The 138,430-nt window shown below is 58.1% G+C and overlaps 3 protein-coding genes, 1 long non-coding RNA gene and 1 pseudogene across 9 annotated transcripts; 3 read left to right on the top strand and 2 right to left on the bottom strand.

The window, feature by feature from the left end:
* Positions 1-12,895: 12,895 nt before the first annotated feature.
* LOC106040830 (uncharacterized) lies at positions 12,896-19,565 on the bottom strand. Of its 2 annotated transcripts, none has more exons than XR_001210081.3 (4): positions 19,250-19,565; positions 14,275-14,452; positions 14,098-14,149; positions 12,896-13,605 (listed from the first exon to the last, which is right to left on the bottom strand). It is a non-coding gene; the product is annotated as an uncharacterized lncRNA (long non-coding RNA). The 2 variants fall into 2 exon arrangements; XR_007167392.2 differs by having other exon boundaries at positions 19,343-19,564.
* A 38,897-nt stretch (positions 19,566-58,462) lies between these two features.
* Positions 58,463-75,042, top strand: RGS19 (regulator of G protein signaling 19). 4 transcript variants are annotated; one of them, XM_066978212.1, is made up of 6 exons: positions 58,463-58,595; positions 69,835-69,980; positions 70,363-70,499; positions 72,663-72,737; positions 73,435-73,669; positions 74,375-75,042. In XM_066978212.1, the coding sequence occupies exons 3-6, from the start codon at positions 70,399-70,401 to the stop codon at positions 74,561-74,563; spliced, it is 600 nt and encodes a 199-aa protein (XP_066834313.1). In that variant the 5' UTR covers positions 58,463-58,595; positions 69,835-69,980; positions 70,363-70,398; the 3' UTR covers positions 74,564-75,042. The 4 variants fall into 4 exon arrangements, with proteins under 4 accessions (XP_066834313.1, XP_066834311.1, XP_066834312.1 ...); XM_066978210.1 differs by lacking the exon at positions 58,463-58,595 and adding an exon at positions 67,031-67,289; XM_066978211.1 differs by lacking the exon at positions 58,463-58,595 and adding an exon at positions 67,346-67,497.
* A 3,390-nt stretch (positions 75,043-78,432) lies between these two features.
* On the bottom strand, positions 78,433-95,924 carry TCEA2 (transcription elongation factor A2). 2 transcript variants are annotated; one of them, XM_066978209.1, is made up of 10 exons: positions 95,718-95,922; positions 93,143-93,205; positions 92,367-92,472; positions 90,841-90,931; positions 84,643-84,776; positions 83,160-83,216; positions 82,254-82,408; positions 81,779-81,925; positions 79,375-79,446; positions 78,433-78,745 (listed from the first exon to the last, which is right to left on the bottom strand). In XM_066978209.1, exons 1-10 carry the CDS (start codon positions 95,784-95,786, stop codon positions 78,737-78,739), a joined length of 903 nt encoding a protein of 300 aa, XP_066834310.1. In that variant the 5' UTR covers positions 95,787-95,922; the 3' UTR covers positions 78,433-78,736. The 2 variants fall into 2 exon arrangements, with proteins under 2 accessions (XP_066834310.1, XP_066834309.1); XM_066978208.1 differs by lacking the exon at positions 78,433-78,745 and having other exon boundaries at positions 78,756-79,446; positions 95,718-95,924.
* Positions 95,925-111,627: 15,703 nt separating this feature from the next.
* On the top strand, positions 111,628-116,342 carry SOX18 (SRY-box transcription factor 18). The gene is made up of 2 exons (XM_048074787.2): positions 111,628-112,248; positions 114,305-116,342. Exons 1-2 carry the CDS (start codon positions 111,834-111,836, stop codon positions 115,153-115,155), a joined length of 1,266 nt encoding a protein of 421 aa, XP_047930744.1. The 5' UTR covers positions 111,628-111,833; the 3' UTR covers positions 115,156-116,342.
* Positions 116,343-134,037: 17,695 nt separating this feature from the next.
* On the top strand, positions 134,038-136,048 carry LOC125184063 (ammonium transporter Rh type B pseudogene; annotated as a pseudogene).
* The last annotated feature ends 2,382 nt before the right edge of the window (positions 136,049-138,430 follow it).

The raw sequence follows: 138,430 nt of genomic DNA, 5'->3' as shown, positions 1-138,430 counted from the left end.
GGCTGGCACCGCTTTGCCCTGGGAGCTCAGCCAAGCAACATCTGCACGTCTTCTTCCCCAAAATCCCACAACCTCCACCCTCTAACACCAGCACCATCCTCCAGCACCAGTGGGGAGAGGTGAGCCCCCCCCACCAGCCGAGGCGCCGGGGGAATATCGCCGCCCCGGGGCTGCGCTTCGCCTGCTGGAGCGGTGTTCACAAGCTGTTGCTCAGAGCGATTTGCAGCCAGAGGGAAAATAACAACCCCAGGCTTTGGTGCAGAGCATCCAGCAGCCCCTTGGAAGGGTGACGGAGCTTTTTAACCCGGCTCTCGTTACATTTTTGTGATGATCGGGTAACGCAGCTCAGCCCACACGGCCGCACGGACTGCTCCATCTGCAGAAACCCGACGCAGGGATCCAGCAGGATTTCTCTCTATTAAAACGTGCAAACAGCGATGCCCTTGAACTACAGCTGGCAGCAGCTTGCTTTAAATCTGCGGGCTGAGCAGCCAGCTCTGGGCCTCTGCATCTGATCCGAAAATGTGCTCCCAGTGCTCGTCTGTGCGTCTGTTGGCGCCCAAGCCGGCTGCGAGCCTGCCTCCTGTTTTCGGGGGCATTTCAGCAGTCCTCGTGCCAGGGCAGGACAGGATCCAGCAGTTGTTTACTTGGTCGTCCATCAGCAAGGACCAGCTGCGTCACAAAATTTGGGTTGAAGGCGATGAAGGAGGAAAGCCAAGCTACGTAAGTCCCAGCAAGGAGGTGGGAAGGGGACGTCTCTGCCACATGGACAGCTCCGCGGTCACCACATCACGCCCTCTTCCCTTTTAAGATGACAAAAAGAGATCCAGGCGAGACATCTTTTTGCCCCCCCTCCAGCCGTTATCCCTCCCCACGTGAGTTGCTCAGAAAGCTTCGAGGCCACACTCTTCTCATCCACGTCCACCGCCCGCAGACAGGAGCCGCCTGCAAGCCAGAGACCCCCGCGGGCACCCGGTGTCCCTGCAGGTCTCCAGCAGTCGTGCCAGAGACAACGGATGACGCTGCCGGACCGAAGGCCTTTCCTTTAGCAACTCCACTCACTCTTGCCGGGAATATATTTTCAGCTGCCCTTGTACTCGCTCTCCCTTTCTGCAAAGCGATCGGCAGCTGCTTTTATCAGAAAAATCTGCAGGGCATGTATGGTCAATGGCTTCTTAATAACATTTTTAGCATTATGTACCCAAAGGCTCATGTAAAAGAAAATAAATAAACAAAATAAAAAGAGTGGGAGAAAAAAAACAGAGCAAAACAAATGGCTTGTGCATGGGCTGCTTGGATTGCTTAATAATTCCCCCAGTGAAAGGCACCGCGGGGAAGAGGTATGAGCCGCGCTCCCAATTACACCCTGCCTGTCCTTCTAATAAACCAGAAAAATGAGGCTATTGCTGGTAGTCGCCGATCCTAACGCTGCTCAACTACCTGCATTTGCTCTCGGTGGTTGTTATCGTGGTTTCAAAGACCGGTCCCTGATGCATGAAGCTCAGGTGAAAGCACACGGGAGGGTGAATTCCTCCCGTGCCGCGATTTCCACTGGGGCTTTCGGTTCCTCCCAGAAACCAACTCCACCGACTCCACCTCCCGAGGCTTTGCCAAGGGGAAGGCTGGATCTGTCCCAGATCAGCAAAACTCGCAGCTGTCCCTGTGCTGGCTCCCTTCGGCCGCAGGGAAAGCTGGCAGGCTGGGGTGTTTCCAAGCAAAAAGTGAAATTGCTCCAAACTGGTGACACAGCACCAGGACACGGCTGCTTTTGGCCACCAAATCTCCGTCCCCGGCCCCAAAATGTCCCAGCTCGGGCAGAAACACCAAGGTGGGCACAGCTCTTGGCAGCCTGGCCCGGCGGGACCCCACGGCTTTGCTCCCGTTTCGCAGGACCTGAAGGGGACGCCGACATTTTCGTTGCTCTTTTGATTCATGGCATGGTCTCCGTGGGAAGGCCGTGCAGCAGTGCACAAATAAAGTTTATTGCAGCTGATTTCTCCCCCGATTACCGCAAAAATCCTGCAGATGTGACTCTCTGCACCTCACACCTTGGGGCTGCTTCGCGCAAATTTTAGTGCTCCAAATATTTTTAGCTTAAAATCCCTTAGCCTGGGTCCAGAGATATGAGAAGGAACAATGAAGAAAAAAGTCAGTTTGTTGGAAAATAACTTCAAGCTTTCCTTGGAAAGGAGTCATCTATCACTTGTACTGGACTAAGCAAGCAAGGCGTTGTGTTACATGGACCTTTTAGGAAAATTAAAGTGCTTTTGCTCCTCCAGCCCTCCGCAGTGAAAGCTGACACCGTTACTTACTAATAAGCTTAAGGGATTTCGCAATTTCATTGCAACTCCCTCAAAACCTGGATGTTTCCCCAGTCTCAGTCACAGGTACATGCCAGAGTCACTTCACGCAACCGAGAACAGTGAAATTAATTTGCAAATTGAATGAAAGCCCAGAAACCTGTCAGGAATAGCTCCCCTGGGCCCGGCTGCTGGCGGTGCTGAGCAGAGGAGCTCCCCAGCCTGCCCTAATCCTGCTTTCCGTGCTGCCCGCTTTGTCAGCCCTTCGCCTGCTTTTGCAAACAGGGAAATAAAATATATTGTGGGGGGAAAAAAAGGGTTATTTTTGTTCCGTGCTGCTCCAGCACTGCCCTCTCCCCACACAGGACCGTCTGGCTGGTGTTTGTCTCTCCCACCAGGCCAGGCGGGCTTGCAGAGCTGCTGTAGGTGGAAAAAAAAAGGCGCGGGGGAACCGATTTGCCACGGCACATCACTTGTTTTTGCAGCAGCTTGCCGGTGTGTTTCAGTCTTACCCCAGAGAGGGAGGGAACCGCTTCCTTCAGCGAAGAACACTTGGAAAAGAACCGTACAGCATCTGTACCAAACCAGGACTGCTTGCTGCACGCTGCCAGGAGGGGCATTTGTTGGGCTTTTTTTTGAAACAAGGACGCATCGTGCCCTGCACGGCCTCTGGCATCTGCTGAGCATCCCTCATCCTCACTCCCGAGGCTCCTGCGGGTTGGGAGCGGGACAAATCCTGCCGGCTGCTCCCACCCCCCCAGCCTCGGAGCTGGTAATTGCAGGACAGCGGGGAGCTGGCCCAATTAGCTAATTCTGTTAATTCAAAACATCTCGGCAAGGCGAGCCGTACCATGTAATTCGACCTGCCCTCGCTTTGGTGAGTCATTTCATGGATTCGCTGGTTTGTTTTCCAGGGGGGACAGGAAACAAGAACCGTCCAAGAAAACCAGCAAGTGCCTCCCCCTGGTCAGGGTGCGTGTGCTTCGCTGGGCTGCAGAGAGCCGTGGGTGATCCTTGTGCCTGTCCAGGGTGCCCACAGACCTGCTGCTTGCACCAAAATGCACTCGGATGCTGCCTTAAACACTTGTGAAGTCCAAGAAGTTAGAAAAATAGGTGAGACGGGCAAAAAAAAACCTCCTGAGCGGCAGCTTGTTTTTGGTGCCTCTGTGCTATGCATTTTGTGACATCCTCATTTATATCTCGCAGATCCGCGCAGCGCTATAAACAGTAATTCTTTCACATTGTGTCCCTGCACCACGCGGGTGTTTGGCAGAAGGACCCCATGTGTATGTCAGGTACTAATGGGAGGGATGGTTAATGCCGGCCAGGCTGCAGACCTCGGGACAGAACTCCTACATCCCAACTAAAAGAGGATTTTTCTATTGCTCTCTGCCTCTTCCCTCTCTAGCATCACTGACAGCCGTGTTGCTACGCCCCAGCTATATATTTAACGAAAGGAGACGTGCTGTGATGAGAAAACAGCAGCCACCGAGATGCTGGAGGCTCCAGAAGGACATATTTGTCCTGCCAAAGGACCAAACAGGAACAATTACAAATTATCTCCTCCAGGATGAGCACCTGGACATGGAGGTAATTGCCCACCGAACATCTCCAATTAAAGATTCTCCTTTCACCTCCAGAGCAGAGCTGCCCAGCCTTACATCCCTCTGGCTTTCTCCCGCCCTCAGGGAGCTCCCAAAGCGCCCTCCCCAGAGCTTCATTAGCCGGCCCAAGTGCAAACGAACATGTGCCCGACAAGCAAAAGAACACCGTTGCGCCCAGCTGTCCCTCGCTCAGAGGGTGCTTGATGCTTTTCAGTTGCAGTTAAGCAGCAGAAAGATTGAAAAGAAGGAAAAAAATAAATAAATAAATAAAAGCAGCCTTGAGCTGGGAGGCTGGGAGTGTGGCACTACTGCCCAGCCAAGGGGCAAATCTGAGATCCTGCGCTGATAGCAGAGACAAAACTCGGGAGCCGGCAGCTCTCCGAGCGACTGCTTTCATCTGTCTCGCAATAGGCCTGGAATTTAAATCAGGTGTGCCAGCCCGCTCCTGCTTGGGAGCTGTAATTGCATCAGAGAGCATCTCACGCCTGCTACATCAAACGCCAAGCATGAGGAATTGCCAAAAGAGAATTAAGGTGGAATTAGAGTCGTAAGCCAACATACGTACGAGTAGCTCAGGCAAAGATCTCTTTTCCAGACCCGTTTCTCACCCCGGATTCACACCGTACCTGTGCATGAGCCAGGGCTCCAGGGATGGAAAGCGTCCCCAGGCCACCTAAGCCATCTCCTCCCTAGCATCAGCTTTTCCCACTTATTCGCATAGTCCCCAGCTCAGAAAAGCAACAAGGAGCTCGTACAGGTGGGACAGACTCATCCTCTCTCCATGGGAATTTGCCAGGCAGGTCCACACAACTGGCTCTTTTTTTCCCTATTTCAGCTATTTCAGGTCAAAAAACTTTGCTCAAGAAATACCCAGCAACTTCCTTGCTGTCTAAACAGGAACATGAGATTCGTGCTCTTGGGTCGGTTTGTTTGTTTGGTTTTTTCCCCCAATTCTTGTCGCTTTGGAGAAATGTTATTTAATTTACAGATCCACGTTAAAATAACCTTTTGGAGGGCCGTGATTTACTTGGATGCGTGAAGCTATTCGCACTACAGGCTATTTATCAGCTCTTGGCAAGAAAACACTTTCCGTGTGATGAATTCATCCCTTCCATGCGAGCCAGGACGACTCAGTGTCATTTCGCTTACATTCCTACCGTTTCCAGAAGAAAACCCAGTTTAAAGTAAATTCATTTCATTAAGTCTGATGGAAAAAAAGCTGAGGAATGGCCACGGTGTCCCCTCCAGGCCCCAGGTAAGGAACGGGATCTGGCTCACCCCACCAGCACCTCCCTGCCTGGGGCTGGGAGCACGGAGAGCTAGGAACAACATTTACACGCAGCTCCAACGGAGGAGATAAAATATTAATGCCAGTCAACAGATTCCACCGCTTTTAAGTGCTTTCCCTTCCCAACTGCTGCTGCTGGCAGAGGGGAGCGTTTGGGGATGTTCCCAGCTCGCTCGTAGTAAATAAATCCCTCGCCTCTCCATCTGCCGTGCTGCCACCGGGCCCCCCCCGCCTCGCAAGAAGCCCCCGTGGGCAGGACACAGAGCCAGCTCACGGCGGGCATGGGGCTGGCAGGGGTTAGGGCATCCCCAGTGCCCTACATCCAATATCCAGACACGTCTGGAGGAGGCACAGCCACGTCCTCCTTCGGCAGGGACATAAATCTGCCCTGTGCCCCAGCCTGGTTCCAGGAACAACATCACGCCCTCAGAAACACGAATATGCAAAGAAATAAGCAGACAACCCAAACGTCAGTCCCTTACACGCCTCCTTGGTAGGTGCGCTGCTCTCCACCCCGTCCCTCCTAGCTCTCAGCCCACGCTGCAGCCTCGGAGCTCTCCGCCCAGACCTCCCCGAATTTCAGACCAGCCTTCCCCCGCAGCTGCCATCTGCTCCCCGGTCGCAGCACAGGCTGCGCTCCTCTAGCCGCAGGAATTAATTTGTAGGAGATAACAGGGTGGTCAGACAGGCCGGGGCCCCAGTTTGGGCAGCTGCACCCAGACGCCAGCTCCCTGTGTCTTTTCTCGGTCCCAGCAGCGCGTCCCCGTGTCCCCAGGGCAGCCAGAGGCGGGGTGGTGATTCCCACCTCCCTGGGCATAAATTTTAGGATTTCACAGCCGTTTTCCTGCGTTGGTCTATTCTGGAGAAACTAGGATATTTTTCTCCTCTGGAGGGATTTTTGTGCCCGTCTGCAGCAAGTTTCCAAGCCCTGCTGAGCCGCGAGCAGTGCGGGTGTACCCGCAGCACGGCTTGGCAGGGGGACGCACGAGCTGCTCGCCACGGCTCCGTTCCTAATGCTTACAGAAGACTTGCAGGCTCCTCCAGATGGAGAAAACAACCCCTGAGAGAGCCAAAGCCAGCCCAGCCCCGTGCCCAGCGGTGCTGGCAGCAGGGGTGGCTGTCTGACAGTCGGCGTCCCCTGCACGCAGCGCAGGGGAAGACTTCTGCTGCTCACTTCATCATCACACCAGGAAAACAGAGGAAAGGCAGCATGGAAAGTGCCCCCAGAATCACTAAAAGCAGCCCTGGGTGCCAGAAGCACCGTTTCTGCAGAGCTCTTCCCTCCAAGGGGAGCTCCGCTCTGCACCCCGCTTTTGGTGCAAAGGGCACCGCAGGGCTCCACGTGGGCGCTCAGCCTCTGATCCGGGCAGCAGGGGCGCTGGGGCAATTACCCATCCCCGTGTGAGAGCAACCCTCCTTGCTAATTGTTCCGGGAGAAGAATTTCAATAAAAAAAAAATTCAAGTCCGAGAAGGTTTAAGCGTGGTTTTCTCTGAAGTACAAGGCAGGAGACCTTTATCCAGCAGGAAACACGGTGTTTGCGTAGCATCCCTGGGAGCCGCAGGCTGCTTGGTGGAAATGAAAGGTCATTCTTTTTTATTATTTCTTATATAGGTGCAGCAGAAATATAAGATTTTGAGAACAGAGGAGTGATAAAACCACAAACTACATGAGATGCAGTGCTCAAAACACACCTCGTTCCCTGCTGTTCCTCCTCACCATAAATACAGGGAGGCAGCACAGCTCGTGCAGGGGCTGGAAAGGGCCCGAGCACCAGGAGCTTCATCTCGGTGGCCCTGGGGACCACAGGGTCTCTCTTTTAGGGTCAGGATTTCCAAGGCCATGGAAGGCAGCAGGGCCGTGCTGGGGGCTGGAGGCAGCCCTGCCCCGCGCCCCCCTGCTCCCCCCACGTGCCCGCTGCATCTCCTCGCCTCCTCCACCGGCTCCCACCTGCGATGTGTTTGCAGGAAAACTATTTTCTGCAATCCGTCTGCCACTCCAGAGCCATTAGCATCCTCCCACAATTTGGGCTGTCATTTTCCCTAATGATATATTTAAAGAAAATGATACCGCAGGCAAAGCATTTCTCGGTGCTCACAACACATGGCAAGTAACAGCACCAGGCGTGACTCAGCCGCCGCGGCTCTGTTTTCGCTGCCGGCTGCTCCTCCCGGGAGGCATCGCAGGGCACGGCCGTGCTCACCACACCGCAGCAAACAGCCTGGGGCAGCCCTTGAAGGGATTCTCCCCAAAACCCTCTGATCTGGGTGGGCCCAGCCCCGTGCAGGGCTTCCACAGGTGGAACCAGCCCGAATTTCTGCACCACCATGAGACACAGCTCGAGCCCAAGTGGGATGGGTGCTGCAGGCAAACTGCTGCCTGGTTAAACTAGGGCAGGGCTTATGTATAGTGACGTCTGGTGAGGGTTTTATATGTGGCACAGCCACGGCTGGTGCGTTTGCTAGATGGATTTTTTTTTTTCCCCTTTATGGCTGAGCTATAGCAATTGCACGGTGAAGCCCAGGGACCGGACTGCCCATCTAACCCATCCATCCTCGGAGCTGCAGGGCAAACAGAGGCTATTTTAAATCTGAACGCCAAGAGAAAAACAGAGAGAGAAGATAAACCCAGCTCCCCAAATAGCTCCCAAGCAGAAATACATCCCAGAGACGCCGTTAAAAACACCTGGGAGTTCATTTATTGCCATTAAGTTGACGAGCAGCAGCATAAAAAGCAGAGACAGACAGCTGTCATGTGCACCTCTCATTCAAAACTGGCTTTTCTCAATGGCAGCTCCCCTCCAGAGGGCTGCCAAACGCTCCACGCTTGTCGTGAGCATTTCATGTAAGATACAGGGAAGGACAAAACGCTGCCTCTCGTCCCAGTGGCAGCAGCTGAGCCCACCGGAGCAGACGGGTTCACGCGGAAAGCTCAGCACATCCCCTGCCTTCAACCACACAGCTTCCCAGGCTGGTTCACCACCTCCTGCTGTGCACGTTCCTGCAGCTCCACTCCAATGGCACGGTTTTTTGTCCCTGCAGGTCAATCCTGGTGCAATTTGCTGCTGAGCTCAATGCAGCGGGCGAGGCCGGCTGAGATCTTCTTGGCACACCTTGTCATTTCTCACAGCTCACACATTCGGGTGAAAAACCTCACCATTGATTAGAAGAGAGGAAAAACACCTCCAGATCCTCGTGGCATTTCTCACCGAAAGGTAGATTTTAACCGCTGGGGGAAGTGACAAAGCTCGTCAGGATCAAGCCCGCTGCACCCAGCGCAGATGGGAACCGGGGCAGCTGCACACGCTGAGGGCGAGAGCTGGCAGCATCCCCGCCTGCAGCCTTCCAGATGGGAGCAATATGGGAGGAAACAGCTTCCCTTCCACCTGAAACCCCGCGGGCAGCCTGGGCTGCTGTATCCCTGTGTCCTGGCACGATCACCGCTCCCCTTGTCATACAAATTATTGCGCCGCAGCTTGTACAAGCAGGAGCGGAGACACATTTATTGCTACCTATCAGCGGGCATTTCCCCCTCCATAGGTGATGCAGAGCAGCCAGGAGGAGCAGGGGGGACACACGAGGGGCCCCAGGCAGTGCCTGGAAGCCCGGGGACAGAAGCAGAGTGCACAGAGCCTTCGAGACCTGCTTGTGCCCAGCTCACCGCAGCTCCACAGGCACCCCTGGTTGTACCCACTGGCGCACTGGTGGCACCAGAAACCCAAGAGCTTGAAGGCGAACAGGTGGGAAGCAGGGATCTGCATCTGCTTAGACGTAGGATCCTGCAGGGGGACACAAGGAGGAGCTGCGTGCCCTGCCTTGGGGTAGATCTACCCCAGCTGGTGAATATCATGGGAGAGAAGAATACAGAGCAAGTGGTTATGATTCAGTTTGCAGGATGCATACTGAGCCTCCTGTCTGCTTTCCAGCACAGGTCCAACAAGCCTTCCTCCTGATTAATCTTGCCTTCTGTCGCCTTGGCGAGCTTGGGATGCCGCATTGCACGAGGAGGATGGGAAGAGACCCCCAGGCTCTCCCCAGCGCAGATGGATGGGGGCTCTCCGCCACGCATCCCCCACGTTACAAAAGCCCAGATGATCTGAAAAGCAGTTTTCCTTCCCCACTCTCCTTGGTCTTTGCAACCTCAAACTGCCACGGAGGGTAAAGCGTCGCTCAACTCTTTGCTGCCCTCCCCTTTACCGCTAATACACAAAGTTCTTAATTATCGAAGGGGGCGGCAGCGAACTCTCGATCCGTCAGCACACTGAGTGTTTGCCCTTCTCAGGTATTAACTTCTAATACGTGAGTAATTTAGAAATTTCAAATGTATCAGGTGTGTAATTTGGAGCAGTGTGTCACTAAATAGAAAGCTCATAGCCGGGTGGATTTCAATCAGATCGGAGCAATTTAACTTGCAAAATACAGGTTGCGGTTCTGGGAGGAATGGAAATGCCGCCTCTTGTCTGAAACGCCGCGCTCGTGTCTCTCACCAGGAGAGGCTGTTGTCAGTCACTCTGGTTCCAGCAGGCATTGTTATTGCTAAACTCTGTCTTCGCTATTTCTGGGAGAAAAAGCAGAATTTCCATCAGACCCTGCAATGGCACCGTAGCTCTGCATTGCTTCGTTTATGAATGCCGGCAAAACAGACCTCGCGGAGGGAGCGTGGTTTGCACCAGGCAGTCTGCAAGCCAGGAGACAAATTTCCCCTCCATGCACAGAGACACGGCCCTGACCTCATCCCGACTCCATCACTAATGCAAAGTAAAATCTTGGCCAGAATCTAAGATTTGCCCCCAGACCAGCCGTGGAGCCCCTGGGGACCCAGCTGCCGCCGAAGGCAGGGGCCGCAGCCAGGCGCACGTACCAGGGGAGAGGCTGCTCCCGCTGATAACGGCACAGGCAGGTTTTGAAGCATGATAATGAGGCAGGACAAGGCTGTTTTGCATTTCTATGGCCTTGTTTGGATCAACTTGAATTTTATACACTGTGTTTATGCTGATAAGTGTGTGCGTGCACCCATGCACGGCTCCGTAACGCCCCGTCTCCCTTTGGTTTCCCTCAATCAAGCTGTCTGAGAGACAAAGCCAAGCTCCAAGAGCTCCTAATGATCTCCAGAAATAGCACCGAGACGACTCCGCTAGAAGCTAAGAAAAGCATCCACCACCAAGACGAACGGCAGAAGCGAAGGCTGGCAGCCTCCCGCAGCGGGCTGGGGGTTCGTGGGGGCTCCCAGCAGCCACCATTTGCTTGGTGAAAAGTCCCCCCCTCATCACACAACACAGCTCCCCCCAGCTCTCCAGCTCCGGGGTCATCCTACAAATAACCTATTTTCCTATTGCCCTGCCTTGCTGTTTCCCATAGCATTCCTGTAGATGCAGCAACCAACCTCAGGAAAGCCTATATTCACACAGGAATAGGAAGACAAAGGTGGCAGGATTTGTTAGAGCCATGCAGAAGCAGGAGGACCGTCGCTGTGTCCCACCTTCAGCCCCAGGAGAGGCTGCAGACACCAGCAGAGCAGCACAAGGAGGTGCTCACCTGCAGCAGGCAGCGAAGGGCAGCACTCACTGGGGCCCGCAGGCACATCTCTTTGCCCATCTCCTTGCCCTCTGCCTTCACCCAGCTGTAAATATACCAGCGGAGCCAAGAAAACACTTCTCTGGGCTCTATTAGGGCAAGTTATGAAAAAAAAGAATACAAAAAAAAAATCTAAACTGGTTGCTCAGGAGCTCTGGAGTTCAGGCTTAAAGGCACGTGGCTGGAGAAGGATAAGAGGAAACTCTTTCCCCATCCAAGCACTCAGGCTGCACCTCTTCCTGATGGGTCCATCCGCCAAAGGCAGGCTGTTACGGGGAGCCCTCCCCCTTTCAATTGGCACAAAGGCATTTCAGTATACACGCTGTGGGCTCTTTGCTGCTGGTGATGGCAACGGGGCGATCCTGCCCACTGGCACCGCACCGAAGCGCTGGTTTTGGCAGCCCAGCACCATCACCCAGCGCCGCTCCGCCAGCTCAGCCCACCTGCAGCGCCTTCATACAGGCAAGCTCTCGGTTAGGAGGAATCTCCAGCACCTCGATCAGAGGTTGTGCAAAGCTGGCCACCAAAACACTCCCAGCACGGGAACGAGCTCCCAGCACCTGTAGGAGGAGCAAAGAGCAACCCAGCTGCACCGCAGCAGGCACAGACCACGGTCACATCTGCTGATCCCCGACAGCTATCGGGGGGCTCTTTTAGGGAGAATCCCCCCTTGCAGCACAGCCTCTGCACCTTCAGCATCCCCCAGAGCTCCCAGCAGCACCAAACCCCTGGCACCAGCAGCAGCCCCATCCCCTGGGGCACAGCCCCATGTCACTGCAAGTCTGCACGTGTGGCACCGCACGTCCCACCATGGGGAGAGAAGACAGCGTGCTTTCTACTTCCTGAAGCAGAAAGCTTCTTTTCTTCTTGTGGAAAGGGTAATATATACAGCGAGGCTCTCTTATCAGCTTTACAAGTCAGCCACGACGTCGCAATAAAGGCTGCTTGAAAAACCGAGGACAAGGTTCTGAAGCAAGAGCTGTTGTAAATCCTCCTCTTCGGTATCTTATTTCTGTCCCCAGCAGACAGATTTATGGCTGGTTCGGGCCAGGAGGTGCCCTTCCCTACCTGACAAGAAGAGCTCTAAAGCCAGATCCCCCTCTTTTGCAGGAGGTCTCGTTCAGAGCCAGCCGCTGCTTTCTGCCCTCAACACCCCACGAACATTTTACTGCCGCTTACATTCGCTCCTAGCCCTGATCCCGCTGCTGGCACGGAGTTTATCCCGCTTTGGATAATCACCAGGCGAGTGACACGTTCTGTTCTCATTTTTTTGTTTGTGAGGCTGACTACAGGAGTGAAATCGCATAGCTGCCGTGCCTAATGCCAACAGGTTTAGCACAAGGGCTTCTCCCCAGAGCTGCCGGCAGAGCTCGCTTCTAATCCGCTGCGTGCTCACGCCTCCCCAGGGATGCGGGGTGGCTTTTAAATCCCTGCTTCCAGGACTCCTTTCTCTGTGTCAAAATAGGGTGGAAAAATTTGACTTTGATATCCTTGAATTTGAATTTACCCATTACTAGATCCCTAGAAGCGGGTGCTTCGCTTCCACCTCCAGGTCCCACGTCCAGCCCCTGGGCTCCGCTGCTAGATGATTTTCTACCCAGATACACCGTGATGGATGGCAGGAAGATCAGATGGCAGGGAGGAAAAAAATTCAATTCCCTTGAATATTTAATATTAATTGAGGAAGTGGATGGGAAAATCGGGTACACTCTGCACAAACACTTAATAGGCCAGATGGGTTGGAGTAATTCTAAGCAATGGTTTAGTAAATGTCTTAAGAAGCAAATGAATGCAGCCACAGAGCTGCATAAGTGGCATTCAATAAATACTTCAATCAACATGCATTAAAGACCAGAATAAAGGCTATTTACAATTTTCAGTAGGTAAAGAAACCACTATGATTTTAATGAGACATGAAGGCTAATTAGTAACTGGTACTTAATAAGACAGCAATAGCTGAAGGAAAAAAAAGGGAAAGCACCCATTCCTGTTTGAAAGCATTTTTCCTTTAGCATCGCTCTCGAACAGTTTCCACCAGCAAAATTGGCAGACAGATGGGTTTTACTCATTTCAGCAGCATTTAAGTGGCAACGAGGAGCAGCCAGGTTGAAGCTGCACAGGGGCAGGGGTCGCCTGCTCAGCACCACGTGCGGATGGCCGGAGACACGAGGGGGTGTTCGCACACTGCCTTCCCCGCAGCCCACAGGCAAGCCCAGCCTTCCTGCAGCAAAAAGAGAGCAGGCATGCATCACTAGAGACGTTTCTCCTTTCCGCGGTAGACAACCTGCTTTTCCCAGCCCCGCTGCCTTTGAAGCTCAGCCTCATGTGTCAGAGGACATAAGCGGGTGCTGAGAAAGCAAAGTCTCTTTTCCAGACTAATGGGCTCCTTGCCATTTCCCGTCATTTTCTGCATTCGTCTGTGCAAACAACAACTGTACTGCTGTTACAATTTCGGACCGCATTGTTGCCATGCTGCAGCGCTCCTTCGTGGCGGCAGGGCTCCACATGGAGGAGAAGCCACCTGTGGCTCCAGCAGGCTGACATCTCCTCTGTCTTACTAGATATAAACAGCCCACACAGGGGAAAATAACTCCAGGGATACGAGGCAGCCGCAGCTCTTGCTCAGACGTTTCTTTAAGCAAAGCCAGCCCGTGTGTGCGGGTTTTTGGGGTCCTGTCCCCACCGTAAGGGGCTCCAGGAGGACTTCGTGCTCTGAGGGTCACCTTGCCAGGGCAGCCCTGGGCTCACTACGGGTCCCAGCCAGCTGCTCAAGAGCTTTAGGGGAAGGACACCACAGCAACGCTGACAAACCTCTGAGAATCAGCAGCCTCCCAAAAAACCCTGTGGGAAACAAATGAATCATTTAAATTAGAAGAATAAGAACTACAAAAGCTGTCACTTAGGCAAATCTGTGATCTAATCCCATGAGTCACAGCAGCTGTGCCTGGAAAGCAGCGCAGGCACCGCCTCGGTTCCTGGCGAGGCGCTGCTTCCTTTTACCACTCATCCCATTGACTTCCCAAAATCCTAACAAAGCCCTGGGAGGTGCAACCCATCCCTCCTGCCCTTTCACCCAGAAACCGGTACCAGCGGTGAGCGAGACAAGATTTCCCAGGGGTAAATCACTACCTGCATCCTTCCCACATATGAACCCATTACCCAACAAATCCCCCACCCTTCTCTGCTGCAGAGACACGGTGCTGCGGGAGAGATGCTCCGCCAGCAGTCAGCAGCTGCCCACGTGCACTATCCCGCTTTGGGATAACGGAACAGGAATTGTTAATTCCAGCGTGCAGAAGCAACTGAAACGAGCACCGGGATTTCCATTTGCACCTTTAGAAAGCAGCACTGCAGAACGGCAAAGACTTGCACGACACGGGAAAATCTGAAGGGAGAAAAACATGTCATAGAAAAGCATGGCCCGTGGGGTGCCAGCAGCCCTGGCAGTGAAGCAAGGGTGGAGGATAATCCTTCAAGAAAAGGTTAAAATTAACATCCCGATTAACTTACAGCTCATAGAAATCAGCACACGGAAACAGGGAGAAGAAAATTTGAGTATGAATGGAGCCCCAGGGAAGGCTTGGGTGTAAACGTTACACATCTTTCACCTCTTCCATGCAGGAACATGGAATATTCAGCTGACCCCGGTATGGGATCCCAGGCACTTGGTGGACAAGCATCTTCAGAGCTGAGACACAGAGGAAAAAAAAAATAAATCCTTCGACCAGATGGAAGCAGAGGAACGTGCCAATAAGACACTCCACCATTTTCCTAGGCTTCATCCTTCAGCCTTTTCCATTTGCTTACAAAATGACAGTTTTGCAGCAAACTGTCCTGGATTGTCAGGGACATTTTGAGGGCTGCAAATTCCCCACGCCCTACCCTGCCGCACACGGGGAGCTCTCGAGGCAAGGTGATGCATTGGTGCTGTTACAGCCCCAGCTCTGTGGGATAACCGGCCTCATTAACTGTTCTGGGAGACTTGCAGAAAACAAATATGACTTCAGCAGAATTAAATCACCTCCTTCTGTGGAGCATCGCTTGTGGAAAAATGCCCTCCCAAAAATCTGCAGCAGAGCACTCGGTCCCAGCGAGGGACCCCCACAAGTTTTAATCATCGATCATTATGGGACAGAGCGTACAGGATTGCTTTCCCAAACAATTTACTCAGGATATTCTAATGAGGAGCAAATCTTTGGTGGTGTTCATGATCGGAAAACAGATTAGGGATGCTGTGCAGAAGGGAGGAGGAACTGGGGGAGAGAGGAATAAAGAGAAGGAGAATTGCTTTAGAGCCTAGCACAGCTATCTCCGATGCAAGTAATTAGCACAGGGTTATGATTATCATAGTGAACAGATCATATGGTGGGATCATTCCACAAAAGCACTCGAGGGCTCACAGTAAAATTTAATATCAAATTGCAGCGTGGAAAGGAACAGCTGTACAGGCAGGCCAAAGAAGAACTGCCAGAGGATATGCAGATATTAAATAAGCCCTGTGGAAACAGTCAAAGGGACTATGGGTACAGTAAATCCTGGAGCAGAACCACTCACACAAGAATAAAAACAACAAGAAAAAAAAAATCTCCTTTAGCCTAATCCCCATGGAGCACAAGGGCAGGCACTAGCACTTTGCTCAAGGAGTCTTTTCTGCATCACCTCAGTGCCTCCGCTGCGTTTCCCCTTGTCTAGACATCTGCACTCTGCATGCAGAGCGAGCGCTGCTTACGACAGAGGGGAGATCTGACTTGCATTCCCCAGCCCCATTTGCAGGCATTTTGCAGAGACGCAGCCGATGACGCACGCTGCGAGCCCAGGAGGCGGCTCGGGGTTTGCTTCACATTTTGCTGCAGAGACGTGCCCCGAAATCGCTCCAGCCCTTGCGAAAACCCCTGCAAGCAACCGGGCAAGGCGAGGGCTCAGCAGTGAGAGGTCCCGAGCCCCGCAGCGACACAGATGGGGGTGTGAACGGGCTCCGTACCTGGGGAATTGCACAAAACAAATCCCTGGGGACACGCTTCCCCCTCGCAAGTTGCATTGCAAAGGTGGAGGGGGCTAACAAGAGAGGTGGGAGATCAGTGGGTCCCCAGGGACCCCCAAAGGGGCAGAGCAGCTTGCTCCTCACCCACCTGGGAGCTTCAGGCTCAGGACCAACAGCAGACAGACAGACAAGAGATATCTCCCCTTGGGGTGTTAGATTTGCTGGCCCGCTCCCTTCTCCCCATTTCTCCTGCTCTTAGCAGTCAATTAATGGGCGCAACGCAGCACCCTCCTTGGAGGAGGCTTCCTCCCCTGCTGGCTGCTTTGAGAGCAACGCAAGCTGCCCTTCAGTCGATGGGAAAATAACTCAGTTTAGCTTCTTCCCCTGTCATTAGCGGGCATCACATTAAGAGCGCGGCAAATCCCCGAGGAGAGGCAGGAACACTTGCGCTAATCAGATTCCAGCAGCCGACAGCGCGCGGCGCATCGGAGCAAGCTACGGGCAGCAGATAGGGGATGGCACCCCCCGCCTGGTGGGAAACCCCACCACAAGGACCAAGTCCCTCCGCACACACCATTTTCTCACCAGATGAGCACCGAAATCGTCTCCATAGCCCAACCACCTCACGTGCACATCAGGGAGAGTTCGGGTTAAATAAAAACGAATGCCAAATTAGGCACGAGGGTGACTGAAGGGAAGAGCAGAGGGGATGTGTCTGCAGGGCCACCTCTGTCCCTCAGCCCTGCCCAGCCTGCAGCATTGGCTCCAGGCTGGCAAACGTTGATTCAGCAGGGGGCTGGGGGGCGCACAGCCCCTGGGGGAGCCCTTAGCAGGGTCTGAAGCATCCAGGACACCTGCAGACAGCAGCTGCTGCGGATGAAATCATCAGCACCATCCCTGCATGACTCCAGGCTTACAGGAAGGACAGCACTCTGCTCCCATGGGGGGGGGATCGGATTTCCCCAAAATCTGGGCACTGTGCGCTCCCCAGGGTCAAGTCTCTGCTCCTCACATCTGCCACCGTGCTTGTTAGCCAGCAGCTGGGAGAACACAGAGCATCACCTCCCATCTCTGCAGCCCCCATCCCGGAGGGTCCGCAGCATCCTCACGGTGCTCACCAGCCCCGGGGGAAAACGGGGCAGAGGAAAGGGCCCCCCGTGAGGCTGAGGCACTGCAGCAGCCTCAGCACATCACAGGAATGCTGCAGGTGCTATTGATTCCCGGAGGCAGGACAAGACATCAGTTAAACAGCTGTGTAACAGCCCTAATGAGGTGGGGAGAATACAGAGGGAAAAGCAAAGCAGACTTAAGACTGCAAGGGATGGCTGGGTCTTGGCACAAATCCGGGATGTTTGCCATGCCCAGCATCACCAACTGATGCCCAGAGCACCCCATAGTCTCCCCAAAAAGCCCTGGGCGATTCTGGGACACTCCTGATAACAGATGCAGCAAAAGCCACCATGAGCTTCCAGCGCTGGAAGCTGCAGCAAAGTAAAAGCAGAGCTGGAAACAGTGTGGTTTTAATTGCAAGGGTAATTTCCATACCTGACAAGGACATTTAGGGGGGGGTTGCTACTGTGCATCACTCAGCCTTGAAATTAAAATGCAACGTATGCAAGAGCTCGAAGAGAAACACGGGCTTGGGGCCACGGCTCGTGGGAGGCCGGATTCGATCGGCACCGATCCCTCCTCGCTCGAAAGCCGAGGAGTTTCCTCACCTGTGTCACATCAACCGAGCTCAGCAGAGCACAGAAACCCATGAAATTAAACCAGATCGAGGGTTTCTGAACAGCAACGCTTTCATCTAGCCCGATTTAACACCAGCTGCCCTTCCGTGCATATCTGCAGCCTGCACCCGAAGCCCCGCGCATCCCTCCTCGCCTCGGCGCCTGCAAGCAGCAAGACGGGGCTGGGTGCATCGGGTCTCCTGGACAACAGGAGATACGAAATCTGGAGCTTGCTTTTCAACAGAAAAGTTAGCAGGCATTAAAAAAAAACACAAGAGAAGTCCAGGTGCCTGCGGTGACAGCGTACATGTGTTTTTGCTGACAGAGCCCCGACCCAGCACTATTCACAATTGCCATCAGCTACATCTGGACTTGCAGTAGGAAATCCAATTAGGCTCCAGCTCCTTGTCACCCCACGTAAGAAATATTGGCATCCTGCACCCCCAAATCATCCCATCACACTGGACAAGGCCCCCTCCTCCCATGCCCAGTGACCCTCCAGACTCAGGGCAAGCTGCCATGAGATGTCACGGGCTTTGCATCGCTCCTGCAATACAGAGCTGCAACTGCAGAGTTCCTGATTTTGGGGAATAATAGGAAATTAAACCAATATATCACCTGTTATCTAGTGGCATTGTATACTGTTAATCCTATAAGCACCAAGCAACGAGAAGATGCAGCTGCGCACACCCAGCCCATAGCCCAGCGATTCCTCGACCCTGGTGATTGCATTTACCAGGAGCATTAAATGGGTTGAGAAAAATGGTGTGAAAACAGAAGTTCTGCAAACTCACCTGCCCTGCTTTGTCCAGCTTTCAGCCTGCCAAGAGCAGCTACTTACGGCCACCACAATTATTTGTCCTCAGCAAGACCCACCTGCATTGGGGCTGGGGTGCCCCCAGTGCCATACAGATATACCCAAAGATGCCCGTGATGGATTATCCTCACCCACGCACCAGGAAAGACGGAAAAGTGTGCAAGGCTCTACCCTAAGATCTTCCACTTCTCAGCTTCTCTGTGCATGACCTGGGCCGTGATTCAGTGCAGAGATTTAACCCAGGGCTCTGCCCAGCCCCAGGAGCCACGGTGGCCGCGCTCCTCTCCAAGCCCACCCAAAGCCTCCAGGGAGCCCAGGGCACCCTCAGGACATGCACCAGCCTCCAGACAAGCTTCAGCAGGTGACACAAGCACTCAACGTGTGTGACAATCGCTCTCAGCCTCGGTATTCTCCATGCTTTTCAAGCAACTCCCAGTGGATTCTTTGCCTCTCCTCCTGGTCACTTGGGGACACTGGAGTCACCCAGTTCAGCTCAGTAATAGGATTTGCTTTGTTTCCTTTATTCAGGGGATCCAAGTACGTTTTATACGTTAACCTGAGCCTTTCATCAGCACAATTAATTCAGCAGGCTAGGCTATTCATAGGGCCATTGTTACTGAAAGATATGCAATATGAGCTAATAAAATATATAAACAACAACATATGGGATTGCAGAGCGGATCGGCAGAAAGTAATTAAGTGAGCTGGAAACTGGCCAGGACAGTAAAATGAGTTATTTTATTTTGATTTTTTTTTTTAACGGACAGAAGCAGTGCAGACATCGTGTTTCTTCCCAGCTCTGCGTACGAGGTGTGGGAACTGCGCCTGCTTGCTGCTGGTCCTGGCAGAGCCTACATGGGGTAACAGGCAATGGGCACTTTCCAAAGACAGCAGAACACCAGCCTTATACACCCAAGAGCCCAGAAATCACGACAAACAGAAGTAAAGGACCCCACTGACCATGACTCCATGGGCAAGGTGCAAGCCACCCCCTCAGGAGCCGACTGCCAGGTTACTAAATCATCCCAGGAGCTCCTGCAGTAACTCTCTGACCTTTGTTCAGCTCAGCATCCCAGGAAAGCCCTCTCATCTTCACAGCTCCAGCCTCCTCCTCACAAAAATAAATAAATAAATAAATACAAAAATAGAAAAAAAAATCAAAGATGAGCCAGTGCCAAAGCTCTGCCCCCAAGAGACCTGCACCCTCCAAAACCAGCTCCTCTTCCCCCTCTGGATTTTATTAGGGGGCGGTTGCTGCATGATTGGGCTCCTGCGGCTCCACCTTCCCCACAGCTGCCCTCGGGGTTGATCAGCCCTTAGAGGACCTTCCACGATCCCACAACAAGCCCTGGGGGCTGTCCCTGCCCCGTGGTGATGCTGGACCATGGTACAGCCCCATCCTGCCCACGTCCTGCCCTTGTCCCCTTCCCCACTGCCCCGCTTGGCCACCTGGTCCTGGGGCTGCATCCTGGCCTGGGCTGCTCCCAGCCCTCCTCCGAGCACCCGCAATAATTACATCAGGTTGTCCCGGGCTGGGGGAAGCAAACAACCCACGCTACAACACGGGAGGCCGAAACTCCCGGAGACTGCTGCTGATGTGGGAACTAAACAGCTGCAAAGAGCAGCGAGGTCACGGCGAAGCACGGAGCCGGGGAGAGCGAGCCACTTCTTGACTTCTTCTGCCTCTAGAGAGCATTGTTGCATTTTCTTCCCAGCGAGAGACAAGAGCAGAGGCATCTCCCCGCTCCGCGAGCAGAAGCACTTGAAATGCTGCAGTGGCACAGAACAGCCTCCCGTGCAAACCCCCCCACGTCTCTCTTGCAGGCTCCGAGGACTCACAAAGCCTCACCGAGAAGGTCACCCTCGTTTTGGATCCAGCTCGCTTCTCATCAAACGTGCTTGAGCAGCTCCGAGCAAAACACTTCTGGGGAAAGGGCGATCATTTCTTCCCGAGCAGGGCGAAACGGCCCCGCAGAGCGGCGCGGTGCAGGCAGGGCACGGAGAGGGAGCTGCGGGCAGAGGGAGGAGGAGGAGGAGGAGGCGGAGGAAGGAGAGCCCTCGTGTACATGAGCCCTGCTCTGCTCACAAGCCCTGCGTGGGTGCAGCCCTTGCTCAGGCAACGAAAGAGAGAAGAAATCCCTGAGGGGACCCACAGGGAACCCCATCACTGCCCCTGCCCTGCCCTGTCCGCAGGATCTGGCCCCCTGTGCCCTCTCCATGGGACCCCGGTGCCACCTCTCCTCCCGTTCCTGCCCTCACCCCTCCACTGCCCGCTCCCCGATAAGCCCAGCTCGTTCTCCACGACCAATTAAAATATATTTTTTAAAGAGCGTCATTACTGTCACACGGGGAAAAAGGTTAGGGCTGGTGCCATTTGCCACGGCTGGAATAATGACTTTCTCCCCCACAGCGTGAGTCAGGCTGCGGCTCGCCGAGCCTCGGCCGCCGCGACGAGGTGGTGCCCGCCGGCAGCTGCAGGGTGATCAGTTCGGGCTGATGGCCTGATAAGAGGGCAGCAGAAATTGGTGAGGACGCGTTGTAATGAGCCGGGCTCGCTGAACCACTCGCTGCTCGGGCGAAGCTTTTCGAGGCTGATGTTTCTCGCACGGTTTTCTTCCTCGAAGCGCGAGCGGGAGCGCAGCGGGGCAGGGAGGCTGCAGAGCACGGGGAGGAAACCAGAGGGAAAAGAGCAAGGGGAGGCACGCAGAGGGTGAATAAAAATACCATTTTGCGTTAGCTCAGCTACTGCAGAAGGCTTTAAAAAACTCCCAGCTGCACACCCAGCGTGTCACGGGGTGGCAGGAGCAGGATCTTGGCTCCTCCAGGTCATGGTCACCTGGGCAGACGAGAGGGAGCACGGTTTGCACCCAGCTGCTGCCTGGGCAGCCAAGAGCTGCTATAAACGGCACCGACCGGTCTGATTCTGCACTTGCAGAGGGAAGAGGAGCAGCGAATGTCCCAGTGCTACGGCCCAGGGCTGCTGCGCAACCCCTGCCCCTTGCACGGAGCAGCCCGGGCTCTGGCTGCAGGCTGCACAGCTCAGGACTGAGCTCCCCGGGGCTGCTGCTGCAGGCGAGCAGCAGAACCCGAGCGCACGCCGGTTCTGCACCGCTGGGAGCAGGATTTGTCCTGGAAAGGCTGTGCCCTTCACAAACCGGTGGTGTTCCGGGAGTGGGAAGTACCGGCAGCTCTCCTGGGTGACCTCTCTGCTCCCCTGGGTGTCGGCAAGCATCCTCCGAGCTTCTTGAGGGGACAAAACCACAGGGAGCAGGCTGTGATTTCGGGACTGCCTGGGGAGCCAGCACCTTCCTTGCAAAAAAAAAAAAAAAACAGCTCCCTGAAACCTGCAGCTTTGGAAATCTCAGCTCAGAGGGCCACAGTGCCGAGAGCAGGGGCAGCGGGGGTCTGGGTGCTTTAGCCCCAGCTGCTTTCAGGTGAAGGCAGAGCAAAACCCAGGCCAGGACGTGGGCAGGACTGGCAGAAGAGACAAAGTCCTTTGGTTTTTTTCTTATCCCCTTCCTTTTCCAAGGCATTCAAGAGACATGAAAGGTACCACCTCAGTAGCATTGGAATTAGTCTGGAGGAACTGATCAGCCCGTCTGGACGTGGGCTGTGAGCCACGAAGCCTTGCAGGAGGCAGCCTGGTGGCACCAATCCTGCATGCCACCGGGACCCACGAGGGTCCAAAGAGCCTCGCACACGGGGAAAATAACAGGAGCACGGTGTGTCCGGGTGGCTGGTGGCACTGGTGGCTCCTGGAGGTGACACTGGCACGGGGGGAGCCCCCGCTCCATCGCGTCCCCGTCCCTGCAGGCAGCGGCGCCGGCCTGGCCGTTCCTGGAAATCGCCTCCGATGTCAAAACAGGGCCAGGAAGGAGGCTGATTCGGAGGCTGTTTTTGTGACTTTTGTTCTGTTATTTTTTTACAGTGGCCGTTCTCCAAGTACGAAACAATCGGCCAGCCGAGGGATCCTGCTATGAAGTCAGGAGTTATATTTAAATTTCGGCTTCCCCAGCGAGGCTGGGGTTTACCAAAGAAGCAGGAAAGGGTCGGGCACCTCTCGCCTGGAGGAGCCTGTAATGGAGCACAGCGACCTCTGCTCCACGGCCAGACCAAAGCGTGTCCACACGGACACTGCTGCACCGCCCGGTGCTGCGGCAGGGCTTTATGGATGATTGCAATGAATGGAGAACGCCAGAAAATCAACCTGCACTGCACATTTAGGTGGCCACGCGCTAGAACAGGGTTATTTTTAGCCAGAGAAGAGAAAAGATTTCGTTCTGCTCAACTGTCCTCCGGCAGGCATTGAAAACCCCACAGCCCCCGCGAGCAGAACCCGGGTAGCAGGGCAAATCCTTTGTCCTTTGCCTTCCTTTGATGCTGGACTCGGTAGGAGAGACTTTCCTCAGAGCTGTGCAGGTTTTGGCAGGCTCTCAGTTTTCACACCCACTCAAGCAAAAGTGTATTTTCTAGCACAGCAAAGTATGTCAGGCCATTGATTTCTTGGGCAACTGCACTGCAGAACAGACAGAGCTAAACGCGGTGATGCATTAGGCTGTTGGCTGCAAACCAAACACCTAGTAAAAACTGCTTTAAAAACAAAAAGATACCTTTTTTTTTTTTTCCCCCATTTTGCTGGTGCACTTGGAGAACAACCTGCTGGCTTTTAGCTTTCCCCTTCTGTCCTTGGCTACCCTGTGCCGAACAGGAGGGAGAGCATCCCTCAGGCTCCCAAACGAGACAACGTCAGCCCTGGCACTGAAAAGCAGTGAAGTATCAATAGAAAAGCATCGTGTTTAATCACCTGCCTTAATAATTTTGCATCTGACAGAGGCACGCAAGGAAAAGAGCATCCCTGAGCGACCGGAGCTGCCACGAGCCACCAACCAAACCGCCAGCTCCCGCTCCCACGGCGCGGCTCGTTCCTGCCACCACGCTCCCAGCTGCTCCCTATTGACTGGCGAGGGCTGAACAAGCACCGTGCCTTTGCTCTAAGCAGCATTTAACCGGGAGGCGTTCGCTGTTTTGCCGTGCCTCCGACAGAGGACGAAGCTTGGCCGCATTCCCCGTGGGAGCACCGGGCGCAGCGAGCAGCTGAAGCCTCCCCCAGCTCTTCCCCCGCCGCGCTCCCCGTAGCTCACCGCGCCCTGGGATTTCGGCTGCTTTGATGACGAGCGCAGCGAGTTTTTCCTTCTGGCCTCCAATCCCTTCTGACAGGTTCGGCCAGATGGGGAGACGTGATTACAGGAGCGCTGCTTGGCACCGCTCCTCCATCCGCTCCACTTGGCTTTGCAAATGCCGGATAACGGGAAGCCCTCGGCTGGCAAGACTTGGCCACCGCGGGCTCCGCGTGCAAACAGCGGCACCTAAAAAGCCCCCATCCCTCAAAAGAAGCCCGATACTCCTTACCCTGCTGATGTGCAGCAATCTGGCTGAGTTAGCTCCAGATGTGCGGAGGCTGAACTCAACCGTGTCCCTCCCCACCTTGCCAGCCCCCTCCCGAAACACCCGCGGGAACCACGAGGATCTGCTCGGCTGGGGGCAGGAGGAATTGCTCGCTGCCATCACCAGGCAGCTCTGCCATGGAGATCTTAAGGCGGTCGTAATTCCTCCGGAGAACATTTCCAGGCGTGCCCGGATAAATTATTCACAAAGAATAAGAGACGAACCCATCTGGAAGGAAGAGAAAAGGCCACTGGAATCGAGCCAGCAGCTCTTTGCTGTGATGCTCTTGCCAGTTTGCAAAGTTTGTGTTTGCTCCGAGAAAGAATATAGCAATTATTTATATTGGTTTAATGGAACGGGGAGTCACAGCGTGAAATAGAGCATGAGAGGACTGGGAAGCAGAGCACAACCCCATAGTCCTGGGTAGGAGGAAGGGGGGAACCCACCTCAGCCTTGCAAGAATAAAGAAAAACCATCTCAGAACCACCCTGGCTAATTTTTACCCCATTCACATGTTAGCGCCAGGAACACTCAAGCTCTGTTGCAATTTTTAGAGGAGGAAACATATTTCAGTAGTGTTTGTTGGAAAGATCGTTAGGATAACAGTCACCCCCGCAATGTTTTATTGCAGGCATTTACTTCCATGCTTCCATTTGCAGTGATTACTCCCCAAATTACTTCTAAACATCCAAACTACAAAGGAAAGGACTTAGTCTAGGGCTGGGATTGATTGCCGTGTTTTCTCTTGCAAGACTAATAATAATATATCTGATCCTTTTGCAGCATTTTGCTTAAAGAGCTGCTGGAGCTCGTGGTTGCTGCCCCTCCAAGCTAGGAGGGCTGAGGCAGGGACCCCCAGCCCTCCCAAAACACCGACCCACAAGAGGCATTTCTCCAGCTCAAATCTACTTTAAAAGGGTGGAAAACCCGAGGAAAAGAGACAAAAAAAAACCTAAAATTTGCATAAGGCGGTTTGAGAGCACGTCTCACAGCAGTGTTGGGTAACAAACACCTGGGATTTCAGCTTCTTTAATCAACATTTAGCGCAGATTTAATAATGTGTATTAGGAGCAGGCAGGCAAAAGGAGTTTGGGAACCGACAGGAAAATAAAGTAGATAAATGCGCTAATTGCAGCTTATCTGACAGCTCCGCTTTCCCCTCTACAGCTGAGACTCCGGGGCTGATATTTATACATTAGGCAGGATTGATTCCCTGGGACGGAGGGCGGCGGCAGCTGATGGATGGGCATCATCTCGCCAAATACCGGCGGATCGCTCTGTCCAGGTACCGCAAATTGGAAAAGAAAGCTTCTAGCAGCAGGCAGCAGGGACGACTCCATCCGTCTGATGTCTCCACACGTTTGAGCAGGGCTGCTTTACGCTCAGAAACAGCAACAGCTTTTTTTTTTTTTTTTCCGTGTATTTGTGTGCTTTGGAGGGGGCGGATGGGCTCCTATCCCCCTGGGAAACTCCTGCCCAAGCCATCTGCATATAAATAAGAGGCTCCAGGCTGGAAATCTGTATCTCGACCACATCCCTTGAAGAACTAAAAAGGGCTAAATACGGAGAAGGAGAATGACGACGGATCCGGCCCCGCAGAGGGCAGGAGGCATCTCTGCGGCTCGGGTTTTTGGGTGGCTCCATCAGTTTGGCCAGAAGAGCCCCCCACGGGGCTCAGCCGAGCCCACCTCCCCGCGTGAGGCCAGACACCGTGTGTTTCACCACCCCCAGGGGCTTTCCTGCCCCATTTTTCACCGAGCACCATCCCAGCGGGGGCTCGCCCCAAATGTTTGCTTCCACTCAGCGCTTGTGCGAAGGAGCGGCCAAATCCGGGGTGGCCTCAACTGGTTGTGCAATGCAAAGGGGAGGCCTTGGGGGGGGGGGGGCTTCATCCGAGGCGAAGCCCAGGGCTGATGGCATCTCCGTGGGCCGCAGAAACCAGTTCCCCGCTGCTTCGGTGCAACCGCAGCATCTGCAGCCCCTTTCAGAGCACCATCAATCACCGCGGGGGCTCGGTGCGCGCCCGGGGCTGACACCGGGGTGTCAGAGCCTGAGCTCACGCACTGCTGCCGAGGGCAGGGCTGCGCGGGGGGAGCAGGGAGTGAAAAAGCCAACGGCAGCCGGAGTGCTGACCCAGCAGATTGCAAGCAAAGCTTCTGCTGTGTTGGTTTTTTTTTGTTTGGTTTTGGTGGGATTTTTTGGTTTTGTTTTGTTTTTCTAAGAGAGAAGGGGAGGAGAGCATCCTGAAACCATTGCTCCTGCAGCTCCTCAGACCAACAGCAGAAAGTTTAGCACGGGTGCTCCCAGTCCGTCGCTGGTGAAAAAAGAGGTGAAATCATGAGAGTGAGATCACTTCTCCTTCTGGGCTTCGAGCTGTGCCTGGCAGCAGATTTGTCAGCGGCTGAGGACCGACCCTGGTTAATTCTCTGGGGCAGCTCCCGAGCCAAATCCGGAGAGCGCAGCCCCCTGCCCGTCCTCGTGGCCCCTTCTCCACCTGGGCACAGCTGCGCCCACCCCCTGGGCAAGGCAGCCCTGTGCCCCTGCAGGGTGAGCACAGCAAGCAAGCAGGGCAGCACCAGAGCAGCTCTGCTCTTTTATAAAAGATCCATCTCTTTTATAAGAGATACATCTCTTACATTAACTCGGCCCTGCCAGACCCACCGTGCTGCTGCCCCCAAACCAAGGAAAACCTCAGCCCAGGCTGAGCCTCAGCTCCTCTCCAGCAGAACTAGCCCTCGTTTTCAGGAGCATTAATTTCACAGCAGGAGCCAAACGATCTGAAATGTAATTACAGCCCCGTGTCCACCCGTGCCTGCAGCGCCGCAGAGGCAGGGATGCTCTTGACGGCGCAGGCTTCCCCTGCCCTCCCGAGGGCCTGGCAACCCTGCAGACGGAGTTTTGCTGCCGGACTTTGAGCCAAAGCACTCCAATAAATCCTTTGCTTACTGTGTCTGCTCTCCTTGGGGCACGCAGGGGTTAGGGATGTGCGGATGCGGGGCTGGGAACCGGGCACGGTGGTCCCAGCGCGCTGCAGGACCGGCGAGCAGCCCGCGTGGCCCTCACTGATCAAGGATCCTCGGGAGTTTCCCAGCTCTCCCGAAAACCCCTGCGGATCCCTGAGATGTGCTGGGACTCCCCAGCCCCACACTGTGCCCTAGACCTCGGTTCATCCTAGTAGGAATTTGCCAGGTTGTGGCTGATGTTGGTGCAGCCTCCTCTGGGTGCTCTGGTGCCTGTGCTCCCCCCCTGCCCTCTGTGTGTGTCCAGAGCTGCTGGCACATCCTCCACCCACGCTTGTGGTTTCCAGCGATGAGAAACTGAGGTCTTGCAGGGCTCTGCAGGGGGTGCTCATCCCTGCTGCAGCTCTTCCCCTTACCCAGCCCTACCCCATTGCCCTCCCGGCCCCAAAACCAGTCTCCTCCGCCCAGCCACGCGGGCTCTCCAGTGCTCCCGGCGAGAGGAGCAGGAACGCGGTCCGGAGGCTGCCAGCTGCGCCCCAGCAGGATTTTCATGACATCTGTCCCAAAGGCACAGAGTGGGACCGGCCACACAGGCGCTGAGCAGCCCCGAGGCTGCTGGAGGCAGCAGAAACCGAGGCAGAGCCGCGAGCGCGGCGTTAATTGGAAACAAGCGGTGCCTGGCGGAGCAGCCGGGGTGCCACGGTGACAGCCGGCACTTTCCGAGGACGCCACGGAGCTGAGATGCTCGCAGGGTGGGGAGAGCAAAGGCTCGCTCAAAACTTTCGGGCACAACGATTTCCAGAGCTCCAGGCACACGAGGACGGGCTCTGGAAGTTCGCAAGGCTCTGGGCAGGGCAGGGGGAGCCTGGAGGGGCACCGGGGAGCCCCCAAAGCTCACGCGGAGAAAGCTCGACCTCTCCCGAGGGCAGCGCTAGCAGCAGCAAGACGTGGCGTCTTACACCGGGTATCGCTGTGATTAAACACGCGTCTCCGCTGCTCTCATTCTGCGCCTAATTAATGGAGCTTGATTATTTTGTGCAATACGATAGCTGCAGCCAAGAAGCAATTACTCTGGATGGAACTTGCGCTCAGGAAACAAATGTATCGGAGGACAAGGGGGACACGTCTCGCCCGGAGTCGCTGCCCAAGGAGCATCCGGAGGTGGCAGGGACCGGGCGCAGAGGCAGGGCTGGGGCAGGCGGGCACCCGGCTGCCGGTCAGGGCAGGCGTGGGAGTGATTTCTGGCTTAAACAGCCAGGAACGGAGGCACGAAGCAGCACACGAGGGGCTGGGAAACACCGCAGGCTCCTGGGCCAGCACGTCAAAGCGGAGTAAGGGAGGTGGAAGGTTTGGGTCTGCTGGGCTGGCAAAAGGCAGAGCCAAAAACCAGCAGGACCCGTGCAAGGTGAGCAGCATCCGCACGGTAAAACGCATCTTTCCAGCACCTCTCCTGCTTCCTTCGGCTCTGCTCACCCAGCTCCCCAGCTGGCCAGGGACACATCCTCATGCCAGGCGGTTAAATCACCCCTCGCGACGCTCGGTGCAGAGCGTGGAGGGTTTCAGCACGGGGCAGGGGGAAGCAAAGCCTCCCAGCAGCAGTGCCGTGTCCATCCCCGGAAGGACACAGCCCAGGGCACACAGTACATCCCTGCCCCTCGCTGCCACTCGCCCCCGGCAGCACACGAGGGGAATCCCCGGGGCTGCCGCAGTTGGCTCGGAACCACCGGCTCTGCCAGCTGCTTCAAATTTTCTCCGTGTTTGTAAAAGAAAAAAAAAAAATAAAATTAAATGGCTTTTTAATACTTATTCAGCATCTCTCTGAAAGCTTTTTTAGCTAAACCGCAACGTATCCCCGATTTGCCTCGTCGGTTCACATTCGTAGCCCCAAGGGGAGCTAGCGCTGGCTCCTGTGCCCTGCGCCCCGGGAGGGCTGGCACGGAGAGGGCAGGTTTGTGCCGTGAGGCCAGCCCTAGAGGGGTGCAAGGAACCTGTGCAAGGCGCAGGATGGTCACAGCTCGGTGCGGTGCCCCTCGCAGCCTGGCACAGCAGCAGGACCCAGCACCCAGAGATGCCCAAGTGCTCCTGAACCGCGGCGGGGCGATGGCGCTCACCGGGCTCCGCTTGCCCGGCATCTTCCTGCCAGCTGGGCTCAGCCTCTCAATTTTCCTCCCAGGCTTTGTCAGGTTTAATTAAAATTCCTATACATGGCCAGTTCTTTCACTCAGTCTCTTATCTCCCGTGTGCTCCACTGCCTGCCTCGCTGAGCTCGTCTCATTAGGAACCCATCTCCGGGTGAAAGGAGGCACATTCAGGAGGCAGCACCTGGCCCCTGCTGGTGTCTGGCTGGGTCTGTTTGTGCGTCCCAAGGCAAGGCAGGGGTCCCAGGGACCCACTCGCAGCGCTTCCCGGGATAAATCAGGTCTCGGATGAGAGGAATGCCAGCTATGTGTTTATTTCCATCGAAGCAACGGATTGCTTTGCTGCGGGAAATTACATTTGGGAACGAGGGTGGGATGGGGTGAGCCTGCCCTGCCCGTGCCCTCGGTGCTCCGGGGGCTGCAGGTCACCGTGCCCCCCAGGGGCAGGCACCCACCCAGCGAGTGTCTGCCGAGCATCTCCCCTCCTCGCTCCCCAGCAAACCAAATCTCACGTGGAGATGGCATTTGGTGCTGCCAGGGCTTCTCCACGGTGCCTCGCACCCGCAGGCTCAAAGCAGGGGCAGGGGGAGGGCTGCAGGGGGGCAGGAGCCTGTGTGATGGGGCAGAGGGCAGGTCCATGGGGCTGGTGGCAGGGATGAGGCAGCTCTGCAGCTCCTGGAGGCGTTTGTCTGGCTCCAACAGCTTCCTCGGCGCACCAAGGGCAGCTCTTCCCACGCTTCCATCCCTCCAAAGAGCCAAGGCTGGGCCCCGGCGGTCCACGGCAGGTTTCTGCGGCGGGAGCCCGGTGCCTCCTGCAGACTCCCAGAGGCACTGCAGAGAAGCTGGGCTGGTGCCCCCCGGCCAGCTCAGGCTCTTCCAGAGCCTCCGGTTTCCCTTCAGAGGCAAAATCCTCCTGGCACCCCGGAGGCACCGAGCAGAGGTGGCCCTGTCGCAGGCGGCGATGGAAGGTTTGGCCCAGGGGCACTAGAATTAACCTCCTACTTCATGGACAGCCAGACATGGCCTTGAAGCACATTTATTCTGAAATGTTCTTTCTCGTTAAAAAAAATATTTGACTATTTAATGGAAAAGAGGGAGGCAAAGGGCCCCTATCGCCCCACGAGTGGGACAAGAGGCATCCTTTGGAGAGCCGGGGGCTGCTGTGAGTTGTGAAATTTTTCTTTCTCCTTTTTCTTCTCCTGAACTTTTCTTCAGGTGCCTGCAAAGCCCAAAGCCCAGCAGACAGCTCTCAGCTCGACCCCAAATGGATTTTTCCCTGAATATTTTCAGTTCAGCCTCTGAAGGAGGAAGCCTGCTCTTTGCTCATCTCTGCTCTGCTATTCCCAAGATGACGAGCACAAAAAAAAACCTCTCCGACACCGACTCCAGCACCCACGGGACGTGCGCTGCGTTGGCGAAGTGGGGCAGAGCCGGACCCAGCACCGAAGCAGCGAAGGCGCAGCAGCTCCTCTTCATCCTCATCCTCTCCCCACCCTCCCCATCTTCCTTCGGGGACGCTGCTCCTTCAGCTGAGACCTCCCGGCCCCCGCAGCCCCCCCTGCGCTCCCCTCCGCTCGCAGCAGTAGCTGCGGCTCCTCTTGGCCACTCGCTGCCGGTTCCCGTCCCAAACATTCCCTTCCATTTAGAGAGACTGTCAGTTGAGAGTCGGAGCTCAGACGTTTGTTATTGCTAACGCAGCTCCTCGCCAAAACCCGAGGCAGCCCCCCCGAGCCCTTCCCCGAGCCAGCACCGTGCCCTGCCCAGCGCTCCCCAGGGACCGACGGCAGACCCTAAACTCCTCGAGCAGCTCCCCCGGTGTTTTTTGCTGCCTACGGCTTTTTCGCCTCTGTTTCTTTTCCGAGCTGAAAGGAGCAGAGCGATGGCAAAAAGCAACCTCCCACGGAGCGTTGCATCAGAAGGCAGATTCTTAATAATCCTTAAGGATTTATTTCAGGGCAAACGGCTTCAGTTTTTGGCAGGGCTGAGCCCCGGCCCCCCAGCACGGCAGAGCTGAGGTCCCGTGCTCAGCACCTCCGGCATCCCAGCCCTCCATCACGCCTGCTCTGGCTTTGGGAAACCTTCCTGCAGCTCTCCACGTCCAGCCCTGGCTGTCGTCCCACGGGAGCAGGCTCCGGCCACTGCAAATCGCCCGGCAAGGGGTCCCAGCAAGCTGCTCCCTGCCCTCACGTTGCTTCTCCTGCACATAAAGCATGAGAGAGCCCCTGCCTGCTGAGCGCCGTGCCCTTTCCCAGAAGATAACGTAACGCTCAACAAGGAATCCTGCTTTTTCATTATTATTAAATTTGTTATGTTTCTGAAGAGCCGGGTCATCTTTGTCTCCCTCTAATGCCCTGAGCATCAGAACCGGCTCTTGTGGCTGATGAATATTTCCTGCTCAGTGCTCACATCTGCGGATGAGGTGCTAATGCGAAGTAAAATCCTGCAGCAAATTGTGCATTAGGAAGTTGGGGAACATTAGCAGAAACTTCCCTACTGTTTTCTCCAGCAAGGGAAGAGCCTTGACAGGCTGGGACAGAAATGAGAGCCCATTAGCCCAATTCTGCTTCACCTGGGAGAGCAAAAGGGTGGCTGGGGGCTCTTCGGAGGAGAAGAGGTAAATGTTTCGAGGCACAACCAGGGGACCTTGTTGATTCAGAGCATCGCTCAGCCTGGTGAGAGCGCAGCACATCAGAAAGCCCTGGACATCCCATCCACATGTGGCTGAGCATCACCGGCACCCGGCCAAGACGAGCCTGCCCGCAGCACCCAGGGATGTGCGGGGATTCCCCGGCCAACACTTTTACTGATTTCTGGGGAGGTGTCACGTAGCCCAAAGCCAGGTTCTCCAAAATTGGGATTGCATCACCGATTTGTGTCTCCCAGTAGCTGCGCGGCAAAGCGAGCTGCCCAGGGCCTGGCGGGGATTTTTTAGCCCAGGGCAGACCACGTCCATCGGGTGGGCTCCCAGGAAAGACAAACACCCGGCGCTGCTTTTGCTGTGCCGTAGCTGAAACCCACCCAGGACAGAGCAAAAGCGGAGAAATCCCGGCTGGGGGGACCTGGAGAATGAAGGAAGAGCACGGCTAGGCAGCAGTGAGGGTGTGCTACTGCTGCCATCCCTAAATCCCAGAGAAATTAATGAGACCTTCCCGTGCAGAGCCTTCAGCAGGAGGGAACCGAAAGGCTCGCAGCAGGAGGTGCAGCCGTGCCTGCCACGCCGAGGCCATCCCGGATTGCTGCTGGGACGGGCAGCTCACAGGAGCTGCACGGAGGCACACGGCACCGCGCGCCCGGCGTGAGCTGCTTCGGCAATAAGCTCTTCACATCTCTACCTAACGCCACTGACACACACCCACCGGAGGAGAAAAAGGAGCAGCTTTTATCCTTCCGCGTGAGCGGAGCCGAGGCTGGAGCCCAGCATCAAGCAGTGAACGGGAAGAGAGCTTCGCTTTTGAACAGAGGCACCGCGGATCTCGGCACGCCCATCGCAGCTCTGCCGTTGCCTAAATGAAAGCATTCAGCCAGCAGGGCAAGGGCAAAGAGGGGCCCTGCCGACACCTTTCTGGGACGCCACGGCTCTGTCCTGCACGCACACACGGGGCTCCAGCCAGCTCTGGGCCCCCAGCACCCTGTTAACGCCCATCAGCACAGCAAGCCAGAGCCTTCCCCCGCTGACGGCACGGACCCCGGGGCAGAAGCCTCCTCCCCAGCCTCGTTGAGTTCCCAGGAAAGGCTTCACCCCCTGCTTGCCTTGCAGAAGCGGTCTCCCACTGCCAGGCCCCATTTAGAGGCTTATTTAAGCCTTCTGGGGTACCGCCGGGCAGCCTCGGAGCCAAGCCCCAGGCAGGACCGGGGAAAGGCTCTGCCCCCTCCAGCCTCCAGCATCCCCCCTGCTTGAAAGCGAGATGGTTTCCCACTGGGATAGTTCCTAGGAGCTTGGCTTTAATGCCAGCAGCCTGACCGCAGAATCCCAGCGTGGCTGAGGTTGGGAAGGGAGCTCTGGGTCCTTCTGGTCCGAGCCCACCCAGAGCAGGTTGCCCAGGTGGCTTCTGAAGATGTCCGAGGAAGCTCTGTTCTTCTAGGGCTGCTGAGACGAGGGATAAAGAAAGCCACCTCCGGCCCCATAAGTGTACAACTGAGAGATAAAATGGGCAAAAAAATGGCAAGAAACAGCTGGGTGGCACCAAGACCTGAGAGCTAGCAGGGCTGCAGCCACCGGGCACCCGTGGGGAGCAGGGGAGGCAGCGGTGGTGGTGGTTACACGAGCCCTGGAGGTGGCTGGGACGTGAAGGCACAGGAGGAGGCAGGAGACGAGGACAGCACTGGGATGCCGGCAGAGGAGCCGCGTCCTGGTGCTGCCGAGCTCAGGGAAACGCCGAGCTGAGACGGAGAGGTTAAAAGCCCCGATATTGCCACGCCGCGCTTGAGCGGGTGGTGAGACATTCGGGAGATGTCAGAGCTCCTCGGAGATACGAATTTGGACAGGGAGAGGAGAGCGCGGAGTAGGGATGCGTGCCTCTGAGTCATCACCATAGCGATGGTATTTGAGCGTAGCTGCAATGAGATTACCCAGGGACAGCGCAGGAGGGACACGGCTCCGAGCTCCCGCAGCAAGCGAGCCTCCGACAGCCCTGCTGCAACCAGGGGAGAGCGGGTGGCAAAAATGGGGGGCGTGAAGGCAAGGCTCCGAGCCACCAGCCTGCCGGTGGAGGTTTGGCCCATCCCCAGGAGATGCCCGTCTCTCCTCCATCAGGCACTCGGATCTGGGTCCCTGTGAGCCTCACGCATTCCCAAGAGGAGAGAGCAGAGCTTCAGTCCTCCCTCTGCAAAACGGGGGTCCCCACACTCGCACCCCCCCGCAAGGACCCCCGGGACAGTGAAGTGCTCGGCGTCTCCACCCTGGGGTCGGGGTGGGGGGCGAGAGAGACCTCAGGGAGGTCTCCCAGAGCCAAAGAGGAGCCTCCATCCCCGGGTGTCCAGGAACAGGAACCCCTCGTGGAGCAGAGCCGACGGAGGCCCCAAGACTCCCCCGGTGCCTCCTCCCCGATCTCCAGGACCTGCAGCCATCTCCTCCCCTCCCGCAGGCAGGAGGCTGGGGGAGGACAGAGGGTGCACACAGCACCCCGGGCATCGCACCCCGAGCCTTTTGCCCCCAGCATCGCGCCCCGAGCCTTGCTCAGTGCTGGAAAATCTGACCAGAAGGTGGCAGGCTCAACTCGTCCACGGACCACGGCTCTTCGGAGGGTCTGGCCTTGGGACAAAATCGCTGGTAACGCAGTTCTAACCCATCACCTCAAAAGGAAGCCAGAGCACCGAAGCACCGGAGGAAGAGGAGGAAAGGAGGCCGGCTGAGCTTCTCTGAAAGGCAACCACAGCTTGGGAGAGGCATTTCTGCAATCGAGGCCGATGCGTATCGGGGACAAAGCCACGCTCAACGCCGGGGCTGGGGCGAGGAGAAGAGCCAAGCTGGTATCGTAGGAGACGGTTTCTCTCCGCTCCCGTTTCAGATAAATAACATGAATCAATGGAGAGGGGAGAAACACGCCTGCATTTCCAGCCGCGGCTCCCCACCCCCTGCATTCAGGTCCCTGGGAGAGCATTTGAAAAACTGCAATCGCTATAATTAGAAGTAACACTCACTTTCCAAGAGGAAACTGTGCAAAAGGTTGACTTCCTCTTTAATGCCATTTCAACTCGTTAGCAGCTACAGATCTGCAGCTCCAACGGCAAGGGGATTTGCTGAGCAGCAGGCTGGGTTGCTAGCAAGGAAGAGGAGTTTCCTCCCGCTTCAGCGGGGATTTCTCCTCCGGGCAGAAGACACCAGGTCCTCGGAGGCCGAGCAGACCGTGACACTCTGCTCCCTCCCCTTGCAAGGAGGGATGGCAGGAACCCTCGCATCTTTCGGTTACTCTTTATCATCTCACTATTGCCTTGCTCCCAAGGCTAATTAGCACTGCTGCATATATCACTGCCTTGGGAATGCCAAAGACATTGGGAACCTCATCGCCGGAGCTTTCAACAGAGCTCCAAGTCACAAGCGAGCTCCTTGTTATTCCATACAAGGAAATATTCACAACATACAACAAAAATAGCCTCCATCACTACACGTTATAATCACATCGGGGAGTTTCCAATCTCTGCAGCAGTAAATGATGCCCTCCCTCCTCACCAAGGCACTCACCCGGCGCTCTGCAGCCCCGTTAACCCTCCCGACGCCCCAAGGACCGCTCAGCCCAAGCGGCAGGAGCCCGGCAGCGAGGCAGAGCAAAGCCCAGCCGGCGATCGCTCTTCTCTCCTCTGATGGTCTCACGAGGCGAATTTACAGAGCGGCTCGCCCTTCCCAACCTTTCTGAGACCCAGAGGCCGAAAGACACCACATTTTCTCAGCAGGTTTCCCCCTTCAGGGTTATTTTTGCGCTGAGCCCAGGCACGTGTGATGGATAAAAGCCCCTCCAGAAGGGTTCAGCCTCAGCTCCGAGCTACGGAGAGGGGAAAAAAGCCCCGCTCCCCTCGGCAGAGTGCTGCGGTGGGTAAATCTCTACCCAAAATGCTTGCCTTGTTTCTAATTTGAACTCTCCTGCGCTTCACGTCCAGATGTCGGTCCGTGCTAAGCCCTCCTGTGCCACCTTAGAGCAGTACCTACAGCAGGGCGTTGGGATTAGGTGACATTTTAGGTCCCTTCCAACCCCAACCATTCCATGTTCCTACACCTAACCTTCTGCAACTTTATTCCCGCGCCACAGTCACATAGTCACTGATAAGCTAAAATCAAAGGGCATTTCCATCTTTTGTTGCAGGCAGACACCAGACTCGGCGCTGGAAATGCTCCTCAGGCCCCAGCAGCTCACACAGACGGGGCCTCGGCAATTTCTGGAACAAATTTTCTCGTTCACATTCCCCAGTCCCTCATTAAACGCACCAAATAAACTCAGGTTCTCGCGCAAACCGCTGCTGACACGAAGGGCATTTCAGCAGTCAGCCCCAGCATGGTTTTCTCCGGACAGAGTTAGGTCCCATTAATTTATCTATAAAAAAAACCCTTAAATACAATTTTCCCAGACTTCTTCAGACGAGCAATCCGACCGCATTTTTTTCACTCGTTTAGATCCAGCCTTGGAAGTCAGATGTGCCATTCCCGCGTCGTTCGTCGCCTTTGACCTCCCCTGCAGTGCCCGAATTAGACGCGTGTGTGCCAGCCCCATCCCTCCTGCTCCCCACAAACATCTGCAAGGGCGGCAGCGGGTTTCTATGGAAGCCGTGGCTCCCATACAAGGCAACCGCTCCCCGGCCAGCGAAGGACAGCTGGAAATGTTTGACCAAGTAAGAGGTTTATTTGGCTGAGCATCATTTAATTCCCTACAACGGGAGGGGGGGGTGAAGGGAAAATACTAGTGGGTCACCTAAAAAAGCAAAATATCATCCTGTGCCGCCTGTTTCCAAAGGATGCTCGAGTTTCTGCAAACGTCAGGCTTATCCCCAGACAAAATAGGGGAGAAATTGGTGGCGAGTTAAAGGCCATCCCTTCTGCCACTCATTTCAGCGTGTTCCTCCGTGCGATTTGCTGGGATCTGCTCTGGGATGGGCTCGAGGTGGCCCCCTTACAACAGGGTGGTCCCGGGGGGGCTCAGGTCACGCCGCACGCGCCTCTGCAGACCTGGCCTTGCGGTGTTTTGAAAGAGAAAGCCGATTGCACGCGTCAGGCAGATTAGAAGGTGATAGATAGACGGACAGGCAGGCAGGCAGCCTTTTAAATGCTCTTCATATTTTTCCCATGACATCTGCCTGCAAGAGTTTAAATTATGAGTCTTACTTACAGCTTTGAAAGGATTTAAAATGCTTAAATCCCTGTTAAAAACTAAACTAACAAAGCTTGGCCGGATACTACATTTGTAATCCACAATGAAAGCTGCCCGCTGTATTTTAAGGGCTGCTGAGCTCTCGTGGAAATACCCTGCGAACGCTGAGCTCCTCCTAATGACCAACCTGTTACAGAAGGGGTTCGGTGCCAGACTCAGACCCCAGCTACATCACGTCTGTGCCGAATTGCCTCCAAGGAAACCGAGAGCTAAATATTTGCAGCAGGGCGAGCTGCTGCTGCCCACCAAGAAATGCATCCCATGTGCCCTGCTTCTCCTACCCAGACCCGCGGCAGCCTGCTGAGATGCCCAGCGCTGTCGGGGTGCAGTCGGGGCTGGGACAGAGGGGTCTTCAGCTCTCCAAGGCAAGATTTTGCCCCCCTGCACCCAGACATGAGCAGGACACTGCGGACAATACAGGTTCCCCAAGCGCATCGCCAGCCCAAGCCCTCGGAAAAGCCCACTCGTAGCAGAACCCACAGACTACAAAAGGTCCGGGGGAGTTCAGTTCTCGTTAACCTTTATTTATCATCCTCTTTGAGACAGACAGTTCAGCTTCCACCTTCCCATGCTGAGCACAGCCCGCTGACCACAGGAACTGCACTGCTTTGCAGACAAGCCCCAAATTCCCCTACTTCTGGCCCAAAACCAAAAACGGCCCGAGCATGAGCAAGCACGACACCACAGCGGCTCTGGGAGCAGCACCCTGCCCATCGCTCGCGCACCCTCCTCCTCGTGCTGCACCGTGGGAGAGGAAGCTCCAGCCTAAAACTCCCGCGCTCTGATGGGGAAATACAGAGATGGACCTACCAAGGAGGGTGAAAAAAGGGACAGGGTCCACCGCTGCCACCAGGACTGCCCTGGGTGGCCCATGGGGACACCATGGCCATGGGGGGACATCCCCGCCGGAGGAACGCGATCGCTGCCAGCTGCAGCGCTCGCTCCCCATCCAGCCTGCAGCTGGATCGCGTTGCCAGGGAAAGGCTTGTGACTTCTGACTATTCTGTTTATTCCGCTAAAGACCATAATCATCTTGCTAATTGTTTGGGTTTGTTTGGGCTGTTTCAGCGAGCTCCTGTTGTAGTGAGGCCGTGTGCTGCGCTCCCTCTGCTGGCAGGCTCACTTGGGCTGCGGGAAAGGCTGCTGGGGAAGGGGAGAAGCAGCTCCTGCTCCGAACTGCCACACCGCAACCCTTCCCAGGCCCTGCCTTGGCTTGGTCTGAGCCTAGGACCTGAGACTGGCCTTATCCTGCCAGCTTTCTTCCTCACGGCCTGGCTATTCTGAGTCTTGTCAACAAAAAAAAAGAAACGTGGGGCTCGGTAAAACTCAAGTAATCCGTGCTTCAGATGGAGACGCTCTTAGACTTGAAAGTCACGTCCACAGCAGCAAGGCAGGCGTGTCTTGCTGCTGATGGTTTTGAGCTGTGGTTTTCAACGGAGTACCGGCTCAACCCTCAGCATCAGCAATTACACCCGTGACAAATTGTGAGCAAAAACATGAAAGCAGATCTTGGCAGTCTTGACTGTGGAAAAGGACAGGAAGCATCACCTGAAGAGAGGCAAGGAGATGCTTCAGCAGCGCGCCTTCGGAGCCCAGCACCAGGAAACCTGCTCCCGAGCAGAATTTTAATGGGGTGTTCCCCGCCTTCTGTCTGCATTTGTGTTTCCTTGCTTCGTGCGCCTGACAGACAGCCATGAAACAGGCCCCGACGTGGCCCGGCCGGCTCACGGCCGCTGCAGGCAGCGGTGCTCGAAGCTGCGCGCATGGGGAGCGTTAGAAAACCTGCCGGAGGATTAACAGATATCTGGGAGACGGCACAGGACCCGAGGGTCAAAACCTGCCCCGGGGGCTCATTCAGCCTTAGGCTCACAGCATTATGCTACCCTAAAGATGACCCCGCAGCATCCTGTTTTCCTGGGGGGTCCTGTTTTCTTTGATAACTTGGGTGAAGCCCGGCACAAGAAAATCCCTTCCGCTTCAGAGACTGTTTCTCACACATGGAACAGCTATAAAGCCCTCGGTGCCGCCTCCCCTTTCTGGAAATGCCATCAATGGGATTAAGCCCAGGGTCTTGCAGCATTTACAGTGCTACTTTCATCATCAGAGCAGCAGAGAAATCTTTTGATGGACATGAGTATAAGCCAGCAGCCAAGTCATTAACCTAAAAGTAGGGGAGTTTTTCATCAACCCTATTCAGTAGGAAAGTTAGGAAATGGTAAGAACGCTCTTAAAATCAGCCAAATAAAAGGCAAGACATCCCCCCATATAGACACTTTCTTGCTAAAACTATTAATAAACATTGCACTTTACGTCAATCCCTGAAGGTCAAAGCAATCTTTTTCCCTAGTGGAGGCTCTTATAGAGATTTTTAGAGCTGCATTTTATGCCTAAATGTACTTGCTTAATGAGTGCAATTTTACATCTGCTCAAGTGAAACAGGTTGTTGTACATTTGCTTTCTTCCAAGGTTTTATTACACCTACTTGGCTGATGATGGCCAGCCAAAAGAAATGAAAGATGCTGGGAAATAAAAATGGAGTTACTGAATGTATTTGCCTTTAAAAAAAAAAAAAAAATGCATATGAAGCAGTGTTCAGTACCTGTTTACAGAGATTTCACTCTACACCAAAAAAAAATGTTAACTAGCATAAAAAGCTTAATTCTTCTAGACGAGCCCTTTGCTTGCAACCGTAACATTCAAAGAAAAAAATAAACACAAGATGGCTGTGAACTGCCCAAAAGGGCACAAAGGGTGCCTGCCACAGCCCCCCTGCTCTGGCAGGGACCCCAGGGCTGGGCACAGCACGGGGCAAGGACCACGAAATAAGCCCAGCCCTACGTGCAGAAGTCACTTATGGAAAACTCTCTAAAAAAACTCCAGCACGCAGTAAATTAAATCATGCGGAGCAGCTCCTATCTCTGCTGGCGCTGAGAGGAAAAGATGAGAAAAATTCAAACGCGTTCGCCTGCGAGAACGCTGACGCTTATGAATTATTACTGCTGCGAAGTGCCGAGAGGCCCGTGGGGAGCAGGGCCGCCACGCTGGGGCCTGTTTAGTGCTGAGGGGCAGGCAGGTGATTGTGTGATTCTGTTTGTTACTGTTATTGGGGTGTTCGTTGCTGTTATTGGGGTGACGGCAGGGCTCTGGGGGAGCACAGGGCCTGGGCTGGGGTCCTGGGGACAGAGCAGGACAGGGACAGGGACAGGGCCGGCCAAGGCCAAGGCCAGGGCCAGGGCCAGGGCCAGGGCCAGGGCCAGGGCCCACCCTCTACCACCACTGGCGGCCGCCATTTTCCCCCCGTGCCCCTAGCAACCGCCCCTTAGCAACGTAGAGCCACGCCCCTTTTCTCAAGCCACGCCCCCTCCCCGTTCCGCCCCGCCCCCTCCCCCTTTAGCCCCGCCCCCGCGCCGCTCGGCGCCGTGCCCTCTCCCCGGGCTCGGGCCGCTGTCACGTGGCCGCGTTGCCTGGCAGCGCCGTCGCCATGGCGACGGCCGTACGCGGGCGGCGGGAACGGGCCTGAGGGAAGGGGAAGGGGGACGGGGAATGGCGGCCGCGGGGAGCAGGGGGGGTCTGGGCATCCCCAGCTCGAAATGGGGGGCCGGCAGCGGGGCAGCAGCCTCAGCCAGGGGCTGGGAGCCCGCCTGGCACATCGTGCTGCCGTCCCTGAAGCCCTGGGGCTTGCTTGTGCAGCCCCACTGATGATGATGATGATGATGATGATGATGATGATGATGAAGAAGAAGCAATGGAACACGGGGGGAACGAGGAAGGGAGCAGAGAAAATGCTGGCTGAAAATCGGCCTAGCTGGGGCCCCGGGCTGCCAGGCTGCTCACCAGGGCTGCTGACACCTCCGTGGCTGGCGGCAGGCTGGTCAGGAAGGCGCTAGCGCCGCTGCCGCGCCTCGACCTCAAAGGAAACCCCAAATCTGAGTGTGGGAAGGACAGGGCGAGGGGAGCCGCAGCAGGCTGTGCCGCCTGGTGCAGGCCAAAACCAGAGCTGCGAGGGTGACGAAGTGGCCAGGAGGGAATCCCGGCAGGGAATGGGCTGTAGGTGCTGCGATGGGTGGCACAGGTCCTGTGCCCCAGCCCCGGTGCTCCACGAGCTTCATTTTTGTCTCTCATCGTCCCCACGAGGGCAGGGAAGGGCCTGCGAGGCCACGCTGCAGTGCCTCAGCCCAGCTCTGGCGGCAGGGAGAGGTCCCTGGGGTGGCATCTGCAGGACACTGAGCTTGGGGGTGTCAGGATGCAAAAGGCAATTCCCTGCAGACTTCTTGCCAGGCTGCATTCCTCCGACTGTGCTGTCTCCTCGGGCCTCCTGGGGAAATGGTAATAATAATAGTAATAATAATAAAACATCTTCTGTGTCCAACGAAAATCAGACTCCTGGTGTTTGAACCTGAATGCGTGGTATTGGGGCACCTCTGATCCAGAGCTGGCACCGCCCGAGCCCATGGGCAGGCCCAGCAGGCCGGCTCAGCAATGTGCTGGTGTGGTGGGTTTTTTGTTTGCCCTTTTTTTTTTTTTTTTTTTTTGAGAATTGTTGAGTTTTATCATGTTTTATTTAGACGCACTTACTCCAAAAGTTTCTTGAGCTAGAAGGGGCTTTTTGCTGTCAAGGGCAACATCACAAAAACTCTGTCTCTACAGCTCTCTTCTCACACCCTATTCCCTTTGTTTTCCTGGTAATTACGTAACGCTTAAAGAACCTGAAGCAGAAGATGTAGGAAGACACAATCTCTGCCCCCAAAACCTGCCGTTCCGAGTTACAGAAACAGCCGTGGCAAATGGCAGGCTGGGGAGAAGGATAAAGAGATCTCTAATTCTATCAATTTAATGAGGTCTTTCCTTATCAGCTTCAGCCCTCGTCCATATCTGCTAAGTGGCTTTTCTTAGAGATTGAATGACTACGATTTAGCGTGTGGGAGCTTCTTTTGTTACACAACTGACCAGATTTTCGACAGTTCAATCTCTGAAGAGCTGAGCTGTTTCCAAAGCTGAAGCCAGCATGCAGATGGCAGCTGAGCTCTCCTGAAAATCACGGTCCGTGCAGGGCTGCCACCCACCCGGGCAATATGCTGGGCCTCGCAGGGTGACACCGTGCTTTGGGAAATCAGCCTTTCCTTCAATTAACGAAGCAGTTGTCATCTGGGAGCACAGTGCACTGAAATGAGCCTTGCTCTGGACCCTTCTGCCCAGGCAGTAGCAGGGGATGGATCTTGCTCAGGAAAGGCATCAGTCGGAATAGCCTTAGCCCGGGGTCTTCCTGCTCCAGGGATGGTGATATTCTCATCCCTGTAATTCCCTAGAAATTCTCTCATTTCTACCATCATGGAAACCAATGCTGTTTTACCTTGGGCCACACTAACACCAGGGCTGAGCTCCTCCTGAGAAACGGGATAAGCTCTAAACCTCAATGCGCGACCGTTTATAGGGCTTTAACCCACACCGAGGCCACTTCCATCAGCAGAGAGGAACCTTGAAACTACAAGGCCAAACTGCAGGTGGTCCTTGTTTATTGGGCAAGGATACTTTTTTCTTCTCAGCAGAGTTGAAATTGAGTTGTTCTACAAATTGAAAATTTAAAAGGTGACTATATTTAATCCGATATGTCTTTTCCATCATATTTTCTTAATGATGCAAGAGCTTTTTGTCTCAAATTTCTTAGGCTATTTCTTCACAACAGAGGTCAGGAAATGAAGCCACGGTTCACATGGAAGACAAAGGCATGCAGCACATTTCCCATGCATGAGGACAGACAGGGCAGGTGACAATAAAGCAAGAGCCTTTTTGAGCCACGCACCAGAGTGGGGCTTCCCCCTCTTTGACTCAGACAACATCCCTCTGGCAATCTGGGGACACTTAGCAGGAAAATACAGTCTTAAAGCAGGAGCTGACAGCACTGGTGCTGCTTTTGGAGAGTTAAGACACACGAACAGACAGGCAGATCTGCACTGCCTCTGATTAGATTAAGGGCTGTGGAGGCAGTCTCCTGAATCGCTGTTTGCTGGGAACAAATAGCGCGGAGGTGAAAGCCTGTGTCTTGTTACAGGCTCACGTTGCTATAACCAATATTGTATTTTAACGAACCATTTCTGAGCGAGCCTTATGAACGGCTATTTTACTCTGAGTTTGGATTTGTTTAAGGGCACCGACAGAAAATTAAGATTTTTTAAGCTATTGACCTGAACATTACCCACTTAAAAGCCATATAGACTAGCTGAAAGTAATCAGAACTCCATTTCCTGCGTAGTAAAAGATCCATGTACACTGAATCCATGCAGAAATAGACAGGCACCTCCAGTGAAAATATGCTAAACGTATTTATATATATACAAACACACACACAAACCCTGTAGGCGCAACCGCATGCATTATTTGTGCGTGCAGTTATTTTCGAGCACATTCAAAACCGTAGCAAATGACTAGCTAGAACTGAAACTGTTTTCATCCGCAGCTACAGGGGATGCAGGCGCTATCGCAGCCATCACGCGAGGCTGTGCGCAGGCAGGCGGCCTTCTTCGAAACTGCCTCGCGCTGTTCCTGGCGAGGCAAGGAGGTGTCGCGCTGCCGCCTTTGAACCCGTACGCCACATCAACGGCGAGAGGAAAACGACACGCCAAGGACCTCAGTAAACATGGATTATCTTGTTGACTGTAACCGCTACAAGGCAGCCCCGGGTTCTGCAGCAGCCGAGTACTTTGCCCTGTTTCTATAACAAGGCCTGCTCACGCGTTGCCTGCTTCCCGCACGACGGGGCCGAAGGGAGGCAAACAGGGCCCCGTGGACGTGGGGCTCCACCAGGCAGCTCCGGGCGGCTTCACAAGTTTCGGTTCCTGGGCAGGTTTTGTAAGAACACCCTGAAGCCAGAGAGTACGGTTTGGGTGTGTTCAGACACAAGCCTGAGACGCTTCGAGCAGAGCTAGCCCAGCAGTTGATCGTGACATGCCCGGCTCCTCTGGCAGCAGGAGCGGAGAAAGCAGAAGCAGTCGCGGTGTACCAGCCGGTAGAAAGACGCGTGCTGTGATATGCCTGACATCCCGCTTGCAGAGTCCAATGTCATCCTTAAAACCACTTCCTCCTTTTCGTCAGCAGCATCCTGTGTGATTTCCTGCCTTGTTTTGTAAGAGCAGTACAAATGAAAGGATTCCTCGCTTACAGAAAGCCATTTTCTGTCTTTAGCAGCTCTTTTTTCAATTCTACTTACAAAATCCCTTTTTAAAACAATTTCCTAACACGTTGGTTTTCTTTTCTTTCTTTTTTTTAAATTCACATTATCTCTCTACAGCCAAAATCCTTTTCCAGACATTTTTTTTTTAATACAGTTAAGATTAACAGAGACCTCAAAACTTACTATTTCTGTTACAAAATGTATTTACTGAGATACAGCACAGCAAAGTTTTTACTGCATGCACAAGAGCTAATTTTTCACTTAAATCACTTAGTGATCTTAATAGCTACAAATGTCTTGGGCTTTGTTTCGTAAAGAAATTAATTTCCCTTCCATCCCCATCCAAAATCCACTGTGAAGAGCAAATGTATTCAGAGTAATTTGCATGCACCGTGCACCATTCCTACTATTGTTAGGATATCACTCCCTCCCACAGACACTAAAGCTGCTTACTCAGTGCTTAAGGCCAAACTCTAATACTACTCTGATGGATTCTAAATTGAGGTAAGTTGGCATCTTCTGGCAGCTCCCGAAACTGAGCTTTCGCAGAAATTTAACCTCCTTTATACTCAATTAGATTTTTCTAGTCTCACTTAAACTGCCACCCACCTTCCATCGTGTGTTATAAACCCTCCTAACACCCTAAACTTTCTTCTTTTGTATTAACATGTAAATTAAATCAATTTACCTTCCTGCTAGTCATCTTCATCTGGGTACAAATTAATCTAGGGAGAACCCAGCTGAGGCAAAGGCAGGCTGGTAATACTCCACCGTATCCCTCTGCTCTGAGCGTGTTTTTTTCCATGTCTTGTTGGCTTGTCTGCTTAAACTCGAGCCACTTTACTTGATCTCTTTTGTTTCTAAGAACACTCAATGAACTAAACCCAAGGATCTGTGTAGCACTCACGAAGCCTAAGACTTGTTAGCGTTGTGGGGACCAAACGCGTTTGTCGCTCCTGACCAACAGCGTTTCCTGTGATAAGAATAGTTGCTGGTTACCACAGGCTGTCACATACTTATGCGCAAATTCCAGTTTCTGAGAACTAAACCAGCATGCCTTGGGCTGCCCTTCGTGTGAAACTTGACAGGTTTGGTTCACACAGCTTGGTGAAAATGATCTCGACTCCCGTAGCTTGTCCATGGGCTTGAACTCATTCTCCCCAGGCCTTTCAGCTCCGGCAAGCAGCTTGCAGCATTTCACCCAAAATATCTGTGTGTAATCCACCTTTAGTGTAATTTTCACCTGCAGCCATTAACCACCTCGTGTTGATTCTGCAGCCAGCTATGTTTTACACTGAGGGCTGAAACCAGGAGCTAGACTTCGGGTTTCATTACAGAACACTGGTATGACTCCAAGGAACCTGTTTCGGTAGCAACAAGCTAAATTCAACAGTAGTTTCTGTTTTATGCAGGCTGTTTTCAGAAGTTGTTGACCTAACCCCGCCTGCCTGGGCTTCTCTGTCGTGACGACATCCCAACCGTGAGAGCCCCTTGTTTGTGTGGCCGTCCTCTATTTGAGAGCTGTGGCTTTTCAAAATCGGGATTCTGGCCAGCGCTCCCCAGCCGCCGTGCATGCTACAGGTACCTGTCAGCAGCAGCAAGTGTTGGGTGTTGGAGCTCTCAAGTCCCAATTTTAACAGGGGAGCTGATGTCTGCAGTCCTTAGTCAGCTAATTACCCTCTCGTGGCCTCAGGAAAATGAAGGCTGTGCTACTTGGGATCTTCCCAGGCCTCATAATGATCAGTTGGTTAGTGTACGTGGAAGGTTAGAATATGTCTGATGCTTTCTGCACAACAGAGGTGTTGAGATTTCCCAGTCACCCGACTATTTGGTGTCCAGAGGCTTGTACCTTCTTCATCGCTTTCAGACAAAAGTAACCAGCATAGCAGATGCAAGGCAGTACCGAGCATCTTTACGCTTTTTATACTTGGCAAGGCCACAGGAGCCTTTCACGGCCTTGCCTCATGCCCTCAGCTCCCGCTGCAGCTGGGGCGGCTGCTGCAGGCCCCGGCGCTCGGACTGAGCCCCAAGAGCGGTTCCAGGAAGGCCGCCGGGCCCCGCTCCCCTGCTGACGCGAGCTGGGGGTGCTCCAGCTCTTCGTTGGAGCCACCCTGGCTTTCTCTGGCCTGTGCCCGGCCATCTCGCTCCTGCCTTTCATTTCGGTTTGTTCGCAGGCTGCCTCGGAGCTGAGGAGGGCTGAGAGTCTCTCAAAACACACTTGACAGGCTGACACGGCCTGAGCTACTAAAAAAACCACCGGCCGTGACAGACTTCTCCCCGCGATCCCCAGATATTTACAATCTTCCTGTTTTACTGTGCAGGTAAAAACGATTCCCTGTTGTGTTTCTTCGACAGCTGTTCTGCTTCCATCCAGAGATATCTTTTTCTAAGGACTTGAAAATATCATTCTTTAATCAGCTGAATTGGACGTTGAACCTTGTGAAGTGGCAGGGACTAAGCACGGTGTCTGTAATGCCCCATCTGTCTTCTAAGAAGCTGTACAGAGCGCAGCCAGGAGACCTTTGGGCTCATCTAAAAACACTACACTCGAATGAAAACTGAACTAAAAATAGTAATTACTGGAAAACAAAGGGGACAACCTGACCCCACAGTTGGCAGACTTCGTGCAACAGCAGTGATATGCAATTGTCTGCATATTTCTAAACTATACTTGAGAACAGCTTCCAGGAGCTTCCAGGCAGAGATGCATACACACTCTGACAGATAGTTTCTCTTTACAGGAGAGAGGGCTCCTTGGACTAGCCAGGCCCCATCCCAAATATAGACCCGACCGTTTGGCACATTGCAGCTCATAGACCTGCAAAAGCTCTCCAACGGCCCAGACCTGAATCTTTTCCCTGACAGCTGAAGATTTGAAGAAAACAGTGAAGCTGTAAAAAAGCATGATAAATAACCATGATTAAATACCAAAACAGGGGTCATTTTACAGTTAGAGTGATGCGCTATGCTGTGGTAGTACTTAGAAATCCAAGTATAGTTCAGGATCCTGTATGATAAGGCAATGCACAGATGCCCTGGAATCAAGGTGGAGAAAATGGGTGCATTATGAGAACTAACAAGGATTTGAGCTTGCTAGGGTTAAAGGACAGGTCAGCATCAAAGCTGTAAGCAAGCTGTGTATCTTCTGAGCCACACTGAAGAAATCTGCAGTGCCATAAATGAGTACTAATGTCAGTGAGATCTGCTCTAACCACTCCCTTGTCCAGATGGCCTCTATGTTTTTTCATGTAAAGTATACCAGCTAACACAAGGAACCCCATGTATATAAGGAACAAACATAATTCTCCTGCATTCTTCCTCTTTTCCCCCTGTAGGTTGCTTTGCAATTCACAGCTGAAAGAAAGATGACTTCAAGACAGAGAGATTCATACACACCAAAGATTATTCCTCAGACCAGAAGCATCCCTCCATTTAATGCAGCCCAAGAGAGGACAAAGTGCCTGGTATTCCCCGAGCCAGTCCATTGATAAGAAAATGAAAACCTCACTGGCCTTGTATGCCTTCATGATGGATAACAGCTACTTCGAGGAAGCCAAGCCTAGCATAGACAAAGAGCAAAAGAAAGAGGCCAGGGTCTTCAGGCTGATCAGGGCTGCAGAAACCTGCAATCATTTCAAAACCTGAGACTGCTCTATCAGGAGCCGAAGGTACGTTAACCACCAGCAGATCTCTCAGCAGGGATCAGGCCAGAGCAGTGAGAGGCAGGGCTAATGAATGCAGTGTATCAGCCTTGTTCAGCCTGTCCTGAAATGTCACTTTTCAGCTGTTTTCTCTATGATTAGAACCAGGAAGAGAAGAAATAAAAAGTACTTTTTTTTTTTCCTCCATGCATTCAAGTTTCTCCTCTGTTTTTCACAGGGCACCCTCTGATCTGTGCTGTGAAATGGCATTAAGCTGAAGGAAAGCATTCCAAAAACTATCACAGACATCTGCATGTGGCAAACTTCTCTTGCCTTACGTTAGATGTGAAATTTGGACTGGAAGCTTGGACCACAGTTCTATGGTCATTTATACCAGGTTTGAGCACTACTGGATCATTTAGCATGACAAATTCGATCCAGATCCTGGGCACACAATTACATTTCTGTTGAATTAGCCAGAGTACATAACATGGTGTTATGCTGGCTTTATGTCGGCAGCAGGAAGAAAGACAATATCTAATCTGGCACAAAGCCTGCCAATACAGATTTAACGCCATAACTTTTTTGAATGATTTTGTATGGGATCAGTGTTTTCGGTTGTATGGACAAGTATTTTATAACCAGGAGCCCTAGGGCCAGATTTCCTCTGCCAGCAACCTATGGCCATTTTCACAGCGTTGAGAGTTTCTCCATATTTTTTTTCTCTTATTATGCCTCCACATAAGCCCCTTGTCCCATTTGAGGTTATTATTGCAGTCCATTATAGCACCATAAATATAAATAAGTATTTAGGATCCATCTCTCAACACAACAGCCTTCTACTGTTGCTCCCAGCATCCTGCAAAATTGTGGGTGCATACAATTGCATGCAAATTTTCTAATACAAATATCAGAGTTGTTTGTTCGACTGGATGGATGCACACTGTCATTTGCTTGCGCAGTTACTATACCGCTGCCCATGCAGCCATGGGAACTGTCACTGCTGATCTCTCAATCCATCTTTCTAATGGTCATTAGCAGCGGCTGATTTCTGAAAGGACCTGCGCTTCTGCATGGCTCCACGGTGCTGGACTTGGGCTGGAAAAGACTACGCTTGGTTTCATTCACAGAGGGTGCCGTTTTCTGAGGAAAACGAGAGCACCAGGCTGTCACTCACTGAGAAACTTTGCAGAATTCACCCTCTGTGCTGCTTTACCTGCTGACGCTTCTCATCCAGCCAGTTTTACCAAAGTAATCCTTCTCACAACTACAGCCTGGAGTTTCTCTCTGGAAGAAAACCCACTCTGGAAAAGTTGCTTATTTTAGAAGCCACAGCCTCAAGGAAGATATTTTTCCCTAATCCCAAACTAAATGATATCATACTTGGCCTAGTGCTGTAACCATGGTACTGAAGTTATTTATGACTGAAATTAATGCTATAGTTAGCAACACTGGAACAGGGTTTCTTCTATGCTACTGTCCAACTGCCTCCCTCCCCCAGCCCCAGGCTATACTGGAAAGCAAGACCGGGTGTCTCCAGAGGGTCTTTAATTTGCGGTAAACAATGTCAGCCTCCGCCGATCCCCAAAACTTGGCAACACACAGCTGGGTATGCACAAAGACGCATCTCCTAAACAAAAACAAAACACTTGGCTGTGCTTTTATTGATCTTATTTTGTTGGGGGATTTATCTGGGTTTTGTTTATCTTAGTTCTGAAAAGTAAACGTTAATTTCCACGGAGGGACCTGGGGCTGCCGCGGGCAGAGCCAGGCCTGGCGGCAGCAGCAGGGAGAGCTCGGCAGCTCTAAGCTCAGGGAATCACCGTGAAGGCGAAGAGGGGAGGTCAGCTTTTGTGCCTGGGGACACCGCAATAGCCGCCTCGGAGAAACTGATAGCCTCTGTACACAAGCTACTGGGAACCAGACCAACATTATTCCTGGCCTGATCCCCCCGCAAAGATCCCAGAGCAGGTGGGGAAGAGTCCAGCAAAGCAGAGGAGAACAGAAACGCAGAAAACCACAGAGCGATGAGTCTCTCCTGGTCAAAAATCAGGCAGCTCCCCGCTTGCACAAGGCAGATCACGGAAAGAACAGCTCCCAGCTTCGTACGACAGCCCAGAGACCAGGGCACCTGTGCTCCCCTGGGGTATCTTCACCAGCTTCTGCATGCCCTACACAGCAAATCACCTCACAAGTCAGAGGCCCGTAAAACAAGACCACGATAAAAACACTGCAAGCAGTAAAACAAAAGGTGAGATAAAATAAAAAAAAGGAGAAATGAGAGACAAACGGTATGAGGAAATGACGGGACGCTGTGCTGGGAAGCAAGCATGCAAGGGCATCAGTCCATCGCTGATCCACAACAAAGGGCAGCTGGAGGGAATTTAGGCATCACCTGTAACAAAGCCTGGCCCCCTCAGCCACGCCACTGCCGTGGTTCTGCCGGATGCAGCAATGACTTCGTGTCAGTTCTGCTACCTGGAGCAGCCTTTCAACGCCTTTCTCTGAGCACCAGTTGGCACAGCAGCCCTTCTGTTCGCCCCAGGAATAACGAGAAGCCAAATCCCTACCCCACGGGTTAGGGCTTCTCAGATACTCTGACCTGGGTCCAACCCAAATTTACAACTGAAGTCAACAGAAAAAACTCTGAAGGGCTTCACTGAGAGGTAGATAAGGCATTCCGGGAAAATTTACTTGGGGGGCAACACAGCATTTATTTGGTGTTTCATTTTTTTTTGTTTTACAGCCTAAAGCTCTGATTCCCAGAGCCACGATTCTCCCATTGCCCTCATGGAATTTACACTGGAGTCACTTGACTGGGTTTTGCTATGTCTAACGCGATTGCCGCCTTTATTTTTTGCTCTCTTTTTTTGTTTTTAATTTTTCTTCTTTTGACCACAGGCAAAGGAAATCATCTGATATCCTGCCAGCAAACTGCCATAGGCATTTTGAGACCGGAGGCATTTCTCCTGCCCCAAAAGAGCTTTAAAAAAAAAAAGCTGATAACTTGGACAGGATTCAGGTATGTTTGTGCACATACCAGCAGTTAAACTGATTTCTTCCACTATCTTATCTGTCCATTTCTGGTTTTGAAGGAGAGGAAGTTTGGCAGCCAAGTCACTCTTGGAATGCGCTCAGTAAACCACGGACAGGAGAAGTGAAGAGCATAAATAGAAATAACCATAGGTAGAGCAGCTGGGAGCCTGGCTTCTGGCTTCTATTCCCAGCTTTACCCATGACTCACTTGGTGACCTTGGAAAGCCACTTCACCTCTCCCTGCTCCAGCCTTCTCAAAGAGAGAAAAAAAAATCACCCACTGCACAGGGCACCCCAGGTAGAAGGGCTCAGCTGCTCCCAGCTGGGTGTCTTTGGAGGAAAAGCCTCGTCCTGCTCCCTCCATCAGCCCCAGACCATCCCTTCCACGCAGGGTCAGGACACAGTGCCTCTCCCCCCCCCTGGGGGAAGCCAACAGATTTAACCGAGTGCATTTTGTGAAGCTTTTTGGGATCCGTCAAAGAAAGGAAAAGCGCTATAACAAAACGTTGCTAATTATAGCATGACAGCATACAACACATTCCTGCTCTGGACGGAGCTCTGCTATCAGCCAACTTAATTATACATTATCTCTGCCCAATTCCCTCCTTATTAATTGTGGCCGAAGCACCGAGCAAAGCCAAATTGCGGCTTGCTCTCCATTTCTCCTGATTCAAGACCAGTTCCTTGACAGCGACAGCTAGATTGGGAGGGCTGTGTCTGCTCCCCTGCCCACACTCGCTGCCCCCTCCACCAGCAGTTGTAAACATCTCCCTCCACTTGATTCCTGCCTGCCCAGAGCAGATTCCTGGGATGTTAGTGCCAGATACAGCCTTGGACGGGCAGTGCCATGGCTGGAGCAGGATGGAGCTGTGCTGCTGCTCCAGGCACCTGCGAACACCCAGCTGGGGGCCCTGAAAAAGCAAAACCCAGTTCTCTAAGCCTCGTAGCGGGGCTTCGCAGCCTCCTGCTCAGCTGGAGGGGTGGCTCCAGGGCACATGGGCAACGCTGCAGCAAGCCAAGCACCCACGTGCACCGCTAGCCCCTCCACGCAGCAGGGAGCAGCAGCAGAACGAAGGCATCCCGGATTAATTGCAGCAATTACAGCCGCATAAAAACAGGAAACTGCCCCTCCCTTCACCAGGGCAGAGGAAGAGCTGCTACATCTGCACCGCTGAGAAATGGGGCAGGAGCAAACAACTCACCCTGTCTTATCCCGGAGCACATCCAACAGAGGATGCCTTGGTGAATTCCTTCTAGAGATGCTTTTACCTCTGCCCCAGCACAGCTCCTGGAAAACAAAGCTCCCTGCTCGCACCGGGCTCAGCCCGGGTGGCCTCAGCCCTGCAGCACCCACTTCCAGCAGGAGAAGCTGATGGGAGCTCTGCCACAAGCAGAACTTGTGCGAGCATTTCACATTTCTAAGGTGCAAGCATTTCACACGGGGCCTCTGCTTTTGTGTCACTTCTGTATTGACAAACATCTTTAGAGTGCAGGGACATCAAGCAGTACCTATCCACTGTCCCACATGCACTACAGAAAGAGGAGGGGGAAAAAACATCCATACTCTACTTGTTGCCTTCACTGTCCTGGACAGAGGTGGCTACCACTGGCATACAACTTGGGACCCGAGCACCTGAGCTAGAGGAACAGGCAGGTTGGCCACACAAGCTGCCCACGATGCCTTAAAGCAAATCCTGTTTGTTTGCTCTGGAATTGCACATGCATAGGTCAGGCCATAGTCAAAGCTTCCCCATTTCGGTATCACCTGATCAGTTAGAAATAGGGATTGTACAGTGTGAAGCCAAAAATCACGTACAGGAACAGCTGCTCTGCATGTAAGAGTTGTCAGCTTGGCACATGTGAGAAACCTCAAGGTCATGAGTGCTCCTCCTGACAATGAGCCCCGGACCTTGCTATGTCAAAACAGAAATATCAGAATGATACTTCGAGTCATCGGCCGTCATCTGCTTCGTCTGCTGCCTTGTAGCCAGCAGCTCACGCACACTTGTTTAGATGTGTCCACGTGGGAATCCAACCTACAAATAAAGAACTGCAACAGAAGCTGTGGTTTTGTTATTACTGCTCAAGACCCGGTTTGTATGAGAAAGACACTTTCCAGTTCAGATGGAGGAAATGGAAAGCACAAAGACTCATTAGCTTGTTATGCAGCAGGGTAGAGTTCTAATGAAATGCATCTACCAAATAACTCAGAGGTGAGGAAGCAACGGAGAGAGGTGCTTTTCACACAAGTAGAATAAAAATCAGAGTACTTTTAGTGGACTAGATTACACAGCCAGGAATATCTTTACCTTTCCATCTCGTGCTAAATATTTCATTGCCATTGTAGGCACTTGGCCTTCACCCCAAGGACACCCTTCCCATCGCTGATCATCTCCATCATCTCCCCCTCCAACCAAAGAGCAGAGAACTCCCACCAGCTCTCCAACACACCTGCGGGAGTTGCTCCATCCATCTGTGGACTTCCACAGAGACCAGACCAAACCACGCTCCTGGACACAGATGAAAGATTTCCACGGTGGCTTTCAATTCCTCCCACATATTAAAAGCTTTTGAACTATCACAGTGGACAGGTTGGAACAGGCCTGATGTGGTCCAACTTTTCTGCCTTGTAGTCAAGAAAAGGGCACAGCCACCCAGGTGCCTTCTGCCTGCTTTGATTCCAGCCAAAAGAAGCAGCACAAGAATGCATCTGCCTCAGCTTCGTCCCTGCTGTTGCCACTTCCCACTTCTTTCTGGCACTCTGCATTACAACCATGCAGCTCTCTCTCAAGCAGTGATGAGAGCTTGAAAGAAAGTCTATCATCGGCTGGCACAGGTGGAAATTGTAATGCTAATATGCAACATTATTCACCAATACTACAACAAGCAGTAAAGTCAACAACTAAGCGAGCACTGCTCTGTGAAAAGGCTCATGCCTGGTTTCCATACCTTCCATGATTTCATATTACAAACAAGACTACGGTGGGGTTAGCCAGTCACAATACAGAAGTGTTTCTTCCAGGCTTGACCACGTCAGGGAGCAGCAGGGGCCTCACCAGCCAGAGTCCAGCCCCACAGCCAAGCAAGGCAGCTCCAGAGCTCACAGCCACATCCATTCACGAGTCCAGGTCAGCAGACAGATCCACGATGAGGCAGGCCAGCAGAAGTCAAGCCAAGAAATCAGTCCCCAGGTCAGGATCAGGTCCCGGTGACTGCTAAGCAGCTCCACAGAGGCAAGGCAGGGCTGTGGTCATGAAGCCACCCGCTGGATTTGGGTCCTGCCCACCCATGGGCCCTGCTGAGCTGGACTCCAGCACTGCTGCAGCATGGCCCAAACAAGAGCTGAATGCTCTGGGCTGAGCTTAAATAGAGTTCCTGGCCTGTGAGCAAGGGGCGTGGATGGAGGCCCCAGGTGAGGCTGCTCAGGGCCCTTAAGAAGTATTCGTGCCCCCTGTTAGCAATGCTGACAATTCGCAGCGATTCCTCCGAGGAGGACATCTCTGCAATGCCAAAGCCTTTGGGGCTGCAGCCCCGGCGCTGCTTTGGTCCCATCGCTGAGCAGCAGCGCGATCCCCCTGGCCGTGGCTTCTGCCAAGCTTGTTTCCCCCCCTCCTCCTGAAGCTCGGCGCTAAAAAGCAAACAAACAGCCCTGCGAGCAGCAGAACTCGCAGAGTCTGGCTTCCAGCGGGCTGGCGTCTCTTGGGGGACCGACCTGGGTGCCTGAGAGGGCACAAGCTCCGACTGAAGCTTTTCCCACGGCTCGGGCATCAATCAAATGTCAGAGCCGCGCGGATTCTCTGGTGTCTAATAGGGGCTGACAGCGTGTGTTGGTCTTTCTCACAGCTGCAGCCCTGGCAGGGTCACTCTTTACCCGGCTGATTGTAAATGGAGGAGTTGAGCTCTGTGCCGCTGCTGGTTTGGGCTCAAACTGGCCAAAGGGTTAACAAGTTTTTTAAAGAGAGGAATTTGGAAGAATACGAATGCACTGATATACAATGTGATTGCATAAGCTCTGTTACATTAAGAAATCAAACTAATCAGCCCCTCTTTTTCCCCTAAATATGATAGAATTGATAGTTGTGTTGCTCTTGGTGGTGCAAAAGCCCCTTTGAAACTTTGCTCTACAACCTGCGGAGAGCCCCAGCCCAGAACTTCCCGTTGCTGCTTTATCTTCAAGCTCTGGGGCCTTAAAAGAGCACAACGGCTGTGAAGGGTGCCCAGGGTATTTCTGAGAAGGGAATAAATTAACTGTGATGACACTGCACGGCCTGAGCCGGGTGTTCTGCAAAGACAGCTGGGGAACCAAGACATCCAGGGAAGGTTTCTGCCCCAGGGCAGGGGTGCTCTCAGGGCAGCTCTGCCTCCTCCTGCCCACAGCACCACCTCGGGCTGCAGTAACAGCTTGATCAACTCTATTGATCCCTCGGAGCTCCGGTCCCAGCTGCCTTTTTTGGTCCCTCCACTCAAACTTCCCTCTGCCTCCTGCAACGCCCAGGTGGGGTGGGAGAAGGAGGCCTTTCCGACACAAAGCCTCGCCGAGCAGCCTCCGCACGTCCCGTCCCGTTGCCTGCCAGCCTCTCGGGGCGTGCAGAAGCTGGAAACACCACGGGAGGAATCAGCCCACCCCGCAGCTCCAGCGAGGCTGGTATTGCGGAGTGCTTTGGAGATGGGTATTGAGCAACCGTTGACGGGATTGCTCCATCAAATGGTGCTTTGCAAACCCACCGGGGAGCCTTGCTGTATCTCAGTCCTGACACCGGCTGACTCCTCTCAGATACTCATCAAAAGAGATCCCTAGCACCCTGCCTGGAGGTACCAGAGCTCGGCTTTTTGGGGTGGAAAACAGACTTTGCCGGTGCTTGCTTTGTGCCCCGCTTGCAGTCCCCACTGCCCCTGCTCCCTGGGCAGCGATCACCCAACGTTCACCCCGCACTGCCCGGCAGGAATCCCACCGGCAATGCCAAAAACCAGAGGGAGTCCCACCAAAAGACCCCGCTCTGCGCTTTGGGGACACGCTCTCTTCCCTCCGCCAGCACCCAAGGGCCTCCCATGGCTGGGAGAAGGGGACCGTGAGGCGGCTGCCCGAGCACCCCGGGGCCGGGGCAGCTCAGCCCCGGGGTCGAAACAGCTCAGCCCCGGGGTCGAGGCAGCTCAGCCCCAGCCCGGCCGCCCTCGGGGCCCCGCTCCGGGCCCAGCCGCCGCCGAGGCCCCAGGCCCGGGCCGCGCCGCCCCGCGGAGCCGCTCCCGGCGGAGTCGGGCGGCACCTGCGGGCGGGCCCCGCTACTGCAGCGGCCGGGCCGCTCCCGGGGAGCCCCGGAGGAGGGGGGGGGGGGAGAGGGAAAAAGCTGCGGGGTTTGGGGGGCACTGCCCGGGGCTGGGGCACGGCCGGGGGATGCACCGGAGTCCCCCGGGGCCGCACTCGGGGCTGCGGCCGCCAGCAGCGGCCCTGCCAGCGGCAGGCACCTGGCACGGGAAGGGCTGGAGCGAGGCCTTGTCGTAGCTTATCACGAGCTGGCTCGGGTCTGAGGGGAGCGTGAAGATCTCCCAGTTCCAACCCCCCTGCCGTAGCAGGGATGCCACCCGCTACATCAGGTTGCTCAGGGCCTCGTCCAGCCTGGTCTTGAATGCCTCCAGGGATGGGGCATCCACAGCCTCTCTGGGCAGCCTTCCCCGGGACGGTGGTGGCCTTCCCCTGCTCCCGTCCCCGCTTCTGCCTTCCCCTGCTCCCATCCCCGCTCCACAGCCCCGGCTGGTGCTGGGGGAAGAAACTCGGAGCTGAATCCAAATGGGGATCCCGGTTGTTTGTTGGAGCTTTGGCAATTGCTGGAAAAGATGCGCTTCCCCTTCCCTGTGTGTGTTTAAGGAGGAGGTGTCTGGGCCAGGCCCTGGCACTGTGAGCACAGGGCTGTTCATTGACCAGGCTACTTTGCTGGTGATTTGGGAGCTCCGCACACCTTCTCCCCGTTCACGCTTTCTCTTTCAAAAGGCGACCTCCTTCACATCAAACGCTCCTGGCTTTGTCACCATCTGAAGGGACGTCTGGCCCAAGAATCACAACGACTCGCCAGCCCAAATATGCACGGGGATTTCTACAAATCCCAAACACACACTATAAAGCAGTTCCTGGAGACGTGGGAGGCTTTACAGGCGCTTGCAAGCTCCCAGCTAAATGAACCGCTAAAGCAAAGCCGGGAGCTGGCAGCCCCGCGCAGCACGAGGGAGCAGCCACCCGGCGCTGGAGCTGCTCAGAACGAAGATTTGGGAAAGTTACAACTGGAAGGGCCCTTGCCCAGGTCTGCCCTGAGCAAACTCTTTGTAGCGAGTGTGCTGCAGGGGTGAAAACAGGAAAATCCAAAGAGTATGCCGAAATGGCAGGAGGCGCAGCGGGACTGTGTGACCCGCCTGCACAGGGGCAGGGGTCTCGGCTCCGAGATGCTGCTTGCACGGGAAGGGGTCGGGGTTGGGGTTTTCAGCTCAGCAGTCACATGTAAAGGCCTATTTTAAACGCTTTCCCCACGTAGCAGAGTGCACGTCTCAGGGATTGAAATAGACGGTGGTTTGATCATTGTCTCTCCCAGGGAAATGGGTTTTAATGAGGTTTTAAATAATAAAGTGGGATAATTTCCCTGGCTGGCACGATCATGAAATTTTTATGCCTCTTTTCTCTCCCAAAGTTTTATCACACTTTATTTTTAGCGATGCATAATCCCCCTTAAAAAAAAAAATAGAAAAAAAAAAAGGCAGAGAAACCACTGATTTAGGGAAAGCCGCTCCTTGGCAGGGACTCAGTCAGGGAAGCAGCCTCTGGGGCAGCTCCGCTCTCAGCAGCCCCATGCTATGGGGACAGGCCAGGACCCCACAGAGGCAGGGGGACCTCCAGCACCTTCCCTTCCCCACGCATTTGGGGGAAGCCTCAGCAGGAGAGTGCGGAGGGGACACCTCCCTCCTTGTGCTCCCATGGGGAGGCACAGCGCGGGGCCGGCTGGGTGCTGGTGCGGGGGATGATGCTGGGTCCAGCCTGCAGGGTGCTGGTGCAGGGCACCAATACTGGGTGCAGGGCACCTATACTGGGTGCTGCTGCAGCTTGCAGGGTGCTGGGGCAACGCTGGGTACAGCGCGCGAGACACTCGGTGCTGGTGCAGAGCACTGGGTGCTGGGTGCACGTGGCGGGTGCTGGTGCAGGGTGCTCGTATTGATTGCTGGTGCAGGGTGCCAGTTTGGGGATGACGGTGCTGGGTAGGGTGCCAGTTTGGGGATCACAGTGCCGGGTAGGGTGCCAGTTTGGGGATCACAGTGCCTACCCTACCCGGGTATGGTGCCAGTTTGGGGATTATAGTGCCGGGTAGGGTGCCAGTTTTGGGGATCACGGTGATGGGTAGGGTGCCGGTTTTGGGATCGCAGTGCCGGGTAGGGTTTTGGGATCATGGTGCTGGGTGCCGGTGCAAACGTGCCGGGTGCTGGTGAGGGCATCGTGCTCGGGATACCGGCGCAGGGTCCCAGCCCCGTGTGCTGCCACAGGACACCAGCACTGGGCGTGTGCTGCTGGGTGCTGGCGCAGGGTACCGGCTGCACGGTACCGGTGCGGGATCCCAGCCCGGCTGCTCGTGCGGGACCCCAGCACGGCTGCTCACCGCCGCTGCTGCCCACCGCTGCGTACTGGGAGGTACCGGTGCTGGCACCCCAAGGCACCGTTCGGGAGCAGAACCCAGCCCCGAGCGCCGCCGGCTCCGTCCCCTCGTGTCCGCTCCGCTGTGTTTTGACGCGAGGAAGTGCCGGGGCTGCAATTGCTTTAGGAAGTCAAGCGCAGGGGCCGGGAAACGCGTGCGCAGTGCCTCGGCTCGGCTCGGCTCCGCTCCGCTCCCGTTGCCTCTCCCTCTCCCTCTCTCTCTCTCCCCCCCCCCCCCCCCCCAACCCCACCTCCCCCCCCCCCCCACCCCCCCCCACCACCCTCCGGTGCCGAGCCCGGCGGCGGCAGCGCAGCGGCGGCGGCGGCCGGGGGGCAGCGGGGCAGCGGCGGCAGCGGACGGCGCTGCTGGGCGGCGGCAGCGCGGATGCCCGGCCCGTGAGTACCCCCCCCCCTAAACCCCCCCCCCCCCCCTCCCAACCCCGGGCTGGGCTTGTTTTTTTTTTTTTTTTTTTTGGGAAAAAAAAAAAAATGGGGGGGGGTGGGGGCACGGACACAGACGCACGGGCCCGCCGCCCTCCCCTCCTTCGTGTATTGCCGTGGACCCCCCCCCACCCCGCTCCAAAAATCGGTGACCCCCCCCCCCCACCCCCTCCTCCCTTCTCCACGCCGCCCCTCCGTGCGCGCTCCCCCCTGAACGTGCATCCTCCCTTCCCCTCCTCTTCCTCCCTCTCCTCCTCCTCCTCCTCCCCCCCAGCCCCGGCCACATGCACGGCGGGGCGCTGGGGGGGGGGCTGATGGAGAGCTCGGGCTGCTGGCCGTGCGTCCTGCTGGCCCTGTGGCCGGCTGTCCTGCTGTCCTGCTGTCCGCTGTCACCAAACCCCCACCCCCCCCACCCCCGGGGCCGAGGGGGCTGCTGCCCGTAGCGGGGTGCTCCGCGGGGACCCGGCGAACCGAGCAAAAAAAAGGGGGGGGGGGGGGTGGCTTCCCCGCCGCATCGCCCCCGGGGGAGGGCAGGGCCCCTGCGAGGAAGAGGAGGATGGAGGAGGAAGGAGGAAGGAGGGGGCCGGCTGCACCAGGGCTTGCCCAGCCTTGGGGGGGGGGGGGGCTGCTTGCCTTGGGTTCCCCCCCCCCCCCAAAACCTTGGAGGCCTCCCCGACCTCGCTGCACCCACAGGTGTGCGCCAGGGCAGCGCTGGAGCATCCTGGGCAGGACGCCTGGGTCCCTGCGTGGTCCCTGACGCCGAGGGGGTGCCGTGCCCCACCGCGACGAGCAGCAGCACCGGGGAGCCCCGACCTCGCCGGCTGGGGCCACGCGGCTCTCGGGGAGGTTGGCTGAGGTCAGGGCGCCCGCGGGCTCCGGTCCCCAACGGGTCCCCCAGCACCGCCGGAGGAGCTCTGGGCAGGGGGACCTGGCTCGACGGTGCCCGGGGCCGTGTCCCCCCCCACCATGGGGATGCGACATCTGCCCGTCGCCCAACACGAGCCCATCACGTGGGCGCCGTGGCAGCGGGGTGGTGCCGCCGCTTGGCGCCGCGTCCCCGTGGCCGAGGGATGGAGAGGGCCAGGCTCGGCCGGCGGAGCTGCGCCGCGGGCGGCCGGCGGCACACGGCGGGGCGCGGAGAGGTTCCCCCCCCCACCCCAACCCCGGGGAGCTCCCTCTCTCTCCCCGCCGCTTCCATGAGGCTGCTCTGGCACGGATCCGTGGCCTTCTTTAAGAAACTAAACAACAACAACCCAAAAAAAAAAAAAAAAGTGTTAAGTGAGTGGGAGGGATTTCCCCCGCTGCTGCGAGGGGAGTTCGTTCCCCTCCGGATGCGTCGCCACCGTCCCGGTCGATAGAGACGCTCGTCCCGTGGCGCGCCGGATGCGCCGAGCCCGTGGTGTTTGCTGCCCTGGTGGATATCGTGCTCGTTGGGAACACGGGTCGCCCCAGTGGGCACATATTTCAGAATGTCTCCCGGGGGAGAGCGCCACATCAGATTTCCCTACAAGGATTTTAGCTCCTCCGCGTCAGCCCTTCCCCACAAATGACTCAAGCCGCTAATCAAAATACAGTCGTGTTCTTCGGCAATTAAACAAACTCCACCTCATAAGATTATAGTGGAGAAGAAGGGATTTAGTGACTCGAATATATTTCAATCAGGGTCTGGGTGCCCGTTTTGATATTGTTGTTAAACAACAACAACAACAAAAAAAGGAACCGAAGGGAGATAATCTGATAATGCTACTCAAACCCAGAGAGAGCAAGGGAGAAAAATACCTCGGCGGGGTAGTTAATGCTGAGCTGCCCACGGTACAGGAGTAGCACGTCTCTGCCACCTCCCAAAGTGCATCCTCTCCTGTCTTTGCTTCTCTTTGGTTCTAATCTCACTCTTAGGCTCGACTCGGGCTACAGCATCTTGAGTTTCAACTGGGCCCATGCAAAGGGCACGGGGAGCTCCACGCTCACGGCGCTTCCCTCTGCACTCCGGCGACCCCCCGGGCACGGAGTGGCGGAGCAGCGCCGTGCCCCTGGCACTCGCCGGTGCTTTTGGCCCATCCAGGCCAGAAGCTCCTCGACCTCTGCAGGGAACGGGCAGCGGCTGCCGTGGCTTTTCCTCCTTTCCTCCAAGCTTTTATCCTCTGGATAAAAAAACGACTTTGGAAAGGCAGCTCCAGAGGAGGTGGGATCGCCGCGCGCGCTTCGGGCTCCGTTCCTCGGCCATCCCGGAGGGGACCCTGCGCCGCGCCTTCCCCGCCAGCGCCTGCTGCTTCTCGGGCTGGTTTCTTGCACCGAACCCCCCCCCCGGCCAGGAGTCAGCACCCCAAAAACAGAGCAGCCACCACGGACGGGCCGTGCCGGAGGCGGCATCGCCGCGGGGCGCAGCTTCGGGCTTCGCCTGGGATCGCAGACGCTTCCGGGTTACCCCGTGCCCGCGGCCTCGCCGAGACTTCCTATTACTCAGTTCCTCGTTCGTCTCTGCACATCTCTGCGCGTTTCCATTACAGAAGCTGGTCAGAGGGGGGGGGAGGACCTAAAGCCAGTTGTTTATGGACGTTATTTAATCGCTGCTTCTTAATTTGGGGGAAGAAATGAGATTGGATATCGCCACCGGTTATTTTTTTGCCCTCCAACTTGTTCCAACAACGATTTTCAGCCGTATGGGGAGGAAAAGACGGGGGAACGGCGACCAACACCTTGTGTGGTGCAAGAGGGGAAGGTGCTGAGCCCGCCGGCAGCCCCGCCGCAGCCCCGACCTGGCAGCTCCGTGGGGACGTCGCCGTCCCTGCTCCAGAAAGCTCAGCGTGCAGGCATCAGCCCCACAAGCGTCTCACCCTGTGCCCCAGCTGCTGAGCGCTCCGTGAGCCTCTTCCAGCTCATTTCCATCACAGCTGGGCTTGCCCAGTCCATTTATTTCCCCCGTCTACTTCCCCATGTGCCACCCCGTGCTGCAGTCCCTCCTGCTCCCCTCCCTATCATCAGGGGGCACCCGAGCAGTTTTAATTTCCCTGTTTTCTTCCGTTATCCTTCACCACAAGCCGGGCCCGGCCAGCGCTGGGGACACCTGTGCTTTTTAGCTGTTGCAGTGAGCCTGTTCGTGGCAGCCCACGGGGCCGGGGCCGCTCTCTGTGCCGGCTGGGGTTGCTCCACGGGGAGCTTGACCCGCAGAAAGCCTCAAATCCTGCTTGCCGTGGTGGTGCTGAGCCGTGCAGAGCCGTGGAGTGGTTTGTGGCCGACAGCCCGTGAGCCTTTTCGGGACAGCCCCAACCTCCTGGAGGGATCAGGTGCCTCCAATCCAGCCGTGCGTGCGTGCTGGGGACGAGCGTGCCCGTGCCCTGGATGCGTCCCCCTGTGCAGCCACCCAGGTGCCGCGTGGCACCCCGGGGACCCAGCAGCTGGTGGCTTTGGGGTGAAACCGAAGAGAAAACCAAAAGCTGGGCTCCTGCTGGAGCCAGGTGAATGCAGAGGCACGCGGGGAGGGGAGAGCCCCCGGCCCACGCCGTCGGCTCCGTCGGGTGCACAGGGCCACGGAGCTCAGCATCAAAGCAGGGGTCGCTCTGCCTCCCCCCCCCCGGGTCCTGGTCCTGCACGGCCTCCTGCCCCCGGCCGTCTGTGGAAGCAGGGCTACAACCCCGGGGAGGGCGGAGCAGCACCAGCAAGGAGAACTACAAAGTCCTTTGGGGTTCAGCTTGAATATTCATCTCGGGCATGGAAAAAAGGGGGTTTCCTGGCGGCGGGGAAACGCATGGGAGCGTTTCAGAACAAGCCGCCCTTCCAGTTCTCTAACCACCCTTGGAAACAGCCTCGCCTGCTCTCGGCTGACCTTCTGAGGGCTCCTTGCTCAGACTGCGAGGATCCGCTCGCTTTGGGGACGGAGCTTTTCCACGCTCCTGCCTCGCTTGTCAGCACTCGCCCGGGCACAAGGCAGGGGAGGCTGCGGCCGGCGGGATGGGCGCCGGGGGCCGGGAGCCCTCCCGGAGCCGAATTTGCTGCTGGCCCTATACAGAGGGGACTCGGGGAGCCGGCAAAGCTGTTTGGGGCTGAGGGTGTGAGTTTTTTCCCATTGCTCCCCCTCCTGCAGACGTGAAGCCGATGGGGGCTTGGGGAGTTTCCTCGAGCAGGAGGAGGAATGCCCGAGCAGCGTGTCAGTGCAAAGGGCAGGAGAAGAGCAAACAGCCGCATATTGGCATTAGCGGGCAGCAACCCCGGAAAAGGAAGGGAGAGCTTCGTGCCAGCCTTGGAAAACAAAGAAGAAATGAGGAAAGACACCGCTCGTGAGCCCGGCGCGGCTTTCTCCACGAGGAGGGAGCTGGCAGAGGGGATTTGGTGCTGGGCATTGCCGTGACAGCGGTGGCAGGCGAGCTCCCGTGTCCTCCAACGGGCACAGCCGAGCCCTGCGGCATCCCCTGGGCCTCCCTCGCCTCCAGGGCTCCAAAAGGGGACCGGCGTGGCCTGTCACACCAGGGGACTCGCTGAGGTCCCCAGCGAGGGCCACCCCTGCGATGCCACGGCCCGGGGAGCTGCAGTGAGCACCCCGCCGTGCCCGGGCTGCCCCAGCCGGAGCAGGATGCATCCAGCGGCTGTGCCGGTGCCGGAGGTGCCTGCGCAGAAAGCAGCGGCCGTGGGCTGTCCCCGTGGCGCAGGGGCCGTGCAGGGTGACAGCGCTTCCTTCCTCTGCCGCTGCCAGCTCCTCCCCGGGGGTGGCCGAGCCGAACCCCGCGGCCTTTCTTCCCCTTTGGTTTGGGTTTTTAAATCACCCCCGGGGCTGCCCTCGGAGGATGCGAGCCGCTCGCAGAGCTCCCCGGTGCTCAGCAGGGCCAGGGCAGGGCAGAGCATCACCGCTGTGCTGGCAGTGCGGGGGTCACCTGCGTCCCCCGGGGTGCTCCAGAGCTGGGACCAGGAGTCAGGTCACCAAATCTCCCCTGCCCGGGCTGTCAGCCCGCAGGACGCTCTCCTTGGGGGGTGCCCCGCGGATGGGGGCAGCAGAGGGGCTGGCAGGCGTCCGCAGGGCAGGGGCCTGCTGGGCTCTAGCAGCCAAGCGGAGCCGACACCTCCCGTGTGCGGCATTTGGGAGGTGTTTCCCTGAGCCCCCGGCCGTGGGGGTGGCGTGGCCCCGGCCGGTCCCTGCGCCAGGCGAGCGGCTGCTGAGCACAGCCCTGCCCTGACCACATCAAGGAGAGCGGGGCCGGACGCGTCCTCGGTGTGTCCGGAGCCACCTCCCGCCCGTGCCAGCTCAGGATCCCAAAGCACCGGGTGCGGGTCCCCAAAACCAGCCAGCAGCTTCCCAACGGGGGTTCGGTCTCATCCCGGGGCTGGGGGGAACGTCGCCCGTCGGCGAGCGCTCGGAGCCGCGGTAAGCGAGCCCTTTGATCCAGCGCTCCCCGGCACGCAGGGGTTTTCCCCATCCTTTCACCTCGCTGCGGGGTTTATCCTCCTGGTTCCTCATTTCCTCGGGAAGGTCGATTCCTCCTCTTCTTCTCTTGCGCTCCCCAAGCCCCCAAATGACCCCGAATCCCGGCGGAGCCATGCCACGCGCTCCCGGCTGCGTGTGGATGGGGTCGGGCGGTGTCCCCCCGCTCCCCGGCACCCCACCTGGGCTCCTGCAGGACAAAGCCCGGCGGGAGCAGATCCTCGCCGTGCTCTCCTCTCACACAGGGGGGTTACCCACGGCCGGCTCCCGCCGATGCTGGCGTCTCGGTGCACGGTGCAGGCGCTGGGGCCGGGGATGCTCGGCACCGGGCGCTGCCCGCCCGGCTCTGCCTGCTCGAGGTGCCCGACCAGTCCTGCCGCCTCCCGCTGCAACCCGGGGCTGGAGCTGCGGCCGCGCCGACGCTTCTTCCCTCCCTTCCCTCGTTCCCTCTCTCCTGCCAGCCTCCGGGCTCGGTCCGTGCGTTTTAGCCCTCGCCGGGTATTGATTACCGGGATCTTTCTCCTTTCGCGTGGATCATTACCGAGTGCTTAACGGGAGCCTGCCTTAACAACGCCACGGTACCTCTCCTAATAGAAACATAATTGTCAGGGCTTGCCTTATTAAATCCCCCGGCTGATTGTCGCGGGTGCTATTTTTAACGCCGTGAAATAATTAGCCACGTTTCTGTGCAGGAGCCGGGGCCGAAGGGGAGGCTGCCGGCTGCGCGTCCGCTCGGGGCGCGTTCGCTGGGGCGTTTTGGGGAGAACAGCGACGGCTTTTGGCTCGGAGGACGCTCGCTGCAGAAATACCCGGTGCTAAAGCCGAGGGAGGTGCTGGGACAAACCGAGCGCCGCGTGCAGCATCTCCTCCTTCCTGTCGGCAGGCCCTGCCTCTCCCCCGCCGTAGCGGGTGGCAGAAAAATCACAGCCGGGCTCCCCCGGAGGCATCCGCTCGCTGCCGCCGCCTCCGCCACGTGCGCGGGTGCCTCTGCGGGTGCTGGCGGTGCCGGCGCTGGGCAGGGCGGTGGGGAGGCGCAGATGTGGGAGCGTCACCTCCACCCCCGTCCCCGTGGGGCCACGGGTCCCCGGATCCGGCCGGTGCCCGGCTGCGGTCGTGGGCAGCGCTGGCACCTCCTGGTAGCATCCAGGGTCAGCCTTGCCCTGTGCCCGTAGGACACCAGGCCGGTGCGGGGGCTGGAGCCCAGCCTTTTTAGTCCTTTTCTAATTGTTGAAGGGAGAGAAAAAAAAAAAAAAAGAAAACACAAAAAAACAGTGGCTAAGAATAGCTCCTAAAACTTCCTGTGTGCCGGCAGGTGGCTGGGGCAGGCTGCGGGGGCGGGAGGCAGCTGTGGGGCTCGGCGGCGCCGTGTGCCCATGGGGCAGCCCTGGGAGAGGGGGTCCCGGGGGTCCCGGCCCCGCTGCCACCCGCTGGGGCTGCCCACGGGGCTGGCCCACGGCTCTCTGGGCCCGGTGGCCGATTCCAGATGGATTTGGCAGGTTTGGCAGAGGTCAGAGGTGCTGAGGTTGCGCACGCTAGAAGCCGGGAGGGCTGCGGGAGGCATGGTGAGGACGAGCCCCGCGGTGTCCCCGCACCATCCCGTGGGGACGGTTCCACGGGTGGCAGTGGGGGGCACGACCTCCAGGTGTTTTGCAGCCCCTCTGGGGCAGCAGAGCTCATATGGCTGCGGGTCCAGCTTGGCCTTACCTCTTTGACCCCTAAAATACAAAGGGATGCTCCCTCCTTCGGCAGAAAACTAACGGCCGTGGTGGAAAACAAAACTGGTTTTGGTGCCAGGCGGTGCCCAGCGAGCTGGGGGTGCTGGGGGCTCCCACGCGGGTCTGGGAGCTGGAAAGGGAAACCCCATGGAAAATAAACGAGCTTCGGGTGCGAGGCGCTCTGCGCCCGGAGAAACAAAACGTCCCCACCCAAGGAGCCCCGACAGCCTCCAGGAGCGCGGCGCTGCTCAGCTGCTCCGGTCCCCGCAGGCGGTGCAGGATGAGGCCCGGCGGCGAAGCCCCAGCTCCGGCTCCCCAGGCACTGTCTGGGCGCACTGGGAAATGCAGGTGCCTGGCGGGAGTCCCGGCCCCGCAGCATCCCCACCCGGTGCCGTACCCCACCGCGGGGCCAAGGTGCAGGAAAAAAAGCTGCTGAAACGCTGGGGGACTTTGCGGGGGGCTTCCCACCCCGCTGCGGTGCGTGGCTCGGCCCTGGGATGGTGCCGATGCGGCCGCTTTGGTTTTGGGCGCTGGGGTGCGCGGCGTCGGGAGGAGATAACAGCCGGCGGCCCCCCGGGGAAGGAGAGGCAGCGGGCAGGGCGCTGGGCCGGGCTGATAACGGGCGCGTGCTGCGGCCGGGGCTCGGAGCTGCCCTGGGGTGGCCGAGCAGGGCACGCTGCCATCGCCACGGCCCCTTGGCTCTTCTCGTGGCTGAACGGGGCCGTGCCCGGTGTCTGCACCCAGAGCCGGGGGTGGAGCCCCCTCCGCCCGCAGCGCTGCCGAGGGCAAATTCAATCAAGGAAGCTGAGGTCGCGCGTCTGATTTTTCTCTCTCGTGTTTTTTTTTTTTTTCTAAAGAGGAAAAAAAAAACCAAACAACTTTGTTTGTGAGTCACTCTTGGCCGAGGGAGTTCAGCTCTACTCTGCATGTCAAGCAGGCTGGCGCATCCCTGTTTCGCGCAGATGCTGCTAGAAGGCACCGTGCGAGGCTCTGACTCAGCCCGCCCGGCTTCACCGGCCCCGCTCGCCCGCCACCGAATTCCTCGCCCCGCGGGCAGAGCCCTGGGAGGCTCCGGAGACCCGAAAAATCCTGGGGCGCAGGCGCGGTGGAAACCACGGGCTCTTCGAAGTGCTCGGGACGGATCCTTGCATCGCTTAGGCTCGCTCGGCTCCTCGCGGGGGCCGCTTCCTCGGCTGCGGGGCTGCTCCACCGCCGGCGCGCCCTGACCGTCCCCACCATGCCCAAAACGCCCGGCACCGCGGTGGGCGCGCGGCACCGCCGGGACAGCCCTGTCCCCACGCTGCTCTCACGCTTACGGCATCGGCAGGAGGCAGCCGAGGGGAGGAAGCAGGAAGAAAGCACGGCCCCGCCGCCGCCGCCACCGAGGCTCCCCGTGCCCCCGGGCTGCCCGGTGCCCGTGGCGCTGCCCTCCCGTGCCACCCGAGCGGGCGCCCGCGGCTCTTGGCCGGCACGGAGCAGCGGCGGGGAGAGCAGCCGGGCCTTGGCGGGGCTTTCCCAAAAAAGGTCTGAACTCTTCGTTTGAGTTTGCCACTTCCCTTACCACTCCCTTTCCTGTGAGAGGATGTGTTCGGCTTCTTTTCTTTTCTCTTACTTTCTTCTCTTCTCTCCCGTCTCCCTGCCCGCCGAGCCGGGCGATGCCGCGCTCCCGCTGAGGCTGCCGGGCCGAGCCCAGCCGGGTGCCGGCGGCGGCGTGGCGATGGCCGGAGCGCAGGTACGCGGACGGATGCGCTGCGGTGGTGGCCCCTTGGGGACGCTGGGGCTGCCCCTGGGACGTCCCCACGGGGGCCGGGTGGGTGCAGGGGGGCTCGGCGAGGTGGGGCCGGGGCGGGCGCGGGGCGCGGCGCTCGGTTGTGCCCCGATTTGTGGCCGGAGATAGGAGGAGGAGGAGGAGGAGGAGGAGGAGGAGGAGGAGGAGGAGGAGGAGGAGGAGGATGCCACGGCGCTGCCAGGGTGGCTCCAGGCACCGTGCCCAGCTCGGGGAGCACGGGGTGCGTGCGGGGGCATCACCCCCATCGCTTGGGTCAGCGCTCGCCGTGGCCTTGCTGCGCGGTGTCGGGGCGCGCGGGGCCTCTTGCAGCCGTCGCGGGGCGATTTTGGTGCCTTTGCCCAGGGCCGGCCGTGCACATGGTGCCTGGGGGCCGAGCTGACACCATGGCGGCCCCGGTAAGGAGGCAGCCGGTCTGGGGAAGGGGACGTTTCCCTTCCAGAGCGGTTTTGGGTAGCTTCTGTCGCGCGCAGCCGAACGGGGGCTCGGAGCGGTGAAAGGCACCGGGGCGGCACGGCCCCGTCCTCGTCGCGCTCTGCGTTGGGATGGGGAGAGCCGCGGGGCGGCACTGGGCTCAGCGAGGACGTCATGGGGGCACAAGATGCCGTGGTTTGGAGACACCTAGCACGCAGGGACCCCGAGGCCGGGTGCCGCGGCTGCCTCCCCGGGCAAGGGGCAGCACCGGCGAAGCCCCTGGGGAGCTCGGGGAGCTGCCTGGGTGGGGACGAGGGTGGCTGTCGGGGCGTCTCTCGCCTCTGCTTGGGAAACGTCCCCTTTTTCGTCCGCCTTCCTCTTTTCGCAGCCTCGTGCGCACCCGCGCCTCCCCTCCGGCGCCCGTAGGCTCTCGCACCGCGCGGCCCCGCTTCCTGATCCGCCGGCCCCGGTGGCCCCATCCCTGCGGCCCCGTCCCCCTGTCCCCAACCCTCGGCCACCCCACGGCCTCCTGCTCTTCGCCCCCGGGGCCGCCTGCGGCAGGGTGTTCCCAGCACCCAGCTTTCCCCCACCTTCGCCCCGTTGCTATAATTCGCGCCCCAGTCCCTGCCGGCTTGCTGTGGGATTTTTGCTGCCTGCGGGCAGGGGGGAGAGCGGCTGGTGGGGGCGAAGGGGGCGTCGGTCTGGGAGAAGCAAAGCAAAGGGGAAAAAAGAAAAAAAAAAAACAAACGAGGATTTTTAAATGCACCTGACAGCAGCGGCTGTCTGAGGGCGCAGAGCCCGCTGCCGAGCCGGGTGACAAGGTCACAGCCGTCCTGCCAGCACTCGGGTCTATAAATAGGGACAATTGGGAGAGAAACACAGCCTCGCTCCTTTTTAGTTCCTGTGGGAGCGAGGGGAGCCAGCGGGAGGGTTTCAAGGGCCGGGGCCAGGAGCTCGCTGAAGGCTCTGCCATGGGGTGGCCGTGCCCGGGGAGGGGGCGACCGCAGCCCCCGGCCCTTGCAGCCTTGGTGCACGGCTCCGAGCGCCCGCCACCGGCATCCCCCCGCTCGGCCTGTCCCCAAAACCTGGGGACGGCCCTGTCCTGCAGCCTGGACCTGGGGCTGAGGCAGGATGTTGACCCTGGGTGATGGGACAAGGGGCGGTGGGGTCGGGGCTGCTTCGGGCCAGGGCTGCCGGGGGCCGTGGGGCAGGCGAGCGGGGTGAGCCGCAATGGAGAGCTCGGGGCTCGGCCACCACTTGGCACCCGTCGGGTCTGGTTTAGTGCCGGGAGCTCGGAGAACTTCCCCCCCCCCCCGGTTCCTTCCACTCACATGATGCCGCGGAGCGGCTCCGACTTCCCCATCCCCAAAATGCGCCGCCGGGGTCCGGCCGTGGCACAGCCATGGCACGGGGCACGGCCGGGGGCACACGAGGCTCAGCCCCGCTCCCCGCCTGGCCCCGCTGCTGCGTGCAGGGCTCGGCACCCCCGACCCCCTTTGTGTAGCCAAACGCAGCAGGGCAGAGCCAAGATTCGGGGGCATCGAACCCGCGGCCAGCCCAGAGCAGCCCCCCAGGAGCCCCGCACCCGTGGGTGCCCGGCAGGGCGCAGCCGTCACCCTGCCAGCAGCGCACGGGAGGGGTCGCAGCGCGGCGTGGGGCAGCCGGAGCGCCCGCTGCCTTGCTTTCCCCTCCTCCTTTCCTTTTCACTTCCTTTTCTCGCACCGTTTCTGCCTGCCTGCCTGCCGTGCCCCAGCCCGCAGCCTGCGGCGGGCCCTTCCCGGCATGGAGCGGCCCTGCCCGAGCTGCTCCCCGGCGGGATCGGCGCTCGCCGCGGGGGTAACGCGGTGCCCCCCCTCTCGCTTCCCGCAGGCTCCATCCAGGAGGCTGCAGGGACGCTAGCGGGGCCGCGTCGGCGCCACGGGTCAGGACCCGCAGCCTGGGAGGAGCGGCGAGCAGCAGAAGGGCCCCCGCAGCACGACCCCCCCACGTCCACCGTGTATGAGGCTGGGACGCAGGTGAGACGGAGACCGGGGCGGCGGCGGGGGCGAAGGCTCGGGGCTGGCTGACGGCTGGGATGGCAACGGGGGGAGCCCAAAATAAGTCACGGTGCTGGGGTCCCGCGTTCACCTCCGTGTTCGTAGCGGGGGGAAGAGCCCGAGGCATCGCAGTGCTGGGCCGGAGCGATGGGGACAGCGGTTTGCCCACGCGCAGAGGGTTTTGGGGCCTCCTGCCTGCAGCGGGGAGCTGCCCTGGGGCTGCCCCTCGGGTGCGTTTGAGCTCCGAGGTGTCGTTGCCCCCAACGCGGACCCAAAAGCTGCTTTTTGGGGTGGGGGATGCTGGTGCCGGTGTCCTGCCTGCAGCTCGCTCACCCGCCCCGTGCCCTCCTCTGCCTTCCAGTACGCAGGACCCGCGTCCGCAGAGACACCCCTTCCGATGTCCCGGCATGAGACTTCTCCGACAACGGTGCAACCCGCCAGCAACCACCGCCCCAACGCCTGCTGCTTCTGCTGGTGCTGCTGCTGCAGTTGCTCGTGGTACGTGTGTGTCCCCCCCCGGCCCGCCGTGTCCCCCCCCCGTCCCCGCGTGGTCCGAAACGCGCCGGCGGCGTCCTGGCCGCGCGCACGGGAGGCGCGAGGGGGTCGCTCCTGGTCCTCCGTGGTTTGCGCAGCACCAAGGGCTTGGATGCGGCCCCTGCCCGAGGAGGTGCGCGGGATATGGGGGACAGGACCCCAGGGGGGACAGGTTCCCACAGCAGCCCCCACCCCGGGGTGCTCAGCAGCCTTTTGGTCGCAGCCCCGTGGGCAGCGGGTGCGGGAGCGCGGCCGGGATGGAGCCAGCCCCTCTCACCTCCGGGATGTTTGTGTGCTCGTGTTCGGCCGGCAGCTGAAAGCCGAGCGGGTGCTGCGACCAGAAAGGGTGTGCACGGGGTTTGGAGGCGGTGTTTGTACCCGGAGGGGACCGGGAAATCAGGGGGGCTGTTGCGGGGAGCACACGTTGCTCGCCTCTGTGCAGAGCCCGGGGAGCTCGCGCTGCGGAGCCAAGCCTCGGCGCACCACGGCTCGTTCCCTTCAGCCAAGGCTTTTAAAATATCTAGAGCGGAAAGCAGCATCGGGAACCCTCGCCCCGCGCTGCGTTAAGGGCGCCGCTGGGGCTGGAAGGCCCCGGCCGGGCTGCGCGTGGGAAGCGGGCGGCAGCAGAGCGAGGAGCTGGGCCCCCGCTGCCCTCCTGCTTCATCCCAAACCTGGCCCCCCCCCCCCAGGGCACCCGGCCGCTCTGGGCAGGTCTCACGACCGGGCAGAGGGACCTCAGTGCATGGTGCTGTGCAGAGCCGGGCCCCGGTGCTGCCCGAAGCCAGGCCACCGCCAGCTGCTCGCCTTCGGCTGCGCCTCCCCAACTCTCCGAGGATTCCCGGCTCCCTTTTGTCGCCGGATGACCGGATTTTGGGGAGCCCGTCTGCTCTTCTCCGTCCTCCGCGTCAGCCCACTGAGATCCCTGGTGATTTCGCAGCAGCTTCAGGCTTTGCGGCCACCGAGAGCATCCCGACCCGGAGCTGAGCGCCGTGCAGCCCCACAGCACACCCCAGCGCCGGTGCGGCAGTCCTCTGCAAACCCCCGGCGCCTCCGCAGCACCGCCACACCGTGGCCCCGCAAGCCTCTGCTGTGTCCTTGGGGCCCCGTCTCCTCACTGGCTTCGTTTCCTCCGATTTTCGCTCCAAAACGCAGCGAGGCCCCAGAGCAGCTCCCCTCGCAGCCAGCCCCAGGCTCGGTGACACCCGGGCACGGGCAGCGTGCCACCTCCCTGCCTCCCTCCTCGGTGCCTGCAAGAGCTCACGAGCAGAGGCGGGACAGAAAAGCCTCGCAGAAAGCGAGCGAGGACCGGCGCGAGCCATCCCCGGGCTCGGCAGGGCCGGGTGACAAACCCTTTGGGGACAGCGTGGGCAGGGAGGTGGCCGCAGCCGCAGCCACCGCGCGGCGGCTTCGCCCACCCGCCCGCTGCCGGGGGGAAGAAGTTTGCAGGGCCGATGGTGTGCGAGCGCCGAGGGGCAGTGTCGCAAGCAGGAAGCGCTGTGGTTGGCACCGGGCTCCGAAATTCGCGGGCCCCGGGGGGAAGTTGGCTGGAGGCCGCTTTCCTCTTGCACCGTGGGGGCGAGGATCGGGGGGGGGGGGAGCTGGGGACGCCGGTGCCCCGGTGTCTCCGTCGTGCGCTCCGGCTCCGGGTTGGTGCATCCCCGGTGCACCAAGGGCGCAGGGTTCAGCCCTTTGCCTTCCCAAATTTATCCCAGCCGCACGCTTCCTGCACGAGCCGGGACCCGCTGGCAGCTGGAGAGGGCGATAACCCGGCCCAGCGCCCGGCCCGCAGCATCCTGCAGCCGTGTATTGGCGACGGGTGGCGTGGTGCTCGCCGGCTGCGCCTGGCTGCCGACCTCTGCGGCCGCTGCTGCCCGGCCCCGGTGCTGGCCCCGGTTCAGCGGCGCCCCGAGCGCAGGAAACACCATTGCACGACCGGGGCGAAGTTGCACAAGAAGGGAGACGGGGTGCTGGGCGCGGGCAGGGTGCTGCTGCACCCAGGGGAGAGCCGCGGGGGCGGGATGTGGGTGCCCACGGAGGAAATTTGTCGGCCAGGAGTTACCGGGGACGGGGTGGGGGCAGCAGCCCCGGCCCCTGCCGCCCGTTTCTACCTTTCCGTCTCCCCGTTAGGAACGAGGACCGGGAGCGAGCATGGAGGGCGTCTCGGGAGACCAAACTGGAGACCATCCCAAACTGTGAAGCGTGGTGAGTGCAGGGGCAGCGCCGGGGGCACGGCACGGCACGGCTTGGCACGGCACGGCACAGTTTGGCATGGCACGGCACGGGGAACCATGCGCCGAGCCTCCTGCGGCACCCACGGGGAGCGGGACCGGGGTGCCAGCACCAAACGTCCGCTCCCTCGGGCACGGGACGGACCCCCCCGCACACAGCCCACCCATGGGTGCCCTGTGCAGCGCCAGGCGCGGCGTTGCCAGGGGTCGGGTGTATTAATTAGCCGGCAGCGATTATTGCCCCTGCCTTGCTGTAGCGAGGAGTGTTTGCGGGGAGCAGCCCTGCCGCATCGCCCTGCCCGCGGCGCAGCTCGGCACGGGCAGGGGCTGTGCTCCCTCCTGTCTTTGCGCAAGGCCGGCAGCAAAACGGGTCTCATTTGGGGAAATTCGGCTTAAACCAAGCCCAGGGCCCGGCCTGGCCGAACAGGGGCAGGACAAACCCCGTGAGTGCTTCTGGGGACCTCCGGGAGCTCCGCAACGAGCAGGAGCTCAGGGGGTGCGTTTGGGATGGCCCAGGGTGGGGTCCTGGGACCATCCCTGTTCTAGGGGATGTGCACGGAGTCGCGGGTGGGGATGCAGTGGGGAATCCGCAGCCCTCCTGTCCCATCCCGTGTCCCGGTCCTGCGGTAACCCTTTCCCCTTGCCTTTCCCACCCCCCGGCGACCCCGCAGCGCCAAACCCACGCCCGAGGAGGTGCGGGGCTGGGCACAGTCCTTCGACAAGCTGATGAAGAGCCCGGCGGGCCGCAACGTCTTCCGGGAGTTCTTGCGGACTGAGTACAGCGAGGAGAACATGCTCTTCTGGCTGGCGTGCGAGGAGCTCAAAACCGAGTGCAACAAACACACCATCGACGAGAAGGCCAGGATGATCTACGAGGACTACATCTCCATCCTCTCGCCCAAGGAGGTAGGGGGCCCGGCCCCTCCTGAGCTCGGGCAGGGGGTCGCGCGGGCTTAAAAGCGAGGCTTTTGGGGTGGTTCGTTAGGGAAAGGGCACCCACGCGGCTGTTTGGGGCGTCGGGGACACGCTGGGGACCCTGGCTCAGCTGGAGGAGGGCGGGGGTGCGGAGGGATCGTGCCAACCCCCCCCCGGGACAGCACAGGGTAAGGGCTTTGCCCCTTGCTCGTGCAGAGCAGTGTCCCCATCCCCATCCCCAATCCCCATCCCCATCCCCAAGCTCCTCGCAGCGCTGGACCGTGGCTCAGCAGGGCTGTGCTGCGGGGCCGAAACCTCACGAGGGCACCAGCGGGCCGAGGAGATGCTGCAGCATCCCCGGGTGGGGACACCCCGAGCCGCAGCCCCGCGCCCAGCGAGGGGACAGGGCGACAGCCAGCACCCCCCCCAAAAAAACCAGCCCCGTGCGAGCCCATTTGAAACCCTTTCCCCCCTTTCCCCAGCACCTTGCCGGGGATGGAGCAGCCCTGCCGGCGCGCCGCGGTGCCCCTTTGGTGCGTGGCACCGGGGTGGTCCCCAATTCCTCCCCTCGGAGCCACGGGGCCAGCATTTGGCGCTGTCCCGCCAGGCTTTTGGCCCGAAGGGTGGGCGTCGGGGCCGGGGGCTCGGCGCTGGGCTCCCCCCACCCCAACCCCGATTTCTCTCCGTGCCGCCCAGGTGAGCCTGGACTCGCGGGTGCGGGAGGTCATCAACCGCAAGATGCAGGAGCCGTCCTCGCACACCTTCGACGACGCGCAGCTCCAGATCTACACGCTCATGCACAGAGACTCCTACCCTCGCTTCCTGAACTCTGCCATATACAAATCGCTGCTCCAGAGCGTCTCCCGCTCCTCCTCGGAGTCCTAAGGGCACCCGCCGGCCACGGGGACGCCCAGCGGGGACGCGGCACCCGGGGAGGGGGACACACGGCCCGTCCTCTCCCCCCCGCCAGCCCCCCCCCCAGCCCCCCGAGTTTTTAGCTTTTTACCTACGAACCCTCAGGCCGGTTTCTGGGCCGCCGGGGGCAGCGCTGGCCCCCCCCCCCAACAAGGGCCACCCTCCAGGATTGTCCCCGGGGCTGGTGGCACCGCAGCCCGGGGTGGCTCCGTACTACTGAACCCTGCCCCGTCCCCGCCGCCGGCCGGAGCGAGCTGGGGAGCGCCCGGGGCTCGCCGCCGCCCCCCCCCCTCCCCGGCTCCCCCCCCCGCACCCAGTTTTGAAGAGGTCACTTTATCCCCTCTCCACCGCACCTGGGGACACAGCACATCCCCGTTTCCCACCTGAGACCCATTTGGGGACTGTTTTTGGTTTTTTTCTTGGGGGGGTGTGGGAGGGGGGTTGGGGGGGGGGGGGAAGGTCAATCGTTGGTTTTTTTTTTTTTTTTTAATCTTTTTATTTTAAATGCTTTTTTCGTTGGCTTTTACGGGGGAAGGGGGAGGGGGTCGTCTCGAGGGGCGGGAGGGGGGTTTGACAAACGTCTGTGTACATATAAAAACTTGTCAGGTTTACGTCGCTCCGTCTGTTTGAAGTGGCCAACGGGGGGGGGGAGCAGTCCTGCAGCCCGTTTGTGTCCCCAAAAGGTCTGGGGGACATCCCAGGGCTGGAATGGGGACAGGAGAGGACCACGTCCCACGTCCTGCTGGGGGACAGCAACTCCAGGGGGGCAGAGGGAGGCAGCCCGAGGGGCTCAGCCTCCAGAAGGGCCCCAGCAGTAGGGATTTGGCCCCAAGGATGCACTCGAAGCACGAGGAGGGGGCGTCCCGGAGCTGCCCCCTCTGCCAGCCCATCCCCACCCAACACCCCAGCACCGGGGCTCACCCACATCACCCCGAGCCCTGAGCACCCCCGCGTCCTCGCTTCGGCGAGCCCAGGGCCAAGATCCGTGCGGTCTGCGGGTGAATTTGCCCTCCTGCAGAAACCCGCAGGCACCAGGACCCCAAAAACGAAGGCTCTGCCCATCCTGCGCCTCCCCCAGCACAACAAACGGGGGTCTGCCCTCGTCCCGCGGGGGGAGCTTGGCGCCGGGCACGCAGCAGCGGCCAGGCAGGGCTCCACGTGCGACGGGAAATGTCACGGGGGAGATATATAAGATCCGTGTATTTCTGTACGGCCTGAGGAGCTGTTTACTGGAGCCCCGGCTCCCGGCACCGCGACGTTTCTGCCCTCCACGCTGAACCGAAGCCAGCGCCGCGGCCCCGGCTGGCCACGGACCCGCGTGCCCCTCGGGGAGTCACACCGCGACAGCCCTGGCTCCTCCTGGCCAAGAAGAGCCCCGGGGCTCCACGTTCATCCTCTCCCTTTTCTCTCTTCACCCCTTTCAAAAAAAAAAAAAAAAAAAAAAAAGCACTGGTTCTTTTTATTGAAGATATTTTTTAAGCAAACAAAAAAAATTCCCAGCTTTTCTTTTTGTTTGTTTCCTTCCTTCCTAGTGGTGCGACTGTGTGGAAATTCATGTCAGTAAACTCGGCTCTGTTTGCCAAGCTGGAAACGCAGTTCAAGCAAACGGATTTTTGAGAGAGACCAGGGATAGTTCGTTTGCTCAGGAATGTCGGTCTTTTTATTAATTCGGTCCTTCCCAACATGTGAGGCGATGGCAGGCTGCGAGCCCCAGCAGCCGGGCTCCCGCAGCGGGCGGCAGCTCAAATCCTGCTCCCAGCGGCCGTTTAAAACCCAAGGTAATGTTTGTGGTGGGTACAAAAGCAGCAAAGCGACAGCCTCGCTGCCCGGGGCGCTCTCCCAGCTCGTGCAAGCGGGGCAGCGCCAACGAGCGATGCCAAACGAGGGGCTCGGCCAAGCGAGTGGAGCAGGGCAGAGCTCGGACCCCGCACTGGAGAGATTTTACCTCTGAGTCTGGGTTTGCCTCATTTCCTTACTTGCAGAACGTTCTCAGAATCTGCTCGGTGCAGGGTTTGGAGGCTGAGCATCCCTGAAGCCGTTCAAGAGCACGGCAGGGGGTCGGACCCTCTCCGCTCACCGCAGGTCTCAGCCCAGCAGACCCCAATTCGTCTCCTGCTCACAATCCTGCTGCTTTCCAGTTTCCTGTAAGGGAATCTTTCCCGCTGAGACACCTCTTTACCCAACGTCTTCCCCCTCCCGGACTGCCATCGGTGCGTAGCTGTTCCTGTCCCAGAAGGTAGAGCAAAAGGCACAGGAAGATGCCACGGGACCAGGTTCTGTTCCCCAGCTTTTGAGGAGCTCCTGTTTCTGCATCTCCACGTGCAATTCGGGACTGTCAGCAAATTGCACCCGAGCTTAACTCCCCTCCTTACAGTAATACAAGAAGAAAAGCAACAGCAACTGGTAATTAGCTGGCTCCTGTTCACAGTGCACGAGCCAGAGTGCCTTGGCCAGCTTTGGGTTTAGATCCTGAAGCTTTTTTTAAGCATTACTGGGAGGACACTGTTCCCTCACAAGCCTGGCTCGAATAATCCCATCCGCCGCAAGACTCGTGAGGCTTAACAAGTTGTCAGCGTCTTTGAATCTTTTCCTTCTTGGGAGACTTGGCTACACCCCGTAAAGTGAAAGCCCTGAGCAAAGGATCCTGTTGGGATCACTGCCTCGAGAGGAACACAGCCCTCAAAGGGCCTGCGAGCACGTTTTCCATTGCTTTCATGTGGCTGCTTACTCCCCTCTAAGCATCTCCAAGGTCTCTGGTGAATGTCTGCTGTCTGGCATGCTGAAAAGCCAGTGGAAATACTTGTTTTTCACTCCGGAACGGGGGAGCGATGCTGTAGGAGATGTTACTGCAAACGCTCCTGTACTGCTCGGGAGCACAAAGAGCTGAAGCGCAGAGGAGAGCTCCGCAGCAGCCTCGTGCTCAGAGATCTTGTGGGGGTCCCCTGAATGCTGCACCACCCCAGCCAAAGGCGAGGAAACCCAGGAAAGAAGAGAAGGGAAGAGGAATTAAGTCTCAGACCAAAAGCTGTTGTGAGGGAAGAGTTTCCCCAGCAGGTTGTGGTTACCAACAGCCCGATCCTGCAGGCCCCCGCAAGGTCACAACGCTCCCCCTGGCCTGTGGATTCCCTCCACCTCCTTTACCGAAGGCTTCTCCCTGTGTAAAACTGATTGCTCCCAGGTTCCCCGCATGACAGCGATCGGGAGCAGGGGTGCAGCTCAGTCAGCAGGAACAGCAACGAGCTGCTGGGCCCCTCCTGCCCAGCTGGGTGCCAAGGGAGCTCTTGGCTACGAGAGTCTCCCTTCCACAGAGGGATGGAGCTCTAGGAAATGCGAACCTTTGCTGGGCCGGGCACACCTTCCTCCCTTTCCTGCTCCTCCAAACCAACAACGTGTTCCTCCTGGTGGCTGGTGTCCATGCTTTCAGGCTGCTGCGATGCGGAGAGCGATGTTCTCGAGCTCCTCTGTGCAGCAATCCCATGCCGTTGGCGTTTAAAGGCACGAGATCACAAGGTCTGCATCGCCGTGCATAATCACGAGTGCTACAGATGTCCAGCGGAGCTGGAGAGCTGCACCTCATCCCTGCCCCAAATCATTCCATCAACGATCTCCTCAGCCAGGTGAGGAAGGCCAGTACTGCCACCCAGTGCCCCAGGATTTGGCTCAAGGGTTTTATGGGCTGACCAGAAGCTACCTTTGGTGCAGCGAGGGTACACCCACGAGCAGCTTCTTGCTTTCTGGTGCTCCAGGCAACGAGCAGTTCCCAGCCGTCCGGACGCTGACTCCCTGCCAAGCTTCCACGCGGCCCCGCGTCGCGAATGCAAAGCGCTGCACACACACGGTTGAAATAAAAAGTCAGAAACTGACAAATGTTTAATATTAGTTTTGAAGAAAAAGTGACCATACTCGCTTAAGATGAGAAAATAACAGCTAAGTGTGTTTAGTGAGCTCTCCTGCCACGCCGTCAGCCCACAACAGCGGCTTTCCAGCAAGGCCCGAGCGGAGAGGCAGGCCTCCCCGCAGCTGCTCTCAGCGCGTGACAATGCAAACTCACTCGGGACACAATACACAATTGCCGTGGGAGCTGGCGTATGGAGGTTGCACTCTGATCTGCGTTTGGCTGCCGCTCTCGGGCCATGGCACATATCAGCAGAACTGCAAGAGAAGGGAGTTTAAACCCTGATTAGAAAGCCTCACTACCAAGGGGAGTTGCAGGTCATGCGCTTGCTGCCTAGAAGATAGGAATCCGGCTGACAGTTCTTGTTTCGGAAGCTGGCAAGGGCTTGGGGATTGTGCGGAGGCAGGGCTCAGCCCCTGCAGCAGGGGCTAAACAGAGCTCCCATTCGAATCTCTCAGCTGTGGCTCTGGCACTTTGTAGTGGTGCCAACTCCGCTCACCATCAACAGGGAGATTTCTGCTCACATCCAAGCTCTGCACACAGTATAAAAGAGCATTTTTTTTTTTTTTTTAAATCCTACACGATGTCATCACCACCATCTCTTGGGTGGCAGAGGGAGCGAGAAAAGCACTGTGAAGTTGGTCATGGCAGCAGCGGGGATGTGAGGAAGGAGATGGGGAATGTGGAAGTGAGACATGGCCCCAGCTGGTCTGCAGAGATGGGATGAACCCAGGAGCTCTTGCCTCTGTGCTGGGAGGAAAGATCACTCGCTAGAGCCAGTCAGCGTTTGGCAAGCACCTCTGAGGACAGCAGCTAAGCATCTGCAGCATCGTGGGTACAGCTACCCTAACACCCCTCAGTGCCAGTAATATCCTTGGTGTGCTACCTTCCAGCGATTCCCACACTCGTTGCACACGACGAAGGTGGTCATGGGCTCGTCGGAGCTGCGGGTCTGCACCTGGGGAGGACACAAGGGAAACGAGAGCTGAGCACCGCATGTGGCCTCAGTGCGGGGCTCACAAAGCGGCTCCTCGTCCCTCTAGCCACCGAGGATTTATGCTGGCCATCTGGTCACATTGTCAGAAATCATCTGGACACCAAGGCCTGGGAGAGCACGAGGAGCCTCCCTGCAAAATGAATCTGGTTATTGTTTCACACACAAATTTACACATATACACACATGGTCTCCGCCTCTTCGGAGAATTCCCAATCCTGCAGCTAAGCCAAGCTTCCCATTCTATTGGAAATGCCTGTATAAATTACAACCTATTAAGCCAGTGTCATCGACAGCTGCCTGCCAGCGTGCCCAGGGTACAGCGGGTACAGACCAGAGCCGTTTGAACATCTGGTGCTGAAAGGCCACTGGTAGGAACCGGAGGGCTGCCCCACCAGGCACAAAAACGCGCCCGTGAAGGGCACCGGCACACACACCTACAGCAGAGAAACTGCTGCCCTGGCCTGGAGCATCCTCAAGGACCTCACTGCTGCCAGAGCCCGACATCTCCTCAAAGAATCGCACAACGGGGCAGCTCGGGCTCTGATCTCTAGCCCTACGCTATCTGAGCGACTCGTCTGGGGCAGCAACTTCCCTCCTGAGCCCTGTGCTGCCCGCTCTTTGTGGGTGGCTCTGGCGGTGCACGTCCCCACAGCCGGGCCCTCCCCGTGCTGCGCCCCGAGCGGGGATGGACGCAGCTGGCTGGGAGACTGCAAAGCCCTCAGCCCATCAAGCACACGCTCCACAGGAACACATAAAAAAGCACTCAAGCCATTCCCGTTTACAGACCCAGTCCTCTGTCCTGGCCTCCCAGAAACGTACTCTGGGTTACCAGGTTCTGCACATTTCTCGTCTGGTTTGTGTTTGAGCCATTAAGGAACTCCGATATTTAACCCAGATGTGACGGCTGCCTCTGGCTGGCTCTCGCCAGAAACACATGGTTTGCTAAAAATCAGATTTTCATGGCATTTGAGTACCACAAGACACCAGGTCTGGACTCAAAATACTGGCACTCCCTGCGCAAATCAGACAGCAGAACTATGCCGAGTGTAATTATGGTGATCTACATGTGTAATTACCCAGTGTGCAAGAGCCATAGCATTTGCATGATGCAAACTAAACATGTTTTGCAAGCACGCTGGATAGCTAAATTCTGTAATTCTCACCCGATGTTACTGCCTGGCTCTGAACGCTTTCACAAATGCCAGTTCACCTACTTGAAATGTAGAACATGTCAGTACCGGTGATTGTTTCTTCTCTGGAAAACTAATACAAAAAAGGCATTTTTTTCTTCCGATATTTCTGCTGAGAAGATGCTGTCGGGACCTGCCCCGGCTCTGAGCAGTCGGACTCCAGCCCACTACAAGCAAAGCTCGGGGCCCACGTGCTGCCGAGGCGAGCAGCACAGCTCAGGCAGGGACTTAGTGGGACGCGTTGCGGGATGCAAGACGAAGGAAAACCCCCGGTCGGCCGCCTGGCTCTCCTCTGTGTTTGCACATCGCATCCAAGCACGCCAAGGGGTTTCACTCGGCGCTTGCACGCGCCTTTTGGGCGCACCCACTCGGCAAACGCAGTAGCAATCGCGTGGTTGCTGGTGCATTTTTGGGGATCTGCACATTCTGCAACACTGACTCACAGCAAAGGCACATTTATCTCCAGATGCCTGGCACGAACACGGGAACTAAAACGCACTGGCAGTGTGCAAGGCTTCCAGCAGCTGTCCCGCAAGGGGAAGGAATCGCCGCTGCCTGCTCACACCAGATTCATTTGTTCCTTATTGATATTTCACCTGTTTCGTGTTTTATTTTAAATAAGTTGGGATCTGTCCAGCCGCAGCTTATCTACGTTCCTGATTTGCACTTTTAATACCCTCAACGTGCCTGCCTCAGTTTCTGCAGTCTCTCTCCTCTACGCTACCCACTCCTTCCTTCTCTGAACCCTCACATTCCCAGCACCTGCTTTCAACGTGCAGCTCTCCCAGGCTGCTCAGCAAGCAGCACGACATGCTCTTGAAACCTTCCTTGGTGCTGCACAAATCCCTGCTCTTCCAGATGCAAAGCAGCATTTGCACGAATGACCAAAGAAAGTTACACAAGCTCCAACGAAAGATGTATGCAAAAGCATCAGCACTGTATTTTAGAGGACCCCAAGCACGCAAAAAGCTTCTCTCTATCAGCAGCAAAATTTCTGCCAAGCTGCATGGCCTGTCCAGGAGCAGTAAGAGCTCAGGACTGTGACAGATCTTGTCCCGTGCAGACGTCAGTGCTGTGGAGGCTGTAGGAGCAGGAAGACTAACCTGGGTGTAGGTGCAGTTCTTCTTCTTGCACTTCCCACAGGTGAAGAGGTCAGTCTGCGTCCCTCCTGTCTTGGCCATCTGATGCTCCCGAATTGCTTCTTTCGTCATGGCTTTCCTGATCTCTTTCAGCTCGTTACTGGCCATTTCCTTTCAAAAAAGGAATAAAATCACATCCGTCCAGTTTTACCACCACACCCGCCGCAGTGGAAAGAACCAAGGGGACAGAAGGGCCTAACAGATGGGTGTTAAGACAGAAAGCCTTTCGGTTTTGGTTACTGGCCCACCCCTGTGACGAGCTGACACCCCAACAGACTGCTCTCCACGTTGCAATCCCCGCGGCTAGTTTCCTCCCCGTGCACTCGGGCAGCAGCTGCTGAGAAATCTGCAGTCCTGGCGCGCAGACCAGCCACTTGCTTCAAGCTCATTCATACGACACGTTCCCCGTCCGAAACCAACCCTGCTCGGCCTTCCTCACCTCCGAGGTCATCACTGCAATCTGCTCAGGGGTAATCGCCCCGCACAGCACGTTCTTTTTCAGCTCAGGATTTTTGGAGTCCTTCAGATTGGAGATGCGGCTCCTCACGCGGTTTTTGTACTTCATGTCGGTGTTCTTGATGTCTTGGTATATGCGTACGCGGCAGTCAAGGACTTTCCAGCCAACCCAGAAGCCTCCAACCACACCCTACACCTACAGGGAGCGTTACTGCTGCCAGGACACAGACGATGGTGCTGGAAGCAAAAGACAGTCTCTGCTCTGGGAAATTAACACTGTATTTGAGAACAGACTTACGTGATCCCGGAGACCAGGGGCTTTTACACTGTGCTAGAAATAATCTTTATTTTTAGTTAGGCTCCGGTTCTTCAACCTGCTCTTCCTCGCAGCAAGGCAGGCACAAAATGCTCCAGAGAGAGCCAAGCTGCACCCCACAGCCACCACGCCAAGGCAAGCTCCACAATTATCACAACCTACACCCAGCTCCACACTTGCTGCTCTGTCTTCCCCCTTTCTTTTACCCCCTGTGAGCACACTGCTCTCAAGAGCGAGGCTCAGGACAGCTTTGGAAGCAGAGCTGGGAGCAGGAAATAGTATTTTGACAGGAAGGGGAACTTGGGACGTACAAGCCCACGATGGTGTGAACAGGAAGGAAATCTCTGTCTCAGTCACGCCAGCAAGGCTCTGCCCGGAGCTCCCAGCACTGCTGGTGGCTCCTGCGTGCCCCAGGACACAGCCAAGCAGAGCCGGAACCTGACAGCCCCGACGAGCAGAGCTGCATCAGAACCTTTACACAAAGCCAGCCTGCCCCGCTTCTCCTCTCAGCTCGTTCAATTCATGGCCTGGAGACGTGCAGGCCCTTGAGGAAGCCCAGTACGGCAAGGATATATTCTTCAATCTGGGCTGCTATGTGCTCGCAGTCAGCGCCAATGGCAACGTAGTCATCTGTAAGACAAGAGGAACAGAAGGTCAAGGTTTTCCAACCAGGCACGGGGCCCCTGGGCTCAGCATTTCTGAGACAAAAATCTAGATAGCTCGCTAATTTGATTTACGTGCTCTTTCCATCAAATGGCATCGTGGCCTTTGCTCTAGGTACCCTCCGACCTTTTTGAAAAGAGCAGTGATGAAAAGAAGCAAATCCAGCCAGTTTGTGCCCTCTGCCTCTCTACCACGACTACACAAAGCTAACAGGAACCTGCCCCACAGAAAGAGTTTTCCCATATCCAATGTATTTTTGCCATAGTTGCAACCAACCGGGAAGGAATTGATTCTCCTCAGATATTGGTGTCAACGAGAAGTAGCTCCGCTCAGACCAAATCTGACAGAGCCTGACAGGCAGCATCGAAACCAAGCCTTCGTTTTTCTTCTCAGCTCAGGGTTCCATCTGCCCTTTTCTTTCACATGCTGCTTCTTGCCAATTAAACAGCACCAGAGTGCAAAAACTGTTATGAGCTGGGACACTGGGTATGGTAACCACCACCACCGAGCAGAGGAAAGCGGTGCAGAACCGGGCTGAGCTTAGCAGCAGACTTGAGGGCACTACTTCCCAGGCTTCCTACGGAAAGGGTTTTTCTAGGAGTTACACAGAGTACTTAATGCAGCATATACAAACACGCACGCAGAGGAAGGCTAGGAAGAACGACTCTGTGAACTTCACCATCTGCTGTCTACGTTCCCTGGCTTCAAATTAACAAAACTCTGCAGTGCTCAGGCAGATCCCCCTTTTCCAAAAGGATCTGCAGCTCGGACTCGAGCACGTGTTCAGCTCGAGGTGTTCAAAATCTGACCGCCAGAGATGCTGAGCACCTGCAGCTGCCTGTTTTAGATGGCACAGCACGAGTGCAAGCAGAACCTATTCCATCCCAGATCCACAGAGGACCCCAGTATTTAAGCAGCTCCAGTCTGCGCGGGCAGGGGGAATCTAAGTGCAGGAGGCGACTGGCACGAGCACCATTACCGACAAATTCCGTACAGTGAGTTACGGCTTCGCTTTGTGCCCCAGGGGTAAGCAGAGATGACAGCTTCACTCTACAGCAATCAGGCAAGACTGAGACCTGGAAAGGGAAGCAAACACCTGCACACCTGGAGATCAAACTTCTGGCCAGACCCGCCCACCGCAGGCTGCGGAACAGAAGACCATACATGACCCCGTGTTCTTAATTACCATGCCTCTGGCACGAGCCAGGTCCGTATCCACGTATCTACAGATGCTGTGGTGCCAGCCGGCCTGACAAAAGGGTGACGGGGGGCTAAACCAAACAGTGCCGAACTTGGCACTGACCTACACGCAGAGGTCTCTGGCAGAACGCACCGGGAGCTGTGAAATATTTTAAGTATTTTAAGCAACGCGGGGTTTCCCCCCAGCACTCACCATCAGCCTGTAGAGCTGTCGTCAGCATCTCTCTGCATTTGTTGCGGACAGCATCGCAGGTGACGGGCGCCGGAGGGAAGGTGGTGATTTTGGGAGTGGTCGGGGTCTTCGGAGGCTCCTGCCTTTTGTTGGAGCTGAAAGAGAAACTTCACCTGTCAGAATGCCTCAGCTCGGGTCACCGAGGGCAGAGAAGGGACCAGCAGGCATGTGGCCAAGCATCCTGTTAATTACAACCCAAAACCAGTCAGAGGAAAACAGTGCAGATGCGTGCCCCAAACCAGCACGTAGCGCAAGACAGCAGCCAGTGCCATCAAACCAGACACGAGCTCTCCTGTGGAATCTGCTGGCTGTGACTGGAGGTTTAATCCACGAAGCAGGCCTGCTGACCAATTCCTGTTATTGAACGCGGACCACGTCTGCCAGACCACTGGGCATCAAGTGAAAACATTATGAAGCCATCGGACACCATCGGTAAATCAAACGGGCTCAGGACTCCTGAGAGCATCAGCACGCCCTCAGTCGGACCGCAGCACCCAGATCACGGTGCCGAATTCCTCTCTTGCTTTGCAGGACCCCGTCCTTAAATGCTTTCAGCAGAAAGCAAGCAGAAGCCACCCTAAGGTTAATCTCAGCAGGTACCAGAATTGGTTCCTCATCTCGCATCCTTCGCTATTAATGTCAGCAGCAGGAAGAAGAGAACAAACACCCTGGCTCTCTCTAAGCACCAAGAAGGGCAGCACGCTGCCTTCGGGGCAGAAATCGGAGAAGCCTACCCCAGCCTCTCCAGAACAAGGGGCTTCTGTGCAAAGGGAAACAAAGCTAACGGCTTCTTCAGCTCTGATACGCCGAAAGAAACGCAGCAAAACACATAAGGGGATCTTCCTTTCTCCTGTGATCTGGCAAGACTCTGTCTGCTCATCTCTCACAGGAGCATCCCTACACAACCACAAGCAGCTCACGCAGGTGCCAGGCTAACACGGGACTAACAAGTATTACTTCCCCTGCAAAAAGAACTTCATTTTCTGCCTGCAAGCACTTGTAGGCACAGGCAGGGGAACGCAAACCTTGCCTGCTGTGACTGCATCGCTCGGGTCACCTGCCAGGAGAGACAGAGGGCACACAGCCACCGCGTGATGCCGCAGGTTGGTGCAGCACAGGCCCAGGTTGGCATGCCAGAGGAGTAATTTCACCGAGCAGTTCAGCCTGGTGAATACCCACGATGCTGAAACATCCTGCCCGTAAAAGCCTAACATCTGCACATCGGGTTAGTTAGCCCTGCAATTGCTGCAGATAAAAAAAAAAATCTGGGCTGTTATGATTCCCAGATGATTTTATGGAGCTTTCCTTCCCCCCCACCCCTAAATCTAGGCAGTAGAACAGCCAATTTTTCAGCTGAGATTACTCTGACTTTGGTGTTCGGGCCATAAAATGCACATTATTTATTGCCAACGTCTGGGTAACATCAATGCAGCAAGAGACAAACAGGGAGAAAAAGAAAGAAGCCCTGGTATTTCTTTCACCCATGCCATAGTGGCAGCATCTCGAGAGACAAGTGGCTTTACAGCTGCTGTGAAGCTGGGGCACCGCCTCCAAGTTTTTGCCATCAAAAATAAATCTCTCATGAGCAGGGACTTCCACTGCACTGTCCCAGAAGGGATTAGCTAGCCCGCAGCAGAGCAGTGCTAAGCTGGAAGCCTTCTGAATCCGCAGGTGTACGAAGCGAGCCAGACAACTTCAGGGACTCGGCCCAGGAGCCCCGGCTGCTGCCAAGTTCAAATCCAGGCTGGCTCCGGGGTGCCTCAAAGCCCTCAGATCATCGTTAGCACTACCGGATTGTCACAGCTCAAAACCTCCTCGGGCCCTTTGCAGGAGCATTCAGCAGTGCACCCTCAGCCAATTGCTCAGGTCAGGGCACAGCTGGAAGATTGATTTCTTGCTCAGATGAAATAGAAGGACTCCAAGGGAGATTACATTGTGGGCTTACTGCATTTCTCTTTGCCCAGCAGCTGAAGAAGGCTTGTTGATCATCCAGTTTTACTGGTCAGCACTGCATGAGGCTATTGAACAGATTTCCTGGGGTGTCCAAAAAGCTAAAAACATTCGACAGGATTTACATCGCATGTATTACAAAAAAAAAAAAAAGTAAACTTAGCTTGCAAATAATCAATTAGATGCTGATCTCGTCTGGATCGTACAAATTGCTGCCAGGTACTTTTGTGCCTAGGGAACTACGCACAGCTCACGGCTGGCGGTGTGCACACGGGGGTGAACGCAGCAAATCCTACACAGCTCGGGAAGACTCATCCGAAAACGATGGCTGGTCTCGTACAAAATAGCTGGGAAAAATGAAACTTCCCGAGGGAAGAGGCAAAAAGCCTAGAAAACACCTCCAACAAAAGGAAACGCTGAAAGGATTAGAGTGGTTTACAGCAGTGAAGACTCTGAGGAGACAAGTGCTGAAATGCTTGAAGGCTTGTTCCAAAGGAGGAGCGCAGGAAAAACCCTCTGCATCCGTAAAAATTTAACAAGAAGCAAAGGTCTTAAGCAAGATGGGTTTTGATCAAGAGTAAGTTTCAAACTGTAAAGGTGAGTTACGAATTAGAAGAGCCTGCCAAAGGCAACTCTGGAAATACCTTACCCGGATGATTTTTTGGGACCGTCAAAAAAAAAAAAAACAAAAAAACAGCTTAGAAAAAGGCCTGCTGGGAGCAGCTTGGGCAGAGATCGCCTTGTCCTAGGAAGGGGTGGCAGAAGAAACTTTCCCGAGAGCTCTTCCAGCTTTAAGTTTGTCCCGTTTTCCAGGCAGTGACACGAAGGTCTCCCAGAGTAAAATACTGGTGTGAACTCTTGTAAGCGTCAGAAGTAATACGGGGTGAAGGTCAATGAATGCTTAAAAAAAAGCAGCGATAACCAGCCAGCACTCTGACATGCAGGAAAATAAAGCCAGGATACTAAGTTTCGACACTTAAAAGTCAGGTTTTTAAACCACTCTTTACACAGGTACAACTTGACTTTCAGGAAGGTTCCATCTGCAACTGCTACTGACTTAAATATTCCATATTGACTTAAATATTAAATGTTTATTCCCTGAAGGAGGAAAAAAAAAGCTAGACCAGTTGCATGGTTATTCCACTTCTGTTAGCTGATGAGTAAAGGAATTTGCCTCCATGCCCATACGTGCCCCGAGATGACAAGCAATCACTCATGAATTAGATGAAAGACTCCTGAGACATGCCAACAACTGTACTGAAAGTTATTTATTAAGTTTCAGAAGTTAGTTTATTATTAGAATCGCTGGGAAATAGACCTCAAACACACCTAGAAGACTTATTTCAGGAAATCCTTGTGGTTCACACTGTTCCTGTTCGACAAGAGAGGGAGCTTGTAAATCTATCCAGACAACAAAAGATTACACACACACCAAAAAAAAAATAAAAAATAAAAATGCTGGAACAAAATGGTGGCAGAGCGAGAGCCATGGATACAAACAGAACTCAGCGCTGCACTAGAAGAAAATCTCACCGAAGAGCTGAATTCAGGCCACGGATCCAAAATCGCCTAATAAAACCTTCAGAGAACGTTGGAAAAGGAAAAGTTCCTGCTGTCAGGCACAGAGACATTAGACACAGCCCATTAAAACGGGCTACGCTAATGGTCTAAACTACTAGAGCCCAACGGGGCATGCTTTGCATTACACTAGTGCAGCAGATAATTTTACAGGTGCCAGCTCCGCACTGGCGGGTTCGGAGCCTCCAGGTCTAGCAGCGCCAGCCCCTACAGAGGGATTTCTGCATCTGTGCTCCAGAAAGCAAAGACAAATTTCAGGCCAAGAGCTATTCGAGTTTCTCCTCCCCGACAGAAGGGGAAGGCCCAGCCAAAATCTATCAGACTCAGCGGCTGTAGGATCTGAATGCAAACTGATTTCGTTGCTGTCTCGACGGCAGCCTCAGCTGAACCAGCAAGCATCCCCCGAGCAGCCGGTCAGACCCCTCCCCATCATAGCCTGCACTTTAAAGCAAAGCCAAAAAGCTTTGCTGCTAATATATATATATATTTTTTCCAAGGCAGATTAGCAGTTCATTTTGCAGCACTGGAGAATAACCACTTTGGGCTGTGAAGAAAGCCTGGCTCAGCCTAGCACCAGGACTGGCCCCTTCCACTGGGGTCCGTACTAAGTTACTCCCTTTGCTGCTGTTTATCCTTCACGACCAAGGGGATGCTCTGCCACTCAGAAGATGCTGGAGGATGAATATGTAGAAAGCACCACGGGAAAAACTGCAGCAGCTGCAGCACACCCTCGAGGCACAGCGGAAGGGTAGCAGCACAAGCCATAAAGCTTGTTGCTTCCACCCCGCAGCCCCCAGGCTGTCTGCCTAAGAAAAGAGTGGGGCTTTTGCCTCTCTGCCTACAGCCAGGATCCCGTTGAGTAAAATTACTTCAGGCCTCCCAGCAGACCCACCTCGTTTTGCCTGTGATGCGTCTGCTGCCACTGCACCCGGGGGATGCACCACGCTTCCTTCCTTCCCTCCCGGCTCCGCACTCCCCGGGGTCAATCTTGCGAAGGTTAAATCGGGAGCTTCCCTTTCTCTTTGAAGCGCACTACTGCTTCCTGGCTCGAGCACTACCAGCCAAGTTTGTAACGCTTGCCCTTTCCTTTCCCCAGCAGGAGCAGCTCACAAGTGCTTCCACTCCAGCTTCTGGCCTTAGCTGGAGGGAAAGCTGCCTCCCCTTCCCAGTAAGGACAGGCTCAACTGCTCTCACCCCAGCAACTGACTCGGTTTTCACCCTGGTTACTCACACAACAGATCTTTCCTGCCTGCACCCTGGGGAAGGGAGCGCTAGTCTGCAATTTTATGGGATGTAAGGATCATAAAGAGAAGGGATTTGCATCACAAAGCTGGTGGCACTGCTCAGGCTAATTAGCTTACAAAGCAACCCCTTCTCAGCTATCACTGGCTGCTTTGTGGCCTCCAAGCCTTGCGTCCTCTCAACAGGACGAGAGGAAACAGCATCTAAGAAATCCCATCCTGCTGCTCTTATATCAGTACTGCCACTGGACGCATTACGCACACAGAACTGAACAGCTCCTGCTCTCATGTTGCGCTACGTCATTACAAGGCTCGGTTCTTCCAGCTGTGAAGTCTCCTTTATTAAAACGCTCGTTGCAACACCTCGCAAATCCCTTTCCACATTTTACAGAGGTGAGGTAGCCAAAGAGGCACGTAAATTAAAGTTTCATAGCTCAGCATCGGTAGCTTTCTCCGTCACCTGCCCCGTGCAGAGCTGTGAAGGGTGAGAAGGCTCACACCGAAACAACAAGCCTTGGGAGGTTTGAGCAAAAAAGCAGAGGAGGATCGAAGCACAGAGTGACAAGAAAGCGACCAGCAGGGGACAGGCTGCAGACATGGAAGTCTGCAAACCAGAAACTACAGCCTTAATACTCTAAATCTTCTGGCAAACTTAGGAAGCTAGCTAAATCTTTAAGTGCCAAACCTACGAAGGACCCACCCTCCTGGGATCTGAGGCTGAGGGAAGCCTCTTGCCTCTGGAAGAGGTCCAGGACAAAGGTTTAAATCACATTCGCCCTCTCCCCTTTGATCACACTGCCTCCACTCAAGAGCTTAGCATGTACAGGACAGTGGGAAGAGGATGCAACACTCAGCGCGTGGCAAGGAACGAGCATGCAGCAGACCTGCAAGAGGGGTGGACACCAGTCCAGATTGAAAAGAGGACTTCTGCTGGGACTTGCTGAGAAGAGGACAAAGAAATGGAAGTTTTACAATAGCAATGTATGAGTCAGTCCCATCCATCACTTGATATTGCAAAGGCCAAAAACAGCCTTCATGCTAAAGAGCTCCAAGTTAGAAACAGGCAAAAAAAAATGTAAAAATGCAACAAAAATGTTTTATTAATAAAAAATAAACATAAAACAATAGAAAAACAAAAAGTCATGAATAAAAGCAAAAAATCACCAAAGCCACCATCTTTTCTGATGTTTATTTCTGCATTACAGTTCAGTTTATTAAAAACACCATGCAGCTCACCCCTGAAGCAGCCTAGACTCCTGGCGCTTCTCACCAGGAATTTGAACACACAAAATCCCCAGCTCAGACACTTAGAAGTAAAAATCAATGTAAGATGGCAGCAGAAAATTCAGGTTAGGTAACGGTATCATCTTTGGCTAAAGGGAAGCTTTACCTTTGGTCTTTTGAATTACCGGTGTCCTTTGAGGAAGAAGTTGGCAAGGACAGGCTTTTCTTTTTCTCCTCACTTTTCTCCTCAGAAGCATCTATATTCAAAAGAAAGAAAAAGCAAGCTCAGATGCTGAAGGGTTCAGAACCGTTTTTTATCCCACAACCCTGCATGCACTAAACGGTGTCTTAAGACCACAGATTTGGCCTGACATAAATTATTAATCTACAAAAAGAATCAGGAGCAGGCCTTCAGGGCCTCCCGTGCTTTCCGACAGACCTTTTACTTGCCTCTAAGTAGAGACTAAATCAAATAAAAGCGTTCCCCATCAAACCAGAGAGCAGCGAGCAATCACCTTCCCTCCTTAAGAGATAAGCTTCCTCACAAGACGTGCCTCATCACAAAAGTTCCTTTCAGAGACCCTGGCTGCTGAGCACGTATTGGATCGAGTTCTGTAAAGCGTCACTAAATGCAGCGTTTCAAGCCAACGACATCTGAAGGGCCAGTAAGGGCTAGTCCTTCTGGGAAAACAATTTCTTGCATGTCTCAGGCGCTGCCGATAGCACAGCCCCGGAGAGGACTTTCACTACACCGCAGAACAAGATCGACCCAGAGGTAAACTGCCTCAGCCCAGGCAGTATGCGTCAGCCCCAGCGTGGAAAGGACAGTCCCAGACGGGAGAAGAAAACTGCTGCTAACTCATTTGGTCTGTTAAAACGGGGAGCATTTTGTCTGGTGCAGATACACTTCACTTAGCCTCAAACACTTCGTCACGTGCCTGTTACGCACTGCTGCCCAAGAAGTCAGCGTAAAGAGCGTCTGAGTTTCACATGGGGCTACTTTGCCACTGGCATAGACTGGAAAATATTGCTTTGCTAGCAGGACACATGTATGGCTGTCCTTCCAAACTCAGCGCTGCCGATGCCTCAGTCTTTTATCACAAATGTAATCATTAAGACAATAACTGTAAGCCCTCTACCACTAATTTCGACATTTGGTGCTATATGAGCACAGGATTACTCAGAGAGAATTACAAGCTTCTGTTTTATCAGAGTCAATCACCACGAAAGCCTCCTCAGCAGAGAACAGTCAACGTGAATTTGTCTGCAAGTTGTAAAATTAAAATCCTTCCCCAACTCATCACCCAAAATGCATTCCAGCTTTTCTCTTCCTAAGCTGATGCAGAGGTCAACAGTGCACGCTGCACTAATACCACGTAGCACATAAATGGGGGTGGAGGGTTCAGAGTACAGATATTGTTTCTACAACTAATGCTACTAATTATTGTATGATCAGGTACACAGTAAGAGTAGCCCTAAGCTTTCAATGCTCTTTCCAGGAAAAGCTAGCCGTTGGGTTGACAACAGGAATGCAATCTAGAGCTATGCATGGCTGTAGGTGAAACTGAAAAGACAGTGCAATTTTACAGGCTGAATTGCTAGAATGTTCCATGTAAATCGATCCATAAGTTCTCCTGAGAAACACAGCGCCTCTGCAAGTTGAATCTGACAGGAACACGATGATTTTCTTACCGAGAAGTTTTTTCCAAGACTTGATGAGCGATTTGGCAAGCGCTATCACTTCTTCATCTGTGCTCTGCTTTCTCAGTGCATTTACTGACATGCCGATGCGGGTGGACTGCAAGTGAACATTCAGATGAATCATTCAAGAACAGATTCGTTATTTGTTACTAACTGAAATCAGAAATAACCATAACATAGTCAAAGCAACGACTGAGATATGTAGCATCCGAGCACTTCCAGAGTGATTAGATACTTACAGCTCTGGAAGAACAAGATGACTGACCCTGGCTTGCTAAAATTGATCCCAAGCTAAGCATCCAAGCTAGGCATCACTCACAAATGCCTCCTCTACACACCTGGAAGTAGCATTCTAGTTTAGAGTGAAAAAATCCCAGATGCATATCTTAATCTCTGAATTGTTATTCTCTTCACGCCTCCCCAGTGTCCTGAATATCACCATCACAAAGACTTAAAGAACTTCCCCGACTGCCCTTTGTGTTTGCTACTTTAATCTCATCTTCCCTTTTGGAGATCCCTGAAAGGATTTGAGCAGCTACCCGCATGTCTGACCAACTACACACAAAACTCAGGCAGCACGTTGTGGCCCAAAGCTATCCCATTGCCAGTCCAAAGCGCAGGTTCAGTACTATTTTCTAGATGTAATGCTTATTTTGATGCTTTGAGAGAGGCAAAGAGTCAGAGGAAATCTAGGAAGCCCACGTAAACAGCATGCTGTGCTTGTCCAGAGGCAGACTTCAGCTTTGTACCCTAAGTGTGCAACTCACCTGCAGCAAGTCCAAAGTCATGGGCATACTTTTCAGTTCTTTCAGTAAATCCATCGCACCATCCTGGAGAGGAAGAGAGATACTGAGAATGAGTGCCTCAGGTTTTAATTAAGAAATTTAACACGATGGGAATAAATTCAGAAAGGTGAAATCAAAGCGAAAGCAGAAAACCTTCCTTAAAACACCTTCAAGACTACTGAGCATCAGGCCATTACCTCTACATGACAAGTTTATTTTCTTTAACACCTGAAAAATACACTCTGAATCAGAGCCGTCCCCTCAGCACACACTCAGTTTGCACGAGCAATTCTACTAACAAACTATTTTGCGGGCCTAGATTAATGATATTAGTCTGCAAAAACAGTTGGGCAGAATTGCAAGAACCCACCTAAACCTCAAAGTCACGACAGAGCTGCAGGAATCTTCTTTCTACCACACGAAACTCAGCGTAGCCACGTCCTAGTAGTTCTATTGATAGATCACTGCCCAGCACTAGGGGTGATACCGGGAGCAAAGCCCCTCGAGCAGCAAAGCGAAGGAGCCGCTCACTCGAAACTCATCGCACGAGGCTTCCCCGCAGCAGCTCTGCATCCAGGAACCCAGATGCAGAACGTACCCGACCGGTCGATCTGTGGATCCCTAAAATTGGTAGTCAGAGACAAACGGCAGAGAACCACCAGCCAAAACTCCCCTCGGCGGCAGTTCAGCCTGGAATACGCCTGTCTCCATCCAGCTGGCTCCTTCCCCTTGTTCCCTTTCTATCAAACAAGGCTTTCCAGCGTTCACGTTTAAAAGCTCGTTTCAAACACCAACCACTCCAAGCCCGTTTGCAGTGCAAGACCTACAGGGCCCGGGATTGTAGCGCCACGAAGGAGCCCCACTGACAGCCAGACTGTCTTCCCCGTGCAGGAGGGCTGCTCCCAATCCACTGCAGGAAGCCAGCCAGCCACCCTACAGAGCAGAGCTGAGAACACCAAAGCAAAGGGAAAGCTGTCAGTGTGCACACCAGCAACTCACTCCGCACAGTACCCAGAGAGGAAGGAGGCAGACTGCATTAAATCCAGCCCTTCACGCCCAAAACGACCTGGCGGATTCCCGATCCCCTTATCGGAAATGGAGCCGCTTGGGCCGACGGCAGCAAACGGGGGTCCGCACAAAAACTAGAGCGACAAACGGGTTCTCCAGGCAACCGCCCTGCAGGAAGAGTTTGCAAATTAGCCGGCGGACAGTGAACACGCGGTGGCTCAGCACCAGACGAAACGCCAACCAGGAGGAAAGGTCGCACACCGCTCGTTTTAAGAAGCTGCCTCTTTCTCGGCGAAGCCATCGACAGGAGCAGACATCACGGGCTGTGTCTGAGCCCCGGCACGCGTCCCTGGGACCTTACAACAGCTACACGAGTGCCACCGCTCACCTGCTCTGCAGCCCAGCACCCAGAAACTCACCTGAGCGCAGCCGCACCCGGCGCCCCGTAACCCAAACACCACGTTCCCTAATCCCAAATCTCGGGATTTCCTCCAGGGAACGACTCAAAGAGCCCCGGGAGGGGGGGATGCGCAAGGGTCCCCCCCCTACTCGAGGCGATGGGGAGGGAGGGCTGGGGATGCTCGCCAGGGTGCTGAGCTGGGGGTGGGCGAGACGTGGGGGTGCAACGTGGGGTTGAAGGGCTCCCACAGCCCCGCACAGGGGAGCAGGGAGCCCCCCCTCAGCAGCGGGCAGCGAACAGCACGGTGGCAGAGGTGGGGGTGAGGGGGGCACCCCCTGCAGCCAGCTTGGGGAGGGGGAACTCCACGGGAATGGGGGGGGGTCTGCATCCCTATGGTAATGGGGGGGGGGGTCCTGCACCCCCATGGTAATGGGGTAACGGGGGGGGTGGTCTGCATCCCTGTGGTAATGGGGGGGTCTGATCCACCAGGGTAATGGGGTAATTGTGTGTGGGGGGTCTGTGTCCCTATGGTAATGGGGGGATCTGCACCCCCACGGTAATGGGGTAACTGGGGGGGGGTCCTGCACCCCCATGGTAATGGGGGGGGGGTCTTGTGCCCCCAAATGGGGGGGGGAAGGGGTCTTGTGCCCCCATGGTAATGGGATAACGGGGGGGTCCTGCATCCCCAGGGTGATGGGGGGGGGGTCTGCATCCTCAGGGTGATGGGGTAACAGGGGGGGGTCCTGCACCCCCACGGTAATGTGGGGGCGGGTCTGTGCCCCCAGGGAAATGGGGGGGGGGGGGGCTGCGCCCCCATGGCAATGGGGTAAGGGGGGGGTCTGCGCCCCAACGGTAATGGGGGGGTCTGCGCCCCAACGGTAATGGGGTAATGGGGTAACGGGGGGGGGCTCTGTGCCCCCACCATCATCACCGTGGGCCTCGCAGCGAAGGGAGGGCCCCCCAAAACCGAGCGGGGGCGTGGCCGTTGGGGACGGGGGATGCCCTCAGACAACGGGGCCGGGGTGGAGGGGGGCTCCCCTCAGGACAGCCGCCCCCCCGCCCCAAAACCCGCGGCGGCGGCGGGTGGGGGGGGTAAGGAGGCGCCCCCCTCCCCGAGGCTGAGGGTTGGGGCCAGCCGCCGCCACTCACCGCGCTCTTCTTGGCCACCATCTTGTCCAGCCGCCGGGCGATGCGCACGATCTCCTCCTCCCCGCCCATCGCTCCGCTCCCCGCGGCGGCCGGGACCGGGGACGGGGGGACCGGGGGAGGGGGGGAGGAAGCCGGCGGCGGCGCCCCGGTGCCCACCTCAGCCCCGGTACCGCAGTCCGGAGCGGGCGGGCGGCGCGCGGGGTACGCCGGGACTTGTAGTCCTCGCGGCTCCCGCCCGCCTCTTCCCTGCTTGCGGCCGTGCGAAGGGACTACAGCTCCCAGCATGCCCCCCGAAGAGCGGTGGGCGCGGGGCGCGCTGGGAGTTGTAGTCCGCCCGCTCCGCGGGCTGTGGCAGGTCCCGGAGCTGAGGGAGCCTCGCGGTGTCTCCCCCGCCGCCATTTCGGGGCTGAGCGAGCGGGCGGGGACCGAGCGCGTTTGGCTCGGGGGTGCCGCAGGCTGGGCCGGCCGCTTGGCCTGGCTCGGGTGTGGGCCCGGCCCTCAGGCGTCCCTTGGGGCTGTGGGCAACAGCTCCTCCACTGCCACCACGTCCTACACCTCCTACACCTCCATCACCCCCTCCACCACCACACCAGTAACGCCCGCAGCTGAAACCCCGCTGCTGCCCTCCCTCAGGGCCGCGTAAACACCATCCCATGTTTAAAAACAGACATTTCGGGGCTTCAGGGCACAGCACGGCCCCGGGGGGGGACGAGGCCGGGCTCCGGAGCCCCCCTGTAGGTGGCACTCGCACGCTGCGCAGCGCCCGGGTGGCCCCGGGGGGAGCGGCGCGGAGCCGGCTCCTGGGGCCGGCAGAACATTGTCCCTGTCCCCAGCCGGCTCCCGGCAGGAGGAGAAGTTCCCTGCCTCCTGCACAGCCGGGCAGGGGGGTTTGGAGAGGGGTCAAGGGGAAAGGAAAAAGGAGAAGCAATGCAAAGAGCCCCAGCGAGCGCTGGGTGCCGGTTCCTGCCTGCTGCTGCCTGTGCTGGTAAATAGCTGCTGGCTGGGATCGACTAAAGGAACAGATATTTGTTCCACAGGGTCATAAACTGCAGGATTAGCTGCTGGGAACCAGGGCTCCCTGAGCTCAGCCCCAGCCACAGAGCCACAGAATCATCTAGGTCGGAAGAGACCTCCAAGATCACCGAGTCCAACCTCTGACCTAACAAGTCCTCCGCTAAACCGTATCACTAAGCTCTACATCTAAATGTCTTTTAAAGAAGCTCCAGGGATGGTGACTCAACCACTTCCCTGAGCCCTGCAAGTCACGGAGTTTAGGTCAGCACACAAAGGTGGGGAGCACTGAACAGGCTGGTGCTAAAACTGCTGGGTGGCTGTGCCCCAAAACTGCCTTTTCGGTACCCAAAGCCACTGGCTTTGCTGTTCTTTATGGCAGCTCCCGCTGAGTTGGACAAATGTCTGGGAGCCCCTCGAGCAAGAGCTGCTCCCCAGATGTGCGAGACGAACGTTTAAATTCGTCCACAAACCAGCAGCGGTGGCCCCGGACCAAACCTGAGCTACAGGCCCTCTCCCTGGCGTGACGCTTGGCGCTACCTTGAAACTTCTTGGCTTGGCCCCATGTTTGCAGACGCGCTCCAACCCACAGTCTGGAGCCTTTGCAGCATCTGGAAAGCCTCCATCCCTTGGCAGGGTCTGGCCAGGGAGCGAGGGGGTGCCATTTTGGAGAGGCCCAACTCTGCTAGGGAGGAGGAGGCGAGGGGACCCTCTGGAGGTCCCTGGGAGCGGGCGGCTGCCTGTCCCCTGTGTGAGGTCGGGTCACGCCGGTCCTTGGCGTCAGCGGAGCGCTCGAGAGGCACTGCTGCCACTGTAAATGTGGTTTGTATCACTGCAAGGCGAACATGGTTCCCGACCACAAGTATGGCCCGGGACGTGTCTCGGATTCCAGAGCGCTCAGTCACGCCGAGCGCCATCACCCCGTCGCTCCCCGCCTCGGAGCGAGAAGCCCGTCACCCCGCTGGAGCCCGCTGCCTGCAAACACCGGCCTCCCACCGGCCTCCCACCGCGGTGGCCGTCCTCACCCAGCCTCCACGGCTGCCTGATGGCGGCGGGGCCCGGAGGGATGCGACTGCACGAAATGCTCACACGCAGAAGGCCCCGTCCACCGCCCGCCGAGCGGGAGAGCAAAACGCACGCGTGGAGGGCACGGACCGGCTCCGCAGCCGAGCCCTGACCCTTCCACCCTCCTCTCTGCTCTCCCCAAGGGTTAACAGGACAGGCGTTAGCGGTGCGGGGAGGGTTTCTGGCTGACCTTGGCTGGGAAGCAGCGTGGCGTCGCTCAGCCCAGCCCTCCGAGCGCGAGCCGGTGGCCGGAGCGCTCCCCGAGCCTGGGTGGAGGTAGATCCAGAGGAAACTCCACCTCCGCGGGAGCCGACCTGCTATTGCAGGAATTCCCAGAGAAATTCCCGCTTGGGCTGATCTGTCAACGGATCCGTGAACTTTCCTTTACCTCTTGTGAAAGCAGCTACTTCAATGCGCTAAAAACAGAGCAGGGGCGAGCCTGTCGCTGGAGCCGGGCTCGGGGGAGAGGCTGGGAGGGGGCTCGAGCTGACCCCTGCACGCCTGGGAGTCCCCCGAGAGTCTCCGCATGTGGAGCCTCGCTTGCAGGCTCCCGGAGGAAGAATTTGTTGCAAAAAGCAAACCCTGCAAATACCTCACCTGGTTTTGCCACCGGGTTACAGCATTTCCCGAGTGACTCTCAGCAGGTTTCGGACCTGGCGGGTGGGTCAGCTGAAGGTAGATGAGCTTTCCTTGCTTCTAGATTCAAGTCACCGTCGCTCATTTGGAGATCAGCTGCCAAAAATCACCTTTTCTATTGCTCCTGACCACGGTGTCTCCATCTGTTTAGAGCCCACAGAGGCTCAGTCTGATGCGTTTTTGGAGAAGGTGGAGACGAGCCCCTCCTGGGCCCAGCCTTGCCCACCTACCCCTACAAAACCCGCAGGGAAGCTCTGTCCCCAGACACCCCTTCCTTCAGGTGTGCCCGGCTCTGCGGGATCTCAGCCTTGGGGTCACGACCACCCAGCAAGGAGCTGTTAGATCCCAAGCCCTCACCCAGCACTGCGAGCACCGGCGGGGAGACGGGAACAGCTGCTAGAGGCTTTACCAACACAGCACTGATTTTGGGAATGCGCCCTGCAGAGAGTGGCTCTGTGATTCCTCCCCGAGCCCAGGGCAGCTCACGTTTGGGAGAGGAAGAGGAGAGAGATGGAGGAACCAGTCCCTTAGACGTGAGATTGTGCCAGCCCCAAACTAGAGGCAGGGATCCTGCCTTTTGTCCCCCTCCTTGCTGCAAATGTGTAGCTTCTAGCTCTGACATTAGGGACGTTTGACCTTGGAGACCAAAATTCTCCATCCAAACACTTAAGAAAACTGGAGAATTTGGCCCAAATGGTAACTTGCATTTCTGACATGCAGAATCTTCTGATTTCTCCTCTGGGGAGCCAAGGGACTTCTCCACACCTCGGCTGGTGGCACAGGTCCCCCTAATGCACCAGAAATCGGAGGCTCCGTCCGTGCCTCTCCAGCAGAGCAGCCCCACCAGGGGCTCCGTGCCCTCCTCTTCCACCCGCCTCCGTCCCAGGGCTGCCGGTGAGCAGCCGGTGCCCGGCGGCCCTGCCATCGGCACCTCCCGGTGTGCACAAGGGAGGGCTGCAGGATTTGGCTGTGTCGGGCAGCAGCCGAGGAGGGGATGCGTGGCCAGGACCACCCCGCGTGGCAGACCAGCCTCTGCCCCGCTGCGAAACGGGGAGCGTGGAAGGGAAGACACGGAGGAGCTGACGGCTCCCCCGGGCCCTGCTCGTTGCCAGGGTGGAGCCAGGACCTCCAGCTTTGCAGATGCTCTTCCGAGAGACACTTTGGATGTTCCCTAAATCTCCTCCTTCTAGCCATTTTCATTATCCTGGCTGCTGCTCAAAAGAATAATGACGGGGTGGGGGGGGAGGAAGAAGTGCTGAGCAGCAGCCCCTCGTGCTACGGGAGGTGATCCCAGGGGACAAGCAGCAGGCCCAGAGCCGTGCCCACCAGGTGGGTGCAGGCTCCCACCGATGGCACCGGGGGTCCGGGCCGGCTGCGTGTGTGCGTGCGAGCGTGTGCAAGCGCTCGGGGCTCCCTTCTCTCCCCGTCTCTCTGTCTGCTTGTAGTCGCCTCCATAAAACATAGGAAGTCGAAGCCATTCATTTCGCTATTTGTGGCTCGCTCCCCACGCCCCGGCTCCCTCCCCTGCCCCCTGCAGCCTCTCGGCTCGCTGCTTGCCCAGCATCCTTGACCCCGAGGAGTCTGGTGTGTATGCACTTCCCTTTTGGCCCATGGAAAGCACCACTCTGAACTGGTGCCTTGATAAGTCTGCTGTGGGAAGGCAGGGGCTCCTGGGCTCTCACACAGGGCTTTCCCATGTAGCATTTCCTATATTGTCCCTGCTCGCCAGCGTGATCTCCAGACCAGGGCGGTGGGGAAGCTCTCCGGATGGCGGTGCCCCTCCACGGCAGCAGGTCTGCCCTCCTCGGGCTCTCGTGGCTTGCTCTGCACCAAAAGCCGTGGTGCGTGGAGGAAGGCCTTCTCCCGAGGAGGAGGAGGAGGAGGAGGAGGATGGTTGGCTTCACAGCAGAGAAGTTCACCAAGCTGATGGTTAACGGTGGCATCCCTCAGCTCACCCACAGCACAGAGGGCTTTGACCCCACAGCCCCTTGGTCACTGTGGTTTGCAAACGGGGCTCCAGTGTTGCCTCCACAGAATTTGGGGTGGACGGGACCTGCAAGCACATAGCAGGGCAGCCAGGGCTGGGACTGGGACCACCGAGGGGCTGGAGACAGGGATGGGCTGGCAGAGAGGGAGGACAGCTTGGTGGAGGAGAGGCTCAGCAAAGAGGTCCACGGCAACACAGAGGGAAATAGCAGAAATAGCTCAGAAATGTCTTCTCCTGAGCTGCCCTGCCAAAGCATAACATCCTCAGGGTTTCAACCATGGGCTGGGGACCACCACCATGGGGACACAGGGACGGTGCCTGTGCAGGGCTGCACGGCCACAAACCTCCCAGCAGCGAACAGCATGGCCGGGAGGCAAAGATGCAACCCCGGCAGCGTTTGGCCTCCTCCAGCCGCAGCAGGAGCAAAAGCCCCTTTTGGCGCGGCAGGTTCCCCCCCACGGTGATCTGAAATTCAGCAGGGCTGGGCTGGGGCTGCATTTATGGGGCTGGTGGGTGAACTGGGGGTTAGCGGGAAGAAAAACCTTTGTGGCCCCATGGGAAGACCGTGGCCAGGGCGCAGCAGAGCCCTGGGGCGAAGGCAGCATCCTCAACGCCTCGCCACTTTCTCCCTCTCTCTGACACCACCCCAGCTCCCATCCTGCCTCATTTTAACCGCACCACGAGGCCGAGCAGAGCCGGGTCACCAGGATTTCTCCACGTCCCCTGCTCTCCAGCTCTCCCCGCAGCGATGGCACCGCAGATAAGCCCATCTCCTGCTTATCGCCCCGTCGGCGGCGTGGCAGAAGGCTCAGCTGCCCCGACGCTGAGCAAGCAGCGAGCCCTGATCTCATCAGCGCGCCGCACACTTGCAGCTCGAACAATAACCTCCTTCCCCGCCCGACACAATTCCCAGAAATGCACAGCCTCCTGCTAGAGCCTCCCTGGGGGGAAAGCATGCCAGCCGGCCTGTCGGCACCAGCACGAGCGTCGCTGCCAGCCGCTGGCAAGCGCAGCCCGTTGCCTCCCTGGCGCGGGGGGCACCTCGCGCCGCCCGCTGCGAAAACAAGGGCGTGCAGGGCAGGGCGGAGGAGCGGAGGGAGAGGCCGAGCCCTCGGGGCCATCCTTCAGCCGCCGTGCTCAGGAAGTCCCTCTCCCGACGGGCGCCGTGCCCTGGCACCGCCAGCCCTCCAGGAGAGCGCAGCGGTCGCCCTCACCCTGCCAGCCCCGAGCATCTGCAGGGTGCTGGGGGGGCTGCGAGGGGCCGGGAGGCAAAGCCCAGCCCCAGCTGGGGGGACAGAGACGGGGCTCTCGCCCCCCCATACCCCAGCAGACCCCCGGCAGCACCAGCAGTTCTGCCTCCGGCTCTGCCTCGTGGCATCCCAAGGCGTCTCGGACTGCCGGAGCTTTTCCTCCACACGTTTGGGTAATCGCTGCTGCCTCGCCCCGATGCGAAAGGCAGGCGGCAGGCGAGGCTGGGTGCTCAGGGCGGGTGTTTGCGCTGGGAAGGCAAGAGGACCAGGCCAGCAGCCGGCACGGCTCTCCTTTCTCCAAGGGCTTTTTGGGGGGGGCTCGCCAGCCTGTTTGGTGCTCGCCAGCCGCTTTGGGGCTCTCCAGCCTTTCTTCCCCACACACGTGCCCTCTGCCCCACTGCATCGCAGCAGCCCCATGGGCGCAGCACCGCAGCGGTGCCATCTGCAGCCCCCCTGGGGGGCTCCTCCCCACCTCCCCCCGACCTCGCAGCAGACCCCGTGCGGAAGGCCCAGCGCCAGCCCCATCCCACCCCGATGGGCTCCGGCACCCGGCTGGCGCGGGAGGGCCAGGCCGGCCGGGAGCATTGTTCGCTAAACCACATGGGGAGGCCGAGGAGGACAGACTCGCTGGCTGCGGGGAGCTTCCTGCCTCGCGGCGCGGCCGCCGCCTGACATCATTGCTCCCGGTGGGAACGGCGGCCCCGGCCCCGCTGCTCGGCCCCTGATGGCAGCGATAAGCTCCTGACCTCCTGCCCCGCTTTCCAGCCCCCCGCAGCCCCGTGGAGGGGGGGGTTTCACGCCCGCCATCCCCCTGTCTCCGTGGCGTGGCGGGTGGCAGAGCTGCCTGATCCTCCTCGGCGGCATGGGCACGGCCGAGGCGGTGCGCCCCGACACCGCGCCGTCCGCCTCCGAGGGTGCGGGGTGGCACCGTGACGCCTTTTAGATGCCAAGGTGGTGACCGAGCTGATGGGACAGCAAGGTTCCCCGTCCCCCTGCCCCAGTCTGCAACCTGGGGTGAGATTTTTTTTGTCCTGGCGGGGACCGTGACCCGTTTGGCACCTCTGCTAGCGCCCAGAGAGGGCCGCCTGAAGGGCTGCCCGTCCTCACGCTGAGTTTTTGAGAATAAAACCCTTCTCCTCCTCGTCCCCAAACCAGTGGCAGGCAAAACCTACCAACGCCAGACCCCAAAGCATCCGTGTGGGCTGCAACATCCCTGAGGACAGCGGGTGCGGGGTGGGGCTGGCCCCGTCACCACCAGCACGCTGCACCCCGAAGGGGACCCCCGACGTCAGCAGGAGCACAGGATGGGCTCCTGACCCCATGGAGGCCATATAGCAGGAGGGGGCAGCCCCCTGCCCTGGGGACGGGGTGCCATGGGGTGGAGGCACCCGGGAGACACGGGGCTTGAATTTCACGCTGCCTTGGATCCCCAGCCAAGCCTACTTTTATTTTGTGCCTTTCTGCGCGGCGCTGCAAAGACAACGGCAGCTGGCACAGGCCGTGGGGCGGAGGAGCGGGACGCAGAGCCCAGGACACAAAGCGCAGCCTCCGGCTGCTGCCTGTCACCATGGGGGTCTCTCCCCCACATCCCCCATGTCCCCCCCAGCCCCAGCCGGACTTTTTCCTGGGTAATTTCTCCCGATCCAGCAGAGCTGACGTGCTGCGCGGAGCCACCTCCTGCCCTCGTCCAAACCCGCTGCGGTCAGCACTTCGCTGCGGCTGCTGCCAGGGCTGCTCGGAGGGGTTTTCCTTGCAGCCTGACCCCCCCCGCCCCCCGGCTCCATCCTCCTGGCTCCAGCCCACGTGGGATGGAAGGTTTCTCCTCCCTGAATAAAAATATAATCTGCTCAGCCCTGCTGTTGATCCCGACTGCATCCTCTCGTCCTGAGCTTTCATACGGCGTGCCTTTTATACCGGTAATAGCACCAGGCTCCTTCTCCCATCATTGTTGACTCGACAATGAAAACTGTTTGTATTATTGTGTCCCCGAAGCTTTGCCAATAGCACATGTGTCCTGAGCTGATAGCAACAGGCTTTGGCAAGGCTGAGGCTCTATCAGATAAGAGCCTTTACCCTTATTTCTCCAGCCCGAGCACGCCTCGAAGGCTGCCCTGGCTCGGACGCTTGCTGATCCGTCCCCGGTGCTTGCAGGCAGGGGCGAGGTGGCCGGGCAGGGGACGAGGGTTTGGGGACGAGCGGGGCAGGGACACAGGCGCCGGGGTCGGGTGGCCTGGGAAAGGGCGTCGGGCAGGGCGACGGAGGAGCCCTGGAGGGAGATGCCGAGATAGAGCGACTTTCCCAGGCAAGCGGAGGGCTCGATGCGTGGCTGTCCCCCGCCGTGCTGTCCTCAGGGACCTGCCCCACCTCCCCGCGCTGGCCCAGCTCCCGACACAGCAGGGGCGAGCGGAGGAGAAGCGCTCGGACCCGGCGGCCCTTGGGCGCGCTGCCGGCTGGCGCGGGAACAAAGCCGTGCGCTCCCCCGTGCCTCGCTCCGGCCCCGTGCCCCACGGGGAGCCCCGCTTCGTCCAGCCACCATCGCCCGTACAGCCTTCATCCTGCTGATCCCGGGGGCCACGCCGTCCTCCCCCTCCCACCCCGCAGCCCTGCACCCAAAACCCCGTGGCCACGGCAGTTCACAGCATCACCGAGCCCCGGTTCCACCGCCACGGCCATCCCCGCTGCCACTTTTCCCCCGAGCTGCAGCACGAGGCTCTCAAATCAGACAAGGAAGAAAAAGGCCCTCTCTGTGGCAAGCTTTGAAATCTCATTTTTAGGCCAATTTATGGGGTGTAAAGGAGGTTCTTGGGATTTTGAGCTGCCGGCGCGGTGCGTTCATGTGCTTATTTCCCTTCCTTTTGCGTCCCTGGTGCAGCACCAAAAAGGAAAAGTTGCTCCTCTGCTCAGAGCGTGCAGGGAGAGAAAGCTCTCAGTCCCTTTTTTAAAAAAATATATTATTATTATTATTATTTCTCAGGACAGAAGCATTCTGTCAAAATTGCCATGACACACCCTGCCCTTTGCCGGGATGACCGTGCCACCCCAGGAGGGGAGAGGCAAGCACCTGGGGGAAACCGAGGCACGGAGCTGAAGCCGCAGCCACCTCCCCCGAACCACGGCCCCTTCCTCACCAGCCTGCAGCTCGCTCTCGGCTTTAGCGCTGCGTGAAGGCAAGGGTGCCCTCAGCAGCATCCTCGTCCCTCCAGCTGGGCACCGAAAGCCTTGGCAAAGCGGAGAGGTGGCCACGAGGCCGTGGTGGGCAAGGAGGTGGCTACGAGCGCCGGCAGGGCTGGCTGCAAAGCTGCTGCGAAGCGCTGCCCCGTCCCCAGCCCGGCTGGTGCGGTTGCTCAGAACCCAGGCGCACGCATCCCCGGCCTCCCGCGAGCAAATCGGGCAGGGGATGGAAAAATCCGAGCGGAAAGTGCTGGGTCCAGGGGCTGCAGACAGAGCGGGGAGAGGGGAGAGGAGCGCGGCGCAGCCAGCAGCCATCTGCGCCGGGCGGGTGAGGTAATGCCTGCGCTAAGTTAAACCATGTCGGGAGCCGCCGCAGCCCTGCACAGCGGCAAACCTTTCCCAGATGCGGGCTCTGCTGGCTCGGGGGGGACGGGGCTGTCGGCTGGGGGGGGGCTCGGTGGGTGCCCCCGGCAGCTGGTCCCAGTGGAGCTGTGGGATCAGGGTGCGCCCTGCTCCCCCCCCAGCTGCTCACCTGCTGCTGGAGCCTGGTTTTAGGGTGCAGAGGGGCAGTGATGGGCTTAGCCCTCGCTAACCAGCTCCTGAGGGCAAAGAACTGAAGGTGTGACCGCTGTTTTCTTGCTTAATTCCCCTCCTTTCCCCTGACTGAATGTGGCACCCTGAGCCACAATGTGGCACAAGCCCATTTATCCATGATGCTTTCGCTCGGGTGATGCTCGAGGAGCAAGGAATGAGCAAACACCTGGAGAGGAGATCAGGCACCACAGAGCCCCAGAGGGTTCCTGCTACAGGGGGGGGCTGCGCTTCTGGCCCAGACCTGACCCACTCCCCCAAAAAGCAGGCTCAGAAGTCCTCCTGATTACAATTTTCCCCTCTTTTTCTTTCCTCCGGCACCCAAGAACAGGCCGGCCGGCCCAGAGCAGCGAGCCCAGGCTCTCCGAGAGAGCGGGATCCAGGTTCTTGGACGCGCCTCCTGCCGAGCCGCCCGTGCGCTGTGCTTTCTGCCAACTTGGGTGATGGAAGCAGAGAATAACCCCCACACGCCCGGGCTTCGCAAAGCCCAACTGTCGGCCAGCTGCCCGTTCCTGGGAGGACGCGGTGCCACAGGCAGAACGCTTTTTGCTCGCTATAATCAAGAAAATAAATTGTGCCGATCGGAGCAGCTGAATGGCAGCCAAATCTGCTTCTCGGCGGCTTTTCCACACTCTGCGTTCATGTATTTGGCATGAGCAGCTCCGCATTGAGGTAATTCATTAATGCTGAACCAAAAATGTGTTTATGGGAGTCTTGGAATAGTTGGTAGGAGTGTAAGACTTTCCTTCCTAAAAGCCTGCTCGCTCTCCGGGATGGGAACCCAGCACCGAGGCCGCCGTCACGGTCGGCTGCCGGGGAAGCCCACGTGTGCCCAGCGCTCCTCGCCCGGCCCTGAACACGCAGGGGGGGATTTTTTGCAGCCTTTTCCCTCGTCTCGGAGCATGGGAGCCGCATTTTGATGTCCTGGGGAGCGGGTCTGGGAGCACAGACGTGGCTGTGGCTCAGCGCGACGGGAGGGAGCCCCTCCAGGAGGTGGTCCCCGGACAGGGACGCCCCCAGCCACCCCGTGTGCCTGCTGCATCCGTTGCTGCCCCCGGGAGCGGGTCTGCCCTGGTAGGGGTGCCCTGATGGGGTCTCCTCTGCTCTGCTGCCCCCCCCCAGGACCATCTCCCACCCCGCACACCCCCAGGTGCACGCTGCACGGGCACATCCCTCAGTGTGTGCGCACCGAGAGGTGCACACAGGACCCGGTGGCTCTCTCATCCCCTCGGGGACATCCCTACGAGCAAGAAGGGGCTGTGCCAGAGCGAAGACCAGGGGCCAGGGATGCAGGACCAAAGGCCGCCGGCCGGGATACTGCCGTGACCGCGCCCGAGAGCGACAGCTTTTTTTGGGTTAGCCACGGGTTTCGCTCCCCAGACAATGGGCATTGCTGCTGTCGTTCCAGCCATAACCCTGTGTAAACAAGGCTGACCTCTGTTTATTGAAAAGAGCTGAAGGAGAAAGACGACTTTCTCTGCTTCCTTGGACGCGGTGCCCGGATGCCGGCTCGGCCGGCACAGCCCGTGCTCGCTCCCGGCTCCGTTCCCTCATGCCAACGGGGCCAGGATATGGGGTCCTGCCTGATGGGGAGCTGGTGGCCCCCCCTGCAAAGCCTGGACCCCCGTCAGGGCTGCGGTGGTGGGGACAGACTGCCCTGGTGGCAGGGAGCGAGGGAGCAGAAGGAAAGTCCCAGCCCGGCTGAGCCTACTCCATTTTTCCAACTGAGCTCCGTTGTCGGTGCCTCGGCCGAGTGGGAAAGCTCCTGCCGAGGCTTTGGGGACCTGCCCACGTGGGTGGCAGCAGGGACAACGCGGGGTGGCAGCAAGCACCCAGTCCTGGGGCAGAAACCCGCTGTGGCCCAGGGCGCATCTCCCCAGCACCATCCGTGCTCTTCTCTGGTCGGATTGACCTGGAAGCGAAGAAAAAGAGCAAATGAGCCGAAAACAGCAGACCAAAACGGCAGCTTTCCCCATGGGGAGACCTTCCTGGGGCCGTCGTGTCCCCATCCATCTCCCCTTTAGGGGTGGGAAAGGGTCCGGCCCTTCACCTCGGGGACTTCTCTGGGGTTTCTCGGCACGGGGAGACGTCCCCCCTGCACGGACACGGCGGGGTCAGGACGCACGACGGCGCTCACGGGGCCAAGCTTGGACTGCGGGGACTTGGTGCTTGCAGCCCCAGCGCAGGGCTGGGGGCTCGGCCGGGCGCTGCATGACCCAGGGGAGCGTTCATCTGCGAGGAAACCGGGCGCTGAGCTGGGCCCTCGAGAAAGGGAGTCTCCGCCGAAACCCGAAGCGTTTCCCAGCAGCCGACTCCAGCGTCCCGCCAGGGCTCTCACGCAGCCCCGGCCGCGCGTCCTTTGCCCCGCAGGAAGCGCCTTTGTTCCAGACCGGCTGCAGCGGCCACGGCCCCGGGGGAGCCCGCGGGACCTGCCGGCACCGGGGGGCAGCTCTGGGGGTGCCGGGGGTGGCACGGAGCGGCCCTGCTCCCGTGGTGTCCCCGTAGCCCTTGGGCATCTTCATCCCTGCCTGGTGGCACAGCTCCGTGCACGGCGCGCCTCGGCTCCCACGGCACTGAGGTGTGGCCTGACGCTAATTAAGAGCTATAATTGATAACCAATATCTTCCCGTGAAATATCCAAGTCATGCGGCTAAACTCACAGGGACACCCCACGTCACCAACCCCACGCTGCTAATTGCGTACCAGTAATTAATTCATCATAAGGGACTGCTGCCTGTGCCCAGGCAGGGACAGCCCCAATCCTGCCCTTTTGCTCTGAGCCCCGTCCACAAAATGAGAACAAAAATCAATTTGCCGGTCACGGTTCAGTGCCTTGCTCTGGCTGCGCTGGGGGAGGCCCTGCCAGCATCCACCTGCCTCCTCCATAACCTGGGTGCAAGTTTTGGGGACCAATCCTTTGCATTTGCTTGCACAGCACCGATGTGCCGGACTCCTGCACACACCCGTGGCCATAAGGAGCAGAAATAACGCTGGGCTCATCCAGCAATGCTCATTTCTACCTGCTTACACCCTCCCAAAGCCCCCCGAGACCCCTGTGCATGGACCCGGTGGTGCCACGTCTATTTTTAGGCGGGTGGGAGCTCGGCGGCAGACCTGGCGAGGAGGAATAAGCAGCAGCAGGAGGCGCAGGCTGGGGGGCGGGGAGGGAAAATGCCTTTGTGCTGGGGGGGGAGCGGAGGCTGCCGGCTCCGCCACGCTTCCTCTGCGAGGTGTGGTGCTGGGGCTGCGCGGCGCGGGACGCTAGGAAGGGAAACCGGGGGCCGGGGTGGGGGCCGTGAGCCGCCAGCCCAATAAAAGTGGGGGAAAAAAAAAGAAAAGGAAAAAAAAAAAAAAAGCAACCCCCAGCCTGGGCGCCAGGCTGGGGTCCGGCTCGTCCGACGCCAGGGGTGGTGAGGGGGGCGCGGGGAGAGGTCACCCAGCTGGGTGCACCGATCTTATCGATCTTATCGCTGCCCGGGGACATCCAACGCTGCCTCCCCGTGCTGCCACGATGGTGAGAGGCTGGGCCTGGAGGGATGGCAGGGCCCTGTGCCCCCCAAAACTCCCTGTGGGGCTGCTGGGCTGGGGATGGGAGCTTTGCCCCCGTACCGGCTTCCACTGGGCAGATGCTGGCCGTGGGCACTGGTTTGGAGCAGTGACTCTGGCCCCATTGCCAGGCCAGCGGGTGCCGTCAGACCCTCATGGACAGCCCCAAGCTCCTCTGTCCCCTTTTTGGGCCGGTTCAGGTGGTTTTGAGTGCTCTGCCCACTGCTGTATCCCCCCTCGCAGCTCTCTGTCCCTTCTCTCCCGCTTCGCAGCTCGCGCTCCTCCTCCTCCATCAGCCACGCGTGGCGCTCGCCGTGCCATCAGCGCAGAGGAACAGCGGGGGAGGGATTTCAGAACATCTCTGAGCCACGTTTCCTTGGTGCCACCTTTTCCAGGAGCACCGAGCCCTGAGCACGGCAGTGGGCTCGCAACCACCAGCCTCCCTCCGGGCTCACAGGCTCTGCTCCGTGGGCACAGGGTGGCTTTCCTGCACCGGGGTCCCAAAACGCAGCTGGGGCAGCACCCCGGCACCCTGCTCAGCACTGCCCTGTTCCCAGCCCTTCGCGGGTGATGCTCAGAGAGCCTTGGGGTCCCCACCGCTCCCCTCTGGGCACTGCCCCTGGCTCCAGCTGCTTCCCGAGGACACTGGGGAGGTTTTGCCCTTCATGGCAGCAGAGGTCCAAGAGGGTGGGACGGGGGGGGTCTTCGCTTGCATCGCGAGCCCACCGCTTTCATACACGGAGGTACCCACGCTTTGCAGCTGTGCCGGTGCCAGGCTCTGCGTCCATCTCCCCCCGGGGGGCTCAGCATCAATTCAGGAGGCAGGGGACAGCCGAGCTGCTCCTGCTACCACCCGCAAGGTCCCAAATTCCGTGGGTGGCACCAGGTCCCAAATGCCATCGGTGGCACCAGGTCCAGCCCCAGCACCGGGGCGGCTCGGGGTGCTGCTGGGTCCCCAGGATGGATTCAGTGGGGAAGCTCCACGTGCTCAGCCAAACCCAGGAGAAGGGCCCGAAGAGGGGGGTCCTGGCACCCCCCAGCACACACCCTGCCCTTCACCCCACTGGCAGCCATGGGGTATGCCCCTTTGCTGCTCCTAGGGCAGGGGCAAAGGGCAAAAGCCTCGGGGGTTTGGCAGTACCTGGCTGCTCCTCCAGCACGGCGCTGCTCCGGAGCAGGACGGGGAAGAGCAGAGAGGAGGCTCCGTGCGGCCGCCCGGCTCTCCTGCGCGCTGATGCTGATCTGCTCTTGCAAAATATTAATAAGAGCCTCCAGGAATGTGAAGGAAATCTAGCCTGAAACCTCTGTCACTCCTGGCTAGCGACTGAAGAATAAGTGAGACAAGATTTTTTTTTTTTTTTACATTTTTTTTTCTTTTAAGGCCTTTGTTTTGTTTAGGGTTAACAGCAGATTGGCTTTTTCAAATCACTTCCAGACGCACAGAAACCATGGCATGCAACACCCCGCCGCTGCTGGGAGCCTGGCAGCTGGGCTCTTGCGCAAGCCGGTGCCCCACGTCTCCCTAACCCCACACTGCACATTTGGGGCTGGGGGGCTCGGCCACGTCCCCTCGGAGGGGGCTTGGAGCCGGGTACCCGTGGCCGTGGGCACTTTTCACACGGAGCCTGGGGGTGTCGGGGAGCACGGAGAGATCCCCGTGCTCGCAAGCTGCTCCCGCAGAGCTCCTAACTCCCCCGTGCCAAGGGCAGGAGGAACCTTCGGACCACCTAGCCTGGCTCTTGGCACATCTCCGGCAAATATCCGTGGGCCGGCGGGGGGGGGGACAAGCAGCCGGGAGGCAGCGTGCCACGGGCACGGCGCGTGCGGCCGCAGCGTGGCCGTGCCAGCCCCCGGCAGCGCAGCCCGGGGCAGGTTTCGGCTGCTCGCCCGGCTGCCGTCATCCTGCCGGTGAACCACCGTTCCTCAAAAGTGCCTAGGATGACAGAGGCGCCTTTCTTTTCACGTGAAGGGCACTGAAAGGCGAGGAGAAATTTCTCCAGCCGCCCAGAAAGCCCCACCAGGGTATTGCCGGGGGAAGAGGGCTCGCCCCTGCCTCCAGCCCAGGGCTGCTCCTGACCCCGAGCGGCGAAGGCTGGCCAAAACACACACGCGAAAGAAGTCATAAGAAAAATAAACGCGAAGCCCCAGGCATCCCTGTCCCCCTGCAAACACGCAGCAAATCTAAACACTGCCCCGGGGCTGCGGGAGGCTCTGGCAGACTTCAAGTAGCCAGAAAAGGGGCTCGAAAAAAAAGGAAAAAAAAGAAGGAAAAAAAAAAAAAAAGAAAAGAAAGAAAAAGGAGGAAAAGGAGGGAGACAAAAAATGAATAACTCTCCTCCTTGGAAGGAAGGGAACCGGGTAGTGGCATCCACACCGGTCCCAACCCAGCCCTCCCCAGGCGGCTTCTTCCTGCCTGTGTCTGGGGACGCCCCCCTTCCTCCTCCTCCTCCTCCTCCTTCTCCTCCTCCTCCTCCCCCTCATCGCCTCCTCCTCCTCTTCTCCCTCTCCCTCTCCTCCTCCTCCTCCTCCTCCTCCTCCTCCCCTCCGCCCCGCTGATTGGTCCAGCCCGGCTATATTTTGCCCCTTCCAGCCCAGCATCATCCCAAAAGTTTTTTTGGGGGGGAAAGGGGGAAAAAAAAAAAAAGAAAGAAAGAAAGAAAGAAAAAAAAAAAGCAAAGCAAAGAAACCAAAACAAAACAAGCCGACCCCAAATCCCCCCCGAAGGCGCCCGAGCGCAGGCGAGGGAAGCGAGCGGCGGCGCTCCTCGCTCGGCGGCTGCTGGACCCGGTGGGACGCGGCGGGACTCGATTCTCTCTCCGGCACCCGGTCGGGTCGGACACAAAGTGCTGTCCAGCTGGAATGAATATATCTGAGTCAAACTACTGCCGAGAGGAGATATCGCAACCCCGGGGCGACTGTTCATGGGTCACCGCCGCCGTGCCGGCCGCTGAGCCCGGGCTCGCCTTCGCGCGCCCCCCGGGAGCTGCCTCACCCTCCAGCCGCACGCCCAGCCCCGAGCCAGGCTTCGCCTTCGGCCCCGGCCCCGGTGCTACGGCTCCCGGTGCGGCCCCCGGCGCGGCCCCCAGCCGGACGCCCAGTCCCGAGCCGGGCTATGGATACAGCCCCCCGGCGGGCCGCACCGAGGGCAAGGCCGGCGAGGATTCCCGCATCCGCCGGCCCATGAACGCCTTCATGGTCTGGGCGAAGGATGAGCGCAAGCGGCTGGCGCAGCAGAACCCCGACCTGCACAACGCCGTGCTCAGCAAGATGCTGGGTGAGCGGGCTGGGGCGTCGGGACGGGGGGTACGGGGATGGGGGATGCGAGACGACGGGGATGGGGTTGGAGCGGGATGGGGTCGGGGGTGTGGGTCGCTGTGGTACGGGGCAGCGGGATGCGCGGGTACAGGGCTGGGGGTGTGGGATGCCAGGGTACGGGGCTGGGGGTGTGGGCTGCGGAGGTACGGGGTACGGGGATGTAGAATTTGAGGCTGTGGGACTCACGGATACAGGGCTGGGGGTGTGGGATGCCAGGGTACGGGGCTGGGGGTGTGGGCTGCAAAGGTATGGGGACGGGGATGTAGGGTGTGGGGCTGCAGGATGCTCAGATACAGGGCTGGGGCTGTAGGATGCCAGGGTGTGGGGCTGAGGATGTGGGCTGCAGAGGTACGGGGTATGGGGATGTAGGATGTGGGGCTGCAGGATGCTCAGGTACAGGGCTGGGGTCGTAGGACACCAGGGTACGGGGCTGAGGATGTAGGCTGCGGAGGTATGGGGTATGGGGATGTAGGATGCAGGGGTGCGGGACACGCACGTACAGGGCTGGGTGTGTGTGACTACATGGGTATGGGGCTGGGGATGAAGGGGTGCAGGGCTGGGGACACAGGCTCCAGAGGTGTGGGGCAGTGGGATGCACAGATACAGGGCTGGGGGTGGAGGTTGCTGGGGTATGGGACTGAGGATATGGGCTGAAAGGGTATAGGGCTGCAGGATGCAGGGATACAGGGCTGGGAATGTGCATTACAAGGGTATGGGGCTGGGATGCACAGATACAGGGCTGAGGACAGGCTACAGGGGTATGGGTCAGTGGGTTGCACAGATACGGGACTGGGGATGTAGTTTGCCGAGGTAAAGGGCTAAGAACCCGAGCTGCAAATGTATAGGGCTGCAGGATGCAGGGATATGGGGTTGGGGATGCGGGGTACGCAGCTATAGGGCTGGGGACATGAGCTGCAAGAGTGCGGGGCTGCAGGATACAGGGACACGGAGCTGACTGTGCGAGGCAGGGGTATGGGGCAGCGGGATGCAGGAATACGGGGCTGGGGACACAGGCTGTAGGGTACGGGGTGTTGCGGTGTAGGCTGCAAGAGTACGGGGCTGTGGAATGCAGGCTGCGAGGAGACGAGGCAGTGGGATGAGGGGGAAGGACAGGGGGCTGTGGCGGAGAGGCTGGAAGGGGACAGGACTGCGGGATGCCGGCTGAGGGTATAGGGCTGCAGGGACAGGATGCTGCTGGATGCAGGGCTGCGGGATGTGGGCTGTGAGGTTTGTGACACGCAGACCCTAAGGGTATGGGACCAAAGGATGCTGGCTGCAGGGATGTCGGGCTGTGGGACCAAGGGCTGTGGGGTGCAGCGCTACAAGTCTGTGGGATATGGTGTTATAGGATGTGGGAAAACGAGGCTGTGGGATGTGGGATGTGGGGATACAAAGCTGCGTGTACACCAGAGGCAGGGAAACGGGGCTGTGGGATGCGAGGATGCAGGGAAGGCTGTGGGATGTGGGAATACGCAGCTGGGGAGATGCAGGATACGGGAATACAGGGCTGCAGGATGCGGGATACACAAGCATAGGATGCGGGATGTGGGAACACGGGAAGCAGGATATGGGTAGATGGAGTCGCAGGATGCGGGGCTACGGGAAGCAGGATATGGCCAGATGGGGCAGCAGGATGCAGGGACACGGGGCTGCGGGATGCAGGGATGAGGGGTTCAGGATACGGGGCTGCAGGGCACGGGTTTGGGGACAGGAATTTGGGCTGCAGAGGTGCAGGGCTGCGGGGTGGGATGCAAATCGGACGCCCCAGGGGCAGCAGGAGGCAGAACCTGGTCCCCCACCTCCCCAGGGCTTTGCACCCCTGTTCCCCCCTGCACCAAAGCGCTGGGCAAGCAGGGACAGCCCTGCTCGGGGTCCCGCTCCCCGTCCCCTTGTCATGCCAGCATTGGGACCCAGCTCAGGCACGGAGTTGGTCAAGGGACCCCCCCACACCCCGTGTGCCCCCTCCCCGTGTGCCCCCTCCAGCTGCTGTCACAGAGCTTCGTTTCCCCTTCCAGGCCAGTCGTGGAAGGCGCTGAGCGCCAGCGACAAGCGTCCCTTCGTGGAAGAGGCCGAGCGGCTGCGAATCCAGCACCTCCAGGATCACCCCAACTACAAGTACCGCCCGAGGAGAAAGAAGCAAGCCAAGAAAATCAAGAGGATGGAACCCAATATCCTCCTCCATAACCTTTCCCAGCCTTGCAGTGACAACTTCAGCATGAGTCACCACGGCGGCAGCCAGCCGGGCCACCCCCAGCCTCCCCCACTTAACCACTTCAGAGAACTCCACTCCATGGGGTCGGATATTGAAAACTATGGCTTGCCAACTCCCGAGATGTCTCCCTTGGATGTCTTGGAACAGACCGAGCCGGCGTTTTTCCCTCCGCACATGCAGGATGACTGCAACATGATGCCCTTTCGCGGCTACCACCACCATCACCAGATGGAGTTTCCCCAGGAGAAGTGCATCGGGCGGGACGTGGCCGTGCCCTATGCGCAGACCCCGGCGCACTTGGCCGACGCCATGAGGACTCCCCATCCCTCCAGCATATACTACAACCAGATGTGCTCGGGGACTCAGAACGGGCTTTCCGCCCACCTGGGCCAGCTCTCGCCCCCGCCCGAAGCCCACCACATGGAGAGCGTGGATCACTTGAACCAAAGCGAGCTGTGGACGGACGTTGACCGCAACGAGTTTGACCAGTATTTGAACATGAGCAGGACTCGTCCCGACGCCTCGGGACTCCCTTACCATGTCTCCCTGTCCAAAGTGACTCCTAGAAGCATCTCCTGTGAGGAGAGCAGCTTGATATCCGCCCTGTCCGACGCCAGCAGCGCCGTTTACTACAGCCCCTGCATCACCGGTTAGGTTCGCCCCACCGTGCAACGTGCTCACCGCGAGAGCCCCGGCAGCGCCCGCTCTCCTTCAAAACCAAAAAGCCATCCTCCTTTAACCACGAGCTCCATAATATTTAGAGTATCTCATTAAATGCATCGCTTTTTTTTTTTTTTTTTTTTTTTAAGAAAAACCGATCATGCTGAACTCACTGATATACCGTATGCCTATATAACACAGATAGACGCCTTTCCAAAGCAAGGTTAACGCACGCACTAGCCTGCCTGCCGCACTCCCTGCCCTCTCGGCGGGGCTCAGCTGCAGCTCCCGACCAGCTCGGGGGCGTTTTTAGGCGAACTACAGTGAATCCTGCCTGAAACAACTACTAACAGGACGACCAGAGCCGCCTGCCCCAGTATCTAACCCCAGGGCAGGCGAACTCGCGCGGGGGGGGGGGGGAAGACTTTAGGAAGCCTTTGCAGGGGTCGTGGAAGACTCGGTGCCCAGTAGTGGTGGTCTTTAGGACAGTTTTTACTGTATTCTCAGCAATATATTTTAATTGGGCAACAAAACTATATTTTTACTAAGCATTTTTATATATAAAATGATATTTAATGTCTTTGTTGGTGGTTTTTTTTTTTTTTATTAGACTTTTTAAAAATAAATCAAGGGATATCCATGAGATCTAAAGCATTTATGTAGCAAAGCTGGATTTAAAAAGAAAAAAAAAAGAAAAAAAATGAAAAAAAAAAGGGGGAAAAAGGAGATATTTTGTGAAAAGGGAATTACAATGTAAATATTGTGGAACAATCGACTGGAATTTTGTACAAAAGAAAAATACGACTGCAAACACTTTTATTGTCTAGAACTGTAAGGAGAGCAAACTGTTTGATACTGGTTAATTATTAAAACATCTTCATATAATTGTTCCCATCTTGTGTGCTTGTTGTGTGAACACATATTTTCCGCAAATACATGTTGTCCCAACCATTTCCAGATTGCTGTATCCGTTGATTAATGTTTCGACAACCTGGCAGGCGCGCGGATTCGGGGGCTGCCGCCAGCCGCCTCGGGCTGGGCGCGGGGCCGCGGCTCCGGCAGCGCCGGCGCGGGGCCGGGGTGCTCGCGGCCTCCCCGTGCCCGCCGATGCGCCCTGCAGGAAAAAGCAGCTGTTCTCAGATACACGTCATATAATAAAACATGCGATATCCTCCTCTCGAGCCCTGCCTTCGTGTGGTTATTACCCCGAGCTGGCGGTGCGGTGGGGAGGGGGAAGGCGTCGCCGCGCGCTCGCCCCGTTTTCCTGCGAAACTGCCCCAAAACCGAGTCCGTTCTCTCCGAACTCTCAACGCAGTTGCTCACAGCATCCTCACAGCTCGCAGGAGCTCCCAAACCATCCCAGCTGCCTCCCTGCCCAGGCAGCAGCGGGTCCTCCCTTCTCCCGTCCCCACCGAGCACCCCCAGCCCCGCGCGGGGGCCGCCCGCCCGCTGCCCCCCGTCCCGGCCCTGCACCCCCCGGCCTTCACGGCTCTTGGTGCTGAAGGCGGCGTTTGCGACCCCAAGGTTTGAAAAGCAAGAACTGACAATCTGTTGCATAAAACGCTGGTGGCATCCGTTCCTTGAACGATGAGTGATTTAAACCAGGCTGATATAGCCAAAAAAGGCTATTAAAAAAAAAAAATGAATAGAAGAAGAGTTTTTTGTTGTTGTTGTTGGCAAAGAATTGCCTTTTAGGGGAAATGGATATTTAACAAATGACATTAATTTTCAAGCTTCTCCTAAATTAAATTCACATTAGTGTTAACAGGACTAAATCCTGACTCACTTTTTTTTATGTGAAGTGCTAATAAAACGAACCCGTTTGGGGGCTGGTGATGTGTTCCCATTAAACGGCAGAAACGAACCTCATTGTGTTTCCATATACAGTATGTAAAAAGGGGGAATACATGGAAAAATGACATCATTACCTACACGGGAGGGCTGGCGGCCGGCCGCGAGTGGTGTGTCCGACGTGTGCCAGAATCGGAGCTGAAACAAACAAACAAAACACGAAATGAGAAGCATCCTGTGCCGCCGCCGATGACTATGAAAGGAAGCAGCCTTCTATAGGCTCCATCCCGCTCCGGTCCCAGAAGCAGCCCGAGAGGAAGGAGACGAGGGATAAAAAAGAAAGCCCTGACTTATTTTCCAGGTACCTTCGCCGCGAGCATGCGATCACTTCCTGCGATTAAGGAGCATCGCTCGAGCCGCCCCGCGCCCCTCTGCCCGCAGCGCCGGGGGAAGGCGGCGGCGCAGCAGAGCGCGGAGGAAGCCTTGGGTCATTTTTCTGCAGCAGAAATCCCCTGCCTTCCCCGCCGCTGGCTCCTCGGGCCGTGCCAGGCTCCGAGCTCGGAGGGCTGGAAGCCCCGGGCTGGTTTTCAGCTGCTGTTCTTTGCTCTGGAGACACTGGGATCCGACGTGCCCTTGTTTTAGGGGTTCCCAGGGCTGGGCACGGGCTGGTTTCCCAAAGCACCTGTGCTGTAAAACTGTTGAAAATGTGACCCTGTCGTGAGCTGAAGGGATTGGGGCGTCCTCGCTCTGTGCCCAAGGATGCTCCCCAGAGTTGGGGCAGGTACCAGCAGGCAGGAACCCGCAGCGGGAGGGATGGTTACCCCGTTATCCCCATTATCCCTGTCCCTCCCCAGCATCACCCCACAAATACATCACTCAGGTACAAACACGGGGCTCCAGCACCAAAATCCCTGCCCCGCGCACCCGCAGGTGGCAGCCGGGGTTCCCACCTTGCTGAATGCCCGCGCACAGCAGCGAGCACAGCGCGCTGCATCGTAACCAGCACCGGAGACGCGACACGGTGCCATCGCTGCTGCGGCGCTGCGAAAGCACATAGCGGTGCTGGGGCAGTTTGTGGTGGTACTGGGGCAGTTTGTGGTGGTGCTGGGGTGATTTGCAGCAGTCAGACCCGTCCCTGGACAGACAGACAACCAGCCCAGGATACCTTGCTGGCAGCTCAGGCTCTGCATTCAGCCGAGCTCCCCGTGCCTTGCTCCCACGCCGCTCCACAGCTCCCAGCAAAACCTTCGCCGCCTTCTGCACAACACCCTGCCAACCCCCCTGCCGCCCCGAGCCGTGTGTTTTTATTAATAATAAGGCGTAATTGCAAGCGAGCCCGTGAACAATGCTCGGCTCCCCCCGTCCCGCTGGCCAGCCCTACCCCAGGTCACGGCCAGCGGGGAAACGAGAAAGAAGGAAAATGAGCGAGGAAGAAAACAGGAGCACAGGTTTGGGTCAGAAAACAGGAGGCAGAAGGGCTGGTGCCAGACGACGGTTTCTGGCCAAACCCTGCTACCTCCTCCCTTTGCTCAGTTTTGCACAGCCTTTTTTCACCTAAACCTGAATTTTGGGTGCAAAACTCATCAAGAAGCATCCTCAGAGGCTGGACCGGGACCTGCCTTCCAGTCTGGTGCCCCTGTGGGCAGCCTGGTCCCAAACCACCGGCGGTTTTGGGAGGTTTCAGCCCCCCCGGCCCCATTTCTGGCACAAGGCAGGAGGGCTGCTTGGCATCCACGCTGCTCCGGCCCCCCCAGCACAGAGCCCCCAGGTGCTCGCTCCAGCCACTCGTTGCGTTAGGACTGATGGCAAAACCATCTCCTGGGTTCCCCTGGCATCAACCCTTTTCCACGTGGGTTTGCTCAGCTTTGGGGCCAGCTAACGAAGCCACAATGGGGGCAGCTCAGGAGGGAGGCAGCCTGGGGGGGCTCAGCTTGGCCGCCCCATCACCGCTCCCTCTGTCCTGCGGGCGCATCCTGCACCGCTCGCTGGGGCCGGCGGCGCACATCGGGCGAGCGCTTTTATTTTTAGCATCTCCTCCTTCCCTGCCCCCAGCCCCTTCTGGCCAAGCTGAGGCCAGGAAACAACAGGCGGGCGTTTTATTTCGCCGAGAGCCGGCCGAGGGGTGGTCAGGTGTTGCATGGAAATGGAAATGGACTTTGCTGGAATAGTTTGGGGATGATTTCACTGCTGTTATGGCTCAGGCTGGGGCTGTTACCACGCAGCCCCTTCTGATTTTATGACTTAATCTCTCCAAAGCTCCGTGCCTGATGGCTTCGGACTGGGGAGGAGGAGCGAGGGGCTCTTAGCAGGTCGTTACCGCAGAAATGTGGGGGAAGAATTTGACAGGTATATTTAAAATCTGACAGGCGCATCCTGCCGCCTTTCCTGGGGACGGCTGCAGGGCCCGGGAGGGGAGGCAGCCCCAAGACCTGCGTGGCTGTGGGCTGGTGGTGGCTGCTCCGCGTCCCCTGGGGCTCTGGGGCTGTGGCTCCCCCTGGGCTCGTTGCCCCCATGCACCAGGGTTGCTTCTGTGCAAGTCCCACGTGCCGTGACATTTGTGCAAGTGCCACCAGCCCCAGGGCCACGTGCGCACCGCGCACACCCGCCCTGTCCTCCCCGTGCCACCTGCCATGGTGCTGTGGAGTGGTCGGGTGTGTGCATCCTCGTGCATGTATGTGCAAGCACGTGTGTGTGTGTGTGTGCACCAACATGTGTGCATCTGACTGTGCATCTGTGTGCCCGTGTGTGCACAAATTTGCGTGCACATCCCCTGTGTATTGGTGTACGTGCAGCTGAGTGTGTGTGCAAGGCACGTGTGTCCATTTTATTCTTATTTTTATCTATTTTTTTCTGTCTGCACATATGCGAATCTGCGTGTGCATCCATGTGTGTGCAACCATGTGTGTGCCTCTATGTGTCTGTACGCACACGCATGTGTGCATATGTATGTACATCCATGTCTCCGAGCACCTGTGTGCACCCGTGCATGTGCACCCGTGCGTGTGCACGCATCTGTAGCCATGTGCACACCCGTGTGTGTGTGTGCATGTGTGTTCTGCTGGAGGCTCGCTGGTCAGGTTTATAGCCCTTCTGGTTTTTTTATGGCATTATAGAGTGCTCGATGACATCACCCAAATATTAAAACAGCATGTGCCAGCCGGACCGTCCCGGCAACGCGCAGCTCCGGGCTCGGCGCTCCCCAGGCTGAAGCCAGCAGCAGCCCCGGGGCACCCGCGGGCGGCCGGAGCCATCCTCGCCGGAGAGCACCAGGGGAGGGAACGCCGGCACGCGCCCGGGGACGCACAGCCTCGATGAAGTCATCCCTGCTGGGACTCGGAGGGGGAATTAGAGCCTCCCAGTCCATGCCGAGTCCCGTATGAGGGCCCCAAGCCCCTGCAGCAGGCAGGGGCACCTTTATTTTGGGTGCTCAGAGCCACCCGTCGCTGCAGGGGGGGCATCGGAGGGAAGGGGAGGATGCTGCCGGTGCGGTGCCACGGGTCCCTTGTCCCACCCCGTGGCACAAGGCGGCTGCTCCAGAGGTTTTGACGCAGAAAAAAGGTCCACCAAAAAAAAAAAAAAAAAAAAAAAAATGAAGATTTATCAAAACCAAACCTGTTTGTGGGAAATGGCTCCAAAACATTTCCTGACTCGAGAAAACGAACACTGGAAAAAAAAAGTTTCCATTTTTTTTTAGATTGGAGGCAAGTTATTCAGAACTGTAACTGCGGTGCGCGCTGTAAAGGTTAACCAAAGGGAAAAGGTTGAAGTGTGAAGAAAGGTTTAAAATGTTCCCAGCACAGCCTTTCCCGACTGAGCTGAAGGAAAGGTTGCCTCCGTTTCTCAGTTCCCAAACTTTCCCAAACTTTCTGCTTTGCAGCCCGGTTTGGGAAAGGAAACGTTTTAAAACCTCAACACTTCTTGCAGGACAGGAAAGCCACGGCTTCCTCCGCGGCCCTGATGAGCGGTGCTGAGCTGCAGCGGCGCGGGGCAGTGGGCAGCTCCTGCCCCTCCCCAGCCCACCCGAACCCCCCCAGAAGCTCTCACAGGCAATATTCCCTAAATTCTGCCCGCTTTGGCGGGTGTGGGCTCAGCCCCTGGAGCCGAGCTCGGCGAGGAGGAGCACAGCACGGAGAGGAAGGCTCAGCAGAGGCTGAGGTTTGCTCATTGATTTCCGAGCCTTCTTCCTGAAAAACAGCTACAGCGAGGGTGGTTTTTCTCCCCCCATAAAAATCAAGTCAATAACAAGCTCTGCTTGCAAACCATTTCCCAGCAGCTGAGCACCCACAGGCCCTGCTGCTTGGGCGCTGGCTGGGGACAGGGGCTGTGCGGGGCTGGCAGATGCACCACGAGCATTGCTCTGCTGCCTGTGGTGGGCAGAGGGCAGCTGCCAGCAGAGAGACGGGTCCGTGGTGTCAAAAAGCCTTCAGCCTTTGCAAAAGAAAAAAAAAAAAAGTCAGCAAGGAGTCCTTAAGTGTGCCCTGGAAAGTCTTTGCAGCCTGAAACTGATTTTTTTTTTTCTTAGCATTTCCTTTCCTGTGAAGCTCAGCCTCTCCATGGCCGGTGCAGCCCTGGCTGTGGTCTCCTCGCTCCTGGCATTGCCCTCACCCTTTCACCAGGTCCCACCACCAGCCCCTGACCCCTCAGCCCCCAGACCCTGCCACCCATCCACTCACCCAGTCACTCACAATGGTCCTCAGTCGTGGGGTACTTTGGGGGCTTGTTCTACCCAGCAGCTCTGGTTGGGCTGAGCCCCGCAGACACCCAGTCAGAGCCACTTTCTGCTCCTTTTTGGGGCTGAGCCAGTGATGCTGCAACGCACCCAGAGGCTGTAGGGTCATGGGGCAGGCTGGGAGTGCTCTCTGGAGGTGACCTAACACAACCCAACTCAACACAACTGTTGCAACCAGCACAGTCTAACCTAATGCAATGCAACCAGGCCAACACCTCTTAACTCAAGCCTAACCAACCCAACACAACCAACACAACACAACTAACTTAACCCAACCAAGACAAACTAACCTACCTAACCTAACCCAACTTAATCCAACCTAACCTAACCTAACCTACTTAACCCACCCTAACCAACCCAACCAACCTACCTCAACCCAACCCAACCAACTCAACCTAGCCTACTGAACCCAACCTAACCTAACCTAACCCAACCCAACCTAACCTAACCTAACCTAACCTAACCTAACCTAACCTAACCTAACATAACCTCACCTCACCTAACCTAACCAACTTAACCCAGCCTAACCCAACCAACCTAACTCAACCCAACCAACTCAACCTAGCCTACCCAACCCTATCTCCCGCACAGACCACGTCCACCCACCTCCTTCCATGCAGCCCTCCTGGGACCCCGCAAGGGTCTCAGTGGCAACCTCTCCCTCCCCGTGCTCACCAGCCCCAGGGGGGGAGCCTGGTGGGGAGCTGAATCACGTCCCCCCCGCCGGAGCGGGAGCGTCACAGACTGTCTGAGGCTCGTCAGGAGAGTCAGGCCAGGCCGCGCGGGGCCGCTCTGGGAAGCCATCCAGCCATCCGCTGGAGAGAGGAGTCTGCCTAAAAATGACTCTCCTGGCTCCTTTCCACGCTCCGACCGTCCCATATGGAACAAATGTACATTTTCCATCAATTGTTTGTATTTTTCATTTAAAGAAAGAAGGAGGGGGGGGGGAGACAGAAAGAAAACGGGCTATACATATATGCGAAGCATCAGTGACAGCAGATAGGCCCCAACGCAGAGAGGGAGAAACACTGGCCGGCGTTCAAGAGACTCAAACGTATGGTATGAAACAATAAATTTTAAGTGTGTTTTGACATATTTGGTGGTCTCTGCCTCGCGCTTAATGAGCATTGGTCCATGTTACAGGGGAGCCGCGCAGCTCGGGGCGGTTGGCAGGACGTGAGGAAGGGCCGGCGGCCAGCGAGGCCGGAGGTGGACGTCGAGGTGGTCCCGGAGAGTGTGCCCTGAGGGGATGGGGCACGGGGACAGGGCACGGGGATGGGGATTGGGAACAGGGCACGGGGACAGGGCACGGGGACAGGGCACAGGGACAGGGCACAGGGATGGGGCATGGGGACTGTACCGGCAAACTTGGGGGAACTGATTCTATAGGAATTGGCAGACCTTGGTACCCACAGGGGATGAGCTCCATCCTAGTGGTGCCAATTTGCAAAAAGCAGCATCGGGAGGTGGATCAGGGTTAAAATTGATGGAGAGGGTTGCTGCTCAGTGATGTATCCGGGCCGAGCAGCATGCACGGCTCAGCGGGACATGCTCCGGCCCTGCCCCACGTGTTGCTTTGCTTTTCGGGGACCTGGCTTGTGTCTCTTCAGGCTCAGTCCCAGCCGCTCCGCACCGCTGCATCGCTTGGGCTGCAGCAGGAGCACGGGCTCCCACGTCGTGGTCGCTGCGAGGAGCCGGAGAGGAGCTGCAGAAGGGCAGGGAGAGCAGGGCTGCATGCAGCGCGTCCCTGCCGCGTCCCCCGCGCCGCCCGGCCGCTGTGCCAGGGCTGCCCGGCTCCCCCCGGTGATGGGGTTTGATCAGAAAGATGGACATGAAAGTGGAGCTTGGCTCTGTTTTCTCTCTCATTCAGAACATTCAAAAACTATTAACTGTGGTGGGGGTAAAAAAGCAGCTGGTTTTAATATCGTGCTCTTCCAATTGTGTTTCTCTTTTTTTTTTCTTTTTTTTTTTTTTGCTTTTCGCGAGCACTTTAAGTGACATGGTTACATGTATTTGATTAAAAAGCTGTAATTCAACGAGTGCGTTTTCTTGTACTGTACAAAACTGCTTAAAGACACAGGATTTATTTATGGTGGTCTCCTGGTTTTCTAGCTCTGCTGAAAGACAAGATGACAGGAAAATCAAGCAAGGGGGGGACGATAGCGGTAGACATGGAGAAGCGATCCCGTCTGCCTTTCCCAGTGCAGGGAACATGATCAAGTCCTTTCCTCCAGCACAGGAAAAATCCCATTAGCACCGATGTAGGACTCAGCCTGCTGCCACCGGGCTGGTCCTGGGGCCGTCTGCCCACCCTCGGGTGCCCCATGTGTGCGGGTCCCGAGGCGCCAGCCCCTTTTTGGCATTCCTGACTTCGGGTCTTGGCTCACAAGGGTGTTTGGGGAGCGGCTAAAATATCCTCGCTCAACGCACGGGGCTAAAAAGCCTGGAGAAGCAACGTGAGTGTGATGGATGAGGTGGGGACCCCAGGCTGGCAAAGCAGTGACAAAGCCCGCTGTGACCCCAGGGGGACATGAAGAGGGACACCCAGGTTTTGGAGACGTGGGACCCGGCTCAGGCAGAGCTGTTTCCTTGCCATGCCAGCTCCATGGGATGCTGCCAGCGCGCAGCAGAGCCCATCCCAAGCCAGCAGCTCCAATTCCTAAGGAGGAAAAGGCCTTTATGAGTTCCCAGCAAGGAGCCGGGGCCGCTGAGAGCCCGCAATCGCCTCCTGTTAACCCTGGCATCTCCCGGCTCGGTGCCACGCTCGCCTGGATCCTGCTGGCTTTTCTGCTTCAGAAGAGACGTACTGGTCCCCAAAAGGCAGGAGGGGTGCGGAGAAGGAGGAGAAGGTAACACGGGGCTGCTCCCAGGGCAATCCCGGCTGTGGTCAGGGCTCACCCTGGTGAGGCTGTGGGGTCCCCCGGCTCTGCACCCCTCGAGCACCCCGACAACCTCATCTCCCACTCTGCCAACCTTGACGGGCCATGGCACAGCTGCACACGGGTTCTTTGCCCCGAGCTGGTCTCTGCTGGCTGCAGCTCTTTGCGTTTCCCTGGGCTTGGTGGCTTGTGTGCGTGTGATGCCAGCCCCACTGCGGAAAGCGGCCCCACCCGGGATGCCTTCGCCTCTCGCACCCGGCTTTGCGCACACACCACAAAAATCTCCACCGGTTCCTGCACCTCTCCTGTCCCTACGGCCCCAGGCTGGCAGCCCCGGGGACACAGGCACGAAAATCCCCACCACCCAAAGCCACCTGGGGGCACCCTGGCTGTCGCCCCCATCCCAACGTCCCCATCCCTGCTCGCGGGGACGTTCCGCCTGGCCGCTTCCAGCCGCCTCTTTTCCTTGGCTCGCTCCTGCCCAGGGATCACCTGCAGTTCAGCTGATTTATGAACGGAGAATTTTTCAAGCTCCGTTTCCTCTTCATTGTTGTTTCAGTTGCTGCGCTCGCTTCCGCCCGCCTTTGAATAACTCCTGCCATGCTGCAAGCGATGAGAAAGGCTGCGGGTAAACACTCACACTCGGCCCGGGAGCTCGGGCGGACGCACGGAGGAAAATCCTTCTCCCCGCCCCACAGCAGCCCCCGGCCCCAAACCTGAGGTGCCCACGGGGATGGGGCTGCCCAGGAGCTGACCCCCCCCGATGGATGGTGCTGGAAGGGAGCAGAGCCCACCAGCACATCCCCGTTCTCCCATGGGTGAGGTCTGGGAGCAGGGACCCACCACATTGGGTGCCAGCACCTCAGCCCCCCCCGCCCCCCGGCACAGCCCCGTAGGGCTGCAGCCCTTCAGCGCTGTGGTTAGGGGGAATGCAGCCCTGGGTGTTGCGGTGGGACGTGTGGTTTTCCCGGAGGGACCCCGAGAAGTGCCTCGTGGTGGCTTTGTCCCCACGTGGAGGGCAGGGTCCCCCCCGGCCCGGGGTGCTGCTCCCAGCTCCGGTCCCGCGCTGTGCGTGCTCACGCAGGGGGTGATGTCTGTCCTCACCCCCACCCCAGCGGTGCTGTTACCCACTGGGGCGCAAAGGGGGAACTCTGGAGAGCGCTCGGGTTCATTTACAACAATAAAAAAAAAAAAAAAAGAAGGCAAGGCAAGGAAACCCATCTGCAATCTCAGCTCACCCCGCAGGGCCCAGCCTCTCCCCTCGCAGGGCGCAGCTGAGCACCCACCCCCTGCCACCCCCCGGTGCCTGTCCCTCCTGCACCCACGCGGGGCCACCAAGGAAAGCCCCAGCGCGGCCCCCCCCCCCCCCCCCTCACACTCCCTGCCTGCCAGGCACCCAGGGCTGGTCCCCGTGTCCCCATGTCCCCATCTCAGCCTGCGCCCATTGTCCTGCCCTTCCTCCCGCCCGCCCCGGGGCCGGGGGAAAACAGGAAGCTCTCCCCAGCGTGCGGCTGCGGAAATGAGACAAACGGGCTGGAGCGGCCGCGAGGACGGCGGGCGGAAGCGGACAGGATATTTGGAACGGCCGGCGAATTCTTGGGCTTATCTCTGCGCCGCAGAGGCCCAGGAGTCCTTACAAAACAGCGCCCAGCTGGAGCGAGGCCCACGGCCGGCACCGGGGCCGGGGCTGCGTCCTCGTCCCGTGGCACCGCGCGTCGTGGCGGGGTGCTGGCGGCAAGGAGGGGACGCCCCGGGCATGGGGAGGGATGGGGGCAGTGGGAGGGATGGGGGCTGCGGGAGCCCCGCTCCTGGCTCTGCAATGGATGCCCTTGGAGCGGGCGTTGGGTGCCCCCGGTGAGGCTCCTGCGTCCCCACGGCAGTTGCAGAAGGGACCCGATGGCAGAACACCAGCACCTCCAACCCGTTTGCTCCTTTTTAGCCCCTCCAGCCGGTGCTTGCCTGTTTCTGAATTATTTTTCACCGTAATACCCTGTTAGTGACTCACGTTCAGCACGCAGAGCCTGGCTGGGGAATAGAAAAGGGGTCCGGGCTGCCCAAAGACGATGTTCCCACAGCGGTTCCCAAAAGTGGGTTCCTGCCCACGGGGCTGGGAGGCAGCGATGTGCTGGGGGAGCCGGGGCTGCTGCAGCCATCCCCAGATCAACGCTGGGTCTTTGGCAGAGTTGGGCCCCAGTTCGTTAATTTATTGTGAAAATTGGGCAGCGGCTCCACAGCGGGCAGCAGCAGCTGCCGGGGCACCCTGAAGAGTGGCACACGATGTGGCACCGCTATCACCGCGCGTCCCCAAACCCGCTGGGGGGCATTGACCGGGGCATTTTTGGAGACCGAGCACGTCGGTGGCACAGGAGATGCCCAGGCACGGGTGGAGGTGCCACCCCATGCGGACACGGGGACACCTGGGCCACTCGCCCCGCGCCGAGGGCTGCCGAGGGCAGCGGAGCCGAATTTCGCGGCTGGGGGGGGGAAGGGTGTGATGGGTCACTCTGGAAGAGGCTGAGACTCCTCCTCTGCGTGGAGGAAGACAAAGAATGGAAGCGGCTGCACATTGCAACACATCCCCAGCGAGCACAATGGAAATGCCATCCTCCTTCTTGTGAAACAGAAACCTCATATGATCTCGCTGAGGGCTGGAGACGCTCTTGTAGGTCTGGCCGGGATGGTTTTCCACACGCAGGGGAAGGGGGCAGCGGGGACTCTGCACGCTCCTGCTCCGAGAGAGAGCTGCCCTCCGCCACCGCGGCACGAGGAGGAGGCAGGGGGTCCCCACCACTGCCTTCGTCCCTCCTCCTCCTCCTCTCTGCCCCCAGCCCACCCTCGGCGCCCAGCTCTCCCTGCCACCCGCATGCGGTGCCAAAACACCGCCGCTCCCTCCCCAGCACGCTGAAACGCCAGCGAGCAGCCGGAGGCACGCGCACCCCTGCAGCCCCCTCCCGCCCCTCCGGCTGCACTCGAGGGCTTGTAAATAAACTTCTTTCTCCCTTTATGCTCTTGACCTGAGATTTAATTAGACCCCCGCTTCCTGCCTATATGAAAAATCACTTCCCCGAGCAGGTGGCTCCGATACCACCGGGGCTGTTGTTGTGGTTTTTATTCGGGGGTGGGGGGAAAGGTGGTAAATGGGGGGAAGAGTTTGTTGTTTGTTTTCGTATTTACAAAGCGCAGCTTTTTCCTGGTGCCGGGCATCGGAAGAGGGGCAGGATGTGACCTTCATCCATCTCCTCCTCGCTCACACAATGCGGCCGCGAGCGCCGCGGGCCGCCGCCGACATTGTCCCCGCAGCGGCGGGCACCTCCCGCCCCGCGCCGCCGGCACCTGGCGCCCGCCGGCACCGCCGCCACCCCCAGCTGGGCCCCGCCATCGCACACATGTACAGCAAAACAGAAAAAAAAAAAAGAAAAAAAAAAAAGAGCAAGGTTGCAGATTTCCTCTCTGGAAAACAAGCGGGAGCGCCGAGCGAGGCGGCGGCGTGGGAAGGAGGGAGCAGAGCACCGGCAGTCCCTCCGCAGCGCAGCCCCGGTGAGGGGGGCTCCGGTTGTCACCCTCGTGGTGCCGCAGCGAGGATGCTGTGTGTGCAGTGATCTGTCGTGCATCCCACGGGTTGTCCTGTCCATCGAGGCACCGTGTCCTTCTGTCTGTCCTGGGAGCCTTCCCCTCCACCAGGACCCCGCGGGATAGGGCCAGAGTGTGCAGCCCCCTCCTGCGCCCCGTGCGTGGGGCGGACGTGCCCTTTTTCCTCGTGCATGGGACAAACGCACCTCTGGCCCATGGTGGCTGCAGCCCTGCACGCACATCCCAGCCGTGATCCCCCAGAGACCACCACATCTGTCTTCCCCACGAGCTGATGGCAAACAGAGGTCCTGGGGGGGCACCCAGCGGGCGAGGTGCCACCCAAAGCCCAGCGGGGACATCCAAAGAGGACGCGCTGCGCCCCGGACACCACTCCCAGCACCCGCTGCTCCTCCAGCCCTTGGGGCAGCTCAGCCCCCGGAGCATGCCCGTCCCTGGGGAGCCACCGGCAGGGCCGGGGGGCCATCGGCAGCCGGGCAGAGCAGCTGGTAGCCGGCTCCTGTCGCCACACGGGCTGCACAAGCTGCTCGCCAGAGCGGCTCTGCGGAGCAGCTGGCCTCGGCGCGGGGCTCGCGCTGCCCGGCCTTCCCCCGCGCCAAACGTGGGACGGATTAAGGCGTAATGAAGTGAAATCTGCCTCCTTTTATTATTCTAAATAAACACCACTATATAGACATATGTACTGGTGTTTAATTTGGGGAGAGAACTGCACTGACCCTGCTTGCAGCCTTTTTTTCGCGAGTTAGCGTCTGGTTCGCCGGGCTTTGCGGCGACAAAGAAGAGACATGGAGCAGCAGGCGGCTGATGCCAGGGAGATCCTGCGCCATGCCCAGGCCCACAACAAGGGACAAAACTTTGACGTGACCCCCCAGAAACACCACCACTTCCATGCTACTTGCTCTCCACCCTGGCACCCCGAATAAATAAGAATTTGCTGCAGTATTTTACAGAGCCAAAGGGGTTTTCACCCAAGGGCAGCTTCCCAAGCTGGTCCCTCCATGTGCAAAGCCCCAAAATGGCTGAGCTGAGCTCCAGAGCAGCCCCAGATCCTGACCAGCCCTTCCGAGGGCTTTGCTGGGGCTCGAGCAGGGTCTGGCATGGTGGGGCTGAGCCCCTGACAATCCACAGCACTGCAGCGCGCCCCTTCCCTGCTGCGGCCAGGCCCCCGCGGTGTGGCCGCGCTTGCAGGAGCCCCGCGCGGAGGAGCAGCGCCCGCGGAGCGAGCTGGCACAGGGCTCGCATTGCTCAACGCCGAGCTCAAAGCCTCGCCCCAGCGGTGACAAAACGCGGCCACTGCTGCAGCAGAGAGCGGTGCCAGCGCGGGCACGGCACGGCACGGCGTTACACGGCATGGCACGGCACGGCAAGGCACGGCACGGCATGGCAGTGCCCTCCCACAGCCAAGCCCGCAGAAATGCCCCCCAGCACCTCGGGGGAGAGCCGAGCCTTTCCAAACAGGGTGGTTCGTTCCCAAATTCAGCCTTTAACCCGCCAGCATCCCCCTCCCCGTCTCACCAGCAGACCGGCCCCGATCCTGCGGGGAGCGGAGCAGGTGCAGCCCAGCTGGGCGCAGCGCCCATCGCCCCGCTCCGAGCCCCCCGGCCCCTCGGCTCGGACCCCCCCCGGGACCCCCAGCCACCAGCCCTGGCCGGCCACGGGCGCCCACCTGGGAGCGGAGCGGGGCGGGCGGCGCGCTCGCACACGCGCTGCTCGGCACAGTTGGTTATCGTTACATTTGGCATCAGTCGCTTCCATTCGGCTCAATAGGGGAGGGAGAGAGAAAAAGGAAAACTCAGCTCAAGGCGATTTAATAAGTTCAGCGTTACGAGCTGGGGAAAAGCTGTGGAACACACAAGTGGTAACGCAGGATTAATCTTTCCTTTAGTCTTGGGAATTATGTTTTCATTAATCCTAATTTTTCCAGATGTTTCACTCCTTATACCAGGGTCTTCAAAGCCTCTGTGGCTGCAAATTCTAATGAAGCCATGAGAACATTTTAAAGAGAAAGATTCAAAGCTTAAATTGCTTCCTTTTTTTTTTTTTCTTCTTTCTCTCTCTCTTTTTTTTTTTCTTTTTTTTTTTTTTTTTCCCCCCTCGTTGGGCTGTTGGGGAGCGCATGTGTGTGCGGTCCCAGCGCCTCCACATGTTGTGTTACACAATGTGCTAACAAGATGGAGAAGGCCACTCGGGCCGCGTGATGCGGGTGTGACGTCTATTCCTTTTTGTCCCCGGGCAGAGCCCCCGCTCGCGAGGGGTTCGGTGGGGGGGCGGAGGGGGGGGGACGATGGGACTGGCCACCTGCCCGGCTCCGGCATCCGCACCGCGAGCGCCCGGCTCCGTGGGTCAGAACCATCCGGTCGCTTTTAACGGCTCGCGGCCGCCGCCGCCGGCATCGCCGGGATGGAATCGAGGGGGGAAAAAAAATAAAAAAGAAAAAAGAAAAAAAAAAGAAAAAGGGATGGGTTAGAAAACAGGCGTGTGTTCGTGGAGGAGCTACGGGGGCTCGGAGCTGGATGGGGAGGGAGCGGGGAGCTGGGCGGCAGAGCTCCTCGGGAAATGGGGCTTTTGGGGTGCCCGTGGGGAGAGGGCTAACACCAAGGAGAGTGTGGAAAATTGGGGGGGGGGGGACCAGCAGCCCTTCCCCTCCGTGCTGTGCCTCAGCTGGGAATCCTCTGGCAGCCCCACGGAGATGAAGCCGGAGCCCCCGCTCCCTCCTGCCCAAGCAGAGGGGTCCCCAGCACCCATCCCCTGGTGCCAGAGCGTCACCACGGGGGCAGGAGGGGGACCCGATCCCAGCCCCCCGATGCCATCGAGGTTCCCAACCCCTGGGGCTCCTCCAGGCAGCCCGAGCCCGGCGCAGCTGCAGGATCCGGCCGCCACCGCCCGGCACGGCTGGGCTGAGCATCCCCTCCCGGCTGAGCCCCGCCGGCAGCGCTGGGCTCGGGCGCAGGACGCGCTGCCGCGTGTGACGCAGGAGGGTCAGACAAGACGATCGGAACAATCCTCCTGGTCTCCAGCGCCCTGGATTCAGATCCATGTACTTATATGGCCTGCAAAATGCGGTGGGAGCATGACCAACGTCTGGAAATCCAGATATGACTAGATCCCTTCATTAGTAATTTCTTGTACATGACTTTCTAGACCATAGGGATTTGTTAAATTTGCAGGAGTGTTTTCTCACAGTGCCATGGACTGGCTGTTGCCAGCATATATTGGCTCGGATCTGTCAGATCCTGTTGCCTTATATGACCCGCAGTTAATTCAGCTTTTCTTTGTATCCAGCCCTCAGCAGGGAACTCCTCGAGCAGTCTCAGCGTGGATCATGCTAAAATGGTTCCCCGGCCCTCCTGCCATAAAACAACTGCCCACACAGTGAAAGGGGGACGTGGGGGGTGGAATTCAATGGTCCCCTCCCCGCCGCCCCGGCCCTCTCCAGATGCTTCCTCCGTCCCCAGGCCCTGCTCCTTCGGTGCCGAAGAAAAACTCCCCGGTGCCCGCGGAGGGTTCCTGGAGGGACCGGACTTTCCCCGCCGCGGGGACCGCGGCGCCCCGCGGGCGCACCCGGCTGCCCCGAGTTAATCATTGGCCGCCCTTGCTCCGCGGGGCCGGGGGTGCCGTGGGGCAGGGGGGACTTTCGCCTTCCCCGCTGACCTCCTGGAACTTCGACCTTCCTTTATGGGGGCCATAAAGGTTATTCTTTAACCTGCGCCCCGCCGGGGTCCCTCGCTGTCTGCGGTGGGGTCCTTGGCCTGGGGCAGGGGGGGCAGCTGGGCAGCGCTGCTCTTCACCCTCGTCTGCTTTTGGAAGGGGGGAGGCTAAATGGGGTGGCTCCTCTACTGATGGAGGTGTCAGGGTACCAAACAGCTTGGCAAAGGAGCTTGCTGATGGCTGCCCTTGGCTTTTGCACCTCCAGGAACCCACGTGCACATCCCAAATCCCCAGACACTGCCGGGGCAAGATTTCCAGGTGGAAAAGGGCACGCACCCAAGGGCACAGCACCCTGACCCACCAGCCCCGGGGCGGGCACCGGCTCCAGCACCTGCCAGCTCCGTCCCGCTGAGCCTGCAGTTCCCTATCAGCCACAGAAGGAGATAAGGAGCTGTCACCTCCCCAGCCAGCTCCGGGCACAGAGCCCGGCAGCCTGACCCCCGTGCCAGGTTCCCCGGGTGCACCCACACGGTGTTTACGGACCCGGCACGGCTGCCCGTGCCAACCCCGCGCCTCCGCACCTTGCCACGGGCACCAGCCGGACCCAGAAGGGCTTTTCCTCTCGAACCTCCCCACATCTCCTCCACACACCGTGGTGCTTTGGCAGCGCTAAGATGCTCTGGAGATGTGTTCTTCCCTCAGCACGCCCCTCACAGAAGGCTCTTTGTTGTCATTCCGAAACCTTTAAAACTCTCCGCTTTTTAAATACCTGTTCAAACCCTGCTTTCCTTCTGTGCAGCTTTTCCTATCAGCGTTTTATTCAGCCCCACCCTAAAAAAGCCCTGAACCATGGTGCTTCCACTGGAAACCCCAAACCAAACCCCACGGATCCCGGCCAGGGGCAGCCGGCGGCAGCGAGCCGAGGTCACCGTGCCACCACGGCCAGCAGCTCCAGCCAGGGATCGGGATTTATCTTAAACACGACGAGCTAACGAGCCTTTCACCGTGTCGAGCCATCCCATTGAAAATCCCACTGCAGGGCTGATGTGGCATGCGATGGGTATGGCACACGCCCGGTGTGTAATGCAATGGGGTCAGCAGGGCTGAAATTGCCTTTCTTTCCCCTTTTTGCATCGGCAGGGGGTGGGGGAGGATGAGGCATCCCCCGTGCCCCACCAGCGCAGGATGAGGCTGGGGGTGGGAGCTCAGCCCATGTTTGCTGGGGGGAGGCAGGCGAGAGCATCGTGCCGCGCTCCCCGGCCCCACCGCATCCCCCACCGGCACTTGGGGACACCGGAGCAAGCCCAACGGGGACCTCAGCCCCATGTGTCCCTAGGGTCCCCGTGGTGGCATTCGCCTGCTCTGGCCACATGGCAGGGACCAAGCATGGGGGCCTCTGCTTGATGAAGCATTCCCGGGTCCCACCCCGCAAAACCTTCGGGGTTTTTCTTTGCCCCTCTCCCGCGGAGAGAGGCGGCTCGGCACGATGCAACCCCATCGCAAGGCCCAGCGGCGCTTCCTTCAAAGCACCTCCTCCTCCTATACGTTGCCCTGATTTCCAGCATCTTTCTGTTGAAAAATGGCAGGGGAGGGTTTGGCAAAGGAGCCTCGCGCAGATTATTCAACAATTGTTTCCCATTTTGCGCCCTCGCCTGCCTCATCCTCCAGTAACAATGACGAAGAGCGGCGTGGAGCCAGCGCCCGCGGCAGGGGTGTTGAGATCAGGGACAGCACAAAAATATCTTCTCTCTGGAACAAATATTTACCAACCCTTCTGCCTTTTGTTCTTGTGGTTCTCATATTTTTTTTCCAGACATTCACTGGCAAAATGTCACATTAAACAGCAACCCAGAAACTTCGGGGTAGCTGCTTGGCTGCTCTGGGCTTTGTTTTTCTCGCGCGCTAATTGTTAATGAATTTCCAGCCATTCAAGCCAACACAAACCTGTGAGAAAATGATCTTTTCGGCCTGATTTCGGAGCTTTATGGGGCTTTGCGGAGGCCGGGCAGTTGCCGAGCAAAGCGCACATCATCCCCAAGCCACGCATGGCGCTGCCTTGGGTTGCGATGGGCCGGGAGCCGTCCCCGGCCGGCCAGAGGCAGCGCGGGAGCCTTGGCAGAGCTCAACCGCCTCCTGCAGTGCGCCCGCGCGGGCCCCCACCCCTGCTGTGGCACCGAGCACCCGTGGGACCCTCCCCGGCCTCGGCCCCGGGGCTCAGCACAGCTCCGAGCCGCGGCTGTGGGGTTTGGAGCGGTCCCGCTGTGGGAGCAGGGGCTGCGGAGGGGGGGGAAGTGGGCGCATGCCGCGATGCCCCCCTCATCCCCGGCATTGCTGCCGGCCCCGCGGGCTCCTCCGCCGCCCCCCAGCAGGCTTTTCCTCTTTTTCTCCCTCTTTTCAAAATCCTAAAAGCCTGGCGCCCGCTTTTTATGGTGGCCAAACAAGAGCACACGGGCAATGTCTGAGCATTGCTTTGAAGGAGGGGATGGGGGGATAAAAGTCTCCTCTTCTGGGACATCAACCCTCATCCTCAGTTAAAAATTAACCGTGGCCATAAAATCCCCGAGGTAGCAGCAGAGCACGGCTCACCCCGCGAGCGCTCCCGGCGCGGCCGGGCTGCCGTCCCCTGCCCCGTGGTCACCGTCCCCTCCTGTGCCATCCCCTGCACCGTGGCACCACGGTCACCGTCCCCTCCTGCCACATCCGAGGATGGCCACGCCACCCCCCGCCAGCGCCCGCCGCCTCCTGCCCCTCTCCCTGGGGCTCTTCCAGGGCGCCCTGCTGCTCTTCTTCGCCCTCTTCGTCACCTACGACGAGCCCTCGGCCGTGGCCACGGAGGCAGAGGATGGCACCCGGGCTGCCGAGCAGCTCCCCAGCATCTTCCCCCTCTTCCAGGACATCCAGGTGATGCTGGCGGTGGGGCTGGGGCTCCTGCTGGCCTTCCTGCCCCGCTACGGGCTCAGCGCCCTCGCCCACAACTTCCTCCTGCTCAACTTCTCCACGCAGTGGGCGCTGCTGCTGCAGGGCTTGCGCCACCGCTACCGCCACGGCGAGCTCCGCCTGGGCCTCCACAACGTCCTCGCCGCCGAGTTCGCCGCCGTCACCGTGCTCATCTCAGTCGGGGCTGTCCTGGGCAGGACGAGCCCCTGCCAGCTCCTCGCCGTGGCTTTCTGCGAGGTCCCCGTCTACCTCGCGAGCGAGTGGCTCATCGTCACCCAGCTGGGTGTCCGCGACGTGGGAGGCACCATCACCATCCACGTCTTCGCCTGCTATTTCGGCCTCGGCGTGTCCAAGGCTCTGTTTGGGACGCAGAGGCGGCCGGCGCATCCCAAGGAGACCCCGACGCCCCGATCCGACCTCCTGGCCCTGGTGGGGACGCTCACCCTCTGGGTTTTCTGGCCCAGCTTCATGGCTGCCCCGTGCCGGCCGGGCGATGCCCAGCGCCGGGCCATCCTGAACACCCTCCTGGCCCTCAGCGCCAGCGCCGTCACCACCATGGTGGCCTCCAGCCTGCTGGAGAGCGGCGGCAAGCTCAGCCCGGGCCACCTGCAGAACGGCAGCCTGGCCGGCGGGGTGGCCATCGGCGCGCTGGCCGACGTGCCCATCACACCGGCGGCCTCCCTGGCCCTGGGCAGCCTCTCCTCGCTCGTCTGCCTGCTCGGCTTCCGATTCCTCACCCCGCTCCTGGCGAGGAGGCTGGCTCTGCACGACCACTGCGGCATCCACAACCTCCACGGCTTGCCGGGCATCCTCGGCGCGGCGGCCAGCGCCGTGGCCGTCCTGGTGGTCTCCAAGGACACCAATAGGTGCCAGCTCTCCCAGGTCGACGGCAGCGGGGTGGCGGAGGACCAGGGGGGCTGCGGTGGTGGCAGGCAGGCGCTGTGGCAAGTGGCAGGGCTGGCTGTGGCCCTCGGAGGCTCGCTGCTCAGCGGGATGCTCGCCGGCGCCGTGCTGCGCCTGCCCTGCCTGGCCCCGCCGCCCGAGCCGCTCTGCTTCGAGGACTCGCTGAATTTCAGGATCCAGGGTCAGGCCGAGAGCCCGGGGATGGGCGACACCACAGAGGAGGTGGCCCTGAAGGAGCGGGTGTAGGCACCTGGTTCGGGATGTTTCCAGCGCCCGGTGCCCTCTCGTGCCAAACGCCCGGTGTCGAGGCAGTGCCGCAGCGTGCGTCCCTTCAACATCCTCCCACCCCGAGGCTGCAGGTCCCTTCCTCTCCCCCTGGCCAGCTCCAGGAACTGACCATCCATCTCCACAGACATGGAAACGACCTGCTTGGGGTTTATCTCCCGGGATGGATCTCCCCTGAGTGCTGGCCCGGGATAGCAAACATCCCCCTGCTATGTCCAGCTTCTCCACCGCATCACTCCTGCCTCGCCGGCTGCCCCGGCTGCAAGCCCAGGGCTGGGAACAGCAGTGGGGTGAAGAGGAAATGACCACAAGCAAGGGATTTTAAAGGGATTTTATCACTTGTGCCGCACTGGGCAATCTAACCTCTGCCAGGTCTCCCTAGGCGAATTGCAGCAGATACCTCCCTTTTTCACCACAACGGCAATGAGGCCTGAGCAAGGAGAGGGGCTCAGAGAGCCAGAACGCACAGAGCACCCGCACCCCATGACACCCTTTTCCTGCCCCAAAACCAGGCCTGGGAGAGCAGGAAGGCAGCGAGGGGGCCAGGGGAGCCGGGGGACCCCGAGGAAAAGCAGCAGCCCCATCCCACATGGCAGGGAGCAAGCCACTGCCACCCCACCGAGGACAAAGCCAGCAGCCCATCGCTCACAAGCAGCAAGCCGCGAGCGCGGGGCCGCATCCTGCCCGGAAAGCACCGTGATTCAGAGCCCCCCCAGCTCCGTGAGTCACCATGCCCCAGCTCCGCGCCTCGTCCGATCCTGCTGCCACGCAGACAACGCTGGCGATGCTTGTGGGGGGCGAGGGCAGCAAAAAGCCCCCCGCCACCCTCTGCAGGGACGGGGGCTCTGGGCATGGCGGCCCTGCTCACGGAGCCGCGCGGAGCAGGGCTCGGCGGTGCTGGATCCCCTCTGCCTGGCGCGGCCCCAGGCGGAGCCGACACCAAGATCGAGGCTGGGGAATTCATCCTCCAATAATCACAAACAGGCTCGGGAGCCCGGGCGTGTTTGGTTAATTGTTAGAATAAAATATTGTTCAGCTCTGACAAAGGAATCCTGCCCCGCAGCCCGGCGCGGCAGAACAATGGGCCCCGGCGGAGGGTGCCGCGGGCCGAGCAGCGGGGCCGGGGGGCAGCGGGAGGCAGCGAGGCCCCGAGCCCAGCCACGGCATCCCACCGGCATCCCACCGGCATCGCCGGCCCCACGGAGGTGTGCGTGGCGGGGGCACGGAGGGGAGCTGGGGGCAGCCCGGCCCCTCGCCGCCATCCGGCTCCCGCTGGGCGTCGAGGGCCGCCGGAGCCAGCGCCGTCCCACGGAGCCGCGGTGCCACCAGGGCCCGGGTGGGCTGCTGCTTGTTTCAGGGCGAGCCGGGGCTCCCGCTGAGCCCGGCATCCCGTTGCTGCTCTCTTCCCCCCGTGCCGGGGCCTGCCGGCTGCGCCGCGTGGCTCCGGCTCCGGCGGGGCAGGGAGGAGGGTGCAGGCACCCTCGGGGAGCTGCCACGGGGAGGAATCGTGCAGGCACACGGCGATGTGTGCACACACACACGGCCCAGAGGCTGCAGACCCCCTCGCCCATCACACAGACAACGGCACGGTGGTGCAGAGCCCCCCTCTCTCCTCTCCGTACTCGGGGTTTTGCATGCTTTGGGCCACCCAGCCCCCTCGCCAAGGCTCCCCCCGGGACGCCCCCCAGCCCTGAGTTGCTTCCCAGCGTCGCCCAGCCCTTCCCTGCGAGGATTCAGCCTCCTGCAGAGCAGCTCAGCACCGCGGGTGCTGCTCCACCAGCACGGCCCCAGCACCCGTGGGGCTGCAGCAGCGTGCCGGGGAGCTGGCAGTGGGGCCACGGGCTGGGGGGGCGCGGGGAGGGGAGCATCCGGAGCTGGGCCTGGGCACACCCCGCTGCTTGGTGGCACGTCCTCGCACGGGCACGCAGTGGCACAATCTGGTCGGCAGATGCCTCCGAAACCAGCAAGAGGCTGGGAAGCTGGGGTTGGGGGGGGGGGGGGGGGGGCTGCCCTTCCCCGCTGCGGGACCCCAGTGTTGTTTGTCAGTGTTTCCAGCACTGTGTTGCTCCCCCGAGGGCTCACCGTGCTGCTCGTCACAGCACCGCATGTCCCACCGATGTCCCGCGCCTCCAGCCCACAGCCTCCACATGGGACCTGAGCTCAGGATCTTGGCATCCCATGGCCGGGGGAGCCGGGACCCACCTGGGCCGTGGCACGGCTCCGTGCGGCCCCAATCCCGGCTGTCCCCGTCCCCCGGGACCGGCCGTCCTCCAGCTGGAGCCGGGCAGAGATGCCGCTGGGTGTGCCGCCCCGAGCCCAGCTCTCCCTGCTCCTCCAAAACAGCCGCTCTCCAAAGGATGGAGCAGTAAAATATTAACCAGAGCCCCTAGCGTTTATCACACCGTAAATCTGGGCTTTCAACAGCTTTACGATGCTGCAGGGAGATGGGAGAGAACAAAACGCTGTTCTTCTTAGTCAGACACAGGCTGCGTGTGCCAGTGCCCCCAGC

This window comes from Anser cygnoides, chromosome 16, assembly GCF_040182565.1.
Source record: "Anser cygnoides isolate HZ-2024a breed goose chromosome 16, Taihu_goose_T2T_genome, whole genome shotgun sequence".
Classification (NCBI taxonomy): domain Eukaryota; kingdom Metazoa; phylum Chordata; class Aves; order Anseriformes; family Anatidae; genus Anser; species Anser cygnoides.
Note: the sequence above shows the minus strand (reverse complement) of the source record. Positions and strands in the feature narration are given on the sequence as shown.

Coding starts and splice junctions, on each gene's coding strand:
- RGS19 (XM_066978212.1), top strand. CDS start 70,399: ATGTCCCGGCATGAGACTTCTCCGACAACGGTGCAACCCGCCAGCAAC. Junction 72,738..73,434: donor ATCCCAAACTGTGAAGCGTG/GTGAGTGCAGGG, acceptor GCGACCCCGCAG/CGCCAAACCCACGCCCGAGG. Junction 73,670..74,374: donor CCATCCTCTCGCCCAAGGAG/GTAGGGGGCCCG, acceptor CGTGCCGCCCAG/GTGAGCCTGGACTCGCGGGT.
- TCEA2 (XM_066978208.1), bottom strand. CDS start 95,786: ATGGGCGGGGAGGAGGAGATCGTGCGCATCGCCCGGCGGCTGGACAAG. Junction 84,777..90,840: donor GGTAATTCAAAAGACCAAAG/GTAAAGCTTCCC, acceptor TTTCTCTTTCAG/CTCCAACAAAAGGCAGGAGC. Junction 81,926..82,253: donor TTGCAGTGATGACCTCGGAG/GTGAGGAAGGCC, acceptor CTTTTTTGAAAG/GAAATGGCCAGTAACGAGCT.
- SOX18 (XM_048074787.2), top strand. CDS start 111,834: ATGAATATATCTGAGTCAAACTACTGCCGAGAGGAGATATCGCAACCC. Junction 112,249..114,304: donor CGTGCTCAGCAAGATGCTGG/GTGAGCGGGCTG, acceptor TTCCCCTTCCAG/GCCAGTCGTGGAAGGCGCTG.